Source organism: Trichomycterus rosablanca, chromosome 25 (genome assembly GCF_030014385.1).
Source record: "Trichomycterus rosablanca isolate fTriRos1 chromosome 25, fTriRos1.hap1, whole genome shotgun sequence".
Lineage (NCBI taxonomy): Eukaryota > Metazoa > Chordata > Actinopteri > Siluriformes > Trichomycteridae > Trichomycterus > Trichomycterus rosablanca.
Genome location: NC_086012.1, coordinates 7,989,408 through 8,107,872, shown reverse-complemented (window position 1 = coordinate 8,107,872; position 118,465 = coordinate 7,989,408). Strand labels below are relative to the sequence as shown.

The following is a 118,465-nucleotide window of genomic DNA, read 5'->3' as shown; positions in this document are numbered from 1 at the left end:
AATGAGCAACATCTCTGTCTTGCTGGGATTAAGTTTTAGATGATGAGCTGACATCCATTGTGAGATATCTCGCAGACACCAAAATGAAGTTAATTGATATTATTACAATATGTAGATTTTAGTGAGTACAGATAAGTGTGTTCACTTACAGCAGAATTGGTTGAGAACTTCTAATATCTGATCTAACTAGCTAATAACACAAAGATATTTTGTAAAAATCTATGCATTTTATAGAAACATGCAATATGCATTCACCCTGTAATTTTAATCACCAGAGCACCTTGTTTTGTTTACGTTCACCCACTTTTTGAAAAAGTGGAATTTCTCTGCATTTAATTAGCCAAGAGGATTGAATGTCATATTGATGCGTAGTTTAGATGCTCACTAGGTCCGTCATTTGGTTTCATCATGAATCATACTATGATATTTGAATCTGAATATATTTATAATAGTAATTGTTTATGAAAAAAAATAGTATTATGAAATGAAAGTTGAACAACCCAATGGCATATAAAAGATATAAATATAAAAATCTTAGACTAACAGTTTATCAGTTGCCTATATGTAGGCTTTTAGTAAATTAAACAGGGTGGTTTTTGATGGATGTGTTTTATAAATGACAACTGACACTGAAGTTGATTTTTTTATTACCTACAGCTTATACACAGAAAGGTTCAGATTGCTGGTGTTTTACTGCATTTAAAAAGTAGTTTTTTTCATCAAAATATTACAAGATTGCAGAAGTACTTTGGGATAAAGATAAAACACATTTCACCATTTAACAGAAAACATGATTCTTTAAAAATATACAGCTTTTTATACGTCATTGCACATTATAATCACATACATTATAAAGAGGCACTGAGGAGTGTGTGTGTGTGTATGTGTGTGTGTGTGTCTGGCTGGAGATTCTGCCTGCAGAACTCCAGTGAAATGCTACTAAATAAATCTGTAAATGCTTACTTAGCACCTCTGGAACACTTCAGGTAACATTTGCTACATACACAGAACTGCATCAGAAATGTAAATGGCACTGGTAAAAAAAAAAAAAAAAAAAAAAAAACCTGGTGAAAATTCATGCTGGTAAAAATTCGAGTTTTTAAAGACACTTGGTATTGCTGCACTGCATCTTCTGTGGTTTCAGGCACTTTCAGGTAAATTGTAAATAAAGTGTGATTATGTACACAATACTCAACCCCACATAATTACTGTTTGTTTTTATGAGGCTTTACTAGTCTCACTTCATATGAAAATGTCTAAAAACCCAGCCTGAACTCACAATTTGTCTATCTGAGGGTAGTGTAGGGGTGTGTTTAAAGTTCAGAGCGTTCACCAGTTGCTGCACTGGCTGCTGAATGATTGGCAAGTGCTGAAGCGTTTCTGTACAATCATGCTGATGTACGCTTTCATCAGCTTGGCGATGTCCATTACCTACACACACACACACAAAAACACACACAACCACGAAATATTACACACTGAAATAAATCAACTAGCACAAATACATGCATGCTGACTGACAAGCTTTTATTTCCCATGTAGAATTGCAACACAGCCATTTTCTTTAGTAGATCGAATGAAACAAGTGTATAGCGTAAGTCCACAACATCCCCTCACAGTTCCAGACTGTTGTAGTTTAGCCTCTGTCAGCAATGTTTTGATGTAATAAAAAATGTGAAAGTATTTCTAAGTTTTATTAAGACATTAACTTTTACTGCATATTTACTTTCTTGCTGCACTTTGGAAACCTTTGTCACATGTCACCCTCACTGTCCAAAAACTGGTACATGCTAGCATAAACCTTGTCGGCATGTATGAACCCGCCTGTCACGTGCCTGTTCCCAGGTAAACACTGCTGGGATCATCTGGTTGGGCATCTACATAAAGACATGATTGGCTGTGTCTGGGGGGATGATCGGAGCCCAGCGATGGATCAGCATCCTGTGCCGGATGTGTTACTACATTGTTTCTGACCAATACTTATTTCTGACCAGGGTTGTGGTAAGTCTGGAGATACAGTAAAACCTGTTCAGTTACTAATGTTTGTAGGGCACCACCCACCCACTTTAGACACATTTTAAAGCACCAAGTCCACCTTTTGCATGCTCATGTTTTTGGAGATGGTAGGAATCCAGAGTACTTACAGTCACCCCACAGGAACATCACATCATACTTAAAGAAACTGAATGGGTGCAAGGTTTAAATACAGATCTCCGGGACCCTAATGCCACCATGTCACCTTTAGTTAAAATTTAGGATTTTTTTTTTAGTTTGCACAAAAAAGGTTGTTGAGGCATAAATTTGGCTGCTACGGATCTCTACGTGTCAGTGTAGTGTGTAATGCTCATCTACAATTGGACATGTAATAGATGTTGTTGGAGTCACAAACCTGTATGACCCAAACAACACTGATTGAAAATAATTACATTAATGTAATGTGAAATGTACAGTATCTCAGTGTGTGTGAGTTGCTGTTTAAATCCATGTAATGTGCACTAGATCGATTGCTGAGTTGTTATATTACCTGACTGGTTTGGAAAAGGAGGTCTCTTCCCTCCACACTGATCTTGTAAATGTTGGGCTGTGGAGCTCCAAAAGACAAAATTGCCTCATAGGAAAACACCTCCAACGGCCATGCTTCTCCCTGCTTATACACACACACCCCCGTACGACTCACTCCTAGCCAGAGGTCTGCAGGGTAAACACCATCCATGCACTGACAGAGAGACAGAGAAAGAAAGACAGACAGTTTTTATGTAACATTACAAAGATGAAAAAAATCTCTATGATATAGATACATTTTAAAATGATCCTCTTTCATATCGACAGCATTGTTCTGGTCAGGTTAAAGGCTGTTCCGATTCCAGTGAAAAACATTGAGTGCAAGGCAAGGACAGAGCGCCAACCTATCACAGGGCTTTGGCCACTCCTTTTCCCCAGGCATAGCCAGTCATGTCTGTGTAGACCCCCAGCTGGCCACCACCACTACTGAGATTTAAACAATATGCAAGTCACCCATGCTGTGTGCACTTATGTATGTCCATACCCTGACAAATGTTGGCCTTTTCAACTGTTGGCTGATTTTTGCTACATTTGTTTGGATTTTTTTTATCATTTGAGCATTTAAGCATATAATGCCAATAGTTTTGTCCAACAAGCCCAAAGTCAGGTGTCCAAAACATTTTGTCCATGTAATGTAATCATGACCTGACAGTCTGTTTAGGCATCTATTACATGGATTAATGCATGCTTGAGTTTTGTTCAGTACCGACAAAACATTAAGAGCACTTAGCAGACACTTGTATACAAACCAAATTACAATTGTGACAAGCAACTGAGGGTTACATGCCTTGCTTATGGGTCCAACAGTGGCAACTTGGCTATGGTGGGGCTGAAACCAGCAACTTTCTGATTAATAGTCCACTACCTTAACAGCTAAACTACCACTGTCAGCATGATAAACTCCAAAAAAGGCATTGCTTGTCAACATTTGACAAGATTGTTAGCATTTGGCAGCAAAAACCAAACACAAAGCTAGCAAAACAAAAACAGTCCCCATGTTTCTGTGAGGCAATGATGGATAAAAACTGAAAGCATGAAGCAATGATTTGTTCATGCTATTCTGTGTGTATAGCAGCTAACACGTTTTGCTTAACAACAGGAAATCATAGCCATCAAATGTACAGGTTAATTTTGTTCTGTGTTTACATCCTTATACGTGTGTGTATGTGTGTGCATATGCATCATTTACCTCCATGTTGAACAGTGTGGACCCATAACCCTGCCACTCTCTGACCAAGTCCATGTATTTGATTATGGCATAATTCTGACTCATTCCCTGTAGCTTCTTCCATTTCTCAACCAAACAGCTTCTAAGCTCTGCCTTCTCATCCTGAAACCAGGCCTCAATTGCAGCAGTTCCGTCCACTTGTCTTTGCCGCCCCAGCGACCCCCGGAAGCTCCGTCTTAGAGTGCCTTCTAAGAAACTGCCCCGCTTTTTTTCAGGGCCTGCCGAGGCAGTGCTGCTAGAGAAGCGCTGAATACGAGCACGGAGACGTGCCACAGGGAACATCTGCTCCAGATCTGGCAAAGCTGTCTGGGTAGAATAGTCCCCAAAAAGATACTGAAGTCGAAGAGCTGCCAGGAACTGCAAAGTTTCCTCAGGAGCGGGATACTGCCCAGTGATCACAGCCTCATGGGCCTGACAGAAAGAACAAACACGCAGTGGAAAAAGGTAAGAAAATAAAGGTAAGAAAAATTTGACTTGCGAGGTGATAATGCTTAAAATCGTTCATTCATTCAGTTCTGCAGAGCTTAATAAATTCCTATAAACAACTTCCTAAAATTACATTTAGCTCCAGAATTTTTTCTACCCTTGGTAAAGCTCACAAAAAGTCATTAAAAGATGTTTTCGTGGGTAATTAGCTTAACCACACACTAGAAATATGAGAAAAATCCAACCTTTAGCTGAAATTAATTTATTCCTCTGAAAATTGAAACAGTTATCAAAATCATTTTTGAACACTAGTTTGTGCCATTGTTTGGCATCCACTGAAATGTTAATGAACAGCATACAACTAAAGTTTTTAAAAAACTCTTTAATAGGTTGCACCATGACCTGTTTCATGAGAAAATTACAAATTACGTGTGCTGACCCTTAAAAATATGTTTATTGCATGTTTATTCATGATCATTTTCTTAAACCTTTACCAAAGGTTTTAAAAATTTGAAAGAGACATGACGACATCAAAAACAGATGAAATCCATCATGTTGAGTAAGAAACTGCACCTGTTCAAACATGAAGGCAAACTCCACACTGTCCACAGGAATGTTTTCAGTGTCTGTGAAACAGTATAGCTTAAAATATAACCTCCATTCCTCAGCTTGATCATCTTTTCCATTTGCCAATCTGAAAGAGAAAGAATAAAATAGTGTCTGGTCTGACTGGATATAATGATAATGACATGTAGTAAAGCAGTCCTTAAGAAAACGTCATACGGTGAAATCAGACCTGATTTTAACATTTTAATTTTAATTAAATTAAAACTCCACCAACTAATCTTTCACATATTTAGTTTTGCCAAAAATGTAAATAAAAAGGCAGGTCCTAAAAAACATTATTTACAACTGCCAATGAGTTATTGGTCGACATCTTTTACTCAAAAGGTAAAAAGCACTTACTATCATAAAAAAGAATATGACAATGAACATAGACACTAAAACCCTTTGAAAATGTTCCATTTTTTTTTTTTTTTTATATTTTTGTTTATGCATTTTCTCCCCTTTTTCTCCCGACTTTAGCACACCCAATTACCCATTTACATTATACTTCCTATCTACTGATGCTGATCCCTGCCCTGATTGAGAGCGAGACTGACACATGCCCCCTCCGACACATGTGCAGTAGCCGACTGCATCTTTTCACCTGCACGAGGCAAATTTATATGCGGATCAGCTTTGTGTACAGAGAGCCACACCCTGATCAACACATTATTCCTCGACCCCGTGCAGGCACCATCAATCAGCCAGCAGAAGTCGTAATTGCCTTAGTTACGAGGAGATCCCTGTCCGGCTCCCACCCTGTATGAACAACACCAATAGTTGTTCATGTAGGCACCCAGCAGAGCTGAGTTTCGAACCGACAAGTTGTGTTAGCGTTTTTTACCGCTGCGCCACCTGAGCGCCTCCAAATTTTATAAAATTATGAAATCAATACATATTTTTTCATTTCATTTCAATTGTTTTACTGCTGCTTTATTCTGGTCAGGGTCATGATGAGTCTGACTGTTTAGGTGCAGCCTAAAGTTACTACACAGACGTCCCTTCTAGGGCTTGGCGATATTGCTAAAAAATTCAATCTTGTTTCTTTGCAAATTTATTAACTATTCTCGATTGTGATTTATTTTGTTTGTTCTTGTATAATGCCACTGAAAAAAGACACAAATTTCTTTTTTTGCATTTTAATTTAAAAGACTGCAGAAGTGCAAAAATAGTAACAGCACCATGGATACTTCAAATATCCTTTCAAAGGACTCAAACTGTGCAAGCACAACAACATTTGAAAATGTTCCATTTAAAAAAAAAAAATTTTTGTTTATGCATTTTCTCCCCTTTTCCTCCCGACTTTAGCACACCCAATTACCCATTTACATTATACTTTCTCTCTACTGATGCTGGTCCCTGCCCTGATTGAGAGCGAGACTGACACATGCCCCCTCCGACACGTGCAGTAGCCGACTGCATCTTTTCACCTAAAGCACTAGTCCCTTCTATAGACATAGATCAGGAGAGAAAAAACTTTGTAAATCCCGTACAGGAAAAGCACTCAGACAAGAGACAAGGTAAGTTTGAAATGCCTTCATTAATTCAGAGCTTATATAGACACAAATATCTCTAGAAAAGGCTTAACGTTTAGTTACAGGAATTGAGGATACATTTGGCAGAGATACATTTGACATCTCAGTTTGAGCGTAATATACTGCAGCACTCGAGTGCCATGATGTAAAACCTACCTTTTAAAACGAGAAAAAATGGGTATTTCATAGAAGTGAAATAAAAAGAACTCAAACTGACCTTTCAAACTTGGCAAGGACATCTGCCACTATGGTGCGGCCCTCAATGGCCTTGTCTGTGCTGCCATCGTGTTCAAACAGAGCAAACATGTTCCTGCTGTCCTCCATAGCAAGACCCTTCAACAACTTATCCACCACCTACAAACCCACACATGACAAAACACATAATAACATGGTATTGAATTGAAATTCATATTGACAGTTAAGCTGGGAATTGTTAATGGAACTTGTGTACCTCTCCTGCTGTAGTGTGTGAGTTAATGACTATTTTGCAGGATCCTCCACCATGGCAATATACAGTTGAGGTCATTTCTTGTCTGTTGAGAATAGCTTTGAGCTCTTCGCGTGAAGGTACACACTCTCGGGCACGCACATGTCGCAATGACTCTTGGGAAAAAACAGCATATCGATCCATCTCTGTACCTGGGTATAACTCGCGTGTCCTGTCAATCAATCAAAATAATCAATAAGTTAATAATCATTAATTTAAACCAACTTTTGCTTTCTTTATTACATATGTATATCTGTTGTAATACTGACATAAGATTCATGATAGAGGGTGCACATGCAGATGTGCACACAAAGAGAGAACCACTGACCTTTTGAGGTGAAATTTGAGGTATTTCAGGATGCTCCTAGAGGTGGGACTAAATGTACAGCACAAGCAGGATATAAGCTGCCAGCCACTGATGTGGGCGGGGCCACTTGGCTCTGTTGGCCGGGTTGTTTGTTTGATGAGTTGGCAGTAGAGTTCATCTCTCAGGGGTCGCAAGTCATGTGCTGTCTGAAGAAGACCCTGGATGATCAATATAGGGTCGGACGCACCCTCAAGCTGCTGAATAGTGCTAAAGAGTTTCAGAGCCTTGCCCTGCAAGGTGCTGTAGCTACTTCCATTTTCATCTACAAAGCAGAAAACATTCCAGTCAGGTGTATCTACTGCTGGCAGCAGCTTCACATGTCAAAGCAGGTCTCTGGCGCACCGGCAAAGGTTGCCAAAGTGCAAGAAAAAATGTGTGGTACTTACAACTGTGATGGACATCCCCATAGGGCAGAGGCAGTAGTGGTGTATGTAGGGAATGGTGTGTGTAGCGCAGTATTGGGTTCCTCTTGTAAATCTGATCCACCACCTCGGAGTTTAGACAGTTCTCCTAAAATGCATGGATATTTTTTTTTTATGTAGTTTTAACAAACAACAATTTTAACCTATATTTCCTGCAGGCCAAAAGATCAGTGAATTTATTCACTAAACACTAATTTTATTCATTTATTATCGGGAACTGTTTCATGCTGATTAGACTTGTGATGGATTCATAGACTAACCTGGAAACACTGTAAACAATGCAACCTAGAGAGAGTGGCATCACATGACACCTAATCTATGTCGCCAATTGTAGCATACCTTTCTCTTGTCACTGCTGATGCCTGTACCCCCCATCGAGGAGGGCCTCTGACAATCTCCTCTGCCACCACCTTACAGGCTCCAATCTCTTTCAGGTTGTGTCTCTTGCATAGGATATAATCCCACTGTATGCACCTTCCTCCACTCTGTTCTTCACACCTCCTCATCAGCTATATTCCTTTCACATTTCTACACCATGGTAGAACAGTTTAAACCCACCTCCAACATTTCTAGCCTTACTCCCCTTCCACTTGCACAAATAGCTGTCAACCCTACTCCTTTACATCAGATCAGCTAGCCTTCTCCCTTTACCAGTCATAGTGCCCACGTTTAAAGTTCCAACTATCACCTCCACACCTTTTAAAAAAAGTTTTATTAAAGCCTTCTACAATAATACGTCACAAGCATTTATTTACTGCGCTAACAACTGCACTAAATTTTACTGAGCTAATTTTAGCAAAGTGTTGTGAAAATGTTATTGCAATGTTAGTGGCTGTGTGAATTACCTTAATGTCCTGGATGAGTTGCTGAGTGTGTGTGTCTATGGGTGGTTTGCTATCAATAACATTTTGCACAGCACTGGCCCAGCGACACACTTCACTCTGCAGCTTACTGTACAGTCTGTAGGAATGCTTACGCCCGAAGACTGTTATACTCCAGTAACCTACACACACACACACACACACACACATATATACATTTTCATCACTGGGCACAATGCAGTTACACACCCTGGACAGGCCCCCAGTAATGTCTGGATGATAAATGCAAAAAAGAAAACAGTAATTGTGTGTAATTCTCTCAACTAGTAAATACACCCTTCTTTCCTGCTAAAAAAGTTTTTATAGGCTTGAGTTCAAAGCTCTGGGCAGACCACTGGAGTACCTCTATACCAAACACACAGTGGAACAGTTATGCTAAAACTGTGAAGGGCCTACTTCAAACTGTTAGGACAAAATGTAAAGCATATCATTTATTTAATATAATTGATTTCACACACCTTTTAGCACTGAGTGTGGCTTAAACACCTGAACTAAAAATTGAAATAGTCATTCACAATGGTCATTCACTATGGTCATTCACATACCAACATAAACCAACAGAGTTTAAGTTTGTATGTCTGTTTGTGCTTGTGCATGTGTGTGTGCGTGTGTGTACTAACCAGTCTCTTTATTCACTCTCTCGTCAGGGGGCAGCACAGAACAGAGGCTATTTAGCAGAAGAGAGCCGAGTTTAAGAGAATTCCGCTCTGAACTTTTATAGTAGTCCAGGGAATTATGAGTAAGCAGAAACCAACGTTTCTTCAATCTTAAGTTGCCACGGCTACTACCATTAATTTCTTTATGCAACCAGCCTGATAGAGAAAAAAAGAAGGAAAGAAAATAAGGTAACTGGAACTAAAACTAAAGGAAGAACACAAAATTATTTCTAAAAAGCATAATGATGCAGGAGTGGTCCAGGCTGAATTTTAGACTGTTGGTAAGATTACAGCTTCCTTATAACATTTATATACTTCGTTATGGTCTAATATAACAGTATGCTAGTGCATGTCTGTGGTCCTATTTTTAAGACATGATGTGTGGGTATGAACTAATAGACTAAACTCTCACCCCTGATGATAAACTCTTGGCCCTGGACGCGGGTGTCTCCTTTAGAGCGCTGCAGTAGGGCGATCCAGTGGTGCATCTCCTCTGGGCTTTCAGCATTACAGTGCAAGACACGATGAGCTGTGATGATGACAAAGGAGTTTGGCCTGTGAAGAACAAAAAAGTAAAAGAGAGAGAGGATGAAATAAAAAGGCAGATGGTGAGGGAGAAATATCAAGGATGTGGAGGAGAAAGGGGGGTTGAAATAATGGAGGCAAGAAAAAAAGTAAAAATGAATCCCTGACAATTCCAGTTTTTGTGGCTTCTTGATATGGTTTACATGTGATGTATTTTCTGTGTAATATATTTTGCAAGTAAAAATTGCAAGTTTCAAGTTTCCATGACCAGTGACTAATTCGCAGTCAGATGGGAATAGTGAGCAGCTGACCTGTCGCTGACTAGTCCATTATGTCACGCTTTGAGCCACTGTGTGCTCTGGTGCTCCTAATGTGCCATGCCCCCCTCTCCATGAGCACACTCTGTCTCCTGCCACACCCCATTCCTGATTGGCTCTCCTGGGCTAATTAGCTCCAGCTGCTCCTAATAAAAGGAGGCAGCCCCTCTACAGACTCGGAGAACTATTGAACTGAACTGAACTTGGTTTTGTCTGTGGTGGAACTCTGTTTGGTGACACTGGACTTCTGTTGGACGTTATTTCGGTTTGTGTGCTTTCGTGTGGGACTAGGTATGGTCTTTTGTCTTAGCTTATGTTACTAGCCGTGTGCTTAGTTTGTGTTACTAGCCGTGTGCTTAGCTTATGTTACTAGCCGTGTGCTTAGCTTATGTTACTAGCCGTGTGCTTAGCTTATGTTACTAGCCGTGTGCTTAGCTTATGTTACTAGCCGTGTGCTTATCTTGTGTTACTAGCCGTGTGCTTATCTTGTGTTACTAGCCGTGTGCTTAGTTTGTGTTACTAGCCGTGTGCTTAGCTTATGTTACTAGCCGTGTGCTTAGTTTGTGTTACTAGCCGTGCTTAGCTTATGTTACTATGTAAATAGCTTATGTTCCTAATAAATATATCCTTGATTTAGTTCCCATCTCTGCGCGTGTGTCCGCCCCTTTGTCTAGCCGTAGACCCCCCCGTGACATAATAGTTCTCCTGCCTAGGACGCAGCGAGATGTTGGTTTTAGGGTTTCCGGAGTTTGACTCCATGGGGTTTCCTCTAACCTTCTTGCTTTATAAGCCAGCTCCCTATGATGGAAGCGACCTTTTGGTCGAGGGCTTCCTGCTTCAGAGCCAGCTCTACCTGCAAAACCTTCTCGACCCTCAGCCTTCTGAAACACAAAAGGTGCTGTTCATGATGTCAAGGCTGAGGGGTGCTGCGCGAGAATGGGCTAGGCAGCTCTGGTCTGAGAGGGGAGCTGCGCTTGTCTCGGTTAAGGAGTTTGAGGGCCTCATGCGAGCCAAATTTTCAGGCAAGAACCCCTTCGAGTTTGGTATGGGGAAGTTGGTGAAACCTCCCGTACCCATAGGAGATGCTCCACGCAGCAGAGTGCCCACTGCAGCTAATGCCCGGCATCCAGTGCCTGCTGGGGAACCTCAATTTTCCCCAGTGCCCACTGCAGATGTGGTCCGGGTGCCAGTGCCTGCTCATATTGCTCGTGACCGTCCCAAGTTCTTGTTAGGAGCCACTCAGGATAGTTTGTATAGTCCTGTGCCTCGTACTGACCCCAAGGGCTCCAGGGGCCCTTTTGTTTGTTTGCCGCCTCCATTTTCAGGTACTCGGGTTCGAGTGAGTCCTTTGCCAAGTCCGTCTGTTTCCTTGGCTCGTAGTCAGTCTAATTCTTTGGTTAGGAAAGTTTATGATTGTATCCTGCCAGTTCGGCTGTGTTCATGTTCGCCTGTGTCGAAGTCAAACAGTTCCAAGTCCTCTCCAGTGTTTTCGCAGCCGAGTCCAGTCTCTCCAGGGTCCAAACAGCTGACTTCTGACACATATCCAGGGTCCAAGCAGCTGATTTCGGACGCCTCTCCAGTGTTTTCGCAGCCGAGTCCAGTCTCTCCAGGGTCCAAACAGCTGACTTTTGACGCATATCCAGGGTCCAAGCAGCTGATTTCGGACGCCTCTCCAGTGTTTTCGCAGCCGAGTCCAGTCTCTCCAGGGTCCAAACAGCTGACTTTTGAAGCATATCCAGGGTCCAAGCAGCTGATTTCGGACGCCTCTCCAGTGTTTTCGCAGCTGAGTGACGTTTCTCCAGTGTTTTCGCAAGTGACTTCGGACACCTCTCCAGGGTCCTCACCATTGTTTCAAGAAGTTTCTCAAGAATTTTCTCTCCAGGGTCCTCACAGCTGAGTGATGTTTCTCTAGTGTTTTCGCAGCTGACTTTGGACGCCTCTCCAGGGTCCTCGCAGCTGAATGACGTTTCTCCAGTGTTTTCGCAAGTGACTTCGGACACCTCTCCAGGGTCCTCACAGCTGAGTGATGTTTCTCTAGTGTTTTCGCAGCTGACTTTGGACGCCTCTCCAGGGTCCTCGCAGCTGAATGACGTTTCTCCAGTGTTTTCGCAAGTGACTTCGGACACCTCTCCAGGGTCCTCACAGCTGAGTGATGTTTCTCTAGTGTTTTCGCAGCTGACTTTGGACGCCTCTCCAGGGTCCTCGCAGCTGAATGACGTTTCTCCAGTGTTTTCGCAAGTGACTTCGGACACCTCTCCAGGGTCCTCACAGCTGAGTGATGTTTCGCTAGTGTTTTCGCAGCTGAATGACGTTTCTCCAGTGTTTTCGCAGCTGACTTCGGACGCCTCGCCAGGGTCCTCGCAGCTGTATGACGTTTCTCCAGTGTTTTCGCAGCTGATTTCGGACGCCTCTCCAGGGTCCTCCAGGGTCCTCGCAGCTGAATGACGTTTCTCCAGTGTTTTCCCAAGTGACTTCGGACGCCTCTCCAGGGTCCTCACAGCTGAGTGATGTTTCTCTAGTGTTTTCGCAGCTGACTTCGGACGCCTCTCCAGGGTCCTCGCAGCTGAATGACGTTTCTCCAGGATTTTCGCAGTTAACTCCGGACGCCTCTTCTCAAGGGTCCTTGCAGCTGTATGACGTTTCTCCAGTGTTTTCGCAGCTGATTTCGGACGCCTCTCCAGGGTCCTCGCAGCTGAATGACGTTTCTCCAGTGTTTTCCCAAGTGACTTCGGACGCCTCTCCAGGGTCCTCACAGCTGAGTGATGTTTCTCTAGTGTTTTCGCAGCTGACTTCGGACGCCTCTCCAGGGTCCTCGCAGCTGAATGACGTTTCTCCAGGATTTTCGCAGTTAACTCCGGACGCCTCTTCTCAAGGGTCCTCGCAGCTGAATGACGTTTCTCCAGGATTTTCGCAGTTAACTCCGGACGCCTCTTCTCAAGGGTCCTCGCAGCTGAATGACGTTTCTCCAGGATTTTCGCAGTTAACTCCGGACGCCTCTTCTCAAGGGTCCTCGCAGCTGACTCCGGACGCCTCTTCGCCAGGGTCCTCGCAGCTGACTCCGGACGCCTCTTCGCCAGGGTCCTCGCAGCTGACTCCGGACGCCTCTTCGCCACGGTCCTCGCAGCTGACTCCGGACGCCTCTTCGCCAGGGTCCTCGCAGCTGACTCCGGACGCCTCTTCGCCAGGGTCCTCGCAGCTGACTCCGGACGCCTCTTCTCAAGGGTCCTCGCAGCTGACTCCGGATGCCTCTTCTCAAGGGTCCTCGCAGCTGACTCCGGATGCCTCTTCTCAAGGGTCCTCGCAGCTGACTCCGGACGCCTCTTCGCCAGGGTCCTCGCAGCTGACTCCGGACGCCTCTTCGCCAGGGTCCTCGCAGCTGACTCCGGACGCCTCTTCGCCAGGGTCCTCGCAGCTGACTCCGGACGCCTCTTCGCCAGGGTCCTCGCAGCTGACTCCGGACGCCTCTTCGCCAGGGTCCTCGCAGCTGACTCCGGACGCCTCTTCGCCAGGGTCCTCGCAGCTGACTCCGGACGCCTCTTCGCCAGGGTCCTCGCAGCTGACTCCGGACGCCTCTTCGCCAGGGTCCTCGCAGCTGACTCCGGAAGCCTCTTCGCCAGGGTCCTCGCAGCTGACTCCGGACGCCTCTTCGCCAGGGTCCTCGCAGCTGACTCCGGACGCCTCTTCGCAAGGGTCCTCGCAGCTGACTCCGGACGCCTCTTCGCCAGGGTCCTCGCAGCTGACTCCGGACGCCTCTTCGCCAAGGTCCTCACAGCTGACTCCGGACGCCTCTTCGCCAGGCTCCACGCAGCTGGTTTTTGGTCTCAAGTCGGCGCCCCCCGATGGCGCTTTTGGTCTCAAGTTGGCGCCCCCCGATGGCGCTTTTGGTCTCAATAAAAGGAGGCAGCCCCTCTACAGACTCTGAGAACTATTGAACTGAACTGAACTTGGTTTTGTCTGTGGTGGAACTCTGTTTGGTGACACTGGACTTCTGTTGGACGTTATTTCGGTTTGTGTGCTTTCGTGTGGGACTAGGTATGGTCTTTTGTCTTAGCTTATGTTACTAGCCGTGTGCTTATCTTATGTTACTAGCCGTGTGCTTAGTTTGTGTTACTAGCCGTGTGCTTAGCTTATGTTACTAGCCGTGTGCTTAGCTTATGTTACTAGCCGTGTGCTTAGCTTATGTTACTATGTAAATAGCTTATGTTCCTAATAAATATATCCTTGATTTAGTTCCCATCTCTGCGTGTGTGTCCGCCCCTTTGTCTAGCCGTAGACCCCCCCGTGACACATTAATGTGAATGATGCTTTGTTTCTGGTGTCATATTGTAAAACATTATGTATAGTTTATCATTCTACTTTTTCAGGATTTTGATGAATATTTATTACATTAATTTTTTTAATACATTTATTAAATTAAATTCATTTTAGGTAACATGCTAAATGTTAGCTTGCTAGCAACTGAAAACCATTTGATCAATTTGGGACTGTAGAAAAGAAGGAAAAAAATACACTGATGAGCCAAAACGTTAGAAACATCCACTAAAACCCTTATGCCAATGTTCATAATGACTGTGGATGTGAAAGTCCTAGATATATTACAACCCCCAATCACAAAAAGTTGGACAGTATGGAAAATGCAAATAAAATAAAAATGCAGTGTTCCTTACATTTACTTTTATTTGACTGTAGACAGTTTGAACTAGATCTGGCTCGATACCACTTTTTTATGTCTGATACCAATACCACAAATTGAGTATCTGCCGATACCGATACCAATACGATACCGTCAGTTCTCCTCTCAAACAACTAAGCAGTAAGAATACATGTCTCAATGCACCATGGTTAAACTAGCTGTCTAAATAACAATGCTCAGACTGTGAAACAAATATTCTAAAGCAATAAATACATAACCTACAAAATCACACTTATGCAAAACTGCTGTTTTTATTTTAAGTTTTACACACATTTAGCAGCATTTTTGGTTTCACTTACGTTCAAGCTGTTGTTCATGTGACACATCTCGCTTTATATAAGTGTAACATTATTATTGTTATTATTACGGCGTGTCGTCCAAAGTGTGGACGTCAATCAAACGCGATGGACCAATTAGATTTGACAGAGTTTGGTTGAGATTTTCCATTAAAGTTCTGTCTGTCTGTCTGTTTAGATTATTAAAAACCAAAGCGCACTTATTAAATGGATTTTGAAGAGGACAGCTGTCAGGATTAATCGGTGAGGATGTGAGATATCTCCAAGCTGGGACAAGATAGGTTTTCTTTATTTTTAATGCTAAAAGTTTAAGTAGATCATTGTGTTTTAATTTCTGAATGGCTGTTGCAGAGGAGTTGTAGATCAGTGGCACATGTTAATGATGTCATCAAGATGCACCTTGTTACGGCAGTTGCCGAGTGAGCTGGCAATAAACGACACTGTTGGTGTAATGTTTGGTTATATACGTACTTTGAATGAGACTTATTTTGATATACCTGGTAAAGGAAACAGTAAGGGTGTTTTACCACTAGTTGGCTTCGCACCCGTGTTACGTGCATGAACGAATGGGTGTAGCGGGAGTTAATAAAGATGAAGTAACAGAGTCCGTATAACGGTGTGGACCTGAATTTATTTGTAGACAGGCAGACACAACAGTTGAAACGTATCTTCGTGTGTTATTTGCTTTACACAAACAATGGCCTTATTTACAGTAAGTGTTATTTACATTAAGCAACAGAATCGGATCACACTTTTTTTTCTTGCGATATACGATCCAGTGATTTGGGGCAATATCGGAGTATCGGATCGGTGCCAGCCCTAGTTTAAACCCAAAATATTTCATGTTTTGTCTGGTCAACTTCATGTAATTTATTAATAAACCTCCATTCCTTTATTTCAGGCCTGCAACACATTCCAAAAAAGTTGGGACGGGGGCAATTTAGGGCTAGTAATGAGGTGAAAAAACTAAATAATAATGTGATTCCAAACAGGTGATGTCAACATGTGATTGTAATCATGATTTGGTACAAAAGCAGCATCCAGGAAAGGCTGAGTCTTTGATGAGCAAAGATGGTCAGAGGGTCTCCAGTTTGCCAACAAATGCGTGAGAAAATTATTGAAATGTTTAAAAACAATGTACCTCATAGAAAGATTAGAAGGTATTTGTGTATTTTTCCCTCTACAGTGCACAATATCATCAAACAATTCAAGGAATCGAGGAATTTCAGTGCATAAAGGCCAAGGGCGCAAGCTTAAGCTGAACGCCCATGATGTTCTATCCCTCAGACGGCACTGCATCAAGAACCGCCACTCAACAATAGCTGATATAACCACATGGGTGAGGGATTACTTTGGCAAACCTTTATCAAGCAATACAGAGTTACATGCACAAATGCCACTTAAAACTTTACTGTGCAAAAAAAAGCCTTGTGTTAACCATGTCCAGATGTGGTGTCGACTTCACTGGGCTCTGAGGCATCTAGGATGGACCATCACACAGTGGAAACGTGTACTGTGGTCAGATGAATCAGCATTCTAGGTCTTTTTTGGGAAAAAAATGGACGCCGTGTGCTCCGGACCGAAGAGGAAAAGGACCATCCCGACTTATCAGCATTAAGTCCAAAAGCCAGGGTCTGTTATTGGATGGGGCTGTGTCAGTGCCCTTAGTAAAAGTAATTTACACTTCTGTGATTACAGCATTAATGCAGAATTAATAATTGAGATCTTAGAGCAACATATTGCCTTCAAGACATCATCTTTTCCAGGGACGTCCATGCATTTTTCAACAAGACAATGCTGCACACATAACAAAGGCATGGCTGCGGAAGAAGAGGGTACAGGTACTGGACTGGCTTGCCTGCAGTCCTGACCCGTCCCCAATAGAGAATGTGTGGAGAATTTTGAAATGAAAAATGCGGCAACAACGACCCTGTACTTTCACATCTTAATACATGTTTGCAGGAAGAATGGGACAAAATAAAACCTGAAATACTAAATCGCTAGGTATCCTCTGTGCCAAAACATCTTTTAAGTGTGTGACATTACAAAGGGGTAAATGCTTTACTGTCCCAACTTTTTTTAGAATGTGTTGCAGGCCTAAAATGCAGGAATTGATGTTTATTAATAACTGAAATGACCAGACAAAATATTAAATATCTCAGGTTCATACTGACAGCAATGAAATAAAAGTAAATGTAAGAAACATTTTCCATGATGTCCCAACTTTTTCTGATTTGGGGTTGTAGAATGCAGCAGATATGATCAAACAAGGTCCTAGGTGACTTTGATATGTGTCAAATCTAAGAAGAGACAAGCCACAAACAGCTAACAGCCAAGACCCATTAATACCAGAGGACGAGAAGACTATGGCATGTGGTAGGGACCAGCAGAAGAGGTTAGAGTTAGATAAATGGCATGTAAAGGATCCTGGCAAAAAAGATTCTCTGGTCTGATAAGAGAGAAATTTAACTATTCATACAGAACAGCAAGCACCATGTCTGGACATGACATCACCTGGTTAATGAACATGATGGTGGCTGCATCATGCCATAGGGGTGCTTCTTAGCTGTAAAAGACTGATAACAATTGAGGGCAGACAAATGGGGTAAATAGTTTATCTTTACATAACAATGTAAACATAACTATGACCCAAATCGCACAGCTACAATATCACTGGAGTGGCTTTAGGGCAATTTTTTGGGTGGCCCAGCCAAAAACCAGACTTGAACCATCTGTGCAGAGAAGAGATTCATGTCTACAGATGCTGCAGATAGTTTACAAATGCTCACAATCCAATCTGACTATGTATGAAGGATCTGCAATGAAGAACGGGATAAACTGGCCAAATCCAGGTGTATTTTAGAGGACTAGCATCTGTAATTGCTGCCAAAAGGGCTCCTACAAACTAGTAAAAGGCTGATTATTTTTGTAAATAAGAAATTTCATATTTTTTATTCATTTTTCAACTTACTCTAAATGCATGTTTTTACAGTAGACCCTTGAGTTACGAACTGTTTACCATACAAACATTTTGGGTTACGAATGATCTTTTTCAACTTAACATACAAACAAATTTTGGATTACGAACAGAAATCCGCGAAACACGTGACGTCACGAACAAGTTGACTCCAGCCGTCTCTCTCTCTCTATATATAGTGAGCGAACATTCGGACAGCGGACGGTGTTTTTCCGGTGTTTTCTTTATTTTTGTAAAATTCAATAATAAAATGTCCCCAAAGAAAGTGCAGAGGAAGCGTAGTGTTGAGAAAATGAAAAAAAAAATCACTATTTGTTGTGTTGTATAATTACTCCTGCCTGTAGCTGTCACTGTGTATCAGACAGAGGGGACAGTGAGTGAGAGAGAAGAAGGAATTCAGCTCAGTAAAGTAGTCTTTCTTCCGTGCAATTACACCTACTAAATAAAATACTATTGAAATAAAGAGGGAAATAATAGAGAAATATGAGAGTTGTTGTTTCTGGTAGATACATTTTATATAAAAAGAAGGACATTTATTATAGTGTATGGTACTGCACACGTACTGTACTGAAATGTGTGTTTTATGTACAGTACTACTGTGTATTGTTGTTTATTATTGTTTATTACAGTAATGTCTATTCTATAATTTAAGATTTAAGGGAAAATATACTTGTATTTATAACAAAAAAAGACAATTAAAGACATTAGAAAGGTTAGGTAAGGGGGTGGTTTTGGAGGTCTGGCAGGGATTAATTCTATTTACATTATTTCTTATGGGAAAAATAGGTTTAACTAACGAACATTTTGACTTAAGAACAGCCCTTTGGAACCAATTAAATTCATAAGTCATTAAGACATTGTAAGGCATTAATTGTAGAGTGATGGGTAAATATGATAATTATATCCATTAAAAATTAAGTCCACAATAAAGTGTACACACAGTGAAGGAGTCTGAAATGTATATATAGTGTGTGTATGCGTATGGATACCTCTCTGGGTTATCTGATGCACACACAGAGTCAATCATGCCTACATCCAACGTGCCCTAAAAAAAGAGGAACTTGTGTTTAAACAACAAACTGTTTTAATAATGAGGCACCAGTGTGACACACAAAAAATACTACAGTGTCAATAGAAACATCAACCATGTGAGTGAGTTACAAGACACTAATATACCGACCAGGCATAACATTATGATCACTGACAGGTGAAGTGAATAACACTGATTATCTTTTCATCACGGCACCTGTTAGTGGGTGGGATATATTAGGCAGCAAGTGAACATTTTATCCAAACAGTTGATGTGTTAGAAGCAGAAAAAATGGCCAAGTGTAAGAATTTGAGCGAGTTTGACAGGGGGGCAAATTGTGATGGCTAGACAACTGGGTCAGAGCATCTCCAAAACTGCAGCTCTTGTGGGGTGTTCCCGGTCTGCAGTGGTCAGTATCTATCAAAAGTGGTCCAAGGAAGGAACAGTAGTAAACCGGCGACAGGGTCACGGGCGGCCAAGCTTCACTGATGCACGTGGGAAGCGAAGGCTGGCCCGTGTGGTCTGATTCAACAGACAAGTTACTGTAGCTGAAATTGCTAAAAAAGTTAATGCTGGTTCTGATAGAAAGGTGTCAGAATACAAAGTGCATCGCAGTTTGTTGGGGCTGCATAGCCGCAGACCAGTCAGGGTGCCCATGCAGTTCCAATGCAGGGTGAGCATTGGAACTAGACCACGGATCAATGGAAGAAGGTGGCCTGGTCTGATGAATCACGTTTTCTTTCACATCACGTGGCTTACCTGGGGAACACATGGCACCAGGATGCACTATGGGAAGAAGGCATGCCGGGGGAGGCAGTGGGATGCTTTGGGCAATGTTCTGCTGGATGTTACTTTGACATGTACCTCCTACCTAAGCATTGTTGCAGACCATGTACACCCTTTGATGGAAATGGTATTCCCTGATGGCTGTGGTCTCTTTCAGCAGGATAATGTGCCCTGCCACAAAGCAAAAATGGTTCATCTGTGGGATGTGCTGGACAAACAAGTCTGATCCATGGAGGCCCCACCTCGCAACTTACAGGAGTTAAAGGATCTGCTGCAAACATCTTGGTTCCAGATACCACAGCACACTTACAGGGGTCTAGTGGAGTCTGGGTCTATTAAGGTGGTCATAATGTGATGCCTCATCAGTGTATAGCTAATATAAGGACATTCATTATTACCTATTTATACATACACTAACCTACTACAGCTAATATGAGACCCTTGGAATTTGTACTATCAGCCAGTTGGGCATCTACACAGATGAGATTGGGGGGCATGCAGTCTAGTCATTGGGAGGTGGACTTGTCAATGCACACTCAGTGCCTGTCCCAAGCGCAGATGAAATAAGGACGTTCGCATCAGGCAGGACAGCCGACGTAAAAACTGTGCCAAGTCAGGTATGTAAGCCAGAATAATCCGCTGTGGTGACCCCTAATAGGGGAGCAGCCAGAAAGCCACCTCACCAGACACAGCCAATATGTATGTAGACACCCAACCGGCTCATCGCACCTCTGGGGATTAAAACCCTTAATTTCATCAGTAGTAGACTAGCGTAATTCACAGCTGTGCTACCCGAGTGCCACTGTACATAATCAATTATACAAAATAAACCATATGTTTGGAACTTTGTGGCAACAGTTTTAGGAAGGCCTTTATCTGTTCTATCATGATTGTGCCCTAGTTTGGAGTTGTGCGGAGGAAATCCATGGCCTGCACAGAGCCATGACTTTAATGCCATTAAACAGGCCTCAGCCATCATCTGTGTCTGACCTCACAAATGCTCTTTTAACTAAATAGGGAAAATCCCACATTTTATGGAAAGCCTTCCCATAAAGACTAGAGGCAGTGAGAGGCACAATGCATACAGAATCTTTTGCTGTGTTTATGTGAGCCTGCTGATATGAGGCCCAGAATCTTGAAATTTTCCCAAGAAAATATGCATCGACATAAACACATGAACTTCTTTTTAATTCCCTGATTTACTTTTTAATTTATTTACTTTGTATTCTGTTTGTTTATGTTGATTTTTTTCTATTCTATGGGTGTGTACAGTATTTGTGTGCATACTCACCACGGCATTCTGTGGGTTGGCCTGCTCATCATGCATCTCTCGGATTTCCTGTTCGGTGGAGGTGTGTACCTGACTCAACACGCTAAACCAGTGGCTACAGAGCACAAACAGAAAAGCAGAAAATCAGAAATAACATTTTACACTCAGTTCTCTCTCTTATTTTTTTAAACAAAAAAGTCACAATTTATGGCCAAAAGTGTGTGGACACTTTTTAAGTTACTCAGGTGTTTATGTGTGATCAAATTTGCTGTATTTACTCATGTGTACTATGAGTAACTACATCAGCCCAACATTTATCATATCCCTGACTATCAAATGCAAAAGTGTTGGAATATAGGTCCCCCCTTTTCTGGGGGGGTGGGATCTGTGCATGAATGTGAGTGTGTGTTGTAAATTGAAGAAAGGTTTTCGGCTCCATTTGCACACTATCTGCCACAGCTTGTGTCTTTGATATGGGTGTTCCCTTACTTTTAAGACACCCTGAATAACTTTAAAAGGTCAGACTAGATAGACATTCAACCACACAGTCACACACTTCTAATTACCTGGCATCCTCTGCAGTGTCCGCTATAAGGTGGTATGTTCTCTCAGGCATCACAATATCAATTCCGTTTTCTTTCCCTGTATTATCGATGACTTCTCTAAAAGAAAGAAAACGAAAGAGTAATACAATCTATGCAGGTGTGTTTTTTCTTCTTCTGGTTCTGCATCAAACCTACAGTTATGCTTTCACTTGGCCATTCCAAAACTCTCCATTTCTTTCTTTTGAGCCATTTCTTGGTGGATTTACTGGAATGTTTTGGGTCATTGTCATGCTGTATGGTCCACCTCCACTTCAGCTTCAGTTTTTTGGACAGATAGTCTTACATTTTCCTCAAGCACCCTCTGATACAGTGAAGAATTCATCGTGGAATCTATAATGGAGAGCTTGCCAGGCCCTGCTGCTGCAAAGCAGCCCCAAACCATGACATTTCCACCTTCATGCTGCACAGTTGGTATGAGGTTCTTGTGCTTAAATGCTGTGTTTGGTTTGCGCAAAACATGTTCTCTGTTACTGTGCCCAAATAATTTAGCTTTGGATTCATCTGTCCAAAGCACATTGTTCCAGAAGTCCTGGTCTTTGTCTAGGTGTTCTCTGGTAAACTTTAATCTTGCCCTAATGTTTTTTTTACAGCAAGGGTTTCCTCCTTGCACACCTCCCATGAAAATCAGACTTCTGCAGTCTCTTTCTGATGGTATATGCATGTCCCTTGCTATCAACTGTGGCAAGAGCTACCTGTAGGTCCCGTGATGATATTGTAGGATTATCGGAGACTTCTTTACGCATCTTGTGATCTGCTTTTAGGCTGAACTTGCTAGGATGGCCTGACCTGGCCATGTTGGCAGTTGTTTTAAATGTTCTCCACTTGTGAATTATTTTCCGGACAGTGGAATGGCTAATTTTTTTTAATAGTTTTGAGATCTTTTTAAATCCCTTCCCAGACTCGTATGCATCTACAATCTTCTGTCTGAAGGCCTCAGAGAGCTCTTTAGATCTCACCATGGTGATATCACTCACTTCAACAATCAAGAGCAAACCAAACTAATGTCTGAGGTTTAAATGAAACTTCAATGTCTTCTAACGATGGTCTAATCATTGCAGTTGATGTGGTGCACCGGATTCTAATTTTAGACATTTTAAGTAGTAATAAATGTGGGGGTGTCCTAACTTTTTCCTCACAATAAATTTCTATTTTTGTTCATTACATTTTACAACTTGTGTTTAAAAGTAATTTGTAACATTTTTTTGTTTAGTTATATAAGCTCAATCTCTCAGTACTGTTCAAATTAAGCTCAATTGTTCATAAGTTTAAATATGTTCAAAAAGACAAAGGTTCTCATGCGGTGTCCTAACTTTTTCACATGACTGTAAATGTTTGAAATTATGGTTTTAAAATCTTAATTGCAAAGGATGTTCAAGCTGCCACATCTAAGACTGGTCTGAGCAAATTCTGTTGGAGAGTTTTAATTACAAATCTCAAATGACTAGATTGTAAAGACAAACATGCTGTTATCTCTTGCAGTGTAGCCCAGACCTTTATTTCTTGATGTAATACATTTGCTGAGAAACATGGGTCCTTACTTGGCTTCATGTATGTCCAGCATGCCCTTCATCTTTTCTTCGGCATCGTTGTCGTAATAGATGAGTTTGCTCTGGCGAAGGACAAACCAGCGACGTTTCCAGTTGCGGCGGGAGAGTGTGGACAACCCCCCACCTTTCTTAAGCAACCAGCCTTGCTTTAGAGCCTCCTGCCTACTCCGAAACCACAAAAATGTTTCATCCTTTAACACACACCAGTGCCGCTTCCAGGAATTTAGCAGCCCACCTAATCAACACATACATTGTTTACCACTTACAGTAAAAAAAACAATGTAAAACACAGTTTTACAGAAAATAGAAAATAATAGAATGAAATAAAATTTAAATTAATATACTGAAATAGGTAAAAGTTTCTGCTGTACCTTTGATGTAAAGAAAACTGTGAAAGTAGGGCAGAGTAACGCAGCTGTACACAGAATCTCTGCGATATGATGACTCATCATCCGTATCAAATCTCTCAAAGTCATCCTCACTGTCATCAAACTAAAAAACAAAGTTAGAGTGTGTGTGCTAATTTGTGTGTGCACAGAAAGCATATTTGTGTGTACAGTGATCGACTGGGTTTATGGCACAGGGCTGGACATCATGATTGCATACACTATATGGACAAACGTATGTGTATACATGACCATAAGCTCGTTAGAGCATCCAATTTTAAAACCATGGACGTGACTTTTGGCACTGTTCTGGCGCCGTATGTCATTTAGTGTCAGATTTTCTCACATGCATCCCGACTCGTACAAATGCGTCGCACCTGAGCAGTAGGGGGCGCTGTGGTACACTATTCAGCATTTACTGGAGCGGTCAAGCCAGCCTCCACTTCGAAATGCTCAATCAAATCAGCCCCATCATTGTTTGTGAAGATGTGCGCATATAATCTCTAATAATAATGAGAGTAATAACAGTTTAGAGTGAAAATAATAGAAATGTGACAAAAAAAGTCTTTATTTAGAAATGATACATCAGAATGGTCTGATTTTCTTTTGTTTGTTTATTAGGATTTTAATGTTATGTTTTACACTTTGGTTACATTCATGACAGGAACAGTAGTTACTCATTACACAAAGTTCTTCAGTTCTCAAGGTTATATCGAACACAGTCTTGGACAATTTAGTGTCTCCAATTAACCTCACTTGCATGTTTTTGGACAGTGGGAGGAAACCGGAGCACCCGGAGAAAACCCACACAGACACAGGGAGAACATGCAAACTCCACACAGAAAGGACCCAGACCGCCCCCTGGGGATAGAACCCAGGACCTTCTTGCTGTGAGGCGACAGTGCTACCCACTTAGCCACCATGCCGCCCCGATACTGAGTGTAAACTACAGGTGGTGTACTATCATTATGAAGTGGAATTCCTTTTAATGACAATAACACTTTATGTAAGCAAGATTATTCCATTTAATAGCTAATAATAATCTAAATTAAAACGGAAGAGCTTAGATGACATTTTAGTTGACTTTAAATTTAAAGTAAAATCATTATATGCAGTTATTACCAACCCTTTTTTTCAAAGTCTGAAGTTGTATCCCAAATACAATTTGCAGGAAGATATGGGTTTATTAATGTATTCATTTTTTAACTGATATATTTATATATTATTTTAACTGATATATTTATATATTATTTTAACTGATATATTTATATATTATTATAACTAATATATTTATATATTATTTTAACTGATATATGTACATTATTTTAACTGATATATTTATACTGATACTGATATAGTCACGTTCACGTCGTGATTTTTTTAACCAGTATCGCCAGACGCTTTTAGAAGTCTTTCTGAAGTTCTAGATCTCAGGAATGTTTTAATGCTTTTTTTTTTTCTTCCTTATGTAAAACACTTTGAATTGCCACTGTGTATGAAAGGTGCTATACAAATAAACTTGCCTTGCCTTTACCGTAATGTTTAGTATGCGCACATCTTCACAAACAATGTGGGGGCTGATTTGATTGAGCATTTCGAAGTGGAGGCTGGCTTGACCGCTCCAAGAAATGCTGAAAAGTGTACCACAGCGCCCCCTACTGCTCAGGTGCGACGCATTTGTACGAGTCGGGATGCATTTGTGAGAAAATCTGACACTAAATGACACAAACGGCATTTGCGGAACAGCGTTTGTATTTGTAAAACGTGTTCTATTTGTTTGTGAAGTGCAGTGTATTAGAAAACAGCTGTGCATTTATTTGAAAGTCACATATGCATTTGCAACAGTGGTGTTTTGTATTTGTAAATCACACTGTGTGCGTTAGATAGTCGTGTTTTTTATTTGTAGATCGTGTTGTGTTTGTTTACAAATCGTGTTTTTTATTTGTAGATCGTGTTTTGTTAGTTTGCAAATCGAATCATATTTACAGAATACTTTCTGTTTATTTGCGAAGTTTTGGCAATAAATTAGCTCCATACATTTGCAGCTATAACAGCATAGAACCTTCTACAAGATTCTGGGTGCTGTCTGTAGGAATTTCTTCTCAGTCTATCAAAAGGTCAATTTTGAGGTCAGGCCAAGAAAGCCTGGCTGGCAATAGACGTTCCCATGTTTAGTAGGATTATCCACACCAAACTCAAAAATCCAAGGTTCAGGCATGCTAAAACAGGAAAGGACCTTCCCCAAATGATGGCCACCTACCTTTAGCTATATAGTGTATATATAAATACAAAAATGTAATCGGTAATGTGAAAGAAATAACTGCCTTTTTTGTCAGTTATTGCATTTTTGACACAAATTGATGTTGCCATAAGTATAACTGCAAGACTCACTGATGACTGGGCTCCCTCCGAGCTGAACCTGTATGCTCCGGAACTGGCACTGGTGCTTGTCGCCAATGAGCTGCGCTGGTCACGTGACCAGCGGCCACTCTGGAGCATAGACAGGGGCATGCTGGGGGGAAGGGCAATGCCACCATCATCATATTCATCAGCATCATAATCTGAGTCCTCGTCTGGCGGAATCAGTTCTTCTTCCCTCTGGGTCTCAAGAGAAGCTGTGTCAGTGTTACATGGCAGGCTGTGATAGGCTGAAGGCATATTTGCAATTGGAGCTGAGGGTGGGGCCACGCGGTCATTGGCATAGGGATCCTCTTCAGATGAGTCGTCACTGGTTCGAATTCCGCTGGTGCGTTGGCCGTCTGAGTGGCCATGCTCGCTAGGGTTTGGTGAATCTTTATAGCCTCCCTCATCCACTCCCAATCCCTCATCAACCTCCTCCTCATCCCCATCTCTCCTCCTTTCCTGTTCTGTTCCCTCTGAGCATTCCAGTGCATTCTCGATATTACGCACACACTCATCAATCTCATGAAAGTTGAGTGATGAGAGAAACTGTTGAGCTGCAATGCAGGCCTCCTCTTCCAGCCTGAGCAACTCCTGATCACGCAGGCGTTGCAGACGTGCCAGCGAATGTGCCGTCAAACTCTGCTCCCGTGTCTCCTTCTGTCTGCGCAGACCCTCTATCTCACGCTCTAGACGCAGGATCTCTTCCACCTGTGATGCCTCATGGGGACGAACTTCTTCCAAAAACACCTTTTGCTCAAACGACTTCTCCGGAAGCTGAGGTACCACATCAGTGGAAAGTATCTGTTGACTGAGAATCTCCTCCTTTCTTAACCTCAAAGCTTCTTCTTTTCGCTGAGCCTCCTCTACTCGAAGTGCCTTTTCCGCCTGTGAATATTTTAAAAACTATTACAATCACAAACAGTTATAATCTTGCTGACAATGACACTTGGGATTTATTACGCAGCAAGTAAAGAGAGTCAATTCTTAAAGACGATGATTTGGAATGGGTAATTTAGAAAATTACTTAAGTGTCACTTAACTGCTACCGCACAACCTAAAACTTTATTAGGCAAAGAGAAAGCCATACATAAATTTTATGCAGAAACACTGCAAAGTTTTCTTGGCTTGTCTCAGTTAGACTAAAATACAGTGGAAATGTGTTATGTTTAGATGAGCCTAGATAAGTTTAGATGGGTTTATATGAGCTTTCAGGAAGAATGAGTGTCAGGTTCTTCTGTGCCAAACAGGAAAATGACTATCCAGAATGTTATCAGTGAAAGCTGCAAAAGCCAACATCAGTCAAGGTATTAGGAAGCATCTGTGTCCACGGCATGGGGAGTTGCAGATGTGTGACAGTATTATTGTGGTGGGGTATACTGGGATTGAGTGACATATGCTGCCAGCAAGGCGATGTCTTATCTGGAGAAGTCCACAACTGTTTTGGACACTGTTTAATTTTCCTTTTGTACAGTATTGTTCTACATTGGTTAAGCATCCTACATACTGGATTCATTTTTACTTTTTTGCAGATGTGGGGCTACACCTGGTGCTTCAGTGGCAGGACACCTTAGCATGAAACATTTGATCTATGTTTAAATTGTACCGACAACACTGTTTTGTGTTATTTTTTATTAGGCTGGAACTATTTTATACTTAGTTTTAATGTAATGAGGGGAAGTATTATGACCTACCTTTCGAGTCTGTAGCTCAAGCTCCAACCTTTGTCTTTCTCTAAAAACAAAATAATACACATCATTGAACTAAAATTCTTTATAAAATATTGCTTAGATACAGTTTTGTTCCTGCCATAATTTAAATCTTAAACTAATGAAATAAATGCAAAATGTATGAATCAGTAAAAGAAGTAACAAAAACTACTATAAACACAAAACATTATCGCGCAAACCCGATTGTTTTGCCCACCTTTCTTGCTTCTCCTCTTCCTCTCTCTGTCTCTGCTCTTCCTCCAACCTCCTTCTCTTTTCCTGCAGTAGCTGTATGTAGAGCTGTCGAGCCCTCTGACCTCTGACCCTTTTCTGTAGTGTGATGGATGCCCAGCGAAGCATCAGAAAGCGTCTGCGCCAAAAAAGTGCCCTCCAGTTCTTTTGGATCACCACCACACACTGCAACAGTCTCTTGTACTGCCTTCTACAAGCCATAAGAAAAAAAAATCTGTGACCTATACCGTCTTTAGTATGTGGATGACTGGCCATGAGCTTGTTAAACCTATTTAAAAAAGTATAACAGAGGGTATTTGTGTTCGTTTTTGGTGATTTTTATTAAAATGAGCAATACAGAGGAGACAACCATGGACTTTATTAATGTTACAAGGTAGAAATATTAAATACAACAAAACTAAAAAATATTAAAAGAGTCTATTTATCCTACAAATTTAATGTAATATCTCTTAGCAAGGAGTGAACAAATAAATCATGATAAATCCAGAAATAAATTTATCACTAAACGATTAATTAAGTAAACAATTACTCACTTGCTATTATAAAATACCAGCATTGTCATTTACATAGTATGCTTATGGGATTTTTAACCATTTGGCCAGTGACCCTATTTTATAAGCTTCCAATTTTTATGACCCCACCACACATTTTCATATAAGCAACTGGTGGTTAATATGTGTGTTTCTATCTGAGTAGTGTGTTTCGATGTGGTGAGTAGTGTGTGTGTTTCTTTGTGTGTGTGTAACATTTTTCTGGAAATGTGGTTTTTATGTGTGTGTCTATGTGAGCACACATAAAAACATGTTTTCATCTAAGTATGTGTGTTTCTATGCTAGCTTGTGAGTGTGCATGTTTCTATGTGACTGTGTGTTTTTGTGTATGTGTGTTCTATGTGAGTATGTGAGCATGTGCGTTTCTATGTATGTGACTGTGTTTCTGTATGAGAGTGTTTCTGTATGAGAGTGTTTCTGTGTGTGTATGTGTGGTTCTATGTGACTGTGTGGTTCTATGCAAGCATGTGTGTTTCTGTGTACATTAGAGTGTGTTTTTGTGTGACTGTGTTTCTATGTATGTGAGTGTGTATTTCTATGTGAATGTGTGTGTGTGTGTGTTTACCTTGCCCTGTAGCCGAGTACATAAGCCTGTATGATGGCTGCAGCCCTAAGCACCTCCTCCTCTCGCTTCTTTTCCAATCGCAGCTCTAGACTCTCCCTTAAAAACACCTACCCACAGAAAGCAATCAATAGAAAAACTTGACCCAGACCCAGTTAAGGATTTAAAACAATAAGAAATTAAGTCTCATTTACTTAAATTATTAAGAGTTTAAAGAGAATGCTTAGAAATTGCAAGCATTTTCCCCCCAGTTTTCCTCCTGATCTAGTCGTATCCAATCACCGGATAGCATTTCACTTCCTCTACTGCTGCTGACCTCCACTTCAGTTTGAAGAGAGCCGTGACTATCACACGTCCTCTCAGACACATTTGTAGTACACCAACGATTAACCAGCAGAGGTCGTAATGGCAGCAGTTATGAGGAATCCCCTCCAGCATTACCTACTGGACATGCCAATCATTGTTCGTATAGGTGCCCGGCCTGCTGGTACCTATTCAAACTTGCAAATTCAAGATGTCAGCTCGTGTGTGCTACAGCTGCACCACCTGAGTGCCAGATGCCTAGAAAATAATAAGAAACTAAGGAGTAAACAGTGTTTCTCACCCTGGTCTTTCCCAGCTGCCATTCTTCACTACTGCTGTCATAGAGGCAGAGCAACTGGTGACATGCGTCTTTGGGGTCATCACACATTGCCACACCTCTCATTAGCACAAAATACCTGACAAATAAATTCACCATAATGCAGATAAACACAGATTGTTATGGAATCATTAAAACATGGTGTATACATTTTTAACTAAGATATTGAAGAGCCCCCCTAACTATGAGAATCAACAAGGGTCAGTCCTTATGCTTGTCCTATATAAAGTTTGTTCTCTATATGTTCTCATCTTGTGGAATCCTGGGAAATAAGAGCACTGTTTATCATAGCTATGTAGACAACACCCTGCATAGTGTTATTTGCATGGATGGTATTCAGAGTAAAGTTTAGCTTGCTTACAGTGATTTTTTACCAAAATAATCCCATCTGCATTCAGACTGCTCAATCAACTCATGTGGGACTCAGAGTTGAATCGAAACACAAATGAGCCTCTATATTTGCATTTAAAAGATTAAAGTTAGGCACTGTTCCCATGCATAAGGTTAACACAACACTAATCTGCACTCACTAACAACAAAAACAAAACTGTTGATGCTGATTATAGTCTAAAATGTTTATTTTTATCTACAGCTCTACAGCATTGCCCCACAGTATATAATATACACTATATTGCCAAAAGTATTCACTCACCCATTCAAATCATTGAATTCAGGTGTTCCAATCACTTCCATGGCCACATGTGTATAAAACCAAGCACCTAGGCATGACTGACTTGACTGGCCTGACCACAACCCGATAGAACACCTTTGGGATGAATTAGAGCGGAGACTGCAAGCCAGGCCTTCTCGTTCAACATCAGTGTCTGATCTCACAAATGCGCTTTTGGAAGAATGGTCAAAAATGTCCATAAACAAACTCCTAAACCTTGTGGAAAGCCTTCCCAGAACTTTTGGCAATATAGTGTACAGTATATTGTGGATTTAAAATTATTCAGACTCCTTGATTTGATAGACCTTGGTCTATAAGGGCCCACAATATACACTGCATAAAATCTGGCATGAACTGTCTTTGAGACCACAATGGTCTTAATAATTTTGAATGGAATGTAGTTAAACCAGTATGTATGGTAAGTGACTGTATGTGGAACTCACCTGGAACAGAAATCCTGGAAGGTTCTTCGAACAGGAAAGCCAGCACGTCGGATCCTCACTGTCTCCAGCATGCCAGAGTAACGCAACTGGTTCAGCACCAGGCTATGATCAAAGTGATCTGGCATCTTAAAAAAATAAGAGATGTTAATGTATAAATAGGGAAATTCTTTTTTGTAAGCTCTATATTATTTGGCTGAAAAAGTGAAAGAATCAAATCATAAAGAAGAGATTAACAGAAAGGGATATTAAAATACAAAAAAAAAGGAAACAGAAAACAAAATTTTAGCACAACTCAAAGTAAGTTCTAAAGACTCTAAAGAGTTTTTTTGTGAATTACTCCCAAAGGCCTCCCGAAAAAAAAATCCTTTTCAGAACAATAGTGTTTATTCTTTATGAATGAACCCCATCAACCCCACTTTAGTGATCTTTGACCCCATGTGGGAGTGAGGTCGGAAACGGGGTGCCCTGTACCGTTAATGTTCTCCAACTAAATGTCAATCTCTGCAGATAGAAGAAAAAGATGCTGAGAGAGAATAATGGCATTTGGAGGGACAGATCCACAGTGAATGGAAATCTCTGTAATGGCTTGTGATGATTATAATATTCACTACAGAACACAAATACATATTAGCATACTGATACATGCAACCACTGACACAATGCTATGAGACATCTTAAGTTTTTCTGTTCTGTTTCATTATATCATTATATTGTCAAACAAATGTCATTTGGATGCATTAACTTACAAGCTCATAAATAAATACTCTGTTAACAACTGTAAATTACATAGCCTGGAAGCAGTGGCGGCTGCCGGTCTTTCAAAGAGGGGAAAGCTCATTGTCGGCTTACATCATAAAATGTGTCAATTTATTTATACATAAATTCTGCCCTCCGTTCCTTTTCAAGAAAATGGCCTGTGATCGAACAAGGAAATGTTGAAATTATGTTAGCTGAGGTATTCCTTTAACCCACTCTGTCTTCTTTCTCTCATATTTCTATCATATTTCTCTGGGGTGGATGTCGTGAGTTACTATGAGTGGGGGAAGCTGAAGTTAATCTAGAGCTTATAATGAGCAATAGAATGATTTAAGGCTGAAGACAAACTATCAGACCACAAAAATGACTTTTGGTCAGTAAAAACACTGAAAACCTTTTTTTGTACTTTTGTCAGTTAAATAAAGGTTTAAGATAGATAATTAATAAAATCACAGATTCTTGTTTATTCTGCATTTTAAAAATATCCCAACTTTTCTGAAAGTGGGGTTTGTAACAACTGGGAAGACAATATCTGACATCTTGATGCTAATTATTAAGGTAGTTTATGAAGTAGCAGTTCTTTGGGCAAATCTGTCCACCAGCCCGCCCATCCACCCCTCATTTTCACTTTTAATAAAGTTACTATTTGGACATTTTCAATAATTAGCTGAACACTACTGACATACAGTTACAGACGTGAACCCATGCACTTAAAATGCTAAAGCATTGTTTGATTTTATTAGTCATGCAACGAAAAAGATTTAAATCTACTCTTACGCCAACTGTAAGTAAATAGGCATTTATAAAGCTATTAAACCCCAGTCAGTAAGCGTTACCTTCTACTAACAAGTGTAAAGTCATATAGTCATACACTTCATCAAGAAGATTACAAGAGGACTGGATGCATCTGATGTCCTAAGTAAATTCAGAATAAACATCCATCACAGATGAATTGTGATGTGTCTTGTGCGACCTCTGTGTTATGATTGTGTGACAACCAGAGATGGCAAATCTCAACCCAGTGTCTTTAAAAAAGCCTTCAACATCTAATAACACGACTATGAGTTTTTACCATATGGCCAAATACGTGGACACCTGACCGTGAGCTTGCTAGACATCCCATTCCATGGGCATTTATATGGATTTGCCCGCTTTGCAATTATGATATGATTCACTCTTCATGAAAGGCTTTCTACAACATTGTTAAGTATGACTATGAAGATTTAAGCAAAATTGTGATGTCAGGCAATCTTTTGGACAAGAATGCCTGTGTCGCAATCAAGATTCCAATTGGCTCAGTGCAGGCCACTGAAGTTTTCTACAGCCATAGAAAGCCATATTTTTACAGATGCTGCTTTGTGCACAGACGCACTGTAATGCAGGAACAAGAAAAGTCCTTCCTAAATGAGTTGAAAGCAGATCACTGATTTTATATAATTAATTTTTACACCTGTTAGCAATTGGAGTGGCTAAAACATCTGAACTTGAATAATTATGGGGCATGTCCACACACGTTTGGACATACAGTGTTTCCTTGTTATCCATCAAATAGTGACAGGAGTGGCAGTAAAATGTTAGATGCTCTTGAGAAAAAAAATCCCACAGCCTCTCGCATGCCTTTAACAAACCTAATCACAGTGCACTAGGTTATGAAGTTTACACTAGAAACATGTCACTTATTTTGTGTAATAAAGTAGTATTACTAAACAGTACAATAGCATTAAGTCAATTATGTAATTTATGAAAAACTTTGAACAGCAAACACTAAAAACGATCTGCTATTATGACTGCACACTTGCCATTATTACACCCCTAAAAAGACAACGAAAACTGTTATCTGAATAATCTGTAAGGAATAGCTTAATTGCCACCTGATTAAAATTAAATACATGTAAAAAAAATATTCTACCAATAATAAAGATTTTACATATTGTTTCTAGTAATCCATTAGTAAATGCTGATCCCACCCCCAAACACACCTGCATCAGTTTTTGCAGCCTGTAAGCTCCTGTCGTTATGAAGAATATTTCCTTTCATTGTGCACTGATGTGTTTCAGTGACTTTCTGCAAGTGTGTAACCCTCTAGGAGTCAGTTATTAACTGACCACTCCCCCCCCCCCCCCCTTCCCCACACACACATCCACTACACACACACAGACTGGTCGCACAATACAACCCTGTGAGCTCTTTCAGACACTGGTAGTTGCCATGGTGCACTGAGTCATGCTGGGCTAATTTGTGCAGGTTGTTCTGGGGTGGGGGAAGTCGGAAGTTGATTGGGGGGTTAAGTCAAGAGGAGGATTGTGGGTAAAATGGGGGCAGTGATTGGCCAGCTGTTTACATTCAAATACAGAATGATGGTACTGTCTTCCCTTTTTCTCTCTTTTACACACACGCACACACACACACACACACACACACACACAGACGCACAGACACACACACAGTAACTTTAAGTTAGTAGAAACAATATGCAGATTTTTACTTAATTTTCATTATATTGTCAAACAAATGTCATTTGGATGCATTTACTTACAAGCTCATAAATAAATACTCTGTTAACAACTGTAAATTACATAGCCTGGAAGCAGTGGCGGCTGCCGGTCTTTCAAAGAGGGGAAGCTCATTGTCGGCTTACATCATAAAATTTGTCAATTTATTTATACATAAAATCTGCCCTCCGTTCCTTTTCAAGAAAATGGCCTGTGATCGAACAAGGAAATGTTGAAATTATGTTAAACTGAAACAAATACTATGAGTCTGTTTTATTTACACAATGAACAATGGAAATGGTTAAGTAATTTCACCAAGCAAATACCAATAAATGGGTTGCAGTTTGTCTTTCGACTTCACTCGCAAAATCCGCGATGGGACTGAAGCTCCCAGTGATTAAGTGACGGTTGTAGATCTCAAAATAGCTGTCAATCAAAACGGGATTCAGCCTTTCGACTGATCCTCCAATCATCTTGCAGAAGCTCCGTGTCCAGACCCGCCCACAGCTCCATTCACCCCCAGAGACGCTCAGCGTCCGGGGGCGGGACAAAATTGTGGCATTTATCCCATGACCGGCAAGTTTCGAAGCAATGATAAAAACCGTTCCATGCAGTCCCATTGAAGTGACTAGATGCTCAGCTTCTACGGGCAAATGCATTGACGCTATGGGAATGTATGAGAAGTTAACAAAATCGAGTCAGTTCGATTTGTGGTAAGTAGCTGATTCTGAACGAACTCGTCTTCGAGATGAACGTGTTCGAATGCATTTGTAGTCAATGAAATGTTAACACAACTGTACATATTTGACCATTTAATTTTTGACATTTTAGGGGAAGCTGAGCTTCCCTTGCAGTCTTAGAGAAATCGCCACTGCCTGGAAGAATTTGTGCTAAATAACAACAATACAACAACTATACAATACAATCTGTATTATTCAAACCTACAGCATGTAATTTCTATATCAGTGACCACCATTTGTTAAATATTAGCAAGTCTCTAATGCAGAAGCTGGGCTCTAAAATACATACTATGACACAAACACCATTGGACATAGAACCTAAAACAAAGAAAGCATAGTCTAGAACAAACACTATTGGACAAGTAGCCTTGAACAAACACTATAGGATGCATGGTCTAGAACAAAAACTACCAGATGTGTAGTCTACAACAAACACTATTGGATATCTTATTTGTGGTCCAAAAAAACAAACACACACACATATACTGTACATACACACACAAACACACACAGACAGAATAGAAAGGTAATAAGTTCATGATGTATGTGGTCTCCTTCATCACCAGTAAATTAAGAAATTGGCTTAGTTTACATACACACACACAGACATACACAAACACACTCACACTATCATATTTAACACTGCTTCCTTTCTGCAAGCGGGAGCCTGTGATGACTGATATTATTAAGCTCAATTGTGTCTGTGTGCATTTTTTCTTTCAGTTAATGCCACATGTCTGTAACTCATTCTTAACAAAGAATCTGACTGTATATTATTCAAGACACATTCAAACAAAATGCACTTCAGAAGTCCATCTGTCATCCATCTCACTGAACTAGTATACTGTTATTCTTCCAATCATTACCAACTGCCTATCATGCATAAGTCAAGTGTCAAACCAAATCCTGTCTGTTCTGCTTTGTGTGGATGCTGAATGGGAGTCAAATTTTAAAATAATTTCCAGTCACTTATGAGCAAATTTTAAAAGCAGACTAATTTCACTCAATTAAAACAGCCTGATGCAAAAACACAGAGATATGTATTAAGCTGTCACGTGACTAGAGCGATCAGACATACATTGTCAAGTAACACAGGTAAAAAAATGAATAAAAAACTACCTTTCACAGAGATCAAATTGTCATTACAGTGCACAAAATTTCAAACTCAATGTCAGTAACCATTGCTACTGCATTGTTCATCATTCAGTTACTGAAATTTGTTTGTGCTGCACTGAATTCATACTACTGTACAAATCTCATTATGCTGTAGAGACAATATCACATTTTCATAATTCGCTTCAGGTGGAGGTGTTTGGCTGACAGAATTCATCCACAATAATTCATAATAATTAATTCAACATACCACAGTTCTTTATCCAGCATCATATGTTCTCTTTAATACCAATACAATACAAGTAAATAAACAAAAGATCATTATGTCTCAATAAAATTTCAAGTGTTTGTAGGTGGATGCGTAATACATACCTTGTCATTATTGGGTTTGATGCAGCGCACAAAGAAAGGATTAGATGTGCAAAGAGTGGACATCAGGGAGTGCAAGGAATTCTGGGTAAAATAGGAAATAATTTATGTGAGATTGTTTTGCACCTGTAGTAAGCAGTGCTGTGTTAATTGTGTTCAGCAAGCTTTGCTACTGCAGAGCCACAAAATCTGGCCCACCAAATGCCATGCTTCCTAATTATAACTTTACACGCATAATTTATTTCTTCATGTGGAATTACAAACCAAAGGGAAAAAAAACATAAACAAAAACACTTAAGTTGATGTTGGCTTGTTTCAATGGAAAACAGTGCAATGACAAGATGTCTTAACTTTTAAAAGGTTCTTAGCAATAAATGCATGGTGTCCATTTATGCGACCTCTTAACATTGACATGTTAGCCACTAATTCTTTTTTGACACTGGAAACATACCGAGTTACAATAGAGTAAAATAGATCTTGTTAATATTTTTGGTAGAAGAAATAATCATCTGCATGGTGTGGTCTTAAGTTGCAGACATAATGTGAGAAATTGATAATGAATCTCATGGCTTTGTGTAAAAGCTCAGAAAATGACAAATAAAAGAGGATTTTAAACATAGTTAAGTTGTAAACCATCCAAACATGGAAACAGGTCAGACAACTAAATTCTCAGTTGCATTGCAAGAAGGTATCAGCCAATACATATCAATAAATTTTTTTTATTTGAATTAAAAAAAATTGTTTCCTGTAGCTGCTGACCTTAAACTGAGAGCTGACTGTTGGCCTGCGGTGCTGTGAACTGCTCTTCATCATGTCCTGCCCACATCTATTACTTATTCTCTCAAACAGGTCATACACAAAATCTAACCTGAAAAAGTGAAAGAAAAAATACAACAAAATGTAATAAATATTTAATAGCTTTGTATGAAAGACTGTCAGTCCAAAATGAAAGGGACTCATCACACACATACATACCTGCTTTCCCTGAGTAAATTGAGAATATCATCTCTAAAAGTGTCTCTGTTTCTCTCCAGGATCCCTCTTACGTCATAAACCACCTAAAATAACATCATATTCACACGCATAACCATGGGTAGGCACACAAAAAGTGACCCCCCCCCATAAAACTAAAATAAATAAAAATAGAATTTTATTACAAACCCTGTTTTGAGGAGGTTTTGCAAAATGCAATACAACAAAAACTTTCTTTTCTTTTACCATCTACCATGCATAATATTATAAAGAGATTCTGGATGTCACATAAATCTCAGTCTATGTACAGCAAGTCTGGAAATCACTGTTGATTGTGTGTGACCTTCAAGTGCTTAGACGGCATTTTATGAAAAGCCATCATGATACTGTGATGAATATGTCCACATTGGCTAAATATGTCACCCAAAACTAAGACTGTTGCTAAATCAAGAAATGCATACTTTATTACGCAAGTGGAAGACATAACGTCAATTCTATGCAGAACTTTTGCTAAATGGGGCATGTAAAGTTTATAGCAGATAAACATTGCAAGAAGTTCTGACATTTTACAAATCCACCAAGAAAAACATACAGAGACACTACAAGTATTGTGTTGGCTTGAAAACTATATGGCCAGAAGTATTTGGATACCTCACCATGAGATTGATGGACATTCCATTTAAAAAAGAAATGGTATTAAAATAGTGACTTATATGTGACCCTTTCAGCCACAACGACAGCCACTCATCTGAGAAGACTCACAAAACTTTAAACGATGTCTCTGGAAATTTGTGCCCATTCAGCTCATTCAGAGCATTTGTATGGCTGGCCACTGATGTTGGTCAAGAAAGCCTAAGTTATTGTTTCAGTTCATTCCGAAGCCAAAAGTTATTCCAATTGTTGTGGCTAAAGCACACAAATTTAAAAATTAAAAGGTGTGTCCCAAAACGTTTGTCCATATAATGTATTCCATACCTCTCCTGCATAATGTTTCACTCCAAAGTAGTGAACAGCTACTCGAGGCTTTATGTAGAAAGGGTTTTTCTGTAACAGTAAAGAAGAGACAAATACAGTGAGGATATACAATTTAACCAATGTTCATCAAGTACAGTTAATTTTGGGGTGAGGCAGTGGTACATTATGGTGGCCCATTACTGCTGAGATCCAGGGTTCATTTCCCCAGTGGTGCTATCGGCTGGTCAGGTGTCTACATAAAAACATGGCTCACTATGTCTCAGTAGGGTTTAGTAAAAAAAAAAATGAAACAGAAAATCTACTGGGGGTCATATTGCGATGAGACGCTGCACTGTAGTCCTCCTGTAGTAATAAGCCCAATAAACCTTTACTGCCCCCTGCTGGACTAAACCAAAATACACACTTATTCAACTACATTACATTTAGCAGAAGCTCTTATCCAGAGCAAAGTGCTTTTACAGTAAACATTTCCCAACTCTAAATAAACAACAAAAATAAATGCACTGAAACGCTGTTTTTTTATTTTTATTAATAAGATGTTATAGAAGGTTAGAAAGTGCACGTTAGTTATCTTTAATTGTCTTTTAAAAATGGTGAGATGTTCAGACATACAGAGGAAGTTCAATCCACCACTTGGGTGCCAGTACAGAAAAGAGCCTTAATGCGTGTCTTCCTCGAATTCTGGGTGGAGGATTAAAACAAACAAGACTAGTGGCTCAAAGGTTGCGTGGTACAGACTGGGGTTTTATAGAGTACAGGAGTTCTCCACAGTAGCTTGGGGCTGGTCTGTTTTTCGCTTTGTAGGTAAGTATCATTGTTTTAAACTAAATGCGGGCAGCTACAGGAAGTCAGTGAAGAGAATGCAGCAGTGGGGTAATGTGGCAGTGTTTAGGTTGGTTGAAAGCCAGGCAGGCAGTTGCATTTTAAATGAGTTTTGAAGACATAAAACTGATAGCACAGGTAAAATGTAATTAATGTAAATGTAACATAAAATTGAATAACAAAAATATGGCCCAGTAGTATAAATATGGTGATGTTTTTGGAACAGACATAAGGATTGTTAAATCCTTGTTAAAAGTTGAAAATTGCTGATTGTCAAACAATGTTTGTCAATCCTAGCTGATTCTTACTCTCTATGTATACATGCATTACACTGGTATAATTAGGGCCCTACTAAATTCACGGGAAAATGTGCTTAATTTGACGGACCTCATTTTTCAAAAATCACAGATTTTACGGATAAGCACAGCTTACTCTAACGGTTGAATGTAAACATAAAACGATGCGAGGCTCCATTTCAAATATGAAATTATGCGTCCGTGTTTTGACACACACCCCTCTGCGTCCACAGAATTGGTTGGGAGTTTTCAAAAATTAGTTACCCGAGTGTTTTTAGCTGCTTTAGACTTCAACATCTTGGACATTTTGACTAACCGATTGCTAACTGAATTGCTGTAGGATTGCTAGTGTAACAGACTTTTCTGTGGTGTAGTTTTGAATTTCACAGCATAATACATGGGAAAAGGCTAATTTCAGGCTAATTGCATGATGCAATGTTGATGGCTGTGAATTCCTTACAATTTTGCCATGAAATTACCCAATTCCTTGTGACATCAATGTACATTAGCTTTTACACATGTTTTTGTGAACGTTTGTCTCGTCCCGCTGCCACTGTGATACGCAATCTCTGGGGACTGGTTGGGGCACCTGTGCAAGTTCGGGGGGAGTCACATGGAGTCTAAAGTGGCTCTTCATAAGTGATAAGACTTAAATGTGTGGGTATGATTAGATATTTATTACTTGAATACATGGAGATGAAAAGATTATAAAATGTTTGAAAAAAAAAACCTTTACAATGTTTAGGTGCATAGGCAACATGCAGTAAATTATTAAATCAAGTAAACTAATTAAATTTCCATGTAAATGGCAGCATTTGTATTACAAATATTAGTTGATCTGATCATACAGACATTAAAACTGGTTTATGAGGTGATAACACAGTAAAACCTACAGAGTGTTGACTGTGAAGTTTCTCCAGCAAAGTCGCATCAGTGGCTTGAGGAAAATGACTCTCCTCATTTACAAGAGCCAATAGACCAAGCTTCTGTAATGTAGCAACACACACACACACACACACACACACACACAAACACACACAAATCAGATACAAGCACAGTGAAAGACACAAACATTACAAGAATGAATTAAGAGATCAATGCACACTGTGGTGCAGTATTCTGTTACGCAGTCCACCACTGCTGAGAACTGGGTTCAAAATCTTAGTGGTGCTTCAGCCGGCCATGTGTCAGCACAGACAAGATTGGCTATGTCTGAGGGAAAGGTGACATTCTCTAGGGTATTCCTGTCCTGTACTCAGTGTTTCCCAATGAAACCAGACTCACCCTACCCTGACTAGGATAAAGAGATTGATGAAAAGGAAATGGAAAAAAGAATGCAGTTTTTTTTACTTGACAGTATTTTGCTATTTGCGTTTTTGTCTGGGCATATGTGGATGTTTATTTTACCTTTTCTATTAAATCTAGACATTCTCCATTGTCCATCCAGTTTACATCCTCCCAGATCAGACCTTCCCTATGGAGACACACACACACACACACACACAGATGTACACTTTGATGCTTGTATCATAATAAAACTGCATAGAAAACCCAAAACCCAGCAGAGGTCTGAATGGGTGGGTTTGTTCGTTTCAAATCTCACCTCAACTGAAACTCGGGTCTGCCTTTACATACTTTACCTTGTATAAAATCCTGACATTTACCTGTTGTACTCCAGCTGTTCCAGAGAGAAGATGTGCTTATTGAAATATTCCTGAAGCTTCTCATTGGCATAGTTGATGTTGAACTGTTCAAACCGATTTACCTAAACAAGAGACACACATCATTGTGTCACTGTGCCTTGGTTTCCTAATTCTTAAAAACATTGTCACATGTAGCATTATTGCACCTCAAAGTTTTCAAAGCCAAAAATGTCCAGAATGCCAATGGACTTAAAGTTGTCACTGCCATGGATGCGCTTGTTGAGTTTGTGGATGATCCAGGTGAAACACTGAGAGTAGAGAGCCATAGCCATGGAGTCACGAGAATCTACTGCCTAGTACAAAAACAGAAACACACAGGACCACTTTTAATTCAATGCATGAATGGATTGGAATGAAATTGATTTCTGACAGTCTGGGTGGAGAGAATGAAAAGGGTGCTAGTGTAAAGCCTTGACATGACATGACTTATGTGCACAGTAAGACAGTACCTGTCTGCTTCATGTGAGTGTGTGTGTGTGTGTGTCACCTGTTCTATAGTTAGTGGAGTGCTGATTTCTTCTCCTCTGAGGATCATGGATCTGTGTGTCAGAACTTCAGCCAGCTGTGTGCAGTCCAAGCCCAATAGTTCTGCTGCACTGCTTAGAGCTTTACAAATACAAATACGCCATACATACACAAATTACACAAAGTATATATATTTTAATAATTACAACTGTTATAGTTTACACATTTGATTTAGCTGAGTTGCAAGCCTTACATCACCAAGCACAAAGGCACGTGGAGGATGGAGTGGTGTAAAGCTAATAATTCTATGAGATTTTTTTAGGGTTTGGCCTAGGCCCCTTAACACAATTCGTCATTGCATCAAAAAATGCAACCTGAAACTCTATTAAACAAACTATTATAATTATAATATTATAACACACATCACAGAATTCCATTTCTGCATAGACCCAAGCTTATGTGTACGAAAGACACCGAGAGACACTTATAATTGAGAGCTCGGCAGCAGCTGATCTTAACACATACAACACTGATAATTAGAAGTGCAATTTTCACCTATGTCAGAAACAGAACTCAGAAACTATGTCAGAAACAGAAAAGTTTGGAGTTACGAAATATTTCTTATTCCACAATAAATGACCATACTGGACTGTGCTTATTGTGTAAACAACAGTGAATATAAGAGTGAAATATCAAATGTAAAGAGGGTAGATGAGTGCAAACCTGTTTTCGAGGAAACCTGAGCTCCACCCGCTGTGGCAAATTCAATGTTACCGAGGTGCAGAATTCCAGCCAAAAGCCTTAAAACCTCATGAATGCTCTCCTCCGCAAACTGCATTGTTCTTAATGCATTCTAACACACACAAACACACACATTTCGTGAAAAGAATGTGTTGATGTTTTACAAATGTGTATAAATGTTTGAATTATCAAAATGGAAATGAAAAGTATTCAAGTACAGTTTTACTTCATTCTTAAATGACAGCTTCTGGAATTCTTGTGACTACTTATTTTTTATTAGTAAATCTTACTAGCACTTCCTGAAAGGTGTGTGAGTCATTGATGGTTGGATCCTTTACACAGCCAGACTGGTTCAGGTAATGAAAATTCTCAGCAGGCAGGAGAGAGAAGGCTTCTAGAAAATACACAAACAATGAGATTATAACTAAAACAATGGTATGGACCAATAAAAGGGCTTATGTTGCTTAAATTGCAGATTATTTTAATAATGGTGATGAGGTAAATGTGTCACAACACACATTTCATTAAACCCTTCCGTGTAAGGGAGTACATAAATGAAGACCATGCTAACTCCAGTCCACTGTCAGAAGCACCTGCAACACGCACCCACACATCAGGACTGGACATTAAAGCAATGGAAAAGATCATGTGAACGACTAGGTACGTTTGCAGGAGATGGCACCAGGATGCACTGTAGGACAATCCACTTTGCAATGTGCAAGATGTAAGAAAGTGTTGCTAATGTCCTGATACCAAATAGAACAAGACTTCCTCAGATGTCTTGTGGAGTCCATGTCTTAGCAGGTCAGAGCTTTTTTGACAGCAAAATACATCAAAGGTGCATCATATGTTACCCTTTTGTAAATTTTTGAGTGTGAACGGTAAGCATACCACGCCTAAAATGTAACAATGTATCATTTTCTTGGTTGGTCAGGACCAAGAGAACTGAACTACAAGTATAAACACAGCCTAACAATGTTGGATGCTACTTGCCATTCACATTTCAACACATAAACTATCTCTGATATCAATATTCAGTTTTGGTAGTTACTCAAAAAATGTAAGCTGTTACAAATTACAAAATACTTTTCTGACAATGTTGTGAAATACATTTCTTAAAAGTAATCACATTAATTCTAGGTTATTCTCTAAAACCTGTACAACCTGTACCAACTTACGAACGATAGTCAATAGTCATTTTATTAATTCATTCATTGTCTGTTTGGGCGGCACGGTGGCTCAGTGGGTAGCACTGTCGCCTCACAGCAAGAAGGTCCTGGGTTCGATCCCCAGGTGGGGCGGTCCGGGGTCCTTTCTGTGTGGAGTTTGCATGTTCTCCCCGTGTCTGCGTGGGTTTACTACAGGTGCTCCGGTTTCCTCCCACAGTCCAAAGACATGCAATTGAGGTAAATTGTAGATACTAAATTGTCCATGACTGTGTTCGATATAACCTTGTGTGAACTGATGAACCTTGTGTAAAGAGTAACTACCATTCCTGTCATGAATGTAAACAAAGTGTAAAAAATTACATTAAAATCCAAACAAACAAACATTGTTTTTTTATTCTGTTTTTAAGAAATTAGATTTAGTCATTTAGTCATAAAATACTTTAGACACTTTATGACTAAAACTTTAAATAAAAACTAAATACAAGCAATTAAGACTTCAATAATATTGGTTTGTACTCACCCCTCTGTTCAGAACTGGTTCCAGCCAGTAAAGCATAGAATATGTGGTAATTCCTCTCACCGGGATTCTGACGCACAACACGATTCTACATACAACAGAAAGGAAACAAGATTATAGGCTGTGAGCACTCAAACTATGTACATCGATGAACCAAGACATTAGTACCACCTCCAAAATGTTATTACTATTTTCAAAACAACTTATGCATATGAGGGTCAGCGATGTTTAAAATGTTGGGCTGATGGTAGTTACTTGTAGTTCATGTGTTAAATGCTGCTGATATGACCAGACACATCATGACTTTAATAAAGGAAAATTGCTATAACCTGACAGCAATGGTTGTTGTGCCCAGCTTGTTGAATAAGACTAATTGAAATTCTCATGATAAGTAAATGAAAAGTAGAAGGACCTGCTGGGAACCTTCAGATGTATTGTGACATCCATATCTTGGCAGGTTATGGGCAGACTTTAATATAGGCCAGACTGTTAAGGCAAAACAATTGGTACAAAGTATCTCCAAACAAGGCCCTACCCAATTCCCGGCTGTGAAAATTGCATCACAGACCGCGAAATGTACAGTTTATTTCTTTTTTTATAAACTCAGAAAACTCTTAAGACGCTCAGTTACACTAGCAATCGGTTACACAAAATGCCCAAGATGTCGAAGTCTAAAGCAGCTAAAAACACGGACAAGTATTTTTGTCTTTCAACTATTAAGGTAGGCTGTGCTGTTTATTGTAGCTTTCATTTATTATATCATTCAATTTATGTATGTTATTTAATGACTGCCTTGAAATGTGGCACTTTTCTTTAAAAAATTTTAACATTTCCCAGCGAATTTAGTAGGGCCCTACAAATGGCACCTGGATGCACTGTAGGACGGTTATGTCCTGGTACCAGACACCACAGGACACCTTCAAAGGGTTTGTGGAGTCCATGGCTCAGTGGGTCAGTTGTTTTGACAGCATTCTAAACAGGTGGTCATAAAGTTTTGGCTCATCAGTGTATATATACGCACATCTTGCCAACAGAAATATAATAACAAACCACTTACCTTTTCTAGTAAGTCTTTATGGGAATAGTTGGTCAAGGAAAATTGCAGTAATAACTAACAATAGGCTAAAAAAGGTACTCTATCCACAGGCATGTAGCATACACACTCGCATGCACGCACACACACACACACACACACACACACACACACACAGCTAGCAATAGAGGAAGCAGGAAAAGCACTGATCTTTCAGCAGGACCATATTTTATTGCAATACAGGATACAGTCAACGATCTTTCCTCCCTGTATGTTCCCTCGTTGGCTGAAGTGAAGCTGGATGAACTTCCCAAACCGGCTGGAGTTATTATTATACACCGTCCTAGCATTTCCAAATGCCTCCATTATAGGACTGAATTAGAAACAGACACAGCAGGAGGGACAGAAAGATAGCAAGAATTTAAATTTACAATTTTTGTATGTGCATGTTGTCCCCACTAACATAGATAGTTAAAAAGACAAATGTATTTCCAAGGATGAAAGTTAAAAAACTTTAGAAGATGATAACAATTTTGTCTTATGAAGTCTTCAATACTTCTATTATTGTTATTTTTATTAAGTCGACTCCTGGTGAAAATATGAATAGTGTTTCTCAAGAACATCTTCTGTTTGGGGCTTCAGACTTAATGGCGTGATCATTATTCCTCTAATTGTTTGCATCCATGTTGTTGCTAGCTGTATCTTATTCTTACACTCAACTCTTCCAGGCATAACAGTTTTTTTTTCCAATAAATTGGTTCTTCTCATAATGTTCCTAAAATAGAGCTTTAGTTTGGTTATCTGGGCTTCAAGTAAGAGGTTAGGTTTGATTTGGGCAAGAATCTATTTGTCTTCTTTCCCCTTGACAAATAGACATCTATGGCAACAAACTAACCATTTTCTTTTATCTAACCACAAGTGTAGGTGTTTTACGTTGACTAAATGATATAGGGATTTTGACTCTATAGAGCTTCTGTGGCATTTAAAGGGAAAAAACCTAATTCTGCCTGCTTGAGTGGTGCCATCAACCACACAGACACAATAAGCTGTGTCTGAGGGAGGAAGAAGATTAAATAGGTTCCTCATTGCTGCAGAAACTGCGATCTCTGCTGGCTGTAGTGACCGACAGTAGTGTATGACTCTTCATTCTGCTCTCTGTGAGACCGCATCTCTGACTGGTGAAAATAATTAATCTATGATCGCATTTATGTTGGTGAAGGCACATAATAATCTGCGGCTCTCCTTGGTAAGGGTGGGGGACTGCCACAGCAGAGGAAGTTACAACTGAAAAATTAGATATGACTAAATTGGTAGGAAAAGAAAAAAAACATGCAAAAAAAGCCCTTTTCTTACAAAGGCCTTGATGTATGATGGAACAAAGGTCCAATACTGTTTTTTTCCCTCAATGCTGGTGCAACTCAAGACTCAGATTTCAGAAATTTTATACTTAAAATCAAATTTATTAATTTATTTATATGTACAGTATGTGTGTTTGGTTTGGTATACCTGCTCTCCAGGAGAGCCTCCTCTACGTGAGATGATGTGTCCCTGGCGGCAAGTTCAACACACTGCTGGCTCATCACAGACAAAAAGCGCAGAATCACCTTTGTGCTCTCCGTCTTACCTGCACCACTCTCTCCACTGTCATGGATGAACACACGCACACACACACACACACACACACACACACACACACACACACACACACACACACACACACACACACACACACACACACACACACATAACATCAAAAGAGCAGTTGTTGTTCACATATAGCGTTTATTGTAACTTTGATGTCTGTTCAAAGCTGCACCTGTAGCTCCAACAAACTACAGGTACCTGGATAATCACACACTTTAGTAATTAAATCAGACATCAACATGACTGAGGTGTGGAGCCAGACAAGGCTTGTATCTGAATGCACACACACACACACAGTCCACCATTTTTTTTGACCATTGCCTGTTTGAGTAATTATGAATGAATGCACACATACACATTCACACAGATTGTCCACTGTTTTTTTTTTTTTTTTTATCTGCCTATTTGTATAATTATTCCTGTCAGGCAGACACATTTTATCCTTTGCCACTATTTAGGGAGGTCAGACTTAAGAGAAGAAGCTCAGGTTATATTCAGCAAAAAAATCTAAATGAAAACACACCAAAGCCAAACACAAATGCCTGACTCAAATGTCTTTTCTATTTTGTCTGCAGCTGTGTCTATTGTCCATAAGTCAAATGAGCATGTGTAGCTGGGTGTGTATCACATCTTTGTGATTGGTGTGTTTGGGTCTGACTGTGCTGTGTTTCTATGTTTGGAGAAATCTTGCATTGAGAAATGCTCTTTTTGAACTGATTGACAAGTCTCTAATTAAGTTTGGCACAACGTGGTGAGCTACAACCCATCATTGCTTGTACTGACTAAACCTTTTTAGATCCTGCTTTTATACCCAATCACAATTCTCTCACCTGTTACAAATTATTGTGGAATGGTTCAGAACAATGTAACTTTAATAAACTATTAAACTGTTACTTTTAAACTTTACTGTATAAATTTCAAATTTGTTTATGTTTACAAAAAATAAGTTGATTAGTAAAATGGAAATCTTTACTTTTGTCAGTTAAATAAATGGTTTAAGAGAACTGAAAAATCACAGGCTTTTGTTTTATTGCATTTTACAAAATGTCCCATTTTCTGTAAATGGGATTTGTAAGTTTTTTAACACGATCATCATCATCAATGCAATTATCAGAATCATCATGGGGGGCTAATTCAGTTTGTGTAATCATGATTTCCAGTATTTCCAGTATCTGTTTTGTTTCCACCTGCTGGCTGAGTTCCCCCCACCACAAGACAGTTACAAATCTAAATGAAAAGGGGTGACATGCTTCTTTTAGGAGCTTTGAATCAATCAACTGTATTATTTCACAACTGCAGCTCATGCATTTTTACACATATCAACACGCTAACAGAACAGTTTCCAGCACTCCTTTTACACCCAAGTGCCCAAGATTAGCTAGTGTCACTTTAATTAAAAGAGTAGACAGGAATACCATTAGTTCTTCCCTAGAGATTGAAGTCAGTTATGCTATCTTTGCCTTCTGGACATGATGTCATTGTCTTCTGACTGTCACTGTCACCAACCAATTTGGAAACTCCTGTTTAAAGTGTAAATGCAGGCATGCAGTCACTTTCAGGCAGATAAAGAGCTGACCTTTCACATAAACTATTACTAACACATATGGCCATGCCCAGAATTTCTGGGGGGCAGGATCTTCAGCGAAAAAAACAAACAGCCATCTCATATTATTTGTAAAATGTTAAAAAGTTACATACAGTAGCACATCTTTTATATTAGACAAACCTTCCCCCCACCAGATATAGCCAATCATGGCTAATGGCACTGCTAAGATCCAAATCCAAATCTCAGCAGTGGTGGACTAGTATAATAGACCACTACATCACCCAAGCGCCTTTTAATAAACATATATAAATATGTAAAAAACATTAAAACAAGCAGAAATGACATGAATGAATGCAATACAGACTGCCAAACTGGTAGATTAATGAGTAGCAGATTTTCTAAATTGTATCAGTACTGTGTTTCAGGTTTAAATGCGTTGGGGTGGCGCAGCGCACCAATGCTGAGATTCCGTTTTGAATCTGCCTCTGGCCAGCGGTGCCTACACAGACATAATTGGCCTTGTCTGAGGGGCGGGGATGGCTGAAGCCTGGCGATGTATTGGCACCCTGTCCAGGGTATTATTGTCTTGTGCACAGTGTTTCCTGGTGGAACCAGACCTGCCATGTCTTTAACCAGGACAATGCGGTTGATAAAAATAAAAAAAGTTTAAATGTTCTATGTAATTTGACAATTTGATTCATCAGCCCTTGGTAACGCATCTAATTTAATTCTGGCTAAAGCTGCAAATCAAAAGTCATTCATTAAAGAGGCTAGTAACCAAGTATCAAAAGAAAACACACAACAATATCTACAGTAGTGGAGACAGTGGACAAAAAAGGGACAGAAGCAGAATGAGAACTGGTTGTCAAGGTTGTGCCAGCTACTCTGTCCACTGGCATCCAGCCCTCGTTCACCGTGGATCCATGTGTGGTGCCCACTTATAAGAGGCAGGAAAAGTCACTGCTATACTAGGTGAGTACCATGGAAAGAAGATGAAGCATGCCAACATAAGCACCGATGGAAAATCAGACTGGACCAAGCCTGGGATCATGGTATTAAATAAAGAACAGGAAACCGTGATTATAAAGTAATACTTCCACATAGAGTGAATCAGCACTCAATTAATGCTCATTGTTTAAAAAACCAATACATCTGAGCCTCCATGCCTTTCTGTCAGCCATTATTAGCATGGCAGGTGGGACGATAGTGTAACAGTACAGTTCCAGACATTTATTGACAGAAATGTATAAAATGTGCAATTTGTTTTTCTTAAACTGCTGGGAGAAACAAAAGGGATGGTCCTTACTATTTTTTTTATTGTATTATTTTGTGTATATTTTGGAGCAGGTTAAATGTGCAAGTGAAACTGCATTGTGCAGTAAACATATTGAAAACAAATGTGACAATGTGGCAAAAACAATTTGCATGGGTGGCACAACTGATGAGTAGCAAATGAAATGAGTAGCAAACAGCAAGATGGCCTCTGAGAATCAGGATTCTTTCCAGATCTCTGGTCACTATTTTTGAGTAGGTTCTCATGGTTTCCCCATTTCCAAATGGTTTTCTTCTGGGTACTTTAGGTACTTCAACCTTCCTCAAACATGCAACTAAACTGCACCTAGGTCTGTGTAAAAATAGTCAGACATGCTATTAACTTCTTTACTGTTGCTGAATATGTCTATTTTACAAATATTACATAAATATTAATTTGTACAAACACCATTTCCAAGAAAGTTGGGACATTTTGTACAAAAACAAGAAACATCCTCATCATAGGGCAGACACACATTCACACACATTCACACACATTCACACTTTTGGTATCTCCAGAGCACCGGAGGAAACCCACACGGACACAGGGAGAACATGCAAACTCCACACAGAAAGGACCCTACACGCCCAATTGGGGAATCAAACCCAGGCCCTTCTTGCTGTGAGGTGACATCATTACCCATTGCGTCACCTTGCAGCCTTTCACTGACCAACTTAATTTTATTTTGGAAATATAAACAAATTTAGAATTTGTTGTTGACAACATTCAAAAAAGCTGGGACAGAGGTAAAATAAGAATTAATAGTTTTAAATCTTAAAAAAAGAATTAAAACTAATTCTGTTTTAAAAAAATCACAATGAGCAGGTGAACTGCCCAAACTTTTGTCATATTGCACACATATAATTTTATATAATTTATTTTATACAAATGCTAGCAATTGGGTAATAATTGGGACAGATGTCCACATACTTGTGGCCATATATTTTATGTAAGCCTATGTACTTATATTTTCCTAGCTAATGGAATCATGTGGTTTCAGTTCTCCTATGTCATTTCCCTTGTTCTGGTCTTTAAGCTCTGACAGACTATGAGAAAAACCGTATGAACCCTGCTTCACCACACACACACACACACACACACACACACACACACACACACACACACACACTTATAGCAATGAAAAGCCTAATATATAAAACAGCAAGTAGCTAAACCACCCATACATCAATGATGAGTTAAACACATGCTCTGTAACAGCAGTATTTAATGAGGTGCATGTGTGTCCAAACACTCTGCATAAAGAAAATGCGCCTGTTAGCATGTTTCTTTTTTTCTTACGTGCATATGTATGTGCATGTGTGTTCGCACCATACCTAATGAGCACACACTGGTTGTTGTTGCGTTTCCACAGTGAACGGTAGCACTCGTTGGCGATGGCATAAATGTGAGGTGGTATTTCCCCCAGGTGATGCTGACTGTAATGCTCCACTGCTGAAACATCATAAAGTTCTGGCAACTGCTGGTACGGGTTCACTGCTGCTAATATAGACCCAATATATGTCTAGAGAAAAACAAGACAGGCAGATGGTTTAAGACATGGATTGACAATCTAGAAGGTAAAACAATGTGAATTTTTCATATTTTATTGATTAGTGTGTACAGATCCACGTGTGTGTGCTGGTGTACTGCCTGGTAACTACTGCCTGATATGGAAATACATTTAAATGGCCGTTGACACGCAATTTCCATAGCAAATCTGAAGATTTAAATATTCAACAATCACTCGTAATGCATACAGAGAGGTATCACTGTGGTGTTCTGAGCAGCTGGCAAAGCTTAGACAGCATGCTCACACAAACTTTCTTATAGCTTTTTGTGTACAAAAAGGGGCTGGACAAAGCATCAAACCGTTTTGTGCCCTTGCTAACTCTTGTTCACTACCAAAAGCACCTACGAAGGGCACACAGGCATGTTACTCATTAAAATTCCATGTTTTAATTTCTCAATTTTAGATGCACAAGCATGTCCTATCATCTTTGTAAAAGTAAATAAATGTGGCGCTCTGGTGGCACAGCAGTTTTATATGCTAGCCCACCACAGATGATTCCTAATAATAGTAGAAAATATGCTGGAGATCAAATAATATTACAAAGGTTATTTTAAACTATTATTTTTTATTTAAACTAAAATTATCTTTATTTAAACTTAAAGGATCTGTCAGCAGTTGAGGGAAGGTATACATCTAACAGCAGCTAACCTTCAGAATAACTTTTGACAAACACAAATAGACACACACAACCCAAAGTCCCAACAAACACACACAGACTTCTCTTGTGGTGTAGATACAACACGTGGAATAACATGTATCCCAAGAACTAATTGCAGAGTGTGTATGGTGTGGAACCTGTAAGCTGTAATATGAGCATCCGCAGCTCCAAACCAAACTAAGCTGAACTATTTCCTGCTGTTTCTCACACATACGGTCAGCCTGAGAGAGAAACACCACTGAAATCAGTGAAAAACCTCTCATGAATTCAAAAATCCCCCTGTAGTCACTGTGTGTGTGTGCGTACGTGTGTGTCTGTGCGCATATTTGATGTGGTTGGAAGAGCGGGTAGCTAGCCTAGCATTCACAGTGCTGACGAAGGAAAGAAAAGACCACAGCTGTTTACAATCAGAGGGAAAGAGCAAAAGAGAGAGAGAGAGAGAGAGAGAGAGAGAGAGAGAGAGAGAGAGAGAGAAAGAGAGAAAGAGAGAAAAGAGAGTCCTTTGTGCTTTAAATGCTGGAATTTGATCTGAGTGAGAGATACATTCCACAAGATATTGCTTCAAAAGATGCATTTATAAAGATGACTTAAAAAGTATATAAAACACAAATAAATAAGCGCATCTTAAAATACTCCTCGGACATTCTTTTAAAATGTTTTGTTTTCTAATGATGCATGCAGTAGTATAGACTTCTTGTCCAGTTTCTCTCTGTTTATAGCTGTGGTTCATATCCTGAAGCTATAAGGCCATTAGTGACGTGATACATAAATATAAAGCCTGCAAAACTAGCTTTTAGCTACTGTTGCTGGTCGGTCACTAAATATATTGACAGTCACTGCTTTATAGTGATTAAACAGTGATCGCACCAAAAATAGACAGATCTACAGATGTCATTTGGACTCTAATACTACCATTTGTATAGGCAGTTGAAAAGGTGCTTAGTAGTAAGTGGGGCAAGTCATAAAAATCATTCTTCAAAAAAATAAAAAAGAGGAAGTGTCTGAACATTATACTTGACCCCTACAATTGTAATTGCATAGGTAAATGAGTGAATGGCTGTGGGTGAAGCTTGGGCGAGATTTGTCTGTGCATGAGCGTGTTGGAAGCAGATAAAGCATCCCAAACCACATTTCACTGTATATTAATACATTGTGGCATAATTTTACTGAAATAGGGGTTGGTACAGAATGTAATTTAAGACAAGGTGTCTGGTTTGGTGAGAGACTGCAGGAGATGCAGTGTTGATCAGTAGTGAAGTTTAAATACATTTCCTGGTATTAAGGTCATGATAGTTTTTAAAACAAAGAAGTTGTAATGGGTTAAAAACTTGACCTTTATTTCGAGTAGCTGATACAATTTGTTTTAAAGCACACGGACTGCATTTAGTTCATCAGCTCATCATGTGTACTTTTAGTCAGATAAACATTTGTTTTAATTTAGCACAGGCTGCTAAAAGAATAACATGTAACTGATTCACTAAAAAGATCTACAGATAACATGAATGCTAGTGAGATTTACCCTGCCTGGCAATCTTTTCTAGAAAAGTAAATTTCTAGGAAATTAATACTACAAGTGTAGAGCAGGTATTAATACATGACACCAATATTCCAAACCAAACCAAAATTCAAACTATCAAGACCAAATTATGGTGATGCACTGGGTTATAATAATAACAATAAATAATATGCTATACACTTTCTGCCAACTGGTTGGGGAAGGATTTTTTCCTGTTCTAGTAGGACTTTGTATCTATGCACAAGGCAAAAAACTAAAATTGGGCAAGGGTGGTTCAGTGGCCTGCAGAGAGCTCTAACATCAACTCCCCTAACACCTTTGGAATGAATGTCAGTGCATGACCACACAAATGCTCTTCTAACTTAATAGGTACAAATAATTACAGATACACTCCAAAGGCTAGGGTTATGGCACTGTAAGTAAATATGGCTTCAGAGTCCAATCAGAGTTGAGTGGCAGATTTTACATCAGAACCTTAGCTAAGTGGATGAGTTCACTGAAATTATGCCAATTTTTTTTGCTTGTAATAGATAACAGGTATGAACGTTAATATAATATTGGTGGTTTTAACTTTACCAGACATCATTTATTTTGTATATGTTAGTTAATAATTGTTTGATTTTAATACTAAAACACTGAAGGGGAAAAGGGTGAAAATAAAGACTTTATCTAAAAAAACCCAATATTATTCAAAACCATTATTTATGCTCAATCCCCCTGACATAAACCACTTTTACATTATACTTCCCTGCCAAAATGCTCAGAAACATGACATGAGAGAAAAAGTTCCTGAACTTACTATAAACCAGCTAATGAGAAAGCCATGCCTTTGTACGTGCTTTGAAGTTGGCACTTGAACAATAATGGCACCAAACTAACCCCATAGTCTTTTTGCTTTGCTTACACACTGGTTATGTAATTATCAGCTCTATTTGAGCTTGCCATGATTATAAAGAAAACAAATAGCACATAACATTTGAAAACATTGTATATGCTATAATTGCACAATTATTCTTCAATTAGTTACACACACTCTACTGGGGATATTAAAAAAATATGTCCCGAGTTCATAGAGTTCTAAAATGTATGAACTCTACACTCGATAAACAGGAAAACACAAGGACACACACACAGACACACAGCATATTTATCAAGAGGACATCCTGACACTCCCTGATAACAATCACATGTCTCTGCACCATCCCACACACACACACACCAGCAGACAGAGTGTCTTGTGTTATGTCCAAATATGAACTAAATTAAGGATTAATCACTCCCACATGCTGCTAATTATTCAGCAAGTTTAAAGTTCATCAGCCTGAAGTCCAAAGCTGACCTGACTATGAGCAGACAGCCAGACTACATACTTATCAGGAGTAAAAATGCCATTCTTTCCTTCTTTGTCATTTAAATGACATGACCAAAAGTATGCAAACATATGATAATAAGCTTGTTGGATATCCATTTTCAAAACCACAGGTATTAATGAGGAGTTGGGGTCAGGCACTGATGCTGGATAAGAAGATGAAAAATTTTCACCAGAATTTAGATAAATTGTTTAAACTTTTATTTAACTGATAAAAAAATATTCAGTGTTTTCACTAAAAAAAACAACAATTAGATGTTTAACAGGTAACAGATCAGGTCATCAAGATATAAACAGAGAATCCACCAAAAGCTTAGACTTTGCAAGCAAGGAGAACTTGCTAGAGAACTCTGCAGTGATTCTAAAAAGAATGAATGTATGATTTTCTCTTTGTGTAACAGAGTTTCAGCTTGCTGTACACAGACTGAGATTTCTCTAAATTCTTTCACAATATTATAAACAGTAGATCAATAAATATCTAAATTATAATCTGGCTGTAATGGGGAGAGTCATGAATCGCCAATGAGGCACCAGGTTTATACAAACAGGTTTATAAAACAGAAAGGGTAATGGGAAATAAAGTGGTGGCCAAAATAACAAAAACAAATTAACAAATGAAAGACACAAAAACTGCAGCCCTTAATGGAGAAAGTGGATAGAAAAGGTATAGAGCAGAATAAAAAAACTGGCTGTCAAAATACTGCTGTTCTTGAAGTTCTTGAAAAAAAGAAAATGCAGGCAATGCATGAGTGGCAATTTATCCCACCAACTGACACAGTCTATGTCAAGTGTAGGGCAGCTTGCTCTTCCAGGGCATTTCCCTTGTGGACATAATTTTTTAACCAAGCGATGATCCCCACAGCACATGGTCTTGTTACACTGCCATTGAAAAATGTTCTTTATGAACATTTTTAATAAATGAATTAGCTGAATATTCTATAAACTTTTTACTCTTATATTGCCAACTCCCTACTTTTTTGAAAGTCTAAATATCTAAATTTGTTTATATAAATAAAATATGGTGGCCAAAAAAAACATTAAAAGTAATTTACTTGTACTTGTCTCAGTTAAATAAAGGTTTAAGAAAATGAACAAATCACAGATTCCTTTTTTAATTTTTTAATTGCATTTCATAAAATGGTCAAACTTTTCCAGGAATTAGGTTTTTAAAAAAATATATATTTTCTTTATGCATTTTCTTCCCTTTTTTCTCCCTTTTTAGGTCGTCCAATTGCCCGATTGCGTCATGCTTCCTCTCCACCAATGCCAATCCCTGCTCTGATTGAGGAGAACAAAGCTAACCTTTCCGACAGGTGGGCAGCATGCCATATGCATCTTATCACCTACACTTTGACGAGTGCAGTGCAGCTCATCATTGTGTACGGAGAGACACACCCTGAGAGCACTTTTTTCCTCATCTCTGTGCAGGCGCCATCAATCAGCCAGCAGAGGTCGTAATTGCACCAGTTATGAGAGAGAGAGAGACCCCATCGGGCTTAGTCCCGCCCATCTGAACAACAGGCCAATCGTTGTTCATGTGGCCGCTCAGCCTTAGACGGCAGGCAAAGCTGAGATTTGATCTGATGTATTCAAGATCCCAGCTCTGGTTCCAGCATGTGTTTTTACGCTTCGCCACCTGAGCGGCCAGGAATGAGGTTTTTAATTGTGACAGGTTAAGCCCATAGTGTTAAGCAACCATTCTGTTACCATAAACTTAAAGTTAACACACTTTACAGCAGCCAGAGCGTCATGAGTTTCTTTTGTTTAGTGAGACATGACTAAAAGCACCCTCCTACACTATACTTGCGTTGTTTAGTATGTGACCAGGAGTCTTCTACAAACTATTACATAACAAGCTGGACTACATTTTATGAAAGTGGTGTTGATGTTCACAGCTTTGCCAGCATTTATATTTATATCTTTTTCCTCAAAAGTTCTTCAAAAGGCTTCAAATACAGTATATGTGGGGTAGAAACTTTCTCAGGGGCAACAGTGGCAGCTTGGGAGTGGTTAGGCTTAAACCTGAAATCTTCCCATTAATAGTCCACTAAATTGAATACATGAGGAATCCTGTTCCTGTGTAAACCAACAACAAGAGTTAGCATAAGTGCACATTTTAGTGCACTGCCTGAAACAAACCAGTCTCAAGACTCAAAACCAGGGTTTTACCTTATGCCAGTTTATTTCATTTTTTCATTTGTGTAATATCTCTAAAATAAAAAATATACTATCAGTAAATGACACTGAAAAACTGATCCATGCATTTAAAACTTCTCTGTTAGATTATTGTAATGCTCTTCTCACTGGATGCTCTGGTAGATCCATAAACAAACTCCAGTAGGTTCAAAATGCAGCAGCTTGAGTGCTAACCAGAACTAGAAAGTTTGATCTTATTAATCCTGTTCTATCATCTCTACACTGGCTGCCAAATAAATTCCACATTCATTACAAAATACTTTTACTAACTTAAAAAGCGCTACATGGTCTGGCTCCACTTATTGATTCACTTCGTTCACAAGATGCAGGGTTACTTATAGTTCCTAGAATTAAAAAGATCATGGCTGGTGGAAGAGCATTTTCTTACAAAGCTCCACAACTTTGGATTAATGTCCCTGCCTTTGTCCGGGACTCGGACACAGTCTCTATGTTCAAGTCTAGATTAAAAACATATTTATTTACTCAGGCTTTTGATTAGACAAAGGCGCAGAGCTTGGGGGTTCATGACCTTGTTACCTGCTCGTTCTCCCTTTTAGTTATACTGTAATAATTAGGGGTGCTGTAGTCTAAAGCTACACTGTAAAACTGACATTTCACTCTTAACGATTTCACATTGTAACTACATCTTCTGTTGTTTTACCCTGAGGTGGTTCTGAGGGAAACCTATTTACCCTCTCAAGGTTAAAGACTGCAAGTCAAGACTGCAGTGCCAACAATGCTGCCCCTACTAGATGGGATGGAAACCTGGCGTGTTTGCACCAAAAATGTCCAGAACAGACTTTATCACTGACAGACTGGAGTGAACAATGAAGAACTCCAATTATTTATTTATTTATTTTTGCTAGTTATAACTTTCAGTTCAATTTAATTTTGTGTGTGTATGATTTGTTTAAATCCTATTTATTTAAAGTATCCTCCAGGCCACCCAAGAAGGATGGGTCCCTGCTGAGTCTGGTTCTTCTCAAGGTTTCTTCCTGTAAGGAGGAGGTTTGTGTGTGTGTGTGTGTGTGTGTGTGTGTGTGTGTGTGTGTTTGTGTGTACTCACATATATGAAGTGCTGTGTGTATCTGAGGTGAAGGTTGTGGAGAATAGCCCCCTCATGCAGGTCCTGTAGGGCGGCCATGTCCTCCACACCACACACACTGCTACTGTGCATCTCATACACCCTCTGCCTGCTCAAAGCATTCTGTTTGTATGTGTACACCTGCAAACCAAAGACACACACACTTATCATCATCACTCACTAATGATAATAACAATAATAATGCATATTAAGCACAATCCTAACTCAGAGTTTTAACAAAACCTTTCTGAAAAACATTAACATCTGTTCTTTGACCTCAGGATACGAAATTAAAAGCTCACTGCATCAGCTGGGTGTAAAAGCATTGTTGATAGCTGTAACGTGTGTGTGTGTGTGTGTGTGTAAGATAATAACATCCCACCTGTCAGGCCAGGAGGCTCTTCTCTGAGGTGTACAGAGCAGATGTTTGCTACTATTTCCCAAACAATTGAGCTTTGTCAGACACACCACACATACAGAAAGAGAGAGTTTTGGTTACCTTTCCAAAGTCTGTGCGAAAAACCACAACTCCACCTGAGCAGGAGTCGACAGTGCTGGGCCAGTACTGATCCTCCTCCCAAAGCCACACACGAGAGCCCTGCAACACACATGCATGTTTATTTACAGGTCTGAAAACACAGTTTGTTTAGACTGATAGGTGCTTAGTCTGTTACTAAGCATCAATGCTAATCTTCTTTTTCAGGCAATGCTAATCTTAAGAGGTGTCCACATAGTATAAATCACTACATATTAATAAAAAATAAAAAAGGTTATTGTTTACAACCCCAAATCAGAAAAAGTTGGGACAGCAAGGAAAATGCAAATAATGAAAAACACAGAGTTTCTTACATTTACAGTCGACCCTTGAGTTACAAACGGTTTGCCATACAAACATTTCGGGTTACGAACGATCTTTTTCAACTTAACGTACGAACAAATTTCGGGTTACAAACCGAAAGTCGCGAAACACGTGACGTCACGAACAAGTTGACTCAGAGCATCTCTCTCTCTGTATATATACAGTGAGCGAACATTCGGAAATGGGACAGTGTTTTTCTGGTGTTTTCCGGTGCAATATTAAAATGTCCCCAAATAAGGTGCAGAGAGAGCGCAGAGCTGAGAAACATTACATTTGTTGTTATATAATTATTCCTGCCAGTAGCTGTCACTGTGTATCAGGCAGAGGGGACAGTAAGTAAGAGAGAAGAAGAAAGTCTGCCAAGTAAAGTATTGTTTCTTTCGTGCAATTACACCTACAAAATACAATACTATTGAAATAAAGAAGGAAATAATAGAGAAATATGAGAGTTACAGTGGGGGAAATAAGTATTTGATCCCCTGCTGATTTTGTAAGTTTAACCCCTTACAAACACTTGAACAGTCTATAATTGTTATGGAAGGTTTATTTTAACAGAGAGAGACAGAATATCAACAAAAAATCCAGAAAAAAAACATTAAATAAAAGTTATAAATTAAATTGTATTTAATTAAGGGAAATAAGTATTTGATCCCCTACCAACCAGCAAGAATTCTGACCCCCACAGACCGGTTATGTGCACAAAAGACACACAAATTAGTCCTGTCACTGTATAAAAGACTCCTGTCACAGAATCAGTTTCTTCCATTCAAATCTCTCGACCACCATGGGCAAGACCAAAGAGCTATCAAAGGACGTCAGGGACAAGATTGTAGACCTGCACAAGGCTGGAATGGGCTACAAGACCATCAGCAAGAAGCTTGGTGAGAAAGAGACCACTGTTGGTGCGATAATTCGAAAATGGAAGAAATACAAGATCACAGTCAATCACCCTCACTCTGGAGCTCCATGCAAGATCTCACCTGGTGGGGCAAGAATGATTCTGAGAAAGGTGAGGTCAGTCCAGAATTACACGGGAGGAGCTTGTCAATGATCTCAAGGGAGCTGGGAGCACAGTCACCAAGAAAACCATTAGTAACACACTTCGCCGTAATGGATTGAGATCCTGCAGTGCCCGCAAAGTCCCTTTGCTCAAGAAGGCTCATGTACAGGCCCGTCTGAAGTTTGCCAATGAACACCTGAATGATTCAGAGAAAGCTTGGGAGAATGTGATATGGTCAGATGAGACCAAAATTTAGCTCTTTGGCATCAACTCCACTCACCGTGTTTGGAGGCAAAGAAAAGCCTGGTGGGGATGGTGTTCTTGGGGTCATATCCAGCATTTCTCTGCTCCCAGCTCCCTTGAGATCATTGACAAGCTCCTCCCGTGTAATTCTGGACTGACCTCACCTTTCTCAGAATCATTCTTACCCCACCAGGTGAGATCTTGCATGGAGCTCCAGAGTGAGGGCGATTAACTGTGATCTTGTATTTCTTCCATTTTCGAATTATCGCACCAACAGTGGTCTCTTTCTCACCAAGCTTCTTGCTGATGGTCTTGTAGCCCATTCCAGCCTTGTGCAGGTCTACAATCTTGTCCCTGACGTCCTTTGATAGCTCTTTGGTCTTGCCCATGGTGGTCGAGAGATTTGAACGGAAGAAACTGATTCTGTGACAGGAGTCTTTTATACAGGGACAGGACTAATTTGTGTGCCTCATGGGCACATAACCGGTCTGTGGGGGTCAGAATTCTTGCTGGTTGGTAGGGGATCAAATACTTATTTCCCTTAATTAAATACAAATTAATTTATAACTTTTATTTAATGTTTTTTTTCTGGATTTTTTGTTGATATTCTGTCTCTCTCTGTTAAAATAAACCTTCCATAAAAATTATAGACTGTTCAAGTCTTTGTAAGGGGGTAAACTTACAAAATCAGCAGGGGATCAAATACTTATTTCCCCCACTGTATTGTTGTTTCTGGTAGATACATTTTATAAAAAAAGAAGGAAATGTATTATGGTGTATGAAATGTGATGTATGTGTTTTATGTACAGTACTACTGTGTATTTTTGTTTATTATTGTTTATTACAGGAATGTCTATTCTATAATTTAAGATTTAAGGGGAAATATACTTGTATTTATAACAAAAAAGACCATTTAAGACATTAGAAAGGTTAGGTAAGGGGGTGGTTTTGGAGGTCTGGCACGGATTAATTCTATTTACATTATTTCTTATGGGAAAAATAGGTTTAACATACGAACATTTTGACTTAAGAACAGCCCTTTGGAACCAATTAAGTTCGTAAGTCAAGGGTCGACTGCACTTTGACTTTTATTTCATTGCAGACAGGATGAAGCTGAGATATTTCACGTTTGGTTTATTTGATTTATTAATAAACATCCATTCCTGCATTTCAGGCCATTCCAAAAAAAAATTGGGACAGTAATACATTTACCACTTTGTAATGTTGCCATTCCTTTTCACCACACTTAAAAGATGTTTTGGCACCAAAGACACCAAGCGATTTAGTGTTTCAGTTTTTTTTTTTTCCCCATTCTGCCTTCGTAATGTGGTTTTGCATTGTCTTGTTGAAAAATGCATGGACGTCCCTGGAAAAGATGACGTCTTGAAGGAGGCATATGTTGCTCTAAGATCTCAATGTACTTTTCAGTATTAATGCTGCCATCACAGAAGTGTAAGTTACCTTTGCCAGGGGCACTGACACAGTCCCATACCATGACAGACCCTGGTTTTTGGACATATTGCTGATAACTGTCTGGATGGTATTTTTCGTCTTTGGTCCGGAGAACATGGCGTCTATTTTTTCCAGAAAAGACCTGTAATGCTGATTCATCTGACCACAATACACGTTTCCACTGTGTGATGGTCCATCCTAGAAGTCTTTGAGCCCAGAGAAGTCGACGCTGCTTCTGGACATGGTTAACATAAGCCTCCTTTTTTGCACAGTAAAGTGTTAAGTGGCATCTGTGCATGTAACTTCATATTGTAGTGCTTGATAAAGGTTTGCCAAAGTAATCCCTTGCCCATGTGGTTATATCAGCTATTGTTGAGTGGTGGTTCTTGATGCAGTGCCGTCTGAAGAATCGAAAATCACGGATGTTCAGCTTAAGCTTGCACCTTTGGCCTTTACGCACTAAAATTCCTCCCGAGCTGCTCAGGTGGCGCGGCGGTGAAAAGACACGCGCTGCAACCAGAGCTGGATTTCGAGGGTGCGTCGTTTCGAATCCAGCTCTGCCTTCTCCGGTCGAGGCTGGGCGGCTATATGAACAACAATTGGCATGTTGTTCAGGTGGGGGGGCGGGATTTGAGACCGGACGGGATACTCTCTCAGGACTGGGGCGGTTGCGCCCTCTGCTGGTTGGTCGGTGGCGCCTGCATGGAGACGGGAGGGGGTGCGGTGGAGTGTGTGATCCTCCGTGCACGGTGCTCTGCCGAGCTGCACTCGTCAAATGTGGGTGATAAGACGATCGATTGGCTGTGCACGTGTCGGAGGAGGCGTGGAACGGCCTCGTCAGCCCTGACCAGGAGCAGGGACTGGCATTAGTGGGAGGATGATTGATAGGATGAAATTGGACACGCTAAATTTATAAAAAATAAAAAATTAAAAAAATTAAATAAAATACAATTCCTCCCGATTCCTTGACTCGTTTAATGATATGCAGAAATGCAGTAATGGAGGACAAAACATGAAATATCTTGGTTTCAAACTGTCTGCAATCAAATAAAAGTCTAATTGAATGTAAGGAACACTTACATTTTATTTTATTTGCATTTTCCATCCTGTCCCAACTTTTCTGATTTGGGGTTGTACTTTTATGATACTTAAGAGATGGTTTCAAAGCAAATTACAATTATGACTGTATATAGTGCAAGCAACACTGCCCTAACATAGAGCATGGTAAGAGAGACAAAAAACTCTCCAGAAAAGAGGCAGACAAACTGCTAATCCATATGGCCAAACAGTTCCAGTTTTGATTCATTGCTCCATGGTGGAGTCCAGCCATAAATCCTGGGTTGTTGCATATCTTTTTATGGTTGCCACTGACATATTTGCCCCAGTCTTCATCAGGTTGTACAGTAAGTCTTTTGCACTAACATGGGGGGTTTTCTTTGATGTTCTGACAAGATTGCTAAGGCCTCTAAATGAATGATTTTAAGCTTTATACCACAGCCATGTAGGTTTGCTGCTGTGTCATAAGTTTGGAACTTCCAGACAATACTCCCAATGGTCTCTGGGAATCTTCAAGGTCTTGGAAATCTTATTATACCCATTGCTCTACAACTTGTGTAGCAGCTCCTTGGTTTTCACCATGGTTGCAACACACCTTAAATCTCTGGCTTCTCCTAAATACACATGTGCTCCAACAAAAGAGGACATTTGCTTTAACAATATTATTCAGACTTTTTAAAGTAACACTACTTAAGACTACAAAAGTAGTATGAGGAACACAAATGAAAGTAATTTTTTACTCAGGTAACAGTGAAAAGTATCCATGTACAAAACTACTCTGTCAAAAGTTATTTGTAACAAAAAATATTGATCTCAGATCATTCACAACACATGTAGAAATGTAGAAACACATGTAAAAAGTGATAAATCTTCTTAAAATGCACACAATCCTCCCCATACACACCATACACTCACAATGACACACACACAACCCCCATTTCAGTATTTACTGATAGTATAAACACATGGTGATCTGGACAAGCATGATTGGTTCTTAAACCCACTGCAAAAGACAGAACAATGAACTTAACCTCATTTTCCTCCTACTACACACACACACACACACACACACAATAGTCGTTGGTGCACTTTGCTCTCACTGAACCATTCTTGCATTGATTGGCTATGCCAGCTGATTAACTTTACTGAATCAGGAATAGTTTATAACTTTTTTTTCGTTTGATTTACACACAACCACAGAGACAAAGTAAGGTGTTTCGAGAGTTCTGGAATGTGAATATTTTGGTGTTTGTGGGAATTTCAGCCCATTTAGTCAAAAGAGCATTTGTAAAGTAAGGCTCTAACATTCGAAGAGAAAGTCTGGCTTGCACTGAATAATAAGTCAAATGTAATTAAAACACTAAGGTTACTTTTAGGGCTCCATGCAGGACACTGGAGTTCTTATGTAACCCCCAGAACTCTGGACTGGTTCGGGAAATGCTTTGGTTAGGGAAATGAGATACACCTGCCCATCAGTATGCCATTCAAATACACTTACACCACTACTCCTTCGGAACTGATGCCTTAAAAGACTTGTATATATGGATTTTGGATGGATATGTAAATGCATTGACTTGTGTGTGGAGTAGCCTGTGTTTAGATGCAATACCCACAAGCCAAAATGACAAACAGCTAATAACTAAGTCATATTTCTACTAGTGATTACCCACCACCCACGCACACCAAAAGCCTGTAATCTAAAAAGATATAAAGGAAAGTAAAGGGCTTCAAAAAGCACCAGTTAGATTGTTAGTTTTTAATGGCGTGGAATTTTAATATTTTCACAGTAAACTTGGCCTTGCATTATGTATGGTGCCATCGTCAACCTGAAACATGAAAGGGCCCTCCCAAACTGCCGTCATAAATGTAAACGGCAACTAGAATATAATACTATGTTGCATTAAAATATTTCCTTATATATTTCAGATCAGAACCATAAAACAGCCCCAGACCAAGTATTCCTCCAGCTGTGCACATTTACAGCTTTAACACTCATTTTTTTGCTTGCCCCTGCTCTCAAATTTGAATCTAATTGAACTTTGACCCAGTTTGTCTCAGACCTTTTCAAAGTGTCACCAATTAGACAAGTTGTTTATACGACATGGTCAAAGTGAAGCACAGACATGCTGGAGAGAAACTGATTCTTACTGTGAACTGTTTTGCATTCCACTTTAAATTGAAACCATGACATTGTGAGCACAATATGGCATGACGACAAGTGAGATGTGAAATGTGGGGCCTGGGTTTGTATTTTAGATAGCAATTCCACATATACTAATCCTGGAATTGCTTGTTGTGGCTTTGTAGGTTTTTAATAAGATTTAATTTGCTTTCTATAGCAACAATGATGTTCCATTAACCCTTCTCCTTTTTTACATCGTCATGTCTTAACTATGTTTTAAACGAATCAAAGTTCATTCAAACCTGCATGTAAATAATATGTTAATACTATCAGTCAATATATTTCAATATTGTGTATTTTTTAGTGGCACAGTCAGCAGGAAGCGTTGTTGTTGTGTATCATGTGAAAAGCGTGAACACTGCGGTAAGCGAGAACATGCGTCCAGCCTTGCGGTAATATTGTCAAAGCAGCTTTACAGATGGAAAAACATGATTTATTTCCACTCATTTCTATGGTGGTGTGCTTTACACCACTCCGGGCATTGCGGATTAACCTTAGGTCTGTCTGTGGCTAATCTAAACCCAATCCATAAAGCACTGAACAGAACTTAAGACTAAGACTAAAATTGCTACCAAAGGCATTTTGGAACTCAAGAGTGTATTCAGTTACTACATGTGTGATATGTGAGTCCCTCCTCTCAGCATTTTCTTAAAGGCAACAAACCTCTAAAACATCCACTTTGATTCAAGTAGGGCTGGTCCTGGCCCACATAATTTTAAAATCCTGTTTACACATCATGGTGCAGCCAAACAGACCAGTTTATCCTCCAAGCTGATATTATGTCTTAGCTGATATGCATGATAAATACTTGAAACTTGTCTGAATATGTGAGCAAAGCTATATATATATACGTATATATATACTGTATATTAAAAAATCTGCAGTTGGAACCCAATAATGACCTGCTGTCACATATCTCCTTACCTCACCGCATAGGCACTGCAGATATCATACAGCAATCATCGTCATAGTACACATGAGTATGTGCGTAGGTTATATTTTTGCCATTTTAAATAAGGGAGCATCCCTTTATGTTTTTGGTATCCATGGGAGGTCCCAGAAACAATTCACATGGATACAGAGGGCCGACTGTACACTATAAGACCATAACAATGTGTACACCCTTACAAGCTTGTTGTACATCCTATTCTAAATCCAAATAATACAGAATAAACCCCTTGTGGCTACACTAGCATCCAGTCTTCTCTGAAGGCTTTTTAATTTTAAAGATTGTAAAGTGTGTGAATTTGTGCCCATTTAGTAAATGCATTTGTGATATTAAGATCTTCAGTTACATGGTTTGCAATTAAAAGTTACAATTCATCCCAAAGGGTATCAGTGGGACTCAGAGACTGTGCAATTTTAATAGACATTGTCTTATGCATATGGGTATAGTCATGCGGAAACAGAAAAGGCCCTTTCTCAAAACAGTTTACAAAATGTTGAAATAAAATTATCTTTACATCTTTATTCTTAATAAAATCAACAGGGTTAATAAATATTAATTAATTGACAATTATGAATTGATATGCAGTTAGAAAACAAGCTGTATCTCCCTGTCATTTGGCTGATGCAAATTTGTTTTGTCATTGCTGTACTTTAAGATAGAAAAAATATTGTGACTTTTTAAGAATACAATTATGTTCACAGCATTTAGCAGATAATGTTTGGCTAAGTCACAAACCACATACCTCCCCCGCATTCTATTTTCTATATTTTCATTTTATTGTGTTGTAATAACATGTGTTGTTTGTACTGGTGTGGCTGCATGTGTGTGTGTGTGTGTGTGTGTGTGTGTGTGTGTGTTTAGTCAAAGCCGTTACTTCTGTAAGCAGTTAAATTGTTTTACTTTCTCTGCTTGTCGATAAATAAATATCAGAACTGCTGAACCTGTTTTCTTTCTCAGACACACTTACACAAGAAACATGCATATAGATTTCAAATTGTACATTTCTAAGGTACTACCTGGGCTTTGGCTATATTGACCAATCAGATACATAAATAAAACATATATTTACCAAGTAATCTCTTTTGCTATTAACAATGATTACAGTATTCAAACAAAGTTCATAAAATTGATGTCATGTGTATCCAATTGTGCTTATTAATAAAATAACATTTTAAAAAGATAAAAGTTTTACAAAAAACATCTACAAACCCAAAACATTTGGAAAGTTAACAACAATCCATTATGGCGCTTCGGCCACCCCCTTCAGACATAGCCAATAATGTCTGTGTAGTCACCCAGCCGGCACAGCTTAAAATCAAACCTGTATCTCAGCTGTGGTGGGCTACCATAACAGACGGATGCTCCACCTGAGCACATCTGAGCAAATAGTCCAAATGTTTAGGAGTAAAGATTCTCAATGCTCAATAAAAAGAGATTTGAAGATTTTACAATCAACAGTCAATAACATTATTGAAAGATTTAGAAAGTCTAGAAAAATATCTGGGCATATAGTGCAAGGCTACTTCAAATTATTTCAATAAGTTTATTCTGAGTGCAAAGAGAGTTTGTATGACTGATTTGTCAATGAAATAGAGGCCCTGAATTGTAAAAATAAACCAATGTTCAACTCTGGGTGCTCACCTGTGAAAGAGAGAAAAGGGAGATAAAGAGAGAGAGACATATACAAATAAAAAAACTTGACAAACATGTTACAAACATTCAATAGAAATAATGCATATAGAATTTTGTAACGTTATCCTGAAAAGCAACAAACAACGCCTGCAGAGCTCAATTCCCACTTCCATCCAAAATTTAAAACAGAACAATTAAATATTGGCTACATCTAAAATACAGTGACCCACACTCCTATCACTACAAATCCCTGTGATGCCAGGAGCTAAACATGAAGAAGAGTTCACCCAAGAAGGATGGCTTTCTGTTGAGTCTGGTTTCTCTCAAGGTTTCTTTCTTGTCATTTTAAGGGAGTTTTTTTTTGACACTGTCACACACGGCTTGCTCATCAGGGTTTTTTAGAGTGTGTGTGTGGTGTGTGTTTGGGGGGGGGGGGGGGGGGGTGTTTTGATTTGTTGGTCCTGGATGATGTGAAGTTGCTTTGAGACAATGTTTATTATAAAATGCACTATAGAAATAAGTTTGAGTTGACTTGAGAAACTTGTCAAACTTAACTGCTGTAACTGAATATGATCATGCCAACAAAACGTACTGAATTTAGAGTGAGAGAGAGACACACATGTTTGTCTACATGTTTACCTTGATTGGTCATCTGGCAGTCTTGAAGCTAAACTTCCTCTTTTAGTGACATCTGATTGGCTGGCACATAAATCAAAGGCAAGTACGGTTCCCTGAGTGCAAAGTACACCACCTAATGATTAAAGTGGTCACTCCAGCTAACAGTCATTCATTCACAGAACTGCAATGAACAGTATTAATACAGTTTAAATTCAAAGATAAATATTCTGTTTATTAGAAGCCTTTAAATTTAACAAGCCTGTGCAGCCTACTGCAAATATTCCTGTTATATTGGCTTCTTAAAAAGGAAAAGTACAATCAACAGGAAACAGGAAAATTCTTCACATCTACCATTCCAACTAAAACAGCACACATGCAAACAGATCTGCAACTCCAACTAAAACACCAACAGACTCTTCCTGCACAGAGTGCACAGGGAAAAGTACCTTTTATGTTCATCATAAAAAAGACTCAAATATCTGTTTGAAAAATTATGTCTTTGAAGATCTGAGTTTGTTTAACTAAGGTATTGTGTTCCTGGTCTGTTAAAATAATATTCAGTTAAAAAAAAAACCAGCCATGCTGGAGAGGCTTTAGGGATGAAACAACCCAGAGCTGCTTTGTAATCTTCTCATTGCTTAGTGAGCATGTTTAGTGCCACACACACACACTCACACACACAACATAGAGGGAAATAAGTCCCTGATTTACAAAGAGTATTTTTATAAACATATAGACATGCTTTTTGCAGATTTGCCTTATTGAATATATTCCTTTGCAATATTTCTACCTAAAGGTGCAAATCATCGGATGGTCTCAACAACACTAAATGATGCACCAGTTAAAGGCACAGGAAGTGAGGGGCTGGAACTTAGTGAGTAGAGACTGAGAGAAAAATAAGAATAAAAAAATAAAACAAAGGAAAAGGAGAGGATATTCACAGATTGCACATTATTTATATATTTCTACACTCACTGTCCATTTTCTCAGGTCCACTTACCATACAGGAACACTTTGTAGTTCTACAATTACTGACTGTAGTCCATCGGTTTTTCTGCATGCTTTGGTAGCCCCCTTTCATGCTGTTCTTCAATGGTCAGGAACAGGGCTGGACTGGGAACAAAATTCAGCCCTGGACTTTTTTCTTGACCAGCCCACTACAAGCACATCGCGCCACACATATCACCCCCTAATCAAATGTTAGATGATTGATATTAATAGTTTTCATCTATCTTACCACTAAAGTTAATAACTCACTATAATAAAAATTAAAATAATAAAAAAAGAACTACAAACAAATATATATATTTCCAACACTTTCCTTTGGGATTAATAGTTCTATCCATCTATCACACACATAAAATTTACAATTTCTTAAATGGTTCTATTGGATTTCCCCCATCCTGTCTCATTAAACCGCAAGAAATAAAATTAAACCTTTCTTTCATTAAACCTTTAACACTGGTAAATATGCTTTTTTCGCACTTTTATTCACACGTGATTCACGTTTGTTCCAAATTAGTGCATTGCTCCGATGAGCAAAGAAATAAATACTTTATATGTTGACAAGGGAAATTAACCATGTGAGCTATGCACATAATCACTAAAAATGTCCTGAATAGCTGCATTTTCCTTTCTGTATTATATAGAGGACAAGATAGTGTTTACTTTTTCTGAAGAGCAGAGACTAATGGTACCATCTCAAATTATATCCACCGCCCTATGTAGTGCACTATGTTGGACATGACATCATAGAACTTTCACAAAAAAAGTCCTTAAAACGGCTGGTTTAAAGCCCCTGATATCCAACAGTAGCTTAGATAACTACTTATTAATCATCCAGCGACTGTTAAAAGAAATGTTTTGTACTGTTAGGAAGTACCCTAAGTAGGGCATAGGCGACATTTGAGATGGGCCCACTAACGAAGCAGAGTCACTGAACACTAACTTTTCCTTTTCTGCTCTTTGGCTGTGCTGTAGTTCCTCACTGCCAAACAGGTTGTCCAGTGTCCTGCACTTTTCTGCATCTGCTTGCAGCTTTTTCTGTTTTTTATCACGGGCTTTTTCTGCACCTCCTTTACGCCTTCTCGACCCTTTCTCCATCTCGCACTCATTCATTGTTTTTGTACTGGTGATTGTGATTACGGTTTATCCTGGGGGAGGGACATTTCTGTGATTGGCCAATGGACATGCAGCGAGGATACTGTGGTGGGCCAATGCACACTTCAGGATTATTATTCAGGAATATTTAAAACAGAATTTATTTTTCACTCTCTCAGCGGCCCACATACAGAGCGGCCCACCGGGAAAACTCCCGACCCTCCCGATGGCCAGTCCATCCCTGGTCAGGACTCTCCCAGGACCACTACAGAGTAGGCATTATTTGGGTGGTGGATCATTCTCAGCACTGCAGTGACACTGACATGGTGGTTGTGTGTTAGTGTGTGTTGTGCTGGTATAAGAGGGTAAGACACAGCAGCACTGATGGAGTTTTTAAACACCTCACTGTCACTGCTGGACTGAGAATAGTCCACCAACCAAAAATATATCCAGCCAACAGCGCCCTGTGGGCAGCGTCCTGTGACCACTGATGAAGGTCTAGAAGATTACCAACTCAAACAGCAGCAATAGATGAGCGATCGTCTCTGACTTTACATCTACAAGGTGGAACAACTAGGTAGAAGTGTCTAATAGAGTGTACAGTGAGTGGACACAGTATTTAAAAACTCCAGCAGCGCTGCTGTGTCTGATCCACTCATACCAGCACAACACACACTAACACACCACCACCATGTCATTGTCACTGCAGTGCTGAGAATGATCCACCACCTAAATAATACCTGCTCTGTGTTGGTCCTGTGGGGGGTCCTGATCATTGAAGAACAGAACAGATTAACTACAGTCAGTAATTGTAGAACTACAAAGTGCTTCTATATGGTAAGTGGAGCTGATAAAATGGACAGTGAGTGTAGAAACAAGGAGGTGGTTTTAATGTCTGATCAGTGTATATCAGCACATACAGTGCCACCCAGATCAGTGCCACCCAAGTGCCTTTTAGCATCATTATTATTATATTTTTATTCATAAAGTTATTTTTGCACTTCTATTTTTGTCAGATATCTGTATTATTTAAATGAAACTGTATTTGTTAGCGTAGTGTATTATTTAAAAAGCAGATTGACCAAGAAAAGATGTTAGTGCTTAAATGTTAGTGCACCAAATCTATTACAGTAACATATAACACGTTATATATAAGACAGACTTAGAGCGATTTAGATGGAGCCAAGTTATGTTATACCGCTTAACTCTAAAGCAAGTGCACCTAAACAATCTGCACAAATTGAATATTCTCTTAGAATAATTTCAAAATGCCAGGTAGAACATGAGATTACTGATGCAGTGACATGGCATTCCAATTATTGAAAAGTGAATTTATTATCCATTATTACATCTTCTATGTGCATGACACCCACAGTTTGATTTACAAGAGTGTTAAATAAGATGGCAAAGTGGAGGAGCCAAACCATATTCTGCACATATTTGTGATATAAGAGAAAACCAAAATACCTAGAGACGAGGGTTAAACCCAGGTTCTCTGTGTTTTTAAACTATTTAAAAATCAAATATCCCCTGCAGTGTTTGAGTGGTGCAGTGTTTTTTAAACTAGCCCACTATTTGCCAAACAGGCGTCTACACAGACATGATGATAATGATGGCTATGTCTGAGAACGAGTGGTCAAAGCCCTGCAATAGACCGGCACCTTGTCCAGGATATTTCTGCCCTGTACTGTTTCTTGGATCAGGATTCTTGTACAGGATCTGCCACAACCCCGACCAGGATAAAGTGGTTGATAAAATGTAATGGGATATTTTCTGCAAATGTTAATGCACAGTTATATATTATTGCATAAATGTAAAAAAAGTTGGTCATTATTACTTTGGACACAGCATTTTGGCGGCACAGAGTAGATCACACTAGCCCACTAGCAATTAAATCCAGGGTTCAAATCTCTACCTATTGCTATCGGACGGTCAATTGTCTACACAGACACAGAGGGAAACCGTCTGTGCTGTCTAGGCCCTAAGAGAGCCTAAGATATTCTAAAATAATATATATAGTAATGTGTTCAGTTCTATTGTATCGACTTATAGTTTGACACTCAGCATTTAAACAAATACAAATCTAAGCAAATATGTACTTTAAACCTGCCTATTCAATTTGTTTTGGAATGTAAAGAAGTAAATATAAGCCACCTTATTTATTTGTGATTGTGCCCTGGTTTTTAGCCACAGTATTGTTCTACCTTGATTAAACATTTGCATTTGAGTTTAGTAGCGAGGTGTGACCTGCCCCGTTACACATGTGTAAATTATTCCTTGAAAGAATATGTCTGGTTCTGAGATATTCTTGAAACAGAATAGGAATAATTCTAGAAAAACAACCATGTTTTTATATGTATGGTACCACTAAAGACAACTTGTCCTTAACAACAAAATATTTTTTCATGAATTAACATCAACATGCCACTTTGACCTCAACAAAGATAGAACGGTCACCCAGGATGAACGAATAACGACAAATGCATCTGAAAGGGTAAAATGAGGCTGTGTGCTTTTTCAATAAAACACAGACAAAACCTACAGCAGTTCCCTCTTTGTGCCCTCTCTTCCAGTCTCCATCACTCACTCTGTCTCGTTTTGGGCAGGAAGAGGGGGATCAGATATCAGTAAAGTCAACACAAAAACAGGATATTAATATGAGAACATTTCTGCATGCTTTAGGAGCCAGAATTCCTCTCTCCAACAGTTTGTGACCTCTTTGCTGTGTGGATGTGAGTTTGTGCTTATTCTAATGTGCTGTCTGTTTAAACCAGTGATAGCTCAGTGGTTAAGGTACTGGACTAGTAAACAGAAGGTTGCCGGTTCAAGCCCCGCCATCACCAAGTTGCCACTGTTGGGTCCCTGAGCAAGGCCCTTAACCCTCAATTGCTCATCGTGTTCTGCTCATTGTGTAAGTCGCTTTGGATAAAAGCGTCTGCTAAATGCTGAAAATGTAAATGAAAATGTAAATGTAAACGAAGGGCTGCATTTCTGGCAGTGTTGCACAACAACAAAAACGAACTTATGCATAAAAAAAACATGCAACAATTTAGTAGCAAGATTCAACCGGTGAATCCTGAAATCTCCAATGGGACCTCGGTTGGAAATCTCCATTGGGACCTCCATCTTATCTTGGGACCTTGGTCACCCCTCAAACATCAATCATGTCTTTACATGATTGTATATGAACCACTGGGGATTCAAACCCTGGAGCCCAGAGAAAGTGGGCTAGCGTAGACATAATTTACTGCTGCACCACTTGAGCACCCTTCTTTGAATGTTTCCAACTTATTTGTAACAGCAGTAACAACAACAGATTGACGTGTAAACGTTTGCTTATTTTCTTATTTTAATAAATTACTCCTTGGATATGAACAGTCCTGTACCAAATAGTTTAAATGTATTCAGAGCTGAGTTCAATGCTCAAAGCATTTTGTGCATTCTAATATCTTACTGTTTTAGAGTGAATGGCAGTATCTGGAGAACTATATCTGGAAACGATAATAAAAGACCAGCCCAGTAAAACAACAGCAGGACCTATTTAATCCCTCCTGTCAGTCATGTTCTGTCACTGAAACCATGGCAGACCAACTACAGACCATAAAGCTTTTTCATCTTTGTAAACAAGCTTAAGCTCTAATTAGTATGTTTCATATATCAAGTGACCCACTAGCATTAGGTTCCACCAAAGAAAAGCCGTTCAATCCTCAACACCTTTCTGTCACCACTTTACCCATCATGCACACACATCACACATTATAGCCATAACAATTTAACTTATTCAGCCAAACCTGCTAACGGGTCTTAAAACAAATAAATGACATGCTTCCGGCTTTGTGGCAACAATTTGTGGAAGGCCTTTTACTGTTCTAGCATGACTGTGGTTCAAGTCATGGTTTGATAAGCTAGGTGTGAAGGAACTGGTGGTCTGTACAAAGCCCAAACTTTTGGGATGAACTGCAATGTGATTGTAAGCCAAGCCTTTTCGTCCACCGTCAATGCTTGACCTCACAAACCTTTTACTGAATGGCCCCAAATGCCCGCAGGCAGGATTTTCCATACTCCAAAATCTTGAGTAAAGCCTTCCTAGATAAATAGGGGAAAGGGAAGAAAGCCTTTATATTAATCCTCATGGATTTGAAATTTGATGTCCAGTAAGCTCATGATTAGATGCCTTCATATTCTTCTACAGTGTATTTCACCAAATAAATATATAAGCTGCTTAATTAACACATATTTGATATTTATATAAATATATAATTTACAACCTTGGGGTGTATCACCAAATGGGCAACACAAAAAATGAACCCAAAAAAACCTTAACATAAAGTGTAGCGTATGTGTAACTATAAGCATGAATTTTGAAACACTGTGTAGCTGTTGACAAATTTTGCACTTATGTTGCAAACTAGGACTTAAGCACATTAACACACCACAGCTCTTCTATTTGTAAATAGCTTTAAGGGTCAATTCAAATGAAATAATCTTTCTACAAAGGACTGCTTACCCTACTTTCACAATAATGAGGCACACATGCATGAATGTAGACACTTATCAGTCAGTAGTCTAGGTTTAACTGAGCTTCCTTTTAGAGGAGTCTGTGAGAAAGTCAGAGAAAAGACTGAGAGAAAGTTTATGTTCATGTATATGTTCTGCTCCAGCAGCTGGGATACACGGCATTGTTGAAGGATCTGTTTCACCCAGCTGTGGCAGCATAGTATGTGTGTGTGTGTGTGTCTGTGTGTGTGTGCGAGAGAGAGAGAGAGAGAGAGAGAGAGAGAGAGAGAGAGAGAGAGAGAGAGAGAGAGAGCAATTTACTGCTGTGAACATGTAGGTCTGTTGAAAGTGCCTGGGCAACTGGCAGCTGTTTTTCTACTTTTGAAACTCTCTCATTATTTATTTAAACTTTCTCTGCAGTTAGACACACTCATATAATGACTGAATTACAATGTAGAGGAAACACAGAACATAGACAATAACCTTGAGTGTGTGTGTGTGCGTTCATGTTCATTCAAAAAAAAATATGCTAATAATAGGACAGAGAGAAACGAGTCTTTAAACAATGTTAGTTGTTCTTATTTAATTTACCACCTACAACCTGAATATTAATGAAGCATATTAAATATTGCTAGCCCACCACCGCTAAGATCCAGGTTTGAATCTCAGTGGGGCTATTGGCCTAACTGGTGTCTACACAGACATAACTGGCTATGTCTAGGACACAACCCTGACCAAGTTAAATCAGTTGATTAAACTTTTAAAAAATATGTTTTTTCACTAGATTAACTAAAATGAAATGAACTAAAATTAAAGGTTACTAAAATAATTGATTTGCCAAAACATTGAACTGAACTTAACGTAAGTGTAGAGAAAGAAAGAGTTGCACAAAATTAATATAAACATCGGGTAGAATTAACACAGGTAGATGGGATTGCAGAAGCAATTTGGTTTATGAGGTACTGTGTTTGATTCTTGCTTCCATTAATGTCTATGTACAGATGGGTACATAGGTACAAATGTTTTCCATTGCCATTAAGTGTGACCAAGTAGAGAAATGTGTGTGACAGCGAAATATGTTTTACACACTAAAAATTTGGGCTAGCAGAATCATTTTCACTTTTTCTCATAAAGCAGAGTCTGAGCTTCCTGTGTAAAGATACTGAAAATGTGAAGTGTGTGTGTGCATGCTTGCTGAAAATAAAAAGATTAGAAAGAGCAGAGGAAATTGGACCGGCTCATTGCTGTGATTACAGTGTGTGTGTGTTTGTGTGTGTTACTTGTAAATGCTTTGCACACTGTGCATGACGGGTTAACTAGAGGGATTATGTTTTATGGAAGGGTATAGGATATAGCAGGTATTTTAAAAGTTACCCAACCTTGTGTGTGCGTGTGTGTGTGTGTGTTTTTGTGTGTTACACAGCTTGTTTCCATTATGTCCTGCTAAAAGCGGTAATTGCTTTGACTTAATTTATTCCTTTAATTTTTAAGTTTTTTTTAACAGCACTTTATTATGGTCAGGGTTGCAGTGGATCCATGTGCGCAATGGAGTGACAAACCCAAGACAGGATGCCAATGCCCCCTTCATTTTCGGACCTAGCCAACCATTCCGTATGTAGATGCCCAACAGGCTGATATCACCCATGGGGATTTAAACCCCTGATCCAAGCGGTACTGGGCAAGCATAATTTTACAGCTGCGTCACCTAAGCTTCTTAATTTTGTTATAGTTTACTAAAAAAACCAATGACTCTGAGAAGAGTTATCATAGTTGTATAATAGTGTTCGTAAACCACTTCTTGTAGAGATGATGAGTCAATGTCATTTTATTACATATATTCACTATTCTTGGGGATTTCTTTTTACTTCAAATGCCCAGTGCATAGGGTACTTCAAAAACAGCAACATCAAAAACAGCACAAAGAAAAAATTTACCATTTGGACCCTTGTGAGTATATATATTTTTGAATAAGATTATTAGCTTATTCTTTAATTTGGTGCCTGTAATACATTAAAAATGGAACAATGGCAATATGTAACTTCATGGAAGGAGATCAACTTTACACAGGTGATTCTGTCATGATATTAAAAAAGGTTCAGTTGTTTATGAGCATGAATGGGTCAAGCTTCACTACTTAAAATATAGTGAAAGTTATTAGACCCAACAGTTTATGTACAACATTTCTCAATGCATAATAGCAGAGAATTTAACAATTCCACCATCTAAAGTCCTGTACATTATTAAAAGATTCAGATAATCTAGAGAAATCTCAGATGCTCAATAACCTGACAAAAATAAGATTCAAGTGTAAGATCAAGATTAAGCATTATGGATGTACAAATAGATGTAAAATTGAAAAAATACTTTTAAATGTAGAACAATTGCATTCAGATGGTTGAACAGCTGAAGTCAGTACCACAAGACTGGTGAGGGTAGTTGCATAACCATACATAAACACGTCTACTATTCACAGTTGACATTAAAAAACATAGTGGGGAAAATGACTAGTGCAGAGACGAATGCAGGAAAAGTCTTCATGGCACCTGAACATTCGAGAAGTGCTGTGTGGTTTTGGAGTGTTGGAAAAGAAATTGGCTACAAAACATGTTGGCTACAAAAAAATCACAGATGCCTAATTTTTAAGTGGTGCTTAAATTGTCAATTCTAACTCTAATTACAGAATGTACATGCATATGGAAGCAGTTTTGTTTGTTTTTTTGCTGTGGATGGAGTTGTTTTTAGAACTTCTTCTATTTTCTTCTATTGCTGAAGAAATTCATGAGAGAGGAGCTCTACCACCGTGAGCAGACGTGACAATGCAGAGTGAATGAATGCATTTAGTATTTTTACTGCATCACAATTAACAGATTGTGGTTCAATAAACTTGCACATAAATTCAAAATGATTAGAACATGCATTCATATTTGGCTATTTAATACTACATCTAAAATTGTAATCTTATAAATGTATTCTCTGCAACACACTCTCGCAGACTAGAACCGGCCTCTTCCAACAAGTGTGAACTGGCCTACGCAAACGCATATTGAGTATCTCGCTATACGCTCTTTATGCCGGTGAGTCATTGTTGCAAGGGCAAACAATTGACTCTCCAGCTTACCTTTTAGACACGACCAAATGTCTGTAGGCCACTCGATCAAGACCAGTGAGACTTGATTTTGGACATTTATGGTGGTAGACTGCTGCGCCACCCCAGTGGCCTAAAATTAAACTTTTGTGCCACACTGACAGTCTCCAGGATAATGATATTATTAATCAGGAAAGATAGTTGTTGGATGTCTACCCACATAAATCAGTATTTAATTAAAAAAAAAAGCAATTTCACTTGAGTACTGTTTTTGGCTACTTTTTTACTGTGTGTGTGTATGTGTGTGTGTGTGTGTGTGTGTGTGTGTCTGTGTGTGCATCTGTCAGGCTAAAACAGCAGTTTCAGATCCTCTTGGAATGTTAACAGCAACTAGACAGGAAGTGAGAGAAAGAAAGGGAGCGAAGGGGAAGAGGAGGAAAGACAGAGATTTGGGAGAAGATGAAGGGGAAAAAGCAGAATGAGAAGAGAAATTGTGGAAATGAATGAATGTGGTTCTGTTTTTGGCTGACTTGTTGCTTTACTGTCAATTGTATTACAGTGTACAGCAACATTCATGCAAAAACACCAAAGAGGAATCATACAAATCAACTGCTGCTTTTGGTAGCTCAAATACGCATATTACAAACACACAAAATCCAAATTCTCTATCCAAAATGCTTTGAAAAAGCAAACCTAAACAAATTTCAGAAAGTCTGGTTTATGGTTTGTCTAAACAGTAGGATGTTTTTAGCTTCACATAAAACAATTTGGTGATCTGGGTAAACTGCACCCAGTTGCCCTTTCATCCATGTGCCTTGATTACCTAAATAAGCCCTACAACTGCCAAACTGTCACTGCTGTGTTCTTGCGCAAGGCTCTTAACCTTCCGCTGCTTAAACTTTATCTGTATGTCAGTTGTGAACCAATTTAGGTAGAAGTGACTTATGGCTTGATGTAAACATTATGAGTGTAACATCACGACTAGCCATGCCATGTCAACACAAGTGTAGTGCTTATCAGCTCTAATCGACTGCAGTGCTGAGTCTTTGCATTGTGACATGTTTCCCTTTATATCTTCTCTTTATAGTTAGGGCTTGAGCATCCCGGCATGTTGGTGGATCGAGTAGCTGTCAGACCATACTCGATCATAGTTCCGCCTAGTGCCCTTATCTCTTTTAGATTTTAGTTCATTTATTTGTTCACTTTTACCTCATGAACTGATCTGTGTTTTACAGGAAACCAAATTTTATCTTTCTGGCTTTAATGCCTTTGGTTTTTTCACAGCTCAATCACACTGTAGAGTTACCTTCTCTGATATTCTACAGTGTGGTATCAAATCGCACCTCATTTTTTCGATCAGCAACTCAACAGTTTAGTGTGGCTGATATTTGTCCATTTGATTCAGTTCAGCCAAAGCACTTGGGTCCAGAATATTTAGGTGTTGTGCCATAAGTAGTGTACTAATCTGGCATTCTGTTTAGTAAATTAGCATGATTTGATACAGTAAATACAGGGGTTGGACAAAATAACTGAAACACCTGTCATTTTAGTGTGGTAGGTTTCATGGCTAAATTGGACCAGTCTGGTGGCCAATCTTCATTAATTGCACATTGCACCAGTAAGAGCAGAGTGTGAAGGTTCAATTAGCAGGGTAAGAGCACAGTTTTGCTCAAAATATTGCAATGCACACAACATTATGGGTGACATACCAGAGTTCAAAAGAGGACAAATTGTTGGTGCACGTCTTGCTGGCGCATCTGTGACCAAGACAGCAAGTCTTTGTGATGTATCAAGAGCCACGGTATCCAGGGTAATGTCAGCATACCACCAAGAAGGACAAACCACATCCAACAGGATTAACTGTGGACGCAAGAGGAAGCTGTCTGAAAGGGATGTTCGGGCGCTAACCCGGATTGTATCCAAAAAACATAAAACCACGGCTGCCCAAATCACGGCAGAATTAAATGTGCACCTCAACTCTCCTGTTTCCACCAGAACTGTCCGTCGGGAGCTCCACAGGGTCAATATACACGGCCGGGCTGCTATAGCCAAACCTTTGGTCACTCGTGCCAATGCCAAACGTCAGTTTCAATGGTGCAAGGAGCGCAAATCTTGGGCTGTGGACAATGTGAAACATGTATTGTTCTCTGATGAGTCCACCTTTACTGTTTTCCCCACATCCGGGAGAGTTACGGTGTGGAGAAGCCCCAAAGAAGCGTACCACCCAGACTGTTGCATGCCCAGAGTGAAGCATGGGGGTGGATCAGTGATGGTTTGGGCTGCCATATCATGGCATTCCCTTGGCCCAATACTTGTGCTAGATGGGCACGTCACTGCCAAGGACTACCGAACCATTCTGGAGGACCATGTGCATCCAATGGCGGTACCGTGTATCAGGATGACAATGCACCAATACACACAGCAAGACTGGTGAAAGATTGGTTTGATGAACATGAAAGTGAAGTTGAACATCTCCCATGGCCTGCACAGTCACCAGATCTAAATATTATTGAGCCACTTTGGGGTGTTTTGGAGAAGCGAGTCAGGAAACGTTTTCCTCCACCAGCATCACGTAGTGACCTGGCCACTATCCTGCAAGAAGAATGGCTTAAAATCCCTCTGACCACTGTGCAGGACTTGTATATGTCATTTCCAAGACGAATTGACGCTGTATTGGCCGCAAAAGGAGGTCCTACACCATACTAATAAATTATTGTGGTCTAAAACCAGGTGTTTCAGTTATTTTGTCCAACCCCTGTATGTCTCACATGCATTAATCTAGTGTCAACATAAGCTTAAAGTGTCTACTGTTTGGGGGCAGCTTGTTTCGATGCTTCTGTTTCAGCGAGTGATTTTTTTAAACCTCCTTCTCCCCAGCCTAGAAGTGGCTGTCTAATAGTCTGAATGGGAGGAGTTTAAAAAGATTACACAGCTGACAGATTAGACATATGCTGATAAAAGATTTGGGGCTGAAACAAACACACTCATATCATTAAGCACACATAACATAGTGGGTACTGCATAGCTCCAGGCACAGTCTGTGAGGAGTTTTACATGTTAAAAATAATAATGGCCCCTATGTGTAAGTGATTAGATAGATGTGTGTTACTGCCTTGTGTCACTCCAAAGACAGATGCCCAACAGCAATGCTAATTCAAACCCTGTTTCCGCCTAGTACTTATGACCCACATTATCCCATTTGCATCTCAGGTGACCACAGGTGAACTCTCAACTCCAGGGCTGAGAGCCTGTGTCCTACACTGAAAAGACTGAAAACCTTCACCTATTTAAAAAAGAACAACTTTAAGCACCCAACAACTTTAAAATACTGATTGCTTGAGTTCTTTAGTATTGCTCCCTGGCTCAGCTCTCTTATCTGACTTTTATGACCTAATTTAAGAGCAAAGGACTGGAGATCATTCAGGTGTGTTCAGTGATAAGGCTTGTGTTTACATTTAACCTGATCCCAGCTGTCAGTCAAGCTAATTGTGCACCCTGATTGGCTGCCCTGCAAGTAACCGTTAAGAGTGGTAGCAAAGGGGAGGGCTCAGTCCTAAGGCTGTTGTATACATAATACACATACACATACACATACACATACACACACACACACACACACACACACACACACACACACGACACATTTCAAACTCAGGCACCTACACGCAGCTGCGCAAGCACAAACAGAATTACAACTGCACCAGTAAACCTTCAGGCTATTACACCTGGTGGGCATGAATATAGCATTTTTTCTAATAAATAATTAATTATTTATTTTGTTATTATTATTTATACAGTTTATTTTTGTGGTAAATTCATGGCTGGCAGATATTAATTATACTCCAACATTTTACAAAATATTTATCATTATCTAAAAAACAGCAAACATTTTAAATTAAAACACTTATTTACAGATGCATTCACAAGTCACTATTCATTGCCTGCTTTATCCGATTCAGGGTCGAGGTGGGTCTGATTCACTGAGTGAATGGCAGAAAACACCCTGGACAGGTTGACAGTCCATCATATGGCACACATATACACCTAGGGCAGCTGTAGTAGCTTAGTAGCTTAGGGGCCAGTGATAGCTTAGTGGTTAAGGTACTGGACTAGTAAACAGAAGGTTGCCGGTTCAAGCCCCGCCACCACCAAGTTGCCACTGTTGGGTCCCTGAGCAAGACCCTTAACCCTCAATTGCTCATTGTGTAAGTCGCTTTGGATAAAAGCGTCTGCTAAATGCTGTAAATGTAAATGTAGTAGCTTAACCTGACTGCATGTCTTTGGACTGTAGGAGGAGCTCCATGAGAAAACCCACACAGACACAGGGAGAACACGCAAACTTCACATGAAACTGCTCCACCTGGGAATCAAACCCAGGAGCTTCTTGCTGCGAGGTGACAGTGCTACCCACTGTGCCACCCTTACTATATCAATTTGTGTTTAAACAAATATTTTAAACAAACAGCTGTAACAATAAAGGCCTTAGGATGAAAAGGAGCAAATTTACTTCACAATTAGAATTCCTTCACAATTACTTTTAATGTGCTAAATAAAACATGCAATGACATGTACAAAAGCTATGGCATGTTTAATATTGTCATGGTCTTTCCCCAGATTTGTTAAATTCAGCAAATAAAACTAAATATGTCACTACAATTTGCAGAATAAGAATTTATGGTCCTGGAATGCCAAGAGAAGCCATGATATAAAGAAAAACCTTCCACTTGCAACGAATTAACATTGACAAATAACACACTACTCCTCTGTGTCCAATCCGGCAGCCAAACTAGGCAGTGCAGAGTGATAGGACTTAATGTGAGTGACTTGCTGAACCCCATTTCCCAGACATCCCATTGCAGATCCACCTCACAACATACTGAGGCTAAAGTACACTGAATGGATGAATGCATTAGGATAACTATACATTTCATCTACAGGAGCTTTTATGAGACCCTATTCTAAACCCAGAGGCAATAATATGAGGTTTGCCCCCCATCTGTACCAATTAACAGCTTCCACTATTCTGGAAACGCTTTCTACAATATTCTGGAGTGTGTTTGTGGGAATTTTTGCCCATTCATCTAGAAAAGCATTTGTGAGGTCAGACACCGATAATGGAAGAGAGAGCTCAGGGTCTAGTCAAATCTTTCCACATCAACCTCAGTGAACCATGCTTTTATAAACTTTGCTCTGTGCACAGGGGCACAGTCATGCTGAAACAGAAAATTACCTTCCTTAACCTGTTGCCACAAAGTTAAAAGCATTCAACTGTCCAAAATGTCTTGGTATGTGGAAGCACTAGAATGGAACTAAGGAGCATAGGCCTAGGCCAACCCCTGAAACTTTACATTTGGCACAACGCAGGTAGGCAGGTAACATTCTCCTGGCATTTGCCAAACAGACTCATCTGTCAGACTGCCAGATAGATATGCGTCTAGTGGCGGTGTGCTTTATACCACTCTGTCCAACCCTTGATATAGTGCTTGGTGATTTAAGGATTGCATGCTGCTGCTTGGTCATGGAAACCCGTGCCATGAAGCTTCCAAGTTGGGACTTTGTTATTGAGTAAGCAAAGCACTGGCGACTTTTATGCACTATGTGTCTGAGCACTCAACAACCCCTTCACATTGTCTGCCACTTGGCTAAGTTGCTGTGGTTCCTTAACATATCCACTTTTTAATAATACCACTCATAGTTGATCATGGAATCTAGGAGGGAAGAAATTTAATGAACTGGTGGCATCTTATTTCAGTACCATGCTCAAATTCTGTGAGCTTTTTAGAATGACCCACAATTTTAAAAATGCTTATAAAGACAGACTGCATGGCTAGGTTCTTAATTTTATACAGCCGTGACAATGGCACTGAAAGAAACACCTAAATTTATTAATTAAAAAGTCCCAATACTTTAGTCCATATAGAGTATGTCCTGGTACCAGATACCACAGGACTCCTTTATATGTGGAATCCAGTTGTTTTGACAGCATATTAGATAAGTGGACATTATAAGATGTGATAATGGGTGTACTTTTATATACCAGACCATGCTACTTACTTGTAATACTTTTATATGTTGCTACTTAACTTTTGAGGCATGAAAGATAAATTTCGGTGACATGTATTTGGGGGTGCTCAGGTGGTGCAGCAATCTAAAACACTAGCCCACCACTGCCAAGATGACGGGCTCTCAAGTTAGAATCTTAGCTCTGTTACTGGGTAAAGAATGGCCTGCCACGTTTATGGTAGGGGTCTGCACTGGTAAGGAGTAATTTATGTGGGTAATTGGATATGACTAAATTGGAAGATAAAGGGAAAAATGCATATATGGCATTTCTTTTTTTACCTATTGATAATGACCCTCACAATTGTTTTTTACTCTGAAAATGTTGTTCCACATCAGAGGGTCTGAATTGTACTAATGTAAGAATTAATTTAAAAGTATTTGAAAAATACATACAAAATTCACAAGATTATGGTGTAAAATGATTTATAGACAACTACCCTTATTCTTTTATTATAAAAGAGTTTTGAATAAACAGGTTTTTTTTCTGTACAGGTAATTGTGTGGCATTAATTTTCATAGTAACTGTCTGTTGACTACAGATGCATTATGCAAAAATTCAGTTTTAAAACACTTACTAAAAGATTATTTCTGTAAGCAGTGTAGTCCAAAATTAAAATTCTATTTTTAATTGTAAAATGTGCATGCCTGAGACTGTCTGGCTTTTGCCTGTTATACCCTTTCCCTTCAAGACTGACTCTTTTGTGTCCCCATTGGCTAGATGATAGGCAGCATGAAATTTGACACTAGTAAGCTAAGCCTGAGTGAACAGGAGCCATTTTATTATTCTAGGTATAACCTCGGGATTACAACCAAACCAAAATTAGTTTTAGGAAGGTACACGTTCATAACTGTTTGCTTTTGCCTCTAACTGAAGTAAAAAAAAAAGTTAATGGTTCTGAAGACATCATGCTTTCATCAGGCTCAAAAACACAACAGCTCAAGTAGTGCATGTCTGCTTTTGTGTGACTCATGAACACTCCTGCTGCCGACGTCATCATGACGAACGACACACCTTTATGCTTTCCTACTCATTCAATCGTCAATCAAAATTTTGCAAGACCTCTGAGTTATCACAGGATGTCTGGAGAGGTGCTGCTCAGCCTAGTCCCTATAATCGACTATGCACAAACTAATAAGCATGGCAAACAATAACAGCGCTAACAGTGTATTTAAATAGACGTTCAATAATAATAGACGTTAAATGGTATACCAATCAAGTTTCGTCTTTTTTTTGCAAGAGCCTCAACATGCAAAAAGGATTTCTCTGCTGTTCATGATGGTGTTTCGAGCAGAAAGTAGGAGGTACTCTTGTAGTGCCAATAGGGTGACTGCCCATCCAGCCTTCCCTTAGTGCCAAGCAGGCTCATGGCAGTCCTGCATCTCTATCGTGGTGAGCTAGCACGTAACATCTTTGCGCGACATAAAAATTTGGCCATTTTAGAAAAAATAATTTTTAATAATGCCAGAGCTTTTTTGTAAACAGATGAAAAAAAATCCAGCAAAATTAACGACATCACTGTCTTTGTATCATTCAGGTGAAATTTTTAACTATATAACCTAGACTGCATTTCACTAATCATGCACCATCTGGTTTCCTGCCACACTTTCTGTCTGAGTTTAGTTCTTGCACTGCATGATAAACACATTGGTGTCACAGGTCTGTTTTTTTCTACCTTTTATTCCATAGCCATTCATAAAACTTTACAATTATTTTAGGGTGTGAATTGATTAGGTTGTTTAACAGTGGTGCATAACCAACATCCACTGCAAAAAATACTCTACAATTACTGATATGAGCATAAGGCAGGGAAGATTCAGTACAGTGAAGTGATTTTGGTTTAAATGTAATACTCTTAGTTTGTTCGGTCTTATACCCATCTTCGATTTAGACTGAGCACTAGGACTAAAACACAAAAAGTAGAAAAGGTTAGGGAATGCCAGAGAATTCCTCCAGGAAGCATTCTAAACACTTCTGATCCCTGAAAATACCGGCTCAACATGCACGTTTATACCCTCTCAAAGTGCAAACACGGGTACATGAGTGAAATACGATCACAACTTGACCAGGCACAAGTTTTCTCCTTGTCCCAGCCTGCCAGAAAAGCTTCTGTACGATACAAAAGTGTCAATAACTTTACAGTCTGCTTACCTCTGTAAAAAAATTATCCATGGTCCTTAACAGCGGACCTTGGAAAAGTCGCGCGGCCAAATAGTAGCAGTGAGCGTTGCGGTAAGTGCAGATGTTTAGTCTCTTACTCCATCTCTGTCTTTCACACTGGCTCAAGTTCCACACCGCTGTCTTTTCTTCCTCACACACAAACCAGGGATAGGACACGTCTTTGTTTCCGAACTTCCAGATGTTAAAAAAAGTATCTCTTGTCCCCCTGAGAGAGTCCGCCTTTAATGAAAGTTTATCAGTGTTTAAGCAGTAGGTGAACTTATTCAGGCGAGTTTGTGTGGTGGGACGCGTATCGGTAAACAGCAGCAGTATGTCTCCAGTCACTCGCTTCCCCGTGTGTCTCCCGAGTCTCCCTTTAGCTGTGCTTTACTAAAGTCTCGTTTGAGAACGAGTCGACTCTTAGAGTCGGCTCTTTTTGGTAACTTTTGGGAGCCGATAATAGACTAATAAACATAGACGCGTAAAGTTTTATGTTTTCATCTTACAGCTGTATGATGCAGAATTATTTTTGAGCAGTTAAATAACAGGCCAATGAATTCTAATGCCAAGTGTGTGTGCCTTATGAATAACTTCAATATATTTTGCTGTTTTTATGTAATAATTCAATATTCATATTATTTCCTTTTTATTACTTGAGCTTGGTCCTATTTATTAGTAGGCTAATATTTAAATTAGGTTAATATTTGAGATAAAAAACAATTTAGTTTTAAAATAATATCTAAGTTTGAAAACAACTTGTTTACACTTTTCTACAATGCTACAGAATAACAAGACGTTTGGGAGCCGAAAGAACAGACTCATATTGGTAAGCTGAGTCAAATTAGATGATTCACTGAAAAGATCCGGAATGCCGATCAGTGCCGACCGAGTACTGTAGCTCCGCCCGCGCGGTGTTTGAATAAGACAAAAATCCGGGGGCGCCTAATACTCGTTCGCGAGAGGCAGGAGGGACGCAGTATACACTATGTTGCGGTTATTTTACGTTGTATTAGCTTAAGAAGGTGGTAAAATTGTGCAGCCTTGCAGTTGTAAAGTGTCAGAACTTCAACTGTAGTAAATCAAGAGTCCGTAAGAGGAGGGAGGGGAACTCCATTTCCTTTGTGCTGAATATACAGGGGTTGGACAAAATAACTGAAACACCTGGTTTTAGACCACAATAATTTATTAGTATGGTGTAGGGCCTCCTTTTGCGGCCAATACAGCGTCAATTCGTCTTGGAAATGACATATACAAGTCCTGCACAGTGGTCAGAGGGATTTTAAGCCATTCTTCTTGCAGGATAGTGGCCAGGTCACTACGTGATGCTGGTGGAGGAAAACGTTTCCTGACTCGCTTCTCCAAAACACCCCAAAGTGGCTCAATAATATTTAGATCTGGTGACTGTGCAGGCCATGGGAGATGTTCAACTTCACTTTCATGTTCATCAAACCAATCTTTCACCAGTCTTGTTGTGTGTATTGGTGCATTGTCATCCTGATACACGGCACCGCCATTGGATGCACATGGTCCTCCAGAATGGTTTGGTAGTCCTTGGCAGTGACGCGCCCATCTAGCACAAGTATTGGGCCAAGGGAATGCCATGATATGGCAGCCCAAACCATCACTGATCCACCCCCATGCTTCACTCTGGGCATGCAACAGTCTGGGTGGTACGCTTCTTTGGGGCTTCTCCACACCGTAACTCTCCCGGATGTGGGGAAAATGGTAAAGGTGGACTCATCAGAGAACAATACATGTTTCACATTGTCCACAGCCCAAGATTTGCGCTCCTTGCACCATTGAAACCGACGTTTGGCATTGGCACAAGTGACCAAAGGTTTGGCTATAGCAGCCCGGCCGTGTATATTGACCCTGTGGAGCTCCCGACGGACAGTTCTGGTGGAAACAGGAGAGTCGAGGTGCACATTTAATTCTGCCGTGATTTGGGCAGCCGTGGTTTTATGTTTTTTGGATACAATCCGGGTTAGCACCCGAACATCCCTTTCAGATAGCTTCCTCTTGCGTCCACAGTTAATCCTGTTGGATGTGGTTTGTCCTTCTTGGTGGTATGCTGACATTACCCTGGATACCGTGGCTCTTGATACATCACAAAGACTTGCTGTCTTGGTCACAGATGCGCCAGCAAGACGTGCACCAACAATTTGTCCTCTTTTGAACTCTGGTATGTCACCCATAATGTTGTGTGCATTGCAATATTTTGAGCAAAACTGTGCTCTTACCCTGCTAATTAAACCTTCACACTCTGCTCTTACTGGTGCAATGTGCAATTAATGAAGATTGGCCACCAGACTGGTCCAATTTAGCCATGAAACCTCCCACACTAAAATGACAGGTGTTTCAGTTATTTTGTCCAACCCCTGTATATACTGTATATACAGTGTATCACAAAAGTGAGTACACCCCTCACATTTCTGCAAATATTTTATTATATCTTTTCATGGGACAACACTATAGAAATAAAACTTGGATATAACTTAGAGTAGTCAGTGTACAACTTGTATAGCAGTGTAGATTTACTGTCTTCTGAAAATAACTCAACACACAGCCATTAATGTCTAAATGGCTGGCAACATAAGTGAGTACACCCCACAGTGAACATGTCCAAATTGTGCCCAAAGTGTCAATATTTTGTGTGACCACCATTATTATCCAGCACTGCCTTAACCCTCCTGGGCATGGAATTCACCAGAGCTGCACAGGTTGCTACTGGAATCCTCTTCCACTCCTCCATGAGGACATCACGGAGCTGGTGGATGTTAGACACCTTGAACTCCTCCACCTTCCACTTGAGGATGCGCCACAGGTGCTCAATTGGGTTTAGTCCATCACCTTCACCTTCAGCTTCCTCAGCAAGGCAGTTGTCATCTTGGAGGTTGTGTTTGGGGTCGTTATCCTGCCATGAGGCCCAGTTTTCAAAGGGAGGGGATCATGCTCTGTTTCAGAATGTCACAGTACATGTTGGAATTCATGTTTCCCTCAATGAACTGCAGCTCCCCAGTGCCGGCAACACTCATGCAGCCCAAGACCATGATGCTACCACCACCATGCTTGACTGTAGGCAAGATACAGTTGTCTTGGTACTTCTCACCAGGGCGCCGCCACACATGCTGGACACCATCTGAGCCAAACAAGTTTATCTTGGTCTCGTCAGACCACAGGGCATTCCAGTAATCCATGTTCTTGGACTGCTTGTCTTCAGCAAACTGTTTGCGGGCTTTCTTGTGCATCAGCTTCCTTCTGGGATGACGACCATGCAGACCGAGTTGATGCAGTGTGCGGCGTATGGTCTGAGCACTGACAGGCTGACCTCCCACGTCTTCAACCTCTGCAGCAATGCTGGCAGCACTCATGTGTCTATTTTTTAAAGCCAACCTCTGGATATGACGCCGAACACGTGGACTCAACTTCTATGGTCGACCCTGGCGAAGCCTGTTCCGAGTGGAACCTGTCCTGGAAAACCGCTGTATGACCTTGGCCACCATGCTGTAGCTCAGTTTCAGGGTGTTAGCAATCTTCTTATAGCCCAGGCCATCTTTGTGGAGAGCAACAATTCTATTTCTCACATCCTCAGAGAGTTCTTTGCCATGAGGTGCCATGTTGAATATCCAGTGGCCAGTATGAGAGAATTGTACCCAAAACACCAAATTTAACAGCCCTGCTCCCCATTTACACCTGGGACCTTGACACATGACACCATGGAGGGACAACGACACATTTGGGCACAATTTGGACATGTTCACTGTGGGGTGAACTCACTTATGTTGCCAGCTATTTAGACATTAATGGCTGTGTGTTGAGTTATTTTCAGAAGACAGTAAATCTACACTGCTATACAAGCTGTACACTGACTACTCTAAGTTATATCCAAGTTTCATGTCTATAGTGTTGTCCCATGAAAAGATATAATGAAATATTTGCAGAAATGTGAGGGGTGTACTCACTTTTGTGATACACTGTATATACAGTATATATATATATATATATCAGTGGCGGCTGCTGGTCTTTCAAAGAGGGGAAGCTCATTGTCGGCTTACATCATAAAATTTGTCAATTTATTTATATATAAATTCTGCCCTTTGTTCCTTTTCAAGAAAATGGCCTGAAATGGGTTGCAGTTTGTCTTCCGACTTCACTCGCAAAATCCGCGATGGGACTGAAGTTCCCAGTGATTAAGTAACGGTGTAGATCTCAAAATAGCTGTCAATCAAAATGGGATTCAGCCTTTTGACTGATCCTCCAATCATCTTGCAGAAGCTCAGCGTCCAGACCCGCCCACAGCTCCATTCACCTCCAGAGACGCTCAGCGTCCGGGGGCGGGACAAAATCGTGGCATTTATCCAATGACCGGCGAGTTTCGAAGCCATGAAAAAAACCCTCCCATGCAGCCCCATTGAAGTGAAGAGACGCTCAGCTTCTGCAGCAAATGCATTGACGCTACGGGAATGTATGAGTTAAGTTAACAAAATCGAGTCGATTTGTAATAAGTAGCTGATTCTGAACGAACTCGTCTTCGAGATGAACGTGTTCTAACGCATTTGTAGTAAATTAAGTGTTAACACAACTGTACATATTTGACCATTTAATTTTTGACATTTTAGGGGAAGCTGAGCTTCCCTTGCAGTCTTAGAGAAATCGCCACTGATATATATATATATATATATACAGTGTATCACAAAAGTGAGTACACCCCTCACATTTCTGCAAATATTTCATTATATCTTTTCATGGGACAACACTATAGACATGAAACTTGGATATAACTTAGAGTAGTCAGTGTACAGCTTGTATAGCAGTGTAGATTTACTGTCTTCTGAAAATAACTCAACACACAGCCATTAATGTCTAAATAGCTGACAACATAAGTGAGTACACCCCACAGTGAACATGTCCAATTTATGCCCAAATGTGTCGTTGTCCCTCCATGGTGTCATGTGTCAAGGTCCCAGGTGTAAATGGGGAGCAGGGCTGTTAAATTTGGTGTTTTGGGTACAATTCTCTCATACTGGCCACTGGATATTCAACATGGCACCTCATGGCAAAGAACTCTCTGAGGATGTGAGAAATAGAATTGTTGCTCTCCACAAAGATGGCCTGGGCTATAAGAAGATTGCTAACACCCTGAAACTGAGCCACAGCATGGTGGCCAAGGTCATACAGCGGTTTTCCAGGACAGGTTCCACTCGGAACAGGCTTCGCCAGGGTCGACCAAAGAAGTTGAGTCCACGTGTTCGCCGTCATATCCAGAGGTTGGCTTTAAAAAATAGACACATGAGTGCTGCCAGCATTGCTGCAGAGGTTGAAGACGTGGGAGGTCAGCCTGTCAGTGCTCAGACCATACGCCGCACACTGCATCAACTCGGTCTGCATGGTCGTCATCCCAGAAGGAAGCTGACGCACAAGAAAGCCCGCAAACAGTTTGCTGAAGACAAGCAGTCCAAGAACATGGATTACTGGAATGCCCTGTGGTCTGACGAGACCAAGATAAACTTGTTTGGCTCAGATGGTGTCCAGCATGTGTGGCGGCGCCCTGGTGAGAAGTACCAAGACAACTGTATCTTGCCTACAGTCAAGCATGGTGGTGGTAGCATCATGGTCTTGGGCTGCATGAGTGTTGCCGGCACTGGGGAGCTGCGGTTCATTGAGGGAAACATGAATTCCAACATGTACTGTGACATTCTGAAACAGAGCATGATCTCCTCCCTTCGAAAACTGGGCCTCATGGCAGTTTTCCAACAGGATAACGACCCCAAACACAACCTCCAAGATGACAACTGCCTTGCTGAGGAAGCTGAAGGTAAAGGTGATGGACTAAACCCAATTGAGCACCTGTGGCGCATCCTCAAGTGGAAGGTGGAGGAGTTCAAGGTGTCTAACATCCACCAGCTCCGTGATGTCATCATGGAGGAGTGGAAGAGGATTCCAGTAGCAACCTGTGCGGCTCTGGTGAATTCCATGCCCAGGAGGGTTAAGGCAGTGCTGGATAATAATGGTGGTCACACAAAATATTGACACTTTGGGCACAATTTGGACATGTTCACTGTGGGGTGTACTCACTTATGTTGCCAGCCATTTAGACATTAATGGCTGTGTGTTGAGTTATTTTCAGAAGACAGTAAATCTACACTGCTATACAAGTTGTACACTGACTACTCTAAGTTATATCCAAGTTTTATTTCTATAGTGTTGTCCCATGAAAAGATATAATAAAATATTTGCAGAAATGTGAGGGGTGTACTCACTTTTGTGATACACTGTATATTCTGCTGGAGCCCAATATTTTTCTACATTCATCAATATTTAAAAATAAAAATTACCCTCTCTGTCATCAATTCCCCCCAAAAGTGTTTTGATATCTGACGGGTATTTATTTGAGTTCTTGTGAGAATTCTGCCCCGATCTGATGCGCGGTGCGCACAAGCTCCCGCCTTACCCCTCCCTCCTCCTCCTCCGGTTAGCACTCATGCAGTGCTGAGCGCCAGGCCAAACCGCTGCTACACACTTCTCCTCTGACCCGCAGCATCAGACAGACAGGTAATGACAGTGTTTCATACAAAGAGCATCCATGCATAACGCATAGCCTACACGTTTTGTACTCATGAGTCATGAAATACGTGATTTCAAAGCCTTTTCCAGCTGTTTACTGACGTTTGTCATGTTTAATGAAGAAGGAGGGGGACAAACTGCAGCAGACAGACAGACAGACAGACAGACAGACAGACAGACAGACAGACAGACAGACAGACAGAGAATTTAAAGACAGTTTTACTGTTTTACAAATTAGACAAGTGCACTAGTTTTGTTTCATTTAAAATCTTACTTATTTTGATGTGAAAGCCTGATGAAAAAAAAGCATGAGCGCAAACATTTTGCAGGAGAATGTCAAGTAGCTCTCACAGTAAAGTGTTGAAAATAGATACAAACATACAATATTTTATAATTACAGCATCCTGGCCAAAACGCTGTGTAGGAAAAGTCCCCTTTAGTCAAGGAGTTATTTTCATGCAAGCATTTATACTTCAACAGTTGAGGTTTACAAATGAGGAATAATTTTGCTAGGTAATTAACATTACAAACTAATATACAGTATGTAGAAGGCTAAATATAATGCTCTATGATATAGAACAGCATACAAAAAGTGATGAATAAATTGGAAAATGTTATTTAGCTGTTTATTTGTTTTTATTGGCATAATAATAGGCCCAATTGTTAACATCAACAGCTTCAGTGGAAAGATCATGTTCAAAACTGAAGATCATAAAGAACAGGCTCAGGAGTCTCTGTGGGGAAGACAGACTCTCTGACCTAATTCTGCTTGCCATTGAGCAAAACATACAAATAAACCACAGTGAGGTCATAAAAATCTTCCAAGAGATGGCTCCAAGGAGGATGCTCCTGTGAAGCATCTACTACTTGATATACAAAAAGTTCTACTACTACTACTACTACTACATGCTACTTGAACGATCGTGCTCCCTTCACCTCAGTAGAGAGCCTCACCTTCTTAGTACATAGTTGTATTATATAGAGTATATTGAATGCTTTATCTTTATTTCATTTATTCAGAGCAGAGTTTTGATAAGTTTTAAGTTAGAATATTTTTTGATGATTATTTAATATATTATTTGGTTATTAAAAAGCACACACAATATGGCCTTGTTTTTGCCTGTTTTTCATTTATTTATGCAATTTGATAATTTGAGTTATTTGATTAGATGTATTGATTGTGTTAACAAAAATAAATATATAAGTTAATTATCCTACTGTTTTTTTATTTTAATTTTATTAATAATTTTGGCGATGGGTGCCCTTTTTTTTGGCTTGAGCACCTGCCCCCAAAAATGTCTGTGCACGTGCCTGTATATACTGTATATGTGTGTATATATATATATATGTGTGTGTGTGTGTGTGTGTGTGTTTAGCTGTATTTACTTCACTGTGTGGTGGTTTTACTTGTTTTACTTGTGTTATGCACCTTGGGGTTCTGAGAATCAGCTTCTCAGAAGCGTCAAAAAAGCTTAACATGGCTTAATGTACTTAAGGTCGACATAGGAGCACTAAATTTCTCTCAGTTGTTACTGGTTATAAGTCCTTCGTACTCTCAAATCGTACTGATCAAATTCATCAGCCATTGTTTTAGTACAACAAGCCACGTTAAGCTTTATTTTTCATGTTAAGTGTTTTTCGTACTGTCTGGGTCGCTTTTACCACGTCATATCAAGCAGTATGTCTCATTAAAGACGCTTAGAAAATATCAGCGGCAAACTGGTTCAAAATTCAATCAGGTGAACTTTAAAAGATAGAAGTGCAGCGTCAAGCTCCATGTAAAACAACAGCAGTTAAATGAATCACAATGAAGAACAGCAGCGCAAAGCGGTTTTTCAGCTTCACATGTGAAAGCACTCAAACCTCTACAACTTGACACACCCACAGATGATGTCACGATTCGTGCTGAAAAACCTAGTATTCTATGTATCTCCTTTTTTGGTGGAAACCCTCCTAAATGTAATAACTGGTTGTACCATCCTTGAGAATCATAACTGTATTAAACATTTGCAGTAACTTGTGCTAAGTCTTTTACATTGCTGTGAAAAAATTTTGGCCAACTCTTGTTTGCAGAATTGGCTACATCGACAGGTTTCCGAGCATGAACTGGCTGTTTAAGGTCTTACCACAACATTTTAGCTCAGTAACTCCAAAACCTTAATTTAGTTTCTGTTTAGTCATTTATAGGTGGACTTGCTTGTGTGCTTTGGATCATTATCCTGCTGCATACCACAACTGTGCTTGAGCTTTAGGTCACAAATGGGGCATCCATTCACAATGACAAATATGCAATTTCTGAGAAACAAAAACAGAAAGAGTACAATAACTTTTTACACTACTATATTCAAATTTGATTAGTTAAAAAAAACAAAGTACAAGATATGTAACCAAGTGTGAACAATACTGTGGTTAAAAACCACTAATAAAAAAAAGGGACCATCGCAAAGAAATCAGTGGTCAAAATAACGGAAAACTAAGTAACAAATAAAAGACACAAAACATCCACAGCTCACAACGGAGACAGTGTATAGAACAGGGATAGTGTAGAACTAAGAACTGATTGTCACAATGTGAAGGGCTGCTACAGCCGTCTCAGACAATGCAGTTCTCTTAAAAATAAAGTAAAAAATAGGGAACCCCCAGAGCCATATCCAGTATTGGAAATACATGAGCAGCACCCCAGCCACACCAACTGCCGCAACCCGTATATAAGATTGATTTACAGGCAGGGTCCACTTCTGAAATGAGACATCATGAACACTTCTCTGTGGCAATCCGCTCTGCTAGGGAGGTTTCGATGTGAGGCCCAAAAATGCTGCAACACCGGGTAAGTTTCCATAGCATGCCGAAAACCGGACCAGACTGAGCAGGCCAGTATCTCGGCTTCAGAGAAACAGCAGGTTTTCCAAAAAAGGAGCTGACAAGTGTGAGAGGGAGATATAGTAATAAATAGAAAAAATTCCACCTGGCACAAATTAAACTCAAAAGGTGCAGGTGATTGTCAGTTAAGAGAAACTAACACCACATTCTCTGCACCTCCGTGCCCCCTCTAACGACCAAAATTGCAACACAGAAAGAGATGGCTCTTAATGTGGCTCACTATTGAACTACTTCAGCAGCTGCCACTTCATAGCATGGAAGGATTAGGCATCTGAGTGGAGGAATGTTATTGAAGATAAACAAATGAATGAATGAACGAATGATACATTAGTTGTAGATATACTTTATGACAAAAGATGTCATAAAAGATGTCACTATTCTATAAAAAAGTAAATTTTTTATATCTTTAAGTACAAGTCAAAGCATCAGGTGAAATCCAAATCCAAGTGAAGTTTCAGGGTGCTAAATGATCTAGTGGTTTTTGGGGTGTGGGATGAACCAAATTAGCCTTGTAAGGAAGATTTCCTATCACTGAAACAAAACACTTGCTTTTGACTTACCCTGAACACTCACTGTTCTGATTTTATCATTATTAAGCATTATCGTAGGACTCAGGCCTTGAGCAATTGATGTCTGGCCTTACAGTCTTCCCCTGCATCCTAATCTCACTTCCTTCTAAGAGTTATCTGCACTGTTATGACTGTAATGAAGGTTGCAGTAACCAAAAACAAAAATGTGTATTTTAATGTTATCAATATTACTTAATCAGCATATGCAAAAACACAACACCACAAGGATTTTTGTAAAATGTATTGAAGTGTTGTTATCATCCAGGTTCAAAGGCTTCATGTCTCTGTCATATACCATGTTAAAAATTAAAAGAGTGAAGTTCAGAATGCTTGTAAAATATAACATGTAAAACTATTTTTGTCCAGACTGTGAATATTTTTCTGCAACCATAAGGCTAAAATGTAAAGCAGTGAATGGTATAGAGTTTTTAAAATAACAAAAAAACCTGTTTTATAATAATAATAATAATAGTTTATTATTATTATTATTACTATTATTATTAATACAAAACTCATTGTCAGAAAAGTTGGAACAGTTAAAACAAAAATCTGTGATTTGTTTATTCTCTTGAGCCTTTATTTAACTATTATAATTGTTAGTAGTAATAGAAGCAGCAGCATCAGTAGTAGTAGCTGTTGTAGTAGTAGTAATAGTAGTAGAAATTGTATTAATAGTAAGATAAGCTGAAGTATTATTATTATTAAGAGTAGCTTAAGTAGTTAGTAGTAGTTTTAGCAGCAGTGGTATTAGTAGTAATAATAGCAGTAGTATTTGTACTGCTACTATTAGTACTACACTGCAGTAGTAGTAGTATTAGAAGTAGCAGTAATGGTTGTATAAACATTTGAAGATGGGCATTTGTTATCATTGTAAAATTAGCAAATGACACCATTTTGAAATTTGTGAGCAGAAACAAACCTGATGTCCAATACACACAAAACTCTGGGTGTGAAGGGTGTTGAATATTAACATAAACATAAACATTTCCTTTCGCATTAGATCACTGATCACTGAGTTCTTCCACATCATGTGCAGGCATGAATTGGAGTCAAGCACTGGAAGTAAAAGTTTAGCCTGGTGGTTTTACAATTAAATTTACAGTATCTTTAAACAACTTGATTGCTATAAAGAGGTGTTTCAGGAACTCATGAATGAGGTCAAACCCCTCTCTCGGGAAATGTTTACAGTAAACACAGTCCAGTAAATGTTTACTTAATCATTGTGGACCAGATCTGATAGCATGCAAACATGCTGTAAATAGTCTTGACTTTTCTTAAAGCAAATAAGGACACATCTGGGTAGTTAAGAATTGAGAGCATTGCTCAAGGAACTTAAATACACACAACCGTCCTGTTAGGTAGTGACACAAAGCAAAATTTTACTCAGACTTGTGTAGGAACATTATTATTTAATAAAAAAAAAACTTTTCATACCACCATCTAATTTTATTTGAAAGACAATAAATTGCTAGGTAAGAGCTGTGCTGTGCTGTGCTGTGATTTGTTTTTCAATTGTTTAAATAACCACAGAATATTATGGGTTGCAACAAAACCTATCATAATTTATAATAATACAACAGCAACAACAAGAATGGTATAAAACCTATTATAATTTATAATAATACAACAGCAACAACTTGAATGATATAAAACCTATCATAATTTATAATAATACAACAGCAACAACAAGAATGATAATAATAGCACTTTCTTTAACACATTCCTTAAAGACACAAATTACATTATTTCCTGTAATTTTTACTGGACATCTGTTCGTGGGCTTGTCCAGTAGGCTTGTCTGAGTTTGCACTAAGATAGTCAAACAATCAATAAAAAGACTTCGGCAGGGTTGGACCTCGGCTGGAAGATAGGGTAAAAGGGAATTGATTTCCCAATTTTGGGCATTTAATTAAGATCTGACTTCAGAACTTTAAAGTTAATTTACTTATAGACATTAATTTGGTTCAAGTTGGCACATAAACAACAAAAGACTCAGACAGCTAAAGGTAATTTAGCAAGGTTTGGCTTAAAAGATTGATTAAGCTGGTGGATTAAGATGTAATCCTCACCAAGTGATGGGAGCTGAATAGAATAAACAATTATAGTGTAGTGTTTTAACAATGAATTAAGATAAAATCTCAAAAAATATATCTGCAAGCATGTCATTATCACATAAGTTACAGTTGTTGCTATACAACAAACGATGTGTGATCAAAAAACAGTGTGACAGGTGGGGTGTGGTTTAGCTCAGGATGGCAAGGGGGAAGGAGATTAAGGGATGAACTTGGTGGTTAATAAGCGGTTAAACCTGTGGAGAGTTTTTAACACTGTACATTTAAATCCGGTTTTGTTCCCCTTTTGTGTGCTTCTTCTTGTGCATGTTTTATGTGCAGGGGCGTACACCATGCTCAACAGCTAACACGCTGAAGCTGGATGCAAAAGATGTCCAGAAAAGCTAGTGCTTTATTTTGTTTTATTTTTTCCTCAAAGTAAAGGTTGCATTTGCTGGAAAGCAATAAACATTAAGACAAATAATTTAAGTCCTCCTTGATAGCTGAAGAAATTGTCACACCCAAGTTGTGTTCTGTTACACTGTAACTTTGTTTTTGAGATTTCGAGTGGAAGTGGCCGATAAGCTTGGACTTGCCTTGTAACTCAGCACTGAATGGCACTAAGGTCATTTTTAAAACCTAGCTCACAGACATCAAGTGGCAATTCAGTAGTATTTAGGACATTTAATGCAACATAATTCACTTAACAGCATTGACACCATTATCATCACAACAACAAGTCAAATAAACTTGTAAATTCCCCCACTGTGGGACTAATAAAGGTTTATCTTATCTTATCTTAAAACCAAGGCACTAAATGTAAATAGATTTTGTCGATACATTTTTAGTTTTGAAAGTGTAAAAGCTTCAGTCTTTTAAGCTATTAAAAAAAATTAAGAGGGGTGGCATGGGTCTTTAAATCCAGCATACAGTATTAAAGAGTAAAGTAAAAGCATTAATGCTTCCTCTTCTATTAGTGCTTGGGCCTGAAACTAGAGAAAGGCCATCTATCAGAGAAAGACCTTATTTTCACCACTGCTGATTTTGATTTCAGAGTGCATTTTGTCCTTGTCATTTTACTGTGTACAGTGAGTCTGTTTAGCATAACGGAGCATAATAATTTCATTATAAATCCCAAGCTGTTTTTTAACCATGCTAACACTAACGGCACATTCAGTGTCTTTATTCTTCACATGTCTGTCTCACCCATCGAAGCTTACATTACTTATCTTTGCATTTGTAGTCTTTGTTCCATTACCCTACAGTATGATACATTTCCAATTGTACAAGGATAGTCATTAAAGTAGGTTTTGCTGAAGGTGAGACTGATGACATTCTCCACCTGATACAAAGTAAGTCTTTTTAATAAACAGCGCCTCCACATAATCAATGTAACAGCATTGACATTGCCATGGCTGGGGGCTTATTGAGTTATACAAAATGTACATTTAAAAAGCTATTCATTGATTGTAGTTAATTGTTAGAATTTGTTATTATGAAACAGATTTGGGTTTTCATTACTAAAATGCTTGTAATAAATGGGGTTGCTGTTCAACGCTGTTACTTTTTGTACAGTGGGTTCAGAAAGAATTCACTTTATTGTGTTGTGGATTTGATTGAAAATAAATGCAACTGCCATTTTGTGTCAAATGTCAAATTCAGTATGACAAATTATATAGTGTTGCAGAATGTGGTGCAATCCAAAGGGGACAATTACCTTTTCACAGTCTGATACACGGCGTATGGTCTCAACAGACGTCCACTGTAGTACTGAGGCTGAGACGCCAGGAGGCGTGAGAACACAGCTAATAATATTCTTACAGGCTACACTATATCACACTACTGTGATTTGTATTTGGTACAGTGTCAGGGGGTTTTGAAGCGTTTTTAGACGGTGACCCCCTTTAAAGGGATCAATTACCCCACCGCAGGATTCATTATAAACACAATTAAATTAATTTAATTGCTTTTGTTAGTTTGTATGTATTTTTATTCCTACACATGCACATCCTGCACATGTAAGTCATACTGAGGATGAAAAATGTTACTGGTAAAGTTACTAAGAGGAGCACCAAATTAAATAAACAGTCAGGCCAGGGGGTCTCAAATGTTTTAGGTCAGGTACCACCATTCATCAATCAAAAACCTTCAAGTACTTTATGTTTAAGTCCTCAGGAACATGCACAACACAGGTACTCTTATACAAGGTCCAATTGTCCTTGATATTTCACTGTAAACAGTGAGTCTGTTTAGAATAACAGTCTTGATTCTTTCTTTGGTCCATTATAAATTCCAAATGTAGATTGTGTTGTACGGTCTAGCTGTCATGCTAATACTAGCAATACTGTCTTTATTCTCAACGTCTGTCTCACCCATCAAAGCATTACTTATCCTAGCATCTTTAATCTTTGTTCCTTTATCCTACAGTATGCTAGATTTCCAATTGTACAATGGTAGTCATAAAAGTAGGTGAAGTTTGCTGTAGGTGAGGCTGTGATGACATTCTCCACCTGAAGCTGTTAGCAAATATGCCATGGTAACTGTAAACAACAGCAGTAGCTACAACAAGATGCTTTTTGCTACTTTTTTTGTAGCCCTGTTTTGTAATTGCCACTGCTTTATTAAACTGTCACTTGGGTTTTAACTATGCCACTTGTCTTACTCCAGTAGAGATTCTGTTTGACCAAATAATGGTCTGGACTGTTTCTTGCTCCACCCATTCAGCTTGTTTCAGTGTGTTTGATCCATGGTCAAAAAGGGTAACCAAATTAAATATGAGTACCTTGTATGGGTCACTTAGCAAAGAACATAACCACTGAATGTGCCATCATGGATGTAAATTTGCTTTCAGATGAGGTGGCATGCTAGCCTACCAGTGCTGAGATCTCAAGCTCTCTAGTTGAAATCACAGCTCTGCTATCAGCCAGCTGGGTGTCTACACAAACATGATTGGCTATGTCCAGGGGAAAGCGGGCTGAAGGGATCCCTTACTGATCCCTTACAGCTGCTTCAATTATGGCCTCTGCTGGCTGGTCGTAGAGTGTGTGACTCTTCTGTCACCTGGTTAGGGTAGGGGTCTGCAGCAGTAGAGGAGATACAACTGGGGAATTGGATATGACTAAATTGGAAGAAAAAGAGAAAATGCATAAATAGAATTTTAAAAATTGCTTTCAGATGTGACATATGCTTAATTTTTATGAAATATTTCTATTTTGGCTGAAAGGTGTACACAGTATTTTAATACACACCAAACAGCTTTCCAAAGTAGAAATATAAAACCTTTTTTCATACAGATGATAAAAATACATTACATTACATTTTACAGATTTTAATTTGTTCCTTTCGTTTGTGTTTTCATTTCATTCAGAGTACCACTGTTCCAAGTTAAAATTAAATGTTATAGAAAAATATAACTATTTACTCTTAGCTGACTATAAGCCATTAACAAATTGTAAAATACTCCTGGTACCCTATCTGCATGTCTGGCATTCCCCAAACCTTTAGTGCTGCTTTGACACACTAGCATGGATTTTCAGGATGTTGTCAATAAAATTACACTAACCCATCACTGGTATCCAGCTGAGATCCAGGGTTCGAATCTCCAGTAATGCTATCGGTGTGTTGGATGACATAATTGGCTGTACAGCTCTGTCGGGTGTAGGGGAATGGTAGGGTTGGAAGTAGGGGATGTCCAAGACCCTGCAATAGACTGGCGTCTTGTCCGGGGTCTGGGTATGGGGAAGCTGTACCCACTGCGACCCTGACCAGGATAAAGCGGTGGTAAAACATGACAAAGAAATGATTCAAAATGATTCTGTACAGAACTAGATATTTAAACACATCAGTCTTCCTAAGGGAATGCTATGCATACACATCAAAACAAAACCTTGGAGATTAGCCATTTATACTCTGGTTCTGACACTAAATCATCAAATGTGTAATAAAAAAAAAACTAATAAAAAAAAACTAATGGTAAGAATGCGGTCGAGTTGCAAATTTGGGCATTCTGTATCTAAAAGTGAGTCATAATTAAATAAAACATGTAAAAGAAAACAAAGGTATGTGAAGGAAACCCACGTTAACACTGGGAGAACATGCAACACTCCTCACAGACAGTAAGTGAAAGCGAGAATCGGTCACGTTATCTGCACTTGGAAAATACGCTGAAAGTTTTAGTGCGCGTCTACACCCTGTTTTACGGTACACCGGTTGCGAAGCAGCATTGGAAAAACGTGATCACACTTTTTTATCCTATGATTTTGGAGTAATGGAATGGCAAATCTATGTAAAATATATTTTCAGTTCTAAATAACCATATTTTGAAATCTAATAAAACAAACAAATGACACCACCACCCTTTATTTTTAAATAATACTTCTTTTACTCACTCGAGTCTGACATTTTTACTGTAGCAGTTTGGAGTGATCGGATGGCAACGTCTTGTAAAATGACTGTTTGGTTTTCTACAGACCACAATTTAAAGTCCTACAAAACAAGTAAATCAAATTATCACATCACACCACTATATTTTTAAAGAAGACTTATTCTTGTACTAATTATATGAGTTTCAGACATTTCACTGTAGGAATTTGGAGTAGTGGGATGACAAGCTTATGTAAAATGTCTTTTTGGTTTTATAAACATTACTATATAAAGTTCAGTAAAATAAGCAAATTAAACTGATCAGATCACCCCACTATAATATTATAGAATAATTACTCTTGAATTCATGAGCTTCAGACATTTTTACTGTAAGAATTTGAGTAATAGGATGGTCAAATGCAGACATGCAGTTTTCTGTGGAAAAAGTTAGGACACACCTACATTTATTATTGCCTAAAATTAGAATGAGAAAATTAGAATTTAAAAAAGATCCCAGAGGCACCACATTTCATCCTCAGAAAACCTGTTGTGCAGATTCAGCAGTCATGTTGTAACTGTGGAGTACTTGCGCTGGCATTTGCAGCAACATTATGTAAATAAGTCAGACCAGAAGAGTGTCAGTTTGATAAGAAAAAACTAAGGCAACGACTCTAAAGAGCTTTGTCAGAGAAAAGAGTTTCAGTCTTTCCCTACAGAAAACCACAGGCAAAGCCTGACAGTGACACAATGCAAGTTGAAGTTTACTGTGTTTGCAGAACCTCATACAATAATACAGTGATGGTCCAGTGCAGCAACTGCAATTAATAGTATCACCCATGTACTGGTACCCAGCGGTTCCTCAAGACCACACTTTAGGAGTGGCACTGACAAAACTGCAAAAGTTAAAGAATTGTTAAATCCTTCACATGAAAGCAGGGGTTGCAAAATACCAAGCAGACAAGTTGGAAAAAACCCACAATGTTTGCTAAAGAAAATGTCCTAGACATGTGTGTGTATATACAGTGTATCACAAAAGTGAGTACACCCCTCACATTTCTGCAAATATTTCATTATATCTTTTTATGGGACAACACTATAGACATGAAACTTGGATATAACTTAGAGTAGTCAGTGTACAGCTTGTATAGCAGTGTAGATTTACTGTCTTCTGAAAATAACTCAACACACAGCCATTAATGTCTAAATAGCTGGCAACATAAGTGAGTACACCCCACAGTGAACATGTCCAAATTGTGCCCAAATGTGTCGTTGTCCCTCCCTGGTGTCATGTGTCAAGGTCCCAGGTGTAAATGGGGAGCAGGGCTGTTAAATTTGGTGTTTTGGGTACAATTCTCTCATACTGGCCACTGGATATTCAACATGGCACCTCATGGCAAAGAACTCTCTGAGGATGTGAGAAATAGAATTGTTGCTCTCCACAAAGATGGCCTGGGCTATAAGAAGATTGCTAACACCCTGAAACTGAGCTACAGCATGGTGGCCAAGGTCATACAGCGGTTTTCCAGGACAGGTTCCACTCGGAACAGGCTTCGCCAGGGTCGACCAAAGAAGTTGAGTCCACGTGTTCGGCGTCATATCCAGAGGTTGGCTTTAAAAAATAGACACATGAGTGCTGCCAGCATTGCTGCAGAGGTTGAAGACGTGGGAGGTCAGCCTGTCAGTGCTCAGACCATACGCCGCACACTGCATCAACTCGGTCTGCATGGTCGTCATCCCAGAAGGAAGCTGACGCACAAGAAAGCCCGCAAACAGTTTGCTGAAGACAAGCAGTCCAATAACATGGATTACTGGAATGCCCTGTGGTCTGACGAGACCAAGATAAACTTGTTTGGCTCAGATGGTGTCCAGCATGTGTGGCGGCGCCCTGGTGAGAAGTACCAAGACAACTGTATCTTGCCTACAGTCAAGCATGGTGGTGGTAGCATCATGGTCTTGGGCTGCATGAGTGTTGCTGGCACTGGGGAGCTGCAGTTCATTGAGGGAAACATGAATTCCAACATGTACTGTGACATTCTGAAACAGAGCATGATCCCCTCCCTTCGAAAACTGGGCCTCATGGCAGTTTTCCAACAGGATAACGACCCCAAACACAACCTCCAAGATGACAACTGCCTTGCTGAGGAAGCTGAAGGTAAAGGTGATGGACTAAACCCAATTGAGCACCTGTGGCGCATCCTCAAGTGGAAGGTGGAGGAGTTCAAGGTGTCTAACATCCACCAGCTCCGTGATGTCATCATGGAGGAGTGGAAGAGGATTCCAGTAGCAACCTGTGCAGCTCTGGTGAATTCCATGCCCAGGAGGGTTAAGGCAGTGCTGGATAATAATGGTGGTCACACAAAATATTGACACTTTGGGCACAATTTGGACATGTTCACTGTGGGGTGTACTCACTTATGTTGCCAGCCATTTAGACATTAATGGCTGTGTGTTGAGTTATTTTCAGAAGACAGTAAATCTACACTGCTATACAAGTTGTACACTGACTACTCTAAGTTATATCCAAGTTTTATTTCTATAGTGTTGTCCCATGAAAAGATATAATAAAATATTTGCAGAAATGTGAGGGGTGTACTCACTTTTGTGATACACTGTATATATATATATATATATATATATATATATATATATATATATATATATATATATATATATATGATTCACTATTTCAGATGTCACTACTCTAAAAACACTTGAAACTCATGAGTACTAGGATAAGTGTTTTTCAATTTGATTTGATAATTTTATTTGCTTGTTTTATTGGACTTCAAAAAATGTAGTCATGTCTATGTAGAACTGCATAGACACTATGCTAACTTACTGTCTAAGTTTGCCAACCTATTAAACATCCCGTTTGCATGATACAATAGTCAAAAACCATTAATTCAAATTCCTAGTAAAATGTCTAAAACTCATGAGCACGGAGTAACTCAGTAACTCAGAGTAGATGTTCTTCAAGAATGTATTTGTGTAATTTAATACAGTGGACCCTTGACTTACGAATTTAATTGGTTCCAAAGGGCTGTTCTTAAGTCAAAATGTTCGTTAGTTAAACCTATTTTTTCCATAAGAAATAATGTAATTAAAATTAATTAGTGCCAGATCTCCCAAACCACCCCCTTACTTAACCTTTCTAATGTCTTAAATGGTCTTTTTTGTTATAAGTATATTTTCCCTTAAATCTTAAATTATAGAATAGATATTACTGTAATAAACAATAATAAACAACAATACACAGTAGTACTGTACTGTACATAAAAGCACACCACATCACATTTCAGTACAGTACGTGTCCTGTACCATACACCATAATAAATTTTCTTTCTTTTTTTTATAAAATGTATCTACCAGAAACAACATTAACTCTCATATTTCTCTATTATTTCCTTCTTTATTTCAATAGTGTTGTATTTTGTAGGTAGTTGCATGAAAGAAAAAATACTTTACTCAGTGATTTCCTTCTTCTCTCTCACTCACTGTCCCCTCTCTCTGATACACAGTGACAGCTACTGGCAGGTGTAATTATGCTGTCCGAATGTTCGCTCACTGTGTATACATATATATATATACATATATATATACAGGGGTTGGACAATGAAACTGAAACACCTGTCATTTTAGTGTGGGAGGTTTCATGGCTAAATTGGACCAGTCTGGTGGCCAATCTTCATTAATTGCACATTGCACCAGTAAGAGCAGAGTGTGAAGGTTCAATTAGCAGGGTAAGAGCACAGTTTTGCTCAAAATATTGCAATGCACACAACATTATGGGTGACATACCAGAGTTCAAAAGAGGACAAATTGTTGGTGCACGTCTTGCTGGCGCATCTGTGACCAAGACAGCAAGTCTTTGTGATGTATCAAGAGCCACGGTATCCAGGGTAATGTCAGCATACCACCAAGAAGGACAAACCACATCCAACAGGATTAACTGTGGACGCAAGAGGAAGCTGTCTGAAAGGGATGTTCGGGTGCTAACCCGGATTGTATCCAAAAAACATAAAACCACGGCTGCCCAAATCACGGCAGAATTAAATGTGCACCTCAACTCTCCTGTTTCCACCAGAACTGTCCGTCGGGAGCTCCACAGGGTCAATATACACGGCCGGGCTGCTATAGCCAAACCTTTGGTCACTCGTGCCAATGCCAAACGTCGGTTTCAATGGTGCAAGGAGCGCAAATCTTGGGCTGTGGACAATGTGAAACATGTATTGTTCTCTGATGAGTCCACCTTTACTGTTTTCCCCACATCCGGGAGAGTTACGGTGTGTAGAAGCCCCAAAGAAGCGTACCACCCAGACTGTTGCATGCCCAGAGTGAAGCATGGGGGGGGATCAGTGATGGTTTGGGCTGCCATATCATGGCATTCCCTTGGCCCAATACTTGTGCTAGATGGGCAAGTCACTGCCAAGGACTACCGAACCATTCTGGAGGACCATGTGCATCCAATGGTTCAAACATTGTATCCTGAAGGCGGTGCTGTGTATCAGGATGACAATGCACCAATACACACAGCAAGACTGGTGAAAGTATATATATACAGGGGTTGGACAATGAAACTGAAACACCTGGTTTTAGACCACAATAATTGATTAGTATGGTGTAGGGCCTCCTTTTGCGGCCAATACAGCGTCAATTCGTCTTGGAAATGACATATACAAGTCCTGCACAGTGGTCAGAGGGATTTTAAGCCATTCTTCTTGCAGGATAGTGGCCAGGTCACTACGTGATGCTGGTGGAGGAAAACGTTTCCTGACTCGCTTCTCCAAAACACCCCAAAGTGGCTCAATAATATTTAGATCTGGTGACTGTGCAGGCCATGGGAGATGTTCAACTTCACTTTCATGTTCATCAAACCAATCTTTCACCAGTCTTGCTGTGTGTATTGGTGCATTGTCATCCTGATACACGGCACCGCCTTCAGGATACAATGTTTGAACCATTGGATGCACATGGTCCTCCAGAATGGTTCGGTAGTCCTTGGCAGTGACGCGCCCATCTAGCACAAGTATTGGGCCAAGGGAATGCCATGATATGGCAGCCCAAACCATCACTGATCCACCCCCATGCTTCACTCTGGGCATGCAACAGTCTGGGTGGTACGCTTCTTTGGGGCTTCTCCACACCGTAACTCTCCCGGATGTGGGGAAAACAGTAAAGGTGGACTCATCAGAGAACAATACATGTTTCACATTGTCCACAGCCCAAGATTTGCGCTCCTTGCACCATTGAAACTGACGTTTGGCATTGGCATTTGGCATTGGCCAAAGGTTTGGCTATAGCAGCCCGGCCGTGTATATTGACCCTGTGGAGCTCCCGACGGACAGTTCTGGTGGAAACAGGAGAGTTGAGGTGCACATTTAATTCTGCCGTGATTTGGGCAGCCGTGGTTTTATGTTTTTTGGATACAATCCGGGTTAACACCCGAACATCCCTTTCAGACAGCTTCCTCTTGCGTCCACAGTTAATCCTGTTGGATGTGGTTTGTCCTTCTTGGTGGTATGCTGACATTACCCTGGATACCGTGGCTCTTGATACATCACAAAGACTTGCTGTCTTGGTCACAGATGCGCCAGCAAGACGTGCACCAACAATTTGTCCTCTTTTGAACTCTGGTATGTCACCCATAATGTTGTGTGCATTGCAATATTTTGAGCAAAACTGTGCTCTTACCCTGCTAATTGAACCTTCACACTCTGCTCTTACTGGTGCAATGTGCAATTAATGAAGATTGGCCACCAGACTGGTCCAATTTAGCCATGAAACCTCCCACACTAAAATGACAGGTGTTTCAGTTTCATTGTCCAACCCCTGTATATATACAGTGTATCACAAAAGTGAGTACACCCCTCACATTTCTGCAGATATTTAAGTATATCTTTTCATGGGACAACACTGACAAAATGACACTTTGACACAATGAAAAGTAGTCTGTGTGCAGCTTATATAACAGTGTAAATTTATTCTTCCCTCAAAATAACTCAATATACAGCCATTAATGTCTAAACCACCGGCAACAAAAGTGAGTACACCCCTTAGTGAAAGTTCCTGAAGTGTCAATATTTTGTGTGGCCACCATTATTTCCCAGAACTGCCTTAACTCTCCTGGGCATGGAGTTTACCAGAGCTTCACAGGTTGCCACTGGAATGCTTTTCCACTCCTCCATGACGACATCACGGAGCTGGCGGATATTCGAGACTTTGCGCTCCTCCACCTTCCGCTTGAGGATGCCCCAAAGATGTTCTATTGGGTTTAGGTCTGGAGACATGCTTGGCCAGTCCATCACTTTTACCCTCAGCCTCTTCAATAAAGCAGTGGTCGTCTTAGAGGTGTGTTTGGGGTCATTATCATGCTGGAACACTGCCCTGCGACCCAGTTTCCGGAGGGAGGAGATCATGCTCTGCTTCAGTATTTCACAGTACATATTGGAGTTCATGCGTCCCTCAATAAAATGTAACTCCCCAACACCTGCTGCACTCATGCAGCCCCAGACCATGGCATTCCCACCACCATGCTTGACTGTAGGCATGACACACTTATCTTTGTACTCCTCACCTGATTGCTGCCACACATGCTTGAGACCATCTGAACCAAACAAATTAATCTTGGTCTCATCAGACCATAGGACATGGTTCCAGTAATCCATGTCCTTTGTTGACATGTCTTCAGCAAACTGTTTGCGGGCTTTCTTGTGTAGAGACTTCAGAAGAGGCTTCCTTCTGGGGTGACAGCCATGCAGACCAATTTGATGTAGTGTGCGGCGTATGGTCTGAGCACTGACAGGCTGACCCCCCACCTTTTCAATCTCTGCAGCAATGCTGACAGCACTCCTGCGCCTATCTTTCAAAGACAGCAGTTGGATGTGACACTGAGCACGTGCACTCAGCTTCTTTGGACGACCAACGCGAGGTCTGTTCTGAGTGGACCCTGCTCTTTTAAAACGCTGGATGATCTTGGCCACTGTGCTGCAGCTCAGTTTCAGGGTGTTGGCAATCTTCTTGTAGCCTTGGCCATCTTCATGTAGCGCAACAATTCGTCTTTTAAGATCCTCAGAGAGTTCTTTGCCATGAGGTGCCATGTTGGAACTTTCAGTGACCAGTATGAGAGAGTGTGAGAGCTGTACTACTAAATTGAACACACCTGCTCCCTATGCACACCTGAGACCTAGTAACACTAACGAGTCACATGACATTTTGGAGGGAAAATGACAAGCAGTGCTCAATTTGGACATTTAGGGGTGTAGTCTCTTAGGGGTGTACTCACTTTTGTTGCCGGTGGTTTAGACATTAATGGCTGTATATTGAGTTATTTTGAGGGAAGAATAAATTTACACTGTTATATAAGCTGCACACAGACTACTTTTCATTGTGTCAAAGTGTCATTTTGTCAGTGTTGTCCCATGAAAAGATATACTTAAATATCTGCAGAAATGTGAGGGGTGTACTCACTTTTGTGATACACTGTATATATACACTGTATATATATATATATATATATATATATATATATATATATATATATATATACGTATTTATATATATATATATATATATATATAGAGAGAGAGAGAGAGAGAGAGAGAGAGAGAGAGAGAGAGAGACGGTTGGAGTGAACTTGTTCGTGATGTCTCGTGTTTCACGGATTTCTGTTCGTTGCAAAAGATCGTTCGTAACCCGAAATGTTTGTATGGTAAATCGTTCGTAACTCAAGGGTCTACTGTAATTTGATTTGCTTATTTAAAATAGTGATGTACATAAAACGAACATAAACCCATTTTACTTAAGTTTGCCATCCCATTACTTTAAATTACTTCAGTAAACATGTCTAAAAGTAATCTGTTCACAAGTAATTGTGCTTCAAGAACATAGTGGTGTGATTTGATAATACAGTAATTTGATTTGCTCATTTTATTGGACTTCAAAATATAATGTATATAGAACTAAAAAAAACACGTTTACCATCCCCTTACTCTATGTAAAACACTTCAAAGTCATAAAAGTGTTCTTTAAGAGTATGGTTATTTGATAATTTGATTTCCATCTCATTTCTTCATATTGTCAAAGTAAAAACACAAGGATGTCGTTTTATAAGCAACATGATCTTTAACAATATAATGTATTAGACCGAAAACATTCGTTTTTTTTTTTAAAAGAGATAATGTATGCATTTCCAACATTTAAACTGTTCTACGTATAGGTTGTAACACTCTTCCTAGTACATTTTTGTAAAGTAGACCTCTGCATGAAATGTTAATAAAGCTTGAAACTAATATCTATTTAGTTTTTCATATCCGTACTAAAAGCGCGAGCAGATTTACCCCCAACGCTGCTTCGCAGCCGGTGTACCGTAAAACAGGGTTTAACCGAGCTTATTCCAAGTGCAAATGGCGTGACCGTGGTCTCCACATCCTGAACCCTTAACAACAGGTCTGTTGTTAAGGGTTCAGGACAGGTCTGTTTTGTTCTGTTTTTCGGTGTTGTGTTGTATAATGTTAATGTCTGACCAGTTAATTCATCTATTTAATAAAAATTTTCATGATACAATTGCCAAATTAAAAATACAAAACTTTTTTAATTATCTTACCTTTAATTCTGATCTAGGTCTGGTTAGGTTCGGAGCGTTTCTGTGAACAGTGGACCCAATGACTGCGGTAAAGTTAGTTTAATATTCAACATTCATTTAACATTTGCTATTCGATTTATACAACAGTTAGTTCCGATATTCGTGATAACAGCACGGCCTTTTCACACCACAACTGTATTACTCCGCTGACGCGTTGCCAGTAACGACAAGCTTCATGCACACAAACGCACACGCAGGCGACACAGACTTTTTTTCGATCACGTTTTAAATCTGTTATCTGATATACAGTCTAGAGCACTGTGTAGGGAACATAAATTAATTGTCTAATATATTGTCGTGCACCATGTAGTGAACATGAATGCGTTATCTGATATACAATCTAGCGCACTGTGTAGGAAACAAATCAATTGTCTAATTCACTATTTAGTGCACTATGTAGGAAACATAAATCCGATCTGATACACAATCTAGTGCACTATGTAGGGAACATTAATGTGTTTGTAACGCGAACAGTTAGTTTAATAGCCCAGTTAGCAGCTCCTAAAAGTTCTGTTATCACCCACATCCTTTGGTGTGTGCTAGAGGTTTTTTATTTCTTTTTTCCCTTCGGAGGTTCTTGCCTTTTTCTTCTTGTTGTTCTTACCTCCCTGAAATGAGTTTTTGCAACTTGGGATGTCTGCTTCGTAGTGTTAAACTTTATATTCGTTGTGGAACTACTTTTTGGTGGAAGGTATTGTCAATATTAAATCATATTTATTATGAAATTCAGGGCTTCTTTGATTTATTTTCTTTCTTTATTTTGTAAAAACTGTTGTATAAAAGCAATAGAACACTTGAGGTCGTGTGTTATCGCGAATAACACACTCCCTCTCGTGTTGTATTGCTTAACTATATAAATGGTTGAAAAAACATTTAACACATACTGACTTTACGAATTCTTACACAGATTAAAGTAGGCGATATACTACAAAAAACATTTTATAATAATTTTAAGGTTAAATGTAATTTTAAGGTTAAAATTTTAAATTTTAAGGTTAAAATGAAACCATTGATCAAGCGCCAACTTCAGCTAACGCGTTAGGGAGCGTTAAAAACTAACAGAAAAACGTACGAAACATTTACTCTGCACTTATTACAGAGAAATAAATCCATTCAAGTCTTGTAATGTAATGATGGATTCATGTCAAACTATTTTTTATAAACACATATTAATGTCCCGCACAACCTGCAAACTTTGTTTTATAGATACTGCTTTTATTTTAAATTTATTTAAATTTATACTTAAGATCAGTAAAACCATAATACTTTTATATTGGAACTAAATAAATCTATTAAATTCTGATATGATTTAATATAATAAACCCAAACTATTTTTTATAAACACATATTAATGTCCCTCACATCCTACAAACCTTGTTTTATAGATACTGCTTTTAATTTTAATTTATTTAAATTTACACTTAGGATCAATGAATCCATAATAAGTTGGTATCAGAGATAAATCTATTAAACTCTGATATTATTTAATATAATAAACCCAAACAATTTTTAATAAACACATATTAATGTCCCTCACATCCTACAAACCTTGTTTTATAGATACTGCTTTTAATTTTAATTTATTTTTATTTACACTTAGGATCAATGAATCCATAATAAGTGTATATCATAGATAAATCTATTAAACTATAATATGATTTAATATAATGAATTCAAACTATTTTTTATATAAACATATTAATGTCCCTCACATCCTACAAAAGTTGTCTAATGGATACTGATTTTATTTATTTTTTATTTTAATTTATACTTAAGATCAATGAATCCATAACAAGTGTGTATCAGAGATAAATCTATTAAACTTTGATATGATTTAATATAATAAACCCAAACTATTTTTTATATACACATATCAGTGTCCCTCGCAAACTACAAACCTTGTTTTATAATTACTGCTTTTATTTTAATTTTATTTTAATTTATAGTTAAAATCAGTAAATCCATAAAACTTTTATATTGGAAATAAATACATCTATTAAACTCTGATATAATTTAATATAATAAACCCAAACTATTTTTAATATACACATATAATTGTCCTTCAAAACCTACAAACCTTGTTTTATAATTACTGCTTTTATTTTAATTTCATTTTAATTTATAGTTAAAATCAGTAAATCCATAATACTTTTATATTGGAACTAAATAAATCTATTAAATTCTGATATGATTTAATATAATAAACCCAAACTATTTTTAATAAACACATATTAATGTCCCTCACATCCTACGAACCTTGTTTTATAGATACTGCTTTTAATTTTAATTTATTTAAATTTACACTTAGGATCAATGAATCCATAATAAGTGTATATCATAGATAAATCTATTAAACTATAATATGATTTAATATAATGAATTCAAACCATTTTTTATATAAACATATTAATGTCTCTCACATCCTACAAAAGTTGTTTTATGGAAACTGATTTTATTTATTTTTTATTTTAATTAATACTTAAGATCAATGAATCCATAACAAGTGTGTATCAGAGATAAATCTATTAAACTCTGATATGATTTAATATATTAAACCCAAACTATTTTTATATACACATATCAGTGTCCCTCACAAACTACAAACCTTGTTTTATAATTACTGCTTTTAATTTTAATTTATTTTAATTTACACTTAGGATCAATGAATCCATAATAAGTTGGTATCAGAGATAAATCTATTAAACTCTGATATTATTTAATATAATAAACCCAAACTATTTTTAATAAACACATATTAATGTCCCTCACATCCTACAAACCTTGTTTTATAGATACTGCTTTTAATTTTAATTTATTTTTATTTACACTTAGGATCAATGAATCCATAATAAGTGTATATCATAGATAAATCTATTAAACTATAATATGATTTAATATAATAAATTCAAACTATTTTTTATATAAACATATTAATGTCCCTCACATCCTACAAAAGTTGTCTAATGGATACTCATTTTATTTATTTTTTATTTTAATTTATACTTAAGATCAATGAATCCATAACAAGTGTGTATCAGAGATAAATCTATTAAACTTTGATATGATTTAATATAATAAACCCAAACTATTTTTTGTATACACATATTAGTGTCCCTCGCAAACTACAAACCTTGTTTTATAATTACTGCTTTTATTTAAATTTTATTTTAATTTATATTAGAGATAAATCTATTAAATCTATTAAACTCTGATATGATTTAGTATAATAAAGTTAAACTATTTTTTATAAACACATATTAATGTCCCTCACATTTTACAAACCTTGTTTTATAGATACTGCTTTTATATTTAGTTTATTTTAATTTATACTTAAGATCAGTGAATCCATAATACTTTTATATTGGACACAAATAAATTTATTAAACTCTGATATGATTTAATGTAATAAACCCAAACTATTTTTATATACACATATTAATGTCCCTCACATCCTACAACCCTTGTTTTATAGATACTGCTTTTATTTTTATTTTATTTTTATTTATAGTTAATATCAGTAAATCCATAATACTTTTATATTGGACACAAATAAATCTATTAAACTATGATATGATTTAATATAATAAAGTCAAACTATTTTTACTATACACATAGTAATGTCCCTCACAACCTACAAACCTTGTTTTATAATTACTGCTTTTAATTTAATTTAATTTTAATTTATAGTTAAGATAAATGCATTCATAATAAGTGTACAGTATATCAGAGATAAATCTATTAAACTCTGATATGATTTAATGTAATAAACCCAAACTATTTTTTATAAACACATATTAATGTCCCTCACATCCTACAAACCTTGTTTTATAATTACTGCTTTTATTTTTATTTTATTTTAATTAATACTTAAGATCAGTAAATTCATAATACTTTTATAATGGAACTAAATAAATCTATTAAACTCTGATATGATTCAGTATAATAAAGTTAAACTATTTTTTATAAACACATATTAATGTCTCTCACATCCTACAAACCTTGTTTTAAAGATACTGTTTTTATATTTGTTGTATTTTAATTTATAGTTAAGATCATTAAATCCATAATAATCACTGACTACAATAACTTCTGTGTAGACTCCACTGTACCAACCAAGACTGTTAAATGTTATCTAAATAACAAGCCGTGGGTAACAAAGGACATTAAACCTGTTGATGCATGCTCAATAATCCAGGTACACAAATCCACAAAGTTGAATCAGTTCATCTGGACACAAGTTTGTTGTGTTTCGTCACTCAATCCGAATGACTTCTTCAGTCTGAGTGACGAAACGTATCTCTACAACAAACTTGTGTCCAGATGAACTGATTCAACTTTGTGGAAAGGACATTAAAGCTCTCCTTAACAATAAGAAGAGGGCCTTTAGAGCTGGAGACAGGGAGGAGGTGAGAACGATCCAGAAAGAACTGAAGACAACTATCAGGGAGGCTAAGAATGGATATAGGAGGAAGCTGGAGTGGAAACTCCAGCAGAACAACATGAGGGAGGTCTGGAGTGGAATGAGGACCATCACCGGCTTCAGGTCCAACAATAACAGAGGAGTAGAGGGCAGTGTGGACAGGGCCACTATTTTTAATATATTTTTAATATACAAATTTTAAATTTTTAATGATGTATTGTTAATATACAAAATTTTAATATACACTATTTTTAATATACACTATTTTAAATATACACATATTAATGTCCCTCAAATCCTACAAACCTTGTTTTATAGAAGCTACTTTTATTTGTATTTTATTTAATTTATAGTTATGATCAAAAAATCCATAATACTTTTATACTGGAAATAAATAAATCTTATAAACAAGGTTTGTAGGATGTGAGGGACATTAATATGTGTATATAAAAAATAGTTTTACTGTATTATACTGTATTATATTAAATCAAATCATTTATCTCTGATATACAATTATTATGTATTTACCGATATTAACTTTAAATAAAAAAATAAAAAAATAAAAGCAGTAATTACAAAACAAGGTTTGTAGGATGTGAGGGACATTAATATGTGTATATAAAAATAGTTTGGGTTTACTATATTAAATCATATCAGAGTTTAATAGATTTATCTCTGATATACACTTATTATGGATTTATTATTATGGATTTTAACTATAAATTAGAATAAATTAAAAATAAAAGCAGTATCTATAAAACAAGGTTTGTAAGTTGTGATGGACATTAATATGTGTTAATAAAAAATAGTTTGGGGATTTCACACTACAACATCTATCACCAACTGGAATCTCAGGCGAGCTTCTCTGATCTCCCAAACTACGTTGGTTTTTTTTTTGTTTTTTTACAAAAACATTCATGAGAAGTGATGAGGGGTTTAATGATACCACGTCCAAAAATGCACGTCAACAAGTAGCAAGTGATCAAAGTGTTTGTGCGCTGATGTGCAGCGTAAAATCAAGGAGGAAAAATAAATGAATCTGGGTGGATTTGGCAACACGAACAGTATGGATGTTCTGTAGTGAGTTGGAGGTTAATAAATATTTTTGCAATGCAGTGTTGTTGTTATGTTTTGTAGAGGATCAAATCAGAAATACTGTAAAACTTGTGTGTGCCGGTGTATTCTGATATAAACTATATTAATTAAGCCCCTGTCCCACCTGTTTACACTCCTCCCCTGCGTTTCCCCTCACACCGTATCCTGCGTTCTTGAGAGCCGAGGTTTGATCGCCGAGCAAATCTAGCACTGAGCTCGGGAGCAGCTCGGGAGCAACTCGGCGTTCGCTTGGCGATCAAAACTCGGCGTCAGATATCTGATGTGAGATGTGCGACTGGGAATGAGTAACATGTCGAACAGCCAATGAGAACGCAGGATACGATGTGAGGGGAAACGCAGAAGAGAAGTGTAAACAGGTGGGACAGGGGCTTCATTAATATAGTTTATATCAGAATACACCGGCACACACACTTTTATTGTGTCAGTATTGTGTCAGTATTTCTGACCTGATCCTCTACAAAACATAACAACAAAACACCAACATTGCAAAAATATTTATTAACCTCCAACTCACTACAGAACAATCCATGCTATTCGTGTTGCCAAATCCACTCATATTCATTTTTTTTACCTCCTTGATTTCATCACATCAGCGCACAAACACTTTGATCACTCGCTACTTGTTGACGTGCATTTTTGGACGTGGTATCATTAAACTTCTCGTCACTTCTCACGTGTGTTTTTGTTTAAAAAAACTGTATTCTAAATAGATATCGGTATCGGCAAGTACAAAAATACATGTACTCGTACTCGGTTGGGAAAAAAGGGTATCGATGCATCCCTAATCTTAACTATAAATTAAAATAAAATACAAATAAAAGCAGTATGTATAAAACAAGGTTTGTAGGTTGTGATGGAAATTAATTTTTGTAAATAAAAATAGTTTGACTTTATTATATTAAATCATATCAGAGTTTAATAGATGTATTTAGTTCCAACATAAAAGTATTATGTATTTTTTTTATCTTAACTATAAATTAAAATAATAAAAAAAATAAAAGCAGTATCTATAAAACAAGGTTTGTAGGATGTGAGGGACATTAATATGTGTATATTAAAAATAGTTTGACTTTATTATATTAAATCATATCAGAGTTTAATAGATTTATTTAGTTCCAACATAAAAGTATTATGTATTTTTTAATCTTAACTATAAATAAAAAAAAATAAAAAAAAGCAGTATCTATAAAACAAGGTTTGTAGGATGTGAGGGACATTAATATGTGTAAAGAAAAAATAGTTTGACTTTATTATATTAAATAATTTCAGAGTTTAATAGATTTATTTGTGTCCAATATAAAAGTATTATAAATTTACTGATTTTATCTATAAATAAAAATAAAATAAAAATACAGTATCTATAAAACAAGGTTTGTAGTATGTGAGGGACATTAATATGTGTAAAAAAAAATAGTTTGACTTTATTATATTAAATCATATCACAGTTTAATAGATTTATTTAGTTCCAATATAAAAGTATTATGTTTTTTTTTTTTATCTTATGTATAAATTAAAATAAAATAAAAATAAAATCAGTATCTATAAAACAAGGTTTGTAGGTTGTGAGGGACATTAATATGTGTATAATAAAAATAGTTTGACTTTATTATATTAAATAATTTCAGAGTTTAATAGATTTATTTAGTTCCAATATAAAAGTATTATGGATTCATTGATCTTAACTATAAATAAAAATAAAATAAAAATAAAAGCAGTATGTATAAAACAAGGTTTGTAGGTTATGATGGAAAATAATATGTGTTTATAAAAAATAGTTTGGGTTTATTATATTCAATCATATCAGAGTTTAATAGATTCACCTCTGATACACACTTATTATGGATTCATTGATCTTAAGTATAAATTAAAATAAATTAAAAATAAAAGCAGTATTTATAAAACAAAGTTTGTCGGTTGTGAGGGACATTAATATGTGTATATTAAAAATAGTTTGACATTATTATAATAAATTACATTAGAGTTTAATAGATTTATTTGTCTCCAGTATAACAATATTATGGATTTATTGATCTTAACTCTAAATTAAAATAAATAAATAAATAAAGGTATTATCTATAAAA

General features: G+C 38.8%; 1 protein-coding gene across 1 annotated transcript; it reads right to left on the bottom strand.

Moving 5' to 3' along the window:
* Positions 1-630: 630 nt before the first annotated feature.
* myo10 (myosin X) lies at positions 631-86,044 on the bottom strand. The gene is made up of 41 exons (XM_062987399.1): positions 85,773-86,044; positions 58,387-58,485; positions 57,870-58,028; positions 50,829-51,016; positions 46,499-46,633; positions 45,241-45,365; positions 45,017-45,030; positions 43,963-44,047; positions 42,564-42,667; positions 42,256-42,385; positions 41,555-41,673; positions 41,214-41,360; positions 41,029-41,129; positions 40,772-40,838; positions 40,258-40,350; positions 38,247-38,315; positions 37,275-37,357; positions 37,059-37,167; positions 36,303-36,383; positions 30,830-30,954; positions 29,681-29,795; positions 29,080-29,186; positions 27,929-28,153; positions 27,697-27,736; positions 25,994-26,890; positions 23,588-23,708; positions 23,208-23,451; positions 21,631-21,726; positions 21,086-21,179; positions 18,968-19,023; positions 9,583-9,725; positions 9,135-9,326; positions 8,479-8,636; positions 7,598-7,721; positions 7,173-7,473; positions 6,809-7,016; positions 6,575-6,711; positions 4,790-4,910; positions 3,752-4,201; positions 2,525-2,716; positions 631-1,431 (listed from the first exon to the last, which is right to left on the bottom strand). Exons 1-41 carry the CDS (start codon positions 85,791-85,793, stop codon positions 1,330-1,332), a joined length of 6,177 nt encoding a protein of 2,058 aa, XP_062843469.1. The 5' UTR covers positions 85,794-86,044; the 3' UTR covers positions 631-1,329.
* Between the last annotated feature and the right edge of the window lie 32,421 nt (positions 86,045-118,465).

Coding starts and splice junctions, on each gene's coding strand:
- myo10 (XM_062987399.1), bottom strand. CDS start 85,793: ATGGATAATTTTTTTACAGAG. Junction 41,674..42,255: donor TCAGGTTTCCTCGAAAACAG/GTTTGCACTCAT, acceptor GTATTTGTAAAG/CTCTAAGCAGTGCAGCAGAA. Junction 8,637..9,134: donor GAGAGTGAATAAAGAGACTG/GTTAGTACACAC, acceptor GTGTGTGTGTAG/GTTACTGGAGTATAACAGTC.